Below are 103,488 nucleotides of genomic sequence, written 5' to 3'. Positions count from 1 at the left end.
TGTGCCCATCTTAAAGAGATGTATGTTTCTGTGCTAAATAGTAAGATTCCAGGTTTAATCACGAGTTAAAAATATTGTTTTGTTTTTATTTAAGATAATTTTTCAGACTTTTTAACTTACAACACATTTAAGTTAGCTTGCGTAGCTGCCATTGTATCTATTATTATAGATACCGGGATTCCAAGCTCGGATTCTTTGGGAGTGGAAGGTAACATTAGATCTTCTTGATCGAGAAGGTCTTGCTCTGTGCTCAATGCCTCTGGCGTTTCCGTTGTGATAGTCACTGGTTCTTCAGTTGGTGGATTGGATCCTAATTCCTCAATGTTTTCGGTTGTTGATATTTCCTCTGGTATGAATGTTGTGTCTTCAACTGATTTAGTTGGTTCTGTTGGAAGAGTCGTTGGCTCATTGGAGCTCGATATTGGTTCCGATGTAGTTAACCCAATTGAAGTCTCCTCATCCTGGGATGTACCATTTGTGGTCACCACCTCAGGAACTTCCGTGGTGGGTTTTTCCTCCACTAAAGATTTTTCTGTTGTTTGTACATTATACTTTTCCTCAATCGTAAATGTTTCAATTTTAGTTGTTGTAGTATCAGGTAAGCCAGGCGTCTCTTCAGTAAAGGTGGTAAATGGATTTAGATCATTATTTTCCTCTCTTGTTTTATCGGGGTTGGAATCTTTCAATGTTACGATAAATATTTCCGCATTTGTTTTCATTTCATCTGTTTTAATGGTAGTTGAATCGTTATCTTTTAAATATAATGCAGATATTTTTTCGGTCAGTTCTGGTTTCTTACTTATTGTTGCATTGTTATCATCCTGAAATGTTTGATTTAATACGAAGTCAATTTTATCACTTTTTACATCTTCAATTGTTACGTTTTTCTTTTTTTTCAATGTTGCGATAAATATATCCGCATTTGTTTGAATTTCATCTGTTTCAAGGGTGGTTGAATCTTTATCTTTTAAATTTAATGCAGATATTTTTTCGTTGAGTTCTGGTTCATTGCTTATTGTTGCATTGTTATCATCCAGAAATGTTTGATTTATTACGAAGTTAATTTTATCACTTTTTACAACTTCAATGGTTACGTTTTTCTTCTGCTTCGATCCGACTTGGCTGATATTCAAATTAATGCTGGCATTTGCATTTGTTAAACTGGGTTTCTCGACAAGTTTGGATCCCTTGTTTTTGGTAGCTGATGGCCGACGATTTGAAGTGCTCGAATTAGTTTTATTAGTTGTAGTTGTATTTTTAATTGCCTTTCGCTTAGGAGTTTGTTGGCGAATTACCGCGTTTGTTTTATGATTTTGCGAATTAGTCAATGTTTTTCTGTTCTTATTTGATGTGCTTATCTTGTTGCTCTGAATGATTCTCTTGCGATTGGAAAGTGGGGAAGCAGTTGGTCTCTTGCGATTTAGGTTTTTGTGGTTTTTGGTCAGTTGCGGACTCGCTTTTAGAAGGTTAATTCCATTAGAATTACCCCGCCAAGGCTGCGGTGCCAGAGGTTTATTTGTTTTTAAAACAATCTTTCTGTTATCGGGTTTCGATGGTGTATTTCCATTGCTTCCCTTTGTGGTTTCTTTTTTAGGTGGCTTGTCGTCTGTAATTGCTGGTAAATAAATGATTGTCGGACCTTGCTTATGCCGATGTGATGGAGACTTTCCTGGGGAACCTGGTGGTCCAATGGGTCCCGGAAATCCAGTATAGCCCGGTCTGCCCGTTCTTCCTCGCTCTCCACTTTCTCCACGATCCCCACGGTCGCCTTTTTCACCGGGCGGTCCTTGCTCACCTGGCAAGCCAGGAGTTCCAGGTGGACCAGGTGGGCCGGGAGGCCCTGGGCGGCACTGACAATTCGTCTGAGATCCATAGTAAAAGGAGGAGCCTAACGTTTCGGGACTGTAATAGTACAGGTCATAAACAGGCTTTTTCGCCTTTGGACGGGTCTCAGTTTTAACCGGCTGAACTGAGCTCAACGTCCACGATCCCTCGCAGAAAGTTGAAATGGCTAAAAACACAAAATTTAATAAAAGCTGGAAATTTTTTTAAACTTTGATTTACTCTTGACTAACCTGATAACAGCAGAACCGTCAGCAGCCTCATTTTGAGGCCCAACATTCGTGAATGAACACCTGTCCGACTTAGAAGCCGTCTTATATAGACACCTTCGATGGTCTATAATGGGTTAATTGGAAACACCTGAAATTCAAATCGCAGACAGTTAAATGGTTTTGCATAATATAAGCCGAAGAGTGGTCGAATTTCACTAACATGGGATTCGATGACGTCAATGATCTATTTGTTTTGGCTAAATTGTTAAAAAAATGTATTTTTGTATTACACGAGTCATATAATTGTGACTTAAAGTATTTTTATTTAACTTTAAGTATATGGATATGGTTTTCCAAAGATCCATTAATTCATTGTTCTATTTCTGCAACCATTGTTTTATTTATTTTGGCACAATAAAAAAGAGATACCGCAAAAATGGAACGATCTAACTTATCTTCTTTTATAGATACTAACGATTGTTTTTTTATGGTGATCATACAAATTGATTTTAAGTAGCGAAATTCCGGCTGAGACACACAAAGTTATGAAAGGTAATAAAATAGTGGATCAATAAGATGCAAGGAATCTTTAAACTGTCTTAAATTAAAAACATTTGGAAATTCTTGTTGTTTATGGTCTAACATATTGATTTAAATATTGGGCTAATCTTTTTTCGCCAATTATATTTTATTCTTGTCCGTTGTCCCGGTTTTTTATTATTATGTTACAGCGTGTCAACTGCAAAAACGGGCTATGAGTCATACATTTCAGATCTGCAAAATATCTATGAACTAACCACTTTTTTCTTGTATGGCTGATAAGTTTTAACAATATGCTATTGTATTTTGAAAAATGATATTGTATTGACAAATTCATTCGTTCGTCATTGATTTAATTATTATATTTCTTTGTGATTTCACTTTTCATACCTTTCTTCATTGTTAATTTATTGAAAAACACACAAAGCAAAGCAAATTCCAAGAACAACGGAACTATTTCGCCAGTTTACAAAAAGCTATTTTATTGCTAATTTATTTTAACTTTTCTACCATACGAATTCAAGAAGATTAACTCTCGGTTGCATATTAATTATTATAAATGAGCTAAATCCTTCTAGAACAGTACAAAGTTATTGCTTAGAATAAGGTTGGACAATATATAAAGTATGTATACTGAATTCCCCATTTATTTTATAGTATCAGAAACCCCTTTATCATATGATTAAAACGAAAAACTCTAAAAAAGGTACATCTTCAAAATTTTTTTATTGTCGTGTATCATTGGCTTGTGTATGTATTAATTATACTGTTCATAGGCATAAATGTGAAATGGATTTCTAGGAGTTCCAACGGCCAGGATAATTGGCCTTTTGTTGTTTCGCTCTTCGATCGTGTATCCCTCAAAGGACTGGTTATCCATCACCATGTCCATCTGATCCTCCGTTATAGGTTCTTCCTCTATCAATTCTTCCTCTTCACCTGGCTCGAAATAGTTTTCTGCACCCATAGTTGTATTTTCCTCAATTGGTTCTTCAACTGAATCAGGAGATGTTTCATTCTCCACTGTGTTATCTAAATAGCCTGCATCCTCGGGTTCCGTTTCGGTATCATTTTCCTCATAAGGCTGTTCTTCCTCGCCCTCCATAAAGTCATTGTCATCGACTATGTTCTCAACGATCTCCACATCTTCATCCAGCAGTTCCAGATCATCCCGGGGAACTTGCTCGCCACTGCCTTCTGGCTCAGAGGGTTTTTCTGAACCAGTTCCTGTGTGGTGGTTATTACCTTTGTGTCCACCATTTGCATTAGTTTGATGATGTTGGTTGTGCCCGTCGTCTCCTCCTCCTCCATTATTGTGGGATGGATGATGTTGGCTGTGCCCATCGTTTCCTTCTCCATGATTGTGGGATGGATGATGTTGGCTGTGCCCGTCGTTTCCTCCACCATGATTGTGGGACGGATGATGTTGGCTGTGCCCATCGTTTCCTTCTCCATGATTGTGGGAAGGATGATGTTGGTTATGCCCATCGTTTCCTCCTCCATGATTATGGGAAGGATGATGTTGGCTGTGCCCGTCGTTTCCTTCTCCATGATTGTGGGATGGATGATGTTGGCTGTGCCCATTGTTTCCTCCTCCATGATTGTGGGACGAATGATGTTGGCTGTGCCCGTCGTTTCCTTCTCCTTGATTGTGGGAAGGATGATGTTGGTTATGCCCATCGTTTCCTCCTCCATGATTGTTGGAAGGATGATGTTGGTTATGCCCATCGTTTCCTCCTCCATGATTGTGGGACGGATGATGTTGGCTGTGCCCGTCGTTTCCTCCTCCATTATTGTGGGACGGATGATGTTGGCTGTGCCCGTCGTTTCCTCCTCCTTGATTGTGGGAAGGATGATATTGGCTGTGCCCATCGTTTCCTCCTCCATTATTGTGGGAAGGATGGTGTTGGTTGTTCCCGTTATTGCCTCCTCCTTGATTGTGGGACGGATGGTGTTGGTTGTGCCCACCATTACCTCCTCCTTGATTGTGGGACGGATGATGTTGGCTGTGCCCATCGTTTCCTCCTCCATTATTGTGGGAAGGATGATGTTGGTTGTTCCCGTTATTGCCTCCTCCTTGATTGTGGGACGGATGGTATTGGTTGTGCCCACCATTACCTCCTCCTTGATTGTGGGACGGATGGTGTTGGTTGTGCCCACCATTACCTCCTCCTTGACTGTGGGACGGATGATGATGGTTGTGCCCACCATTACCTCCTCCTTGATTGTTGGACGGATGGTGATGGTAGTGCCCACCATTGCCTCCTCCATTGTTGTGGGACGGATGATGGTTATGATGCCCGTTGTCACCACCGTCGTGTGGATAGTGCGGTGGGTAAGGAGGAGGGTAAGGCGGCGGGTAAGGTGGCGGATAAGGAGCTGGTTGATGGTGGCCACCATGTCCACCGCTGTAGGGAGGATACGGATATTGACCGCCCTTGTTGTGTCCTGGTGGATAGTAGTGATGGTGGTGTCCGCCCTTGTCTCCCTTGTTGCCTCCTTTGTGACCCTTGTCGCCCTTGAGTCCTTTCGATGGCCATGCCACTGGAACTGGCACGGGAATCCAAGAACCTGGACCGGGATAGGGTCCGGGTGGGGGGTAAGGATACGGGAAGGGTGGATACGCTGGCTGAGACGGTGGTGGAGGCGGAGGCGGAGGAGGTGGAGGTGGCTGTGGATACGTATTGCCAGGTGGCCCTGGAAGACCAGGTGATCCCATTCCTGCAAGCGATTCAAGAATTGATTATAAGTAAAAGAAACCTCGAAAATACATTTTGAATAATTATGAGAACGTAATATTTTCTGATATAAAGCAGTAAATATGAACTTGATTGGGCATTTAAAAATTGAATCTTAAATAAAAAACAAAAATTATAGATTTTATACTCCTCTGTTTTCTTGAAAGATAAGGATTTTTTGAAAACTCAGAATTACCTTTAAACTTAGGCTTTGCGCAGTTTTCTAAAAAAAATTACTCATTCGACACCTAAGCCACTTAAAATTCTAAAAATTCGATTTCCCATTCCCAATTTTTACGGAGGATTGTTTGGTTTTCGAATTTAGGATCTTAATAACGTCATTAAAAGTGTGGGCCACCCTGATGTACATAGTATATAGGCACACAAATTATAAAATCATATTTTGATTTTGGTATTTTTAAATCACTTACCCGGTGGGCCTGGAGGTCCGGGTGGTCCCTTGGATCCCTTGTGGTGATGATCATAGCCGCCTTCCTGCGGGGCTGGTATCGGAATGGGAACTATAATTGGAGGCGGCAGGATTGGTGGTGGTGGTGGTGGTCGAGATGGTGGTAGTGGTGGTGGTGGCTGGGAATGGTGATGGTGGTGGTGGTGACCGTGGTCGTGGTCATGGTCGTGGTCATGGTGATCATTTTTCGATTTGTGACCGGGTGGGCCGGGCAGACCAGGTGGTCCAATGGGTCCCGGAAGTCCTGGTGCGCCCGGTAATCCATAATGTCCGCGGTCTCCCTTCTCCCCTCGTTCGCCCTTCGACCCACTGTGTCCCTTGGGACCCGGTTCACCAGGTACTCCAGGCAATCCTGGTGGGCCCGGCGGGCCAGGTGGTCCCGGTGGACAGCTGCAGTGCTGAGGCTGCGGAGGAGGTGGAGGTGGTGGGTAGTAGTGTTGCGCTGGTATTTTGTAGATCACACTTTGTGCTGGCGCCGGTGCTGGAGCTGCTTGGAGAGAGGCTAGCAGTCTGGGGGACTCCGAACCCGAGGTCTTGGCACTGGCTTGGCCAAAAGCCCAGCCTGGAAAGGTGATAGTTTGCATTTTGAAATTCGTTTTAAGTCCATCTGGGGGAAATCCCTTACCTAGCCAGAAAATCACTGCGAACAGTCTCATGGCGAAATGGCATCTGCTGCCTTTCGCCAGCGAATGGATCACTTTTATACCGCATTATGAACTGTTAATCTCGTATGCACACTTTGTTTAAATCACTTTCATTAGTCTAGATTCACCAGAACCGTTATATCATGTCCATTCAGAAATCTGCTCGCCAAATCTCTCGGAAAATATGCAAACCTGGTCGAGATGACGATACCTTCGATGTTCTCTCTTAACTTATGTAAATTTATGCCCATTCAAAAAGAGGACCGCCTCTGAAGTATTAATATGTTAACTCGCATATGAATACCGAAGATGTTTGCAAAAAAGAACATCTTTTTTGTGTCGATTGTTTGGCTTTACGATTCGAATCGACAAAGAGTCAAAGTTGGCAGAAAAATGGCGTTTTGTCTCTTAATTGGCCGTTTCTATCAAGTTGTTCACACCTCGGTCGCGCGCCTACATATGATTAACCCCGATCGAACCGAGTGATCCCAAAGTCAACGAAAGTGTAAAGGTTTTCGGGGTCTGACGATTCTTTATCTGACCATATTGCGTAAGAAGAGGGCGTGACTGGATATTATTCTTGATCTTCGACATTTCCAATGCCTTTGACATGGGTATCAGCTCTGTAGTATCTCTACTTTCCAACCGAATTTCAAGTCAGTCAGATTATTTAATTGGTAAGGGCTTTATTTCTGTACATCAGTTTGGGGAATTATCATACAAGGGGGAGTGGGAATTGCATTTACATTTATGTTACTGATTAAGCTAAAGGTATTTGTATTTAACTAGTTAATAATAGATCGCTAGGGATCACTTCTTTCCGTAATGAGACGGATCTGCCGCGGCATATGGCTTTTGATCAATCCACTTGGTGAGGTCGACTACTGGAATATTCGAGCACGGCATGATGGGATTCCTGTAATTAATAGGTAGTTTAATTAACTTTCAATATTATAAGCCTCTTATTTCTACTTACGAATGGGAAACAGTTCTGAAAGCCTCAGGCTGCATAGATGAAATGTGGTTGCCATTGTCACATAGCAAACGGGCCATACTTGCCTTACGCAGCTCTTCAAGTTGTTCTGTGATGGGATACATGTGGTTATAAGCTTTGAAATTACTTGGAGTAAATATTTGTAATTACCAGGAGTGAATCCAGTGAGCTTGTCTCCGTTTTCGAAGAAGAACCGATCGCCCACTCGCGTTCTGTAGAACTGTTCGGTGAGGATGCAGAGGAAGGTGGGTCCAGCCAAAGCGCCGGCCACATGGGCCTCCAACGAGGCTCCCACAGTCAAATCCACGTCTTCGTGACTCACGTATAGGGACTTTAGATTTTCCAGAATCTGGGGACTGATCAGGTCACCGAATTCCTCCCACGAGTGGGCACGTTTCAGTCCGCAGAACTCCCTCATATCATTGTAGGAGGCCAAACCATGATCGCGATTGCGCTGAATGTCCAGGGATCGCAGATCCGAACCGAAAGGCATGTTTCTTCTGAACAGGAAGTGCTTAATCTGCACAGGAAAATCATGACAGTGTGAAGAGTTGGCTTATATTTATATAGGTGTACCCACCTGTCTGTCAAAGTTGATATCCGTCAGTTCCTCGGGCTGTGTGGCATGTCCTCTGGTCAGCGAGTCAAAGTTGTCTCCCACCTCGATAATGCCGGGGCGGTTGAACCAGTCGCTGAGGGTCAGGGATCCCAAAACTTGTCGCAGCTCGGACAGAAGGCTGTAAAAAGATTTTTAAATTAATACATTTAACAACTTCTTACAATAATATAACATTTTTAATTTAATATAATTTTTGACCAATCAATACATTCGGGATAGTAGATTGGAGTAACCAAATCTAATCAAGTTTCTCGCTACCATAGTTAAAAAAAAACATTTTACTTTCTTTAAGATATTATCAGCGCTATATCTTATTGTATTGTTTTATCTACAAAATATTAAGTGTGTACTTACTCCAAACGACCTTCAATCTGCGAGTGGAAGTATCTGAAAGCGGCCGTGGCATGTTCATTCAGCACCGATGGATCGATGTTATGATCGAAGTCGTTGATATAGTTGCCAGACGGAGCCTTGTAGATAAGTCGGTTCTTAAGCATGTTCTCGCCGCCCAGGAAGATGGGAAGCCATTCGTAGTAGCTGATCTGCTGATACTGGGCAATATTGATCTTGCGAGCCTCCTGGAACAGCGTGCGATCGTCATAGTGCGGATTCAGGGCCGACAAACCATCTGCAATGCGGTTGTGCTCCCGCAGCAGGATCGTCTGCAGAATGGCCAGTCCCGGATTCTGGTTGACCCTCACATCTCCGGATCGGTAGCACACTTCGCTGGCATCCACGGCATCACAATCGCCGGTGACATTCCGGGAAAGTGGCAGCCACTTGGCCCCGTTGCGCTCCTCCACGATCATCCGACCGCCTTGGAACTCACGAATATCGCTGTTTTGCTGAATGGAATTGCCGTAGACCAGTGAGAGATCCAGGTACGAGGTAACCACTGTTATCTGCTCCGCCGGACCGCCGCGGTACTGGCAATTCGAGTCCCGATCCGTTAGGGTGCGCACAAAATTGAGGCACTCGGTGCCCACCTGGGAGTAGGCCGGATCGTGGGGAGGCACAATGATGGCGAAACAGGTCTTGTGGGCGGTGTCCAGGCCAATCAGACGTCCATCGTCGGTGCAGCAACGAGTGGGATGCTTCTCTGTTGGGATTAGAGATTAAAGAACTCTTTCCTTGAAATCAAAATAAATCATATCTTACTCGACTGAGTTCCTCCTGCCTGCATGCTCATATCGTGGGTCATGATCTGACCCCACTGCATGTTATGCAGCGTAAACTCTGGATCGGGCACATCCTGTTCTCCAAAAGCCACCAAGGAAACCAGGCGAGCACTGGGCAGTTCGTCTCCTGTCACCGACCTAGTGGGTGCCGATATACCATCGGCGTATTTGGGTGTCACCAGACGACCATACCTATAAGAAATATTATTATTAAAAAAACAAGCAACTTTTACTTATTTATTAAGATGCTACCTGGAGTTGGCCACTCCCAAGCCAGGACGTTCCAAGTGATTGCAGGAACCGTCCAAAGTGCGGTAAGCAGTCTTCTCGCAAATTGCCGGAGGAGCAGCACATGCCACCTGACCGGCAGTGGGAAAACTGTAGCCATAAGCTGATACCGGAGCACTTGCCGGCGATGAAAATGGATTCAGGGCAGCCGGAGAAGTGGGCAGGCTATTCCTAAAAGATTTTTAAAAGTTTAATAAACAGGAAGGAAAGGGAGCTTCCACAACTTACCCAATCACATATGGAGCTGAGCCTTGAAGGTAACTAAATCCATGATAGTTGTGTTGAAAAGATGGTTGAGGATTGTGGACTATATGATAGCCAGAGGAAACTTTTAGCCCAAGTGCACTTGGGACGAATCCCAAAAGGGCCAAGAGCAAAAGATCTTGTGCCCTAAACATCTACAATTGAAATGGAAAATTATTAAGAAATTAGGTTTCATTTCATAATAGCACTTAAAGCATATATAATAATAGATAAATATTTCGCTTTAAAAGAGGTTATTCTAAAGCAATGAAACTAAAGTTAATTTTTAAGGAGCTAGTGAACTAAGAGGATTGCTTGACATATAGACTATCGATAGAAAATCATTCTGTTAACAACATTCCTTTAGCTCTTGTGGTAAGGAATTTGTTTTTCCTGTTCGAAATAAGACATATTAATCGTGAATATTGTAGTCCAAGGTCTGCGCCATGTACGGCAATCGACAATCTTTCGTTATGGCATCCTGAACTACATGGGAAAAGTGGTTAGCACTCCTACATACATATTTATGTGGTGCTGGTATGGTAACCCACATAAAAACCTAACTTTTTGCAGAGGTACCTGCCGTCGCAAACGGCCAAAAGAGCGTACATTGTATGTATCCCATCGGCTGCAACGTGGAGGCAACACTACCGACTTGGACACGTTGGACACGTTGGACACATTTCATGTTCGCCGGCTGCAGACGGAGACGGCAGGTGAACTACAACTGGAACACTTTGCATTTTTTGCGGCAGCCGATCGATCTGGACTCCGACTCCTTGGGCTCACATATGGTCACAACAGGTTTCATCACCGTTTTGGTGCGCATTCATTATTATTTATTGCGACATTTTAGTACGAACATGTTCATTGCTCAGGTCCGGCTATTTGGGTATTATGTGTACTATATGGTATTGGCCCAAACACCAAAACACCGAATGCCAAACCAAACCCCGAGCTGAAAATCTGAGCACAATAATACTGTTTTAGATTCAAATTCGTGTGCTCAAGGCGCGCAAAAGCGTGAAAAGTCTCATAATTGTTTTATGGCAACGGCATATTTGACCAATTTGCAAGCTACTTATGTAAACAGACCGAATCGACAGTAATGGTTAGCTTTACATAATGAATTTGTCTGCGGCCCCGTTCTGCCGTCTAAGCCAAGCCAAACCGAGTCATTCCCAACCTTTGCCACAAAAGGCCAGCTACAGCTGCAGCATGCAAATCCCCATCCATCGGCAGCCGTGGCAGAAACCACACAAAATAAAACAAAGGCAGCCTCTGTCAATGTTTTAATTGCATGCCGTGCAGAACAATGGCCCAGACAACAATTCCAATTCGTGCCATGAGTCTTACACTTTCCTGGACCCTGGGTCCAAATTGATCGGCCGATTGGAGGTGGCCCTCTCCAGGAAACCCACGCCTACACTCGAATTAAAAGTCGCCCTCGCCTAATTAACAGAGTTATTAGGTTATACATGAAAATTCCTTAATTTTTATGTAAAAAATATGGTGGGAAATTAAATTACAAAGGCAATAACTTCCAGTTTTACTACAAAATAATAAGAAAATGTCTTCCTTAATTAACTATTCCTAAGTAATAACTTCAGTCTAGTTTAGTTCTAACCTATACACCCTACTTGACTTTCCCAACCAGCAGAACCTTTTTCAAATACTACAAAACCTAATAAAAACACTTTCTTATATAATATTGTACTTTCTCAGTTCTAAATATCTACTGCCTACATATTTCTAATGTTTTTCTAAGTGCATCTCTTGGGTTTCTAAATTCGAATGGGGTCAGCGGGTGATTGGAGCCGATGATTGGCTGGATTTTAAAACCACAACGCCAACGTCGCCGCTTGTCAATAGGAAAGAGCACCGTTCGCGAGTCTCAATCTGAATTTAAATTTGAATTGCAGTCTCAGGCGGACACGCCAAGGCAATCCAATCCATATGCCAGTTTAGCACACAAAACAGCAGCCGTTGGTCAGGGCCGTCATCTACATTGTACATAGCTTTTAATCTTAATGAGCCGCAACTAGGCACGAATGACGGGACATAAAATATCTATCGCTAAAATCTGTAACAGAACACAAGAAATGCTCTAAAAGATCTAGGCGATATTGAAATCGTCGTGATTATAATGGACACCGGAATATTACTGACCTGTCAGCGTTCTTTTTAGAACCGCTGCATGATTGTATTCTAATTTACCATGCAGTCCCTTTCTAAAATACTAATGCATGCAAATATTTTTAACGACCACAATGGCTAGACATTCTTAAAGCGAGGACAAGACTTACAGAACATTGACTACCTTATGAAAACCAAGTCGGAATAAGTTAATTATACAATGCCGGATGTTCGACTTAAATTGGCCACAAATGATTTATATATTAAATGTTCCAAAACTCCCATAATAAGAAAAAATCTCATTAATCATTTCTGAAGATCAAGTCTTCAGGAACTAGGAACCTCCAATAAAAATTTTAGTTCTTATCTACCTTTTCTACTTCAATTTTCTTTGATTTCTTAGCCCCAACCGCTCTAAGTAAATACATTCAGTCCCTAAATCCCAAACTTCACAACAATAGAGTTATTACTTACTGGCGTAAATTGTATACCAAAACAGTTGACTAAAAGAACAAGCCAGACTAACCTAATGATCTTTTCGAAGCTTACCATTTACATATTTTAGGCGCAACTGATCTTAAAAACTGGTTAAAACCATAACTAATAAAAAAAATGTTTAACATCAGCAAAACCTGCAAAGTTTGATTTATGATTTTGTATGATTGACTTTCCCTAAATTATGTGCGCATTCCGAAGAATGAGTTATGGGTTTTTCGACCACAATAACAGATCGATAAAAGCGTTACGTCATGTTGGCAGAAAGGGCTCAATTGCTTTCTGGTCATGCCCATAATTTTGTTGCTCTCTTTATCTTTGGATAATTTCATGATTGACATAGACCATACGTAATGAAGTCATGCACTTACATGGTGCAGGTGCACCCAAAAGTGGTCTTCCACCAAAGGCGTGGCAAATTTGGCCAGGACCAGCTACGAAATTGGCCAATGCGAGCAAATTTTTAACGACTTTAACGACTTCTAATTAAAAACGAATTCATATCCCGAGCTATTTTGTGATCATTAAAGTGTAAAATAGTCCATGGGACGTCTAGTGCTGCGGTGATTGATTTATTGGCTGAGTACGGTCGGCTATGTATATTCCATATAAGACCTTCACTATAACCGGGGGACGACAACATCATTGCAATCGGTCTGCCTGAAGGAGGTTTAGGTATAGGAGGTATGAAAAACGCAACGACGTGGAGTGCACACAAATCGAGGACATTCCGATTTGTCCGAACGATATAGTAACAAGCACTAATTGAAATGGCCATTTAAAAGGAAAGTGTCCCAAGCGTCGGGCACCTAAAACTCGAAACTGGGAACCGGGACCCATCAGTAGCTGTCATTCTGCTCTGGTATTTTTCGTTATACGGGTCCCCAAATGTCGAAACTCTCGAGATCCGCGCGTTAATTACAAAGTATGTGTGTGTGTCTATAGCGCCGCTTCAAATCAAAATTTATGCAAGGCAATGGCAGCTTTTTTGTCAAAACGCCGTCAATATGCAATTTCATAGCCAAAAGTCACCGGTGATTTGCGCAACCAGTTAAGTTAGATCACATGATCTCTGGGGATCGAGATAGTGATCGAAATATAATCTCGTGCCCAGGTCCACGCTCTTGGAACTCTTGGAAGCTGGTCACTTGGCCGGCGAATTTTTCTGCCTTCCAAATTTGGCAGCTATTTGGATATTTTCACACTTGCCAAATACAATTTGCAGTCGCCTATAGACGCACTAATTGATTCTTAACTGTCTTGCGCCGAATTCAGTGGACCAGTTATGTTCCAAGTGGTCACTATTTTTGGTTGGCAATTATTTTATATGTTTTGGCTTTGTACGATGCAAATGAAAAATTTTGCATTAAGTGCTTCGCATATTTGTGATTTTAATGTATTTTTACGGCCTCTCATTAACATACTAATTTGAAACTTATTGGGCAACAAATTTTTGGATTTTAGTGGAGGAGAGTGACATTTACTCAAGTATTTAAAACTAGTTTAAATAGAGAACTCATTATTTTACCTCATGTGGGTTTAAAGACTAATGCAGGTATTTTGTTTTTTATTTATTTACAACTGGTTTTTTCAGATGACGTTTATAGTAAATATTTTATTATCTTGTCTACGCTTTCATGTTTGATTTTATTACTTGTCTTATAAGATGTAGTTATTTTTATCAAATTACCCAATTAAAGTGAGTTGGTTTTAAGCTGTTTTGATTGATTTTTGAATGTTTTAAGCGAGCAAAATCAGTAATCCACCACCTTGGACTATCTAGATTTTGTGATAAACCGCCCGTTTGAGCCTATTAAAAATGTCAAGTTTACAGCTTAACAGCTTGCAAAGCATGTATGTTTAATTGAACAAACTTTAGCCAACTTTAAAAGTGTTGAAATTGCTTATAAAGCTTATCGCCCTGTCAAAATAAATTATTTTTCAAGAGATTAATTTATTTATGAATTATTTATCTGAATTACTTTTTGTAAAATGCTAGAGAAAATAGGGATGTGTTTTTGTTTTTGTAAATGTGCGTTTCTTTATAACACATATATATTTGTTTACAGAACATATTTAATTAAATAAATAATAGATAAAAACATTTATCTTTCCACCACTTTAAAAATTGTAACGTTCTAATTTCAAATTGGTATGTTTTAGTATGTAAATGGTATATTTTGGCGCCCTGGTCGCGGTCACACTGCTCAACCACATGTGAGAAAAGCAGCAGAAGCAACAGTTGTTTTTCGACTTTTCGACCGTGATTACGCCTAATTAGCCCAGTTTTAGTGATTTATAATACCTATATTCATCTATACTATATAATCCGAGATGGCCAGCAACTACGAGGGCTACAAGTCGCCTCTGAGCACCCGGTATGCCAGCAAGGAGATGCAGTTCCTCTTCAGCGATCAGAACAAGTTCTCCACCTGGCGCCGGTTGTGGGTGTGGCTGGCGAGGGCGGAGAGCAGGTTAGGACTGGAGATCAGCGACGCCCAGATCGCCGAGATGGAGCTGCAGATCAGCAACATCGATTTCGAGGCAGCAGCAGCCGAGGAGCGACTCACGCGCCACGATGTAATGGCCCACGTCCACGTCTTCGCCAAGCAATGCCCATCTGCTGCTCCAGTGATCCATTTGGGAGCCACCTCGTGCTATGTGGGTGACAACACGGATCTGATTGTACTCCGGGATGCCCTCAAACTGCTCCTGCCGCGAGTGGCCAGCGTGATTGCCCGACTCAGCCAGTTTGCCCAGACATACAAGGACCAGCCCACGCTGGGATTCACCCATCTGCAGCCCGCCCAGTTGACCACAGTGGGCAAGCGGGCCTGCCTGTGGATCCAGGATCTGATCATGGACGAAAGGGCCCTGTCTCGCTGCCTGGAGGATCTGCGCTTCCGGGGAGTCAAGGGAACCACTGGCACCCAGGCCTCGTTCCTGCAGCTCTTCAACGGCGATGGCGAGAAGGTGAAGCAGCTGGATCAGCTGGTCACCGAGCTGGCTGGCTTCAAGAAGGCCTATGCGGTTACCGGACAGACCTACTCCCGGAAGGTGGATGTGGAGGTCGTGGGCGCTCTTGCCAGCCTGGGCACCACCATCCACAAGATGTGCTCCGATCTGCGCATCCTCGCCTCCCGCAAGGAACTGGAGGAGCCCTTTGAGACCACGCAGATTGGCTCGTCGGCCATGCCGTACAAGAGGAATCCCATGCGCTCGGAGCGCTGTTGCGCCCTGGCCCGTCACCTCATCACCTTGTTCAGCAGTGCCGCCAATACCCATGCCACCCAGTGGCTTGAACGCACCCTGGATGACTCGGCCAACAGGCGGCTGACCCTTTCCGAGGCCTTCCTGGCTGCCGATGCCGCCCTGCTCACTCTGCTGAACATCTCGCAGGGATTGGTGGTCTACCCGAAGGTGATTGAGCGGCACATTAGCCAAGAGCTGCCCTTCATGTCCACGGAGAACATTATCATGGCCATGGTAAAGGCGGGCGGAGATCGTCAGGTGTGCCACGAGAAGATTCGCGTGCTGTCCCAGGAGGCTGGTGCCCAGGTTAAGCAGCATGGCAAGGACAACGACCTGGTGGATCGAGTGCGCAAGGACCCGTACTTTTCGCCCATCCTGGAGCAGCTGGACACCATACTGGATGCCAAGACCTTCACTGGCCGGGCCAGCGACCAGGTGGGCGAGTTCGTCAAGGAGGAGGTGGAGCCCGTGCTGGCACGCTACTCGGATGCCTTGAAGAACGTTCAAGACGTCAAGCTCAACATCTAGACTTCCATTATGTTGCCCTGTTTTAATCCCAGAACTTGAATTTGTAAAATACACACTAACATTCACACCTAATCAACTGCGTCAGCCACTAGATGCAGGCAGCATTATCGCAATAGACTCAATGGGTCGATGGCAGTCAAACCCCCGGCGTGATTTGTCTTTCTGTTTTTGTTTTGCCAGCTTATGTACAATTAAAAAAAAATAACCACAAGCCTCGAATCGAACTCGAGTCGACGTTCTTGATCTGAGTAAACATACATACATCTATTTGCCGCCTGTGCCTTTGCCTTTCGCCACTCGGGCTGACATATCACGACTCCAATGCTGGCAGCACAGTAGGTCTTCGGGTCTCATGCCGCTTGCTTTACTTTTAATTATACAACATATAAACATATAACACGGCCCAGTGCTGAGAATTATCATGGGAGCCGCATTTCTTAAACAGTTGCTACTGTCTTTAAGCTGAAAAATATCGTATGCTTATGATCTTGGTTCCATAATTAAGATTTTTTTGAATGAAAATGGAAAATCATGGTACAATAAAAGAATACGAGCCCATAAAAAGTAAATGTACGATGTACGATTGTGGGCTAATCAGCAACGTCTCGCCAGGAGGTCGTCTAACTCTCGCTGTTGCTAAATGGATTATCACATTTAATTGACTGCATTCAGATCAGATCCAATCGCAATGCGGTTATTTACTCAGAAAAAAATGTGAATATATGGATAATTATCGAATTAACTTAATTCAACATTCAATATTTTTGAAGAAAGTTCGACTTTTACCTTTTAAAATATATAATATTTTATAAATTTACCTCTGGATGTAATTGAAAATGGGCATTGTTGAGACTGATTGCTCGCTGTTTATAGGCAGCCATAATAATTTAATGTAAATGTAAAAGTAATTAGTGCACCAAAGATGTATTACAAGATAGCCAGTCGAAATAGGCTTTTTGGTGCTTGTTTATTAGCTGTTAATAGATTTGTTTTTCTGCAGTTGGCAGACATAACATTTTAATCAAGCCGCCGACAACCGGCATCAAGTTTCCTTTTCGGTCTGACTGATGGCTTGGCTATGAAATGATGAGCCGAACGTGAGCCGCTCCGGTGTGAACGATGTGAGACCGCCACTCGACTAATTAGGCTCAGTGTCGCGCCATGTAAAACAAAGAAATACGCCAGAGACAACGCTTTACGATCCGCTACCTGGTTGAATATTGTATATTGTATTGACTTGCTGCAATTAAATCTAATGCAATTACGATGGTCCGGTTAACACGCAAAATACGGCAGTGACAATGCCAACCAGAGCAGAGCAGGGAAAACTCTTGCAATAGCTATAGGAAAAATATGTATCAAAACGGAAGCTACATAGCAAAGACAATTCGTGGGGCACGCGAGATATGTACAATTTCTTCATTACATCGCACTCGAAAATGTGTTACTGCAATGTCGGCTCGTTTTTCTGGAGGTGCTTTCACGCAATCCTTTCAAAGATCGCCGCCCTTAGTTGATTGCATTTTCCCAGCACTATTAATCGTTCGCGACCTTCTCTCCTGGGATTATGATGTCTGTGGAATTACCATGGTCTATGATGGCTATAGCGGAGAGGAAGAAAGGCTTTTCTCGAGTTCCATTAACGAGTCGTGGCAGACGCCCCGTGAATCACCTAACCGACGGTTACGGACCACCTCAAGTGGTAATGGGGGCCAATTATAGACGGACCATGTGGCCGCTGGCTGCCGTTGACCGCTGCAATCTCGTCGGTTTCGGTTTCGGTTGCGAATTCGGGTACGGAGACCTTGACTTTGAAACCGACACCGATACCGAAATCGAAGCAAAGATTATTTGCACAAGTGAAATTGGCAAAACTGGTTGGACCCGAATACACAATTGCTTTCTTCGGCCTGCAATGAGATCGGTTTTGGATTGATTGGATCAATTGGGGTTCGCCGACTGCAGTGAGGACTAAGTCATGGCTATGGTCTCACCTTACCACCCGTTATGCAAAAGAAGTTTAACTATGTAACTATGCGCGTAAAATGGTTTTATTGCTGACTAATAACGATCATGAAAGGAGTGTGTCATTAAATATCGTTCAATAAAAACGGCTGGAATTTGAGTTTGGGCAGGTGTTTTTCTACTAAGGAGGGGTCATAAAATAGGATCAGGAAATGAAAGTAACTTTTATCTATTTGAAAACTTAGTTCTTTACTTTAAAGAAGTCATGTTTATGAGGTAGATTGTTTTTTTTAGATATCCTTCACTTAGACATGTGAAATAAATATATATATTTTAAATAATATACAAGTATCAATATTTCTAAAGGTAGCTACAGGTATGTAACAAGAAATAATAAAATACCGTTTAATACTCTTAAATTGTTATAAATGTAATAATAATCAAAAACAAATTTTAGATTATCCTTTGCTTGAGGTAAAAACCCACATGTTTTGAAAGTCTGTGGTCATCGCCCACATTCCACAAGCTCCTCAGCTAATTAATTAAAATGCGATTGTTTAATTCACCCAGGTAATTGCAGTAATTGCTCGAGCTTTGTGGGGTGCTCTTGTGGTTCTTGGGCGAAAAACCCGCCATATGGGCTGCGCACGTGCCGGTCTGTCTGCCATGAAAGAGTCCAAGCCAAAGCAATTTCAGGCAGCGCCTTCGGATTGATTTGGCAAGCCAACTTGGGCACGAGTTTGGGTGCAACACCCGTAAAAACGCCCACTTCTCTAGGTGACCAGTAGCCATACATATTTCTAGTTATTTTTAGCCATTTAATGCGTACAACTATATCGGGTTTAATTGGCTCTCCACCTGTTAAATTTTTTAGCGTTTACATACTTGTAATCCAGCATTTTGAAAACTAACTCATTTACATTGGAGTTGGCCAAGTTTTTTCATACCAGAGTTTCTTTCTGTGTGGTTTACCTGTTTGCTCACGCAATTCTGGAGCGATTTGATATATGTAACTGGCCTAATTAGCTAATTTGAACACCAGAAGTGATATATGCTTGTCTCCCAATTATGTGCAATTGGAATTGGGTTGCCAGTTCCACAGACTGCAGTTTCTTGTTGTTCAGATGATGTTTAGTAGTTCCCAAAACTAATCTGTGCCATTGTTGGAGTTGTCGTGACTCGGAGCCCAGCTCCCATTATTTCCTATACAATAAATTAATTTTATGTGAGATCGACCGACAAAGACGGATACAACACCTGCCAAGGCGGCTGCACAGATTTACATACCAGCGACCCAATGATCGCAAATGACTTCTGGGTTTTCAGCTAAATGGCAGCTTGGGTAGCATAACCGTTAAGACTTAAGACCACCAGGTGAATGGCAAGTCGTCTAGTGAAATATATGAAAGTATTGAGGCACACGTCACTATTGGCTGCGTTTGCATAACAGGCTTAAGATTCCGATCGGGAGAGAAAGTAAAGCCCACGGAGTACGATAATCGTAATAAGCCATGAACGATCGCAAACCTGATCCAAGTGATCGATTTCAATGTTCTAGAATCTAGATGAATTATCTACCGAAAGCTTAATGGGCAGATCAGAAGATAGGAAAATGAATTGTCTACCTTGTAGAGCATATATCACAGCTGTCAAGAGTCCAAGATTTATATCAATGTACTAAAGCCGAACCAAAAACACCGGACTTAGAATGCAATAAATAGAAATCAATTCGAGGCATTCAAAAGGCCACTGCGGGTGCCGATCAATGTGTTTTTTTTGTTCTTTTTTAGTTTTGGTTTCGGTTTTTGGTCGACTGGAAACCTTTTTCGAAAGACCCACAATGGAAAACTGAAGGTCGTTCGCATTGGATCTCAAAATAATTGTCTTGGCTGTAATTAAAAGATCTGTTACTTTCAACGCAACGCTTGGGTCAGTTGTTAACCGCCAACGGCTTCAAGTGGTTTTTAAAAACAACGTTTGACCGTAATTTTTATTAAAATGTGTAATTTAGAGCAGTCTTGCAAACCGGTATGTGCTTTAAGTACGTGGGGCTATTGAGCCTCATAATTGGCCATTAATTATAAAACTCATTTCGTTTCAAAAACAAAGTTGTTAACAGATAAATGTAATCCCCCAAAAAAAGTTAGAGCAACGCTATATCATTATTTTGGAGACTTTTCCTTAATCAAATATAATGATTTGCAAATTGTTTTTTTTAATTTGCAGATTGCAGATAGATACAGTTAACATTGGATGCAAACTAATAGCTGTTAATTGAAAAAACCTAATTGGTTCAATTTAATAGCAGTCTGAACTACTTTAGCGATTGGTTTGGTCTGAAAGCCCTTAGTTTACTACCACTGATGAAATACGGTTACTAGTTTTTGAATTGCAGATAAAACAAATGAACCTCGATTTTTAGTCATTAAAAGTAATCATTGCCAATCTGACTTAAATAAATCCAATTTGCGTGCGAAACAAGGGTTTGATATTTGGTGCCCCCGTTTTTGACCAAATAAAATAAACGGTGAGCAGATTGCGGTTTTCAATTTTCAGATAAAAATCATTTACATCTTTTCCGAAAATTGTTGTTTAGCGGTCTCTTTTTGCCACAACACAGATATACATATAAGTCATAAAAATTTGTTAAAAAGAAACTATGAAAAAAAGGTTTATTGTGAAAATGAAAGCATGTTAATAAAAGTCTGGAAAATAAACAAAACCACAAAAGAATTTCCTGATTTTAAGTTGGTTATCACATAGATTTCTATTAGAATCATTTCACAATATTTGTTAGTGTTATTTTTGAATATTTCTAGGATTTTTGTTGAATCGTAGCATGTAAACAATTTTTCTAAAAAAAACAATAATGGCTTTTCTTTATGTGTACCAAAAAGGTAACAGAAAAATTTCAATGAAATGCACTTTCAAATTTCCTAACTTTCTTGTTCACATGTTTTTGAAAGATTTGTTTGGTCCAAAAATGACTATGGATGTTCAGTATTATTAATTTGCGTTACCGCACTTTTCCGAGAAACTATACTTACGGTGGCTTCAAGCGAGTATCCTTTCTCCCGTCGATTAATCAACAGTTTGTTTGCGAATACAATGTGGTTCTTTCACTTTTATTTGTAAAGTTTTTGGTGAAGGGGCCGGAGGGGTATTCGTATTCCCTGGCGGTACTTAAACACCGTATTTACAATCCACCAATTTCGAGTGCGCAATCGCGAATTCCACGCTGAGGTGAGCAAATTGCTTTGAATTATGTTGGTTTTCGCGATTACTATTGACGTGAATACAGCAGTTCACCGTTTAATTAGCTTAGCTTTGCACCTGCCCACAAAATAGAGGGCTTAGCGCTAATCCGTTGTCGATTAACTATGGGATATATGCTATGGTTAGGATCGGTTGGTTAACTGTGGCAAGGCGGCCCAAGGCGAACTAACTCTGCTGCCGCTGATTTTGGGCCTTTTATAACGAATGCGCTGCGCCGCGCATGCGCAAACGCTGGCGTTTGGAGCGTTTTGCCTGGGATTGGGAGCCGTATATCCGCGGAGAGTAAGTACCGGTTCGGTTCGTTTCGTTTCGGTTCCACTGTACTTGCATCTGCGAGTGTGTAAATCAAAAACTCTGCCTGCTTTTTACTCTCTGCTCCAATTTAATGGCGCTATTGAAAATGTCGCTGCCTTATGCTTTATGTAATTTATGTTTGTCCAGTTGTTGTTTTTGGCTAGGATACGCATTTCTTGGCTACGTATAATGTGTGCTTAATGTTATTGGTTATTGGTGTTTATCGTTCAGCAGGAGATCAGCTATCAAGCGACCCGCTGACCTTTTTAAGTGCCCGCCTCTGTAATGTGGGGACACACAGCTGTGACCTAGAAAGCTTTTCTTTCGAAAATGTTTCGAAATCGACGGCTTGTGTATGTCACTGGCTCTGCGTGACCGTCGTTATGGCTAATTGTTTTCATTAATTAAACATTGAGGCCGTCCTAGAGCTTAATGTACGAAAATGGGGACAATACTTGGCGTAAAAAGACACCCGACATGTCTTGTGGGAATGCAAAAGTTAAGAAATGCAGCGGTTTCAGTAAGCCGAAACAGAAATAAAGCTAAGTGCTGAGGACCAGCTGAATAATTTTAAAAATCACAAATCTCTATTTTACGACTTAGCCAAAGAGCACCCAACAGAAACGAGCAGAGCATTTAACGTATTTCTGACCCGGAATGCTTGCCCCTGTCTAAATCAATCGTATTACCAAATCGCCAAACAGTTAGTAATTATCTGTCAGCATTAACTAGCCGTCGAATGTGCATTCGACAATGTTGCATGAAAAGAAGTCAAAATGCATTAAAAAACAAGCCTATCATTAGATACATAACATTCGCACACAATTGTATCTGTCAAATGCGTTACGGATCGATTAAAAATCCTATCCGTAACAAAGGTTGACAAAAAATCAAGTATCACTTATAACTTGTTTGGGTTTTTGTTTGTTCGTTGCAATAAATTTGTGTATAATTGATTCGATTTGACCGTCTATTAAACCCAAATAACCCAGTGTACCTGTTTTGTGCGTGGCGCGTAATTGCAAAATTAATTCGTTCTAATTGGCAAAACCGCCGCAGAAAGCGAAACAATTGGACATCGGTTGTAACTGGACAAACTCGTAAAATTAAATTCCGAATCTGTATCAAATAAATGTTGTACTTTTTAATGTTTTACCGATTACACGTGATCGTACATATGTACAACCTTATAGCCAGGCGCACAAGAGACCGGTTGGAGCCTTGAAACATGTGACTTCGCAGATCGAAATTATTGGGTGAACAGGCGCGTGACTTACATTTTCAAATGTTTCCCCCGCAGTATGCCTCCAAAAAAATAAACGCCCTTACCGGTTTTAAACGCCCGCTTCACAGACTTAGGATGCATTTATGATGCAAAATTTATGAAGATTACCACTTATGGTTTGGCAGTATTATAGCATTTAAATTGCATTTGATAGTAAGTAGTTGTCGGTACTTCTTCATATCATTGAAAACCATGTTTATTGAATATCCAATTCAATTCGGATGTTATGCAACTGCAGTGACTGACGTCTGCAGTTCGAAATGGAGTTAGACATAAAAGGTATCTGGGTTAACCAATAAACATAGCAATAAGGCAGTTCAATAACCAGTTTTTATAAGGTTCCTGCTATGATAAACATATTCATGCCTAATTAATCATGTCGGAGCGTTGAATAAGGTAATTGTGCATAATTATAACGCGATTCAAAGCAGGGAAAAGTAATCTTATTGCAATTTCAGGAAGTTCTGATGACAAATCTAAATTTCATAAATATTTGTTTTCCAACTAAGGAATTTTTTTTAATGGGAATGTAAGTCAAAATGAAAATTAAATATCAGAAGCATTGTTTTTTGTCTGGTTTTTTAATGTACGTATGAACACTTTTTAACATAAATGAAGGAATATTACACATAAATAAATTAATGGCAAAACTTAGCGCTTCTGAGGCATTGTTGTGTTTCTCCAGGCTCTAACTATTCAAATCGGGAATCTTAGAAGACCTCGTTAGGATTGCCATTAGACTGATCGGCCTTTTGACGAGCCCGTGCCAATTTGGCAGACAGCTCCGATGATCTAATGGTTTTGTACTGGAATGGGGATTTTAATAGTAAATATCATTCTACTTAATCGAGGGATATATCCAAGGACTCACCTCACAGAAGTTCTTTTGCAGCACGATCTGGGAAATGAGGCGGCGACTCTCCCGCTGGCCAAAGTAGCTTTCGATGGTGTGTGGTGAAAGGGCGAAGATCTCCTCCCCGGAGAGAGTGTGCAGACGCTTGATGATGATGTCCGAGAAGCCTTTGCCCCTCAGCCACTCCTCCACTTCCCGCGGCTTCGAGTTCTGAGTGATGAAGATCTCGGGGGTCTTAAGGATCTCCAGGTCCTTGCGCCTCTCCCGCTGCTGCAACAGAACCCGCAGCTCGTCGTTCACATCATCCTGCATGTAGTAGGCTTGGTCATCGGCCTCGCAATCGTTTCGGGCCCGCATGGCTGGGAGAATGGGTAGGCAGCAAAATGCAACCATTAATGTTTTTAAATAATAGATTTTCTTCTAAAGCCTTTAAGTTAAATATGAAAAACCGTTTTCTCGATCTTCGAAGTAAGCAGAGATCGACTCGTTCTTAATTACCAAAATCAATATAAAGTGTGGGAAAAACAGAATCGATTCCTCCTTACTTTATAGCCGAATTATCTTGAAAAACTCGAGAGAACTTTTTTCTTGATTTCAAGAACGATTATTCTCGAATAAGTGAGAACACTTGATCTTGTGATTCTTCTTTCCCAAAATTTTTTGTGTGTAGTTCTCGGGAACTTCACCCTTGTTTTAGATTTACAAGGGGTGGTATTCGCTATGAGGTGGGTTTTTCCGTAATTAAGGACTAACCTGCTAGGGCTCCTGCCGCCGCCATGTTGCGTTTAAGGGTGCCGCTGGGCGTGGGCGGCTGACTGTCAGTTGGTGGCATCGGGGGTGGAACGGGCACGGCATTGGGCATCGAGTAGGAGCGCGGCAACGGCTTGCCATTGGCCACCGGCTGCTCCACGGGAGCGGTATACATGGCCATGGTGTTGCGGTACAACGGAGGGTTGTTGGCCTCCTCGACACCATTCTCGGTCAAGGCCACGGATGCCAGCGATTCCGTATCCCTTCCATTTACTCCGGGCTCAAAGTTGTACGGCGTGAGCACGGTGTTTGGCACGTAGCCAATGCTTCCATACGAGTTACGAGCCTTCCACCAGTTTCGGGAGTCATCGATAATCTTAGAAAAAGGAGAGAGGTATATCATTTTATAACCCTCGCTATCTCAATTAGTATGCAATTGCTTAATCGATAAGATTGTAGGTATACTAAGTTCTAGTTAAAATAATAACAAAGTTTAAAAGGTGCTGTTATAATAAACACCGTGTTATTGACCTACTATTCGTTAGGAACCTCTACAGCAATTTTTCGGCGATCCTCATATACTACATTTTAACTCATGATTATAACCCGAGTAAGAATTTTCGTTATCTTTATAATCATCCCTTATCTCGCTTTATGAACCCTTTGTTTATTATCTTTGAGTTATCTGCATCAAAAAGCCAAAAATAAAAGTGACGTTTAAATGTTTAGCAGTTCACAAATTTAACACATATATCATTTCTTTCTTTTAAAAACTGGAATATATCTTTAAAATCTCGAATAATGCCATCTACGTCAGCAAATAATTACTAAGTTGAATCAGTCGGACTTATTAATCCAAAAAAATTACTTGCCAATAAGATAAAATCTATTTGAATTACTTTTGGAGTGCCTAAATTGGTTTAATAATATGTTGATGACATGCATTTTGATAAAATGCATTATGAATGCGTTTTAAATTGTTCGTATCTACTTTTTACTCTGATTTTATTTAAGCTATTATATTTAAAATAATACTTTGATTTATAGTTACATACCTCCAAGTACTCCCCCTTGGTGACCTTTAGTTCCTTGTCATTTGTGGCTGACTTGTTGAATGCAACCTCGGCGATCTTGACATTGCGGCTCTCCAGGCGACTCAGCCAGGTGCGATTTCCGAGACCCGGACTCGGGGGCACGGGAACCGGCACCGGCGACGGCGTAGTGGTCTTCTTCAGGGCAGGAGCCAGGTATTGCACCTCCTCATCCACCACCCAATCGGGCGACCAATCGTCGTAGAATATAGGATGATACGAGCTCTTGTGATCCTTGAACTGGTCCTTGGGAACCGTCCAGTTGGGGCCAAGGCTCTGCCACAACTGCTTCTCCTTGGAGTCGAGGGTCCCGTTGAGAAAGGCGATGGTCTCGCGACGCAGGAGGGGATTGACCACAGCCTCTGGCAGACCCGCATCCACATATATATCATTGCAAACGGTGACGATGGTTTGCAGCGATATGAAGACATTGTGCACCGGATCGGTGGATTTGGTGAAGTGGTTCTGCAGCCGCACCGAGTAGATGAGCGCCAGTTTCACCTTGGCCAGGATGTCGTGAAACTCGCTCTCGATCGGTGGTCGCGATCTTAGGACCAAAAGTCCCTCTCCATGAGGATTATGCTGCTCCTTGCGCAACTTTAGCTCGTTGAGGGCCTCGGCGGCATAATGAAGTCGGGCCATGAAACGCTCGATGTCCTCGAAGCAGTGGTTGATCACCTGCACATCCCGCTCGGTCTGCTCCTTATCCTGGGCGTTCTTCTCCGCTGCAATCCCCGCCACTGCCGCAGCTATTCCATACTGATCCTTGGCCTGCTGCGTTTGGGGTCTTTCCGGCTTGGGCAGCAAAATTGGGGTCTTATTACGATCAATCGTTACAGGAGTACCCTTGCTCAGCTGAAAGTAAGAATTGGGTTATAGAGAGTGATAAAAAATTGTCTTATAGACTCACCGTCTTCAGATCCTCTACCAAATGAACTGAACTGACATCGGTCACCTGAAAGATGTGCATCTCGGTGTTTCCCAGCGAGATTCCCGGCACTGAGAAGACCAGAATGTTATTGTACGCCTCCTGGGGATGCTCACTGATGAAGGCTGTGGGCTCGGTGATCAGACTGCCCGGAAAGTTCTCAATCTCCTTCATCTCGCTGTCCAGCATGACCAGCCACTGGCCATTGAAGCTCATGAACATCTTGTGCGGCCAAATGCCTCCAGTTTTGTCCAGTTCGATCAGCAGCTTCATCTTCTCCTTGGGATGCTTGATCTCCGCCTCGGTTTTCAGCTTGAAGGTAGCCAAGTGCTCCAGGGCATACGTGGGTTTGATCTCGTCGTAATGCCCATTGGCCTGTTCCCCGGCAGGGACTCCATTTTCGTAGCCGTTACGTGGCATCCTGAGAAATACGAGAAAGGGAAATCACAATTTATTATTATTTATTATCATTTATCTATCGTTTGTTCCATTTATTGGAGTTTTTCAAGTTCAATGTTCAATGCGTAAGTGGATAGTAAACTGCGCAATTCCACACTCATTTCTCTTTTATTTGTTCTATTTGTTTTGATGATAACGCTATGTAGCAACTAATGCACGAAAGCATTTGTCATTAAGCCCTTTCTTTGTTTACATTTACAAATTGTAGTACACAGAAACATATGGGAAAGGCCCCAATTTTTCAAGGAAGAAATCTATTAGAGCTTATAAACTTTATCTTCAATGATCTTGAAAATATAACAAGCACTAGACCTTTTTTATGAAAGCCCAAGGATAACGATTTTAACTTCTATAACTGTATTAAACCATATTTTCATTTTTCAACTGATTGACACTTTTGGTATTCCAAATGATTGGCAGGTGTGCACAATCTAAACGCCGATCTATGTCTCTCGTTAGCTAGATATTTACCCGTACTTGACCGATATGGGTCGGAAGTATTTCAAGGTCCTATTGCCTGCTTTGACCATTCCGCCGATGTGGAATCAATGCGTTCTGGGAAACTATTGATTCCGAATGGGCAATGGGCCATAGATAGATAGATACCTTTACATGCAGAGACACAAAGCTACATAGAAGAGTACCGTTTTTCACCTGTGTGGTGGCTACCTGCCCGATTAGATAAACACAATTTGCTTTTAGCTTTTTGCCGCTCGCTGGCATTATTTTACTTTTGCAGTTATCACAAAGCCAGGAAATTCTTGGCACATGAAGCAATCATTAATGAATGCTCATTACATAAGGACCCGAATAAAATAGTTAATTGCGTATTTTTAGGCCATGATTTTGGGACAATTGTTTGCAGCCATCGGCTGGCTGGCAATTGTGATTTGAGATTTATTTATTGCTTTCACTGGCATGACATCAGATCCTGAGATACCGATGTCTGTGCCATATCTTTGGTATCTTGATTTACAGGCTTCGATTACCTTTTAACTACCCACTGTGCTCTTTATTTATTTGTTTGCTCTTTTTTCTGTTTTGGCCCGAACTCGCACTCTCGACCCGCTGCGAATCGAATTCCAACTCCAACTAACTGACGTTAGTTGGCCAAGAGGAATCGGCCATATCAGCTGGCTCATTAATTGATTGCCTGGAATTGTTTCAGTGTTTGCGTTATCGCAAAAGCAAAAGTGTGCCTTATCTCTATGGTTTGCCAGTACGATTGTACATCGTATCGTATCATTGGCACTTTTGCTCACTGGAGTAGCCAGGATTTTATTGAGGGGGTGGGTTCTTTAATACTAATTTTGTGAAGCACAGATTTTAATACAATATTTAACATGCGATTTTAACTAAAAGAGGTGGCTTGTCACCCAAGGCCCCCTCCCAGGCTACGCCCCTCTTTTCTTATCTAGCCGCGGAGAAGCAACAGAAGGAGTACCATTCCTTAGAGAGAGTCTTCTGGCGACAAAAAAGCCCCACGATTACATTCGCTTTAAATGGTCAGCGGTTGTCCCTGGGGCCACCAAGAAATATATTATCAAACAACGATATAGAGGTGTGTGTATCTCTTATTTCTGCGAGTTCCCCCGTAACATTTTTGGAATTTTTTGCCGCCCGACAATATAATCCCCATGGACATGCATCGCCTTGATACCTATATTTACTAATTAAATAATCAAGTTAATAAACAACCAAGTGTTATTTGAATAATATTTAAAAATAAATTTCCACATGAATCACCCTTTATATACATATTCGTCTAGATACATTTTATGGAATGTATGGAATGTGACTGCCATAAACTGGTTTTAAATATTTGTTTATCGATTAATGTAAGTAATACTAATGCTTACTTTTATGTGAATAACTCATAATTCTATTTTCCATCCGTTATCAATAGTCTTATGACTAGTTTTTATAAAATTAAAATAATTGATGTGCAGATTTCCAATCCATCAAGAAATAATTGATCTGTTAAAAAATGTTTATCTCATACGGTTATCAGTTATCACTCCAAAAATATATTACCACATGAATCATTCCTTAACTGAACTTTAAAACAATCTTTCCAAAGGCAGTTTTATTCGTTTATTTGCCAATAAGTTTTATTGGTGCTAATTGTGACATTCTTACCTTTTATTGGTGTTGGCGAACTAATTCACGTAATAACAGAAAAAAGCGACCCTCTCTACAGTTTAAAATGGAAATTGTTGAAAATGGCAATACACGTATCGCGTTTGCAGCAACTGTAACAACTTTGATTATAGTAATACTGCGTGACTTTAACGACGGCGCTTCTGAATTGATAGTTATCAAAGGTGCCCACCAGACAATCGATATGAAGCTCCATGTTTATTTAAACAGAACATATTGCTAACAAACAATATATGTAGTAATGCGATTCAAGAGTTTTATGAGGTATTTATTGAGCTTTGACTCGTACACTTTTTTTGGTTCAGGAACTTCATCTAAATTTAGTTGGGAGCATTGTCAACCACTAGACATTTGCACAAGATACCATTTGATTACTGTAAGAGAAGACAGAAAAACAGACATTAAGGTTGTAGATAATTGCTGTTGCCGAGCTTATCATTCGGTTCTCAGTCTAATATCAAATGGGAATCAAATGGTGTACAGACTGTGACTCAACCGGGTGACAGGTGATCTATTATGATTGCATTTCAATACAAACCTGGCCGATGGCAACTGAAAGATATTCTGGGGAACAGCTGAAAGACCGGAGTTCAGGCACAGGAGTTTTGTGCCATTAAAGTGACGATATTCCTCCACCAATTGAGCGTGATTGTGGTCTGGCTTCTGCTCGTGTTGTTTAAGAACGTGTACGAATTGCTCAGCTACAAAAGAAGTACTTGAGTGACGGGTCTTCATATTTTAAGAAAAAACCCACCTATTATGCAGCTGAAGGTGGGGCCAACGGATCCGCGAACTGGCTTCTCCGAAATGCCACCAACAATTAAATCTACATCAGCCCAACTGGAGTAGATGGTTTTCAGCTTTTCCAAAACCTTTTTATAAAAGGTAATTGAGAAAAATAAGATTATAAGAATATTACTAGGTAGTTTGAAAACCTACATCTTTGGGAATGAAATGCTCCAAGTCCTTCCAGCTAGTCACGGGCTTGGATAGGAAACACGATTCCAAGTACCTATGATATGGCAGCAGACCGTGATCTCTGCCCCTCTGGATGTCGGTGGCCAGGATATCAGCATGGGTGGGCTTCGTGCTCTTGTGCCAGACGACCTGCAAGTGTAAATATATTTATCTAGGCCTTTAAGATATAGAATTCAGTTGACTTACCCCACCAGCGTAGGTGGAATCCATATCCATAGTCTGCTGATTGAGTATACTCTCGAGGATGTCGTTTAATTTTGCGGATGTGTACTGCAACTTTGGCTTGTAGATTTCTTCCTTGAGCTCAAATAGGTTTGTGGTCGGGAGCTCCTTGCTCACAAAGACATATTGGATTCTTAAAAAAGAAGTAAGTTATGTATACGAAATATTTGTTTGTCGGTAACGGCCACTTACTTTTCATTTCCCTCCACTACGTTATTCTTGGCCAGATTTTGGAGCTCGTTGGGCAGCATTGAGAAGTAGAATCGAATGGCGGCCACCGCGAATTCATTGGAGACCTCCAAAGCACGCTTATATTGTTTTCTCTTAATCTCGGAGGCCAGACGATCACCGAGCACTGCCGGCAGCCACTCCTCTAAGACAACCTGACGATATATAGCCACATTTATGGCCTTGGCTGCCTGGAAGAGCTTCTCATCGTTCCACCGGCGATTCCTTTGATGCAGTTCGGCAGCCAATTTGTTGTGGTTCCGCATAAAGATCGTGTAGATCAGTATGGAGAAGGGATTGCTGTTTACCCGGGAGTCCCCAGCTGCAAAACAGGTGCCATCACCAATTCTTTCCCTGGCACAGAAGGAAGGTCCTTCCGTATCCGTGGCCATGGGCAGCAGGGCATTATCGTATTCTCCGCGTGGCGTTGTCTTCAAGAGACCTCCCTGGAGGGCCCTCAACTTTTTCTCGGCCGCTAAGGTGAAGCCATAGAGTTGCGATAGATCCAAGGATCCCGTGGCCTGGTTTAGCTACAAAAGAATGTGGAAAGTCAGTTTGCTATTTGTTATTCCTCACTAGTAAATTCTATTCTCACCTGTTCGGCGCCACCGAAATTGCAATCGGCCACGGCCAGAGCACTTCGCACATAATTGAGACAGCTAGGCACGTCGTATTTCCCATCGGGCTGGTACAGAATCGGAGCACAAGCCGGGTGGTGGTGACGCGGCTGAAGGTTGTTTTGGTCACGGCTGCAGCACTCTATCGGAGCTCCACTGCCTGGGAACGCAGAACCATTAATTGAATTTAAACAGAAGCAAAGAACCAATTTATCAAGGAATCTCAAGATCGGCCAACTTTTTTCCAGTATTAAACAAGCGTTTTTAAGCAATACCATAAAAAATATTACATATTAAACAAAATACAAAAGTTAAAATATTATCAAGGATTATTATACATCTAAAAATATGATAAACGGAATTCTTTTGAGTCGGAGTTATAACAACTATTAGAATTCAGTCATTAAATGTCTAAATATTTGTTTTTAAAGTTGGTAACGAATTTGAATCATATTGAATGGATAAGGACTTAACAAACTTACCCATTGATTGGGATACGGGCTTGCTGAGATCGTGCTCCACAAATTGAGCCCACTGTGCCAGGCCTAAATTCAAGTTGTTCTCGACAATTTGTTCTTCAGAAGACTGAGTGTCATCGGCCTCGTAGAGCTTCTTACTAATGTTCCAAGCTGCCGGAACAGCGTCGCGACTACCGGAATTGGGAAACATCTGAAAGTATCAGTTATTATATTAGATCTCTAGTAAACTCTATATATGTACATGCCTCATAAAAGCCGTTCCTGTAGTGGCTGCTCTCAAGTAACCTCCTGAAGGCATTGTGACCCTCTCGGTTTCCCTTGATCAAGTTCTCGCACTCTGTTCGCAAGCTGCTGCCCTCGGGAAGGGGTTTTTGCTCCAGGTAACTGCGACAATCATCACCATCGATTTCATTGGGCAGGCACTCGCTATTGTAAACAAATAAGCTGGACTTCAGGATTTTCAGAGCGATTATGCTGTCCTCTTTTGATGCCAAACTTGGTAATGTGTCCAGGAGTTGAGCGTGTGAAAGGCTTCCGTTTCTAACAGTTATGTCGGAACTCAACAGACTGTCCTCTAGCCTATAAATGGCAAGGGAACCAATTTTTAGAACCATAGTGTAAATAATGCATTAAACTACTTTATATTTAATATGTACATTTACAGTCAGAGTATTGGCACTTCCTTAACTAATCAGCGCAAACATTAAATTTAACTGGTTTTTGAAGTACCGAATAATTATTGGTTTACGAACCGCTTTTGTCTTTTAACTGAGTCGAGAGCCGAATCGACAAACTGCAGCCATTTCGATGCTGGAATCCTGTTTAACTCAGCAACAACATCCCGACTTGCTAAAATATAAAAAATTAAGTATAATAAATAATTAAATTAAAGTAGGAGCAGATGTGTGAGTTCTTTTTCTGGAACATATTTTGTGTTGTCAAGACGATATCTTTCGTGGGAATTTAATTTCTTGGCGTCGTTTTAAACTAATTGGACAATAAATGATAAAAGAAATGATTTACTTGCTCACTGTGGAAAAATCCACAAATTAAGCGCTGTCAACACTTTAATCGAGACAATTTAAGAGTACTATATTACAAAGCTCATAATCAAACAATAAGAGATAACATTTTTGAAAATGCTATTAAACAGCCGATCATTATCGAAAGTGTGCGTCTGGAATATAACTGGTTAAAATATGCTAATTGCTAAAGAATAAATTTTGCACCGTTATTGGGAAATAAACATCAATTTAAAGCCACGCTTATAAAAATCTATTCAGATTCGTTGATTGGCTATTTGTTAGTGATAATAAATGAATATGTGGTTGCATTTACAAGTGTGAACTTTTGGGGTGAGCACTCGGGATTTCCTAAATCTTTATCAACGAACAATATTGCTTTACATATTTTTGAAATGTTTACGACAATAAGTCAACGTAAATCTTGGGAAAAACCAGTGCAGTCATTCATGATGATATAACGCGTGAGCCTCGACCATCGGTCACCTAGCACTCGCAAAAAGAGGGAAAGTACAAATTTACATCAATCTGATAAAACATTACCTAAGTTTATTTATTATTATTTTTAATTATTTTATTATTTTTTTGTATCGATAAAATCATAACTAGGTTTGCTAGTGCGTAATGGCTGTCCTCTGTTTTTGAAAGTCTTCCTGTTTAATCAATAAAATGTAAATATAAGCCATTGACACTTTTATTATAGTAGTTGAGCAAACAGTTTAGCAAGCAGTTTTTCTTCATGTTCAAGCTTTCTTTTTATGTATATACGGTGCTCTCTCAGAAATTAGCATAAGAATGAGATACTTGAAACCGCATGATAAATGATAATGCTGGGGCAAAATTTTCTGAATAGTGTAGGGGGCATTTCGTTATCAGACTTACATTTCGCCTCGCCTATTGTCAATAATGATGCTCCTATTATGAGAGCCAGCAGGCAGATGTACTTGATTACACCCATTGCACTGTTCTTTGTTCTAGAACTCGGTTTTCTCAGCCACCGGTTGTGATTCACAGAGTGCTCGCACGTCAATGGAATTTAAGTCACGTATCAAGCTTGTGATAAGGAAGTGATCCGAACTGCGACTCTATTGGTTCTTTCCGTCCTATTAAACCGTGTCGACGGCTCAGCGATTCGTAGACTACTGAGCTTGGGGGCAAATCTCGGCAAAATCGAGCCGATGAGAATGGGTCGGATCATTATCACGCACAATGGAGCTCATCATCATCATCATCTGGCTGGCAGCTCGCTCTCGCTCGAATAAATGATATTGAGTAAACGTAAACAAAGTTTATTTTTGTTTTGGATTGGTGAATCAAGCCGTTTGTGTGCATCGCTCACAAAGCCGTACAAATACAAGCAAGATATGCAAATGTTGACCGCACCTGAGGATTCATTTGTGCCCACACCTTTATCCACCCACAGAGAAATATAAGTTGCTTAACGTGTAAAGCTTTTATAAGATATATTGATTGGGTACATATATTTGTCGAACAAGAAATTTAAATTCGCCGCCACATTAAAACTTATCGATATACAGTGGTTCCTAAGATCCAGTTGGGAACCAGTTCAAACCTTACTGAAATATTTTTGGTATATTTGAAGAAAATGTAAAATGGTATAAAAATAGTATTTTTCATCAACAAAAATCGAAGAGGAAGATAAGTATCGAGAGTTTGGAAGAAGAAGACTTATTCGACAGAATTTCGCGTCGGTTTTGTTTTTTCCCAAAGTTATTGCAATTTTATCAATAAAAGAGGTCGACTACAGCAGCCATGCCAACTTTAGATGCGGAAGCCAACGAGGAGCAGTTCGGCAACGACCAGCACAAGTCGATGTCGGGCCCCATCGTCGGGATTATCTATCCGCCGCCGGAAGTCAGAAGCATCCTTTGCAAAATTAGAAAAACAAACACGTTTCCTATTTTCCCTTTAAACCCACTAATAAAACATACATTTAGCGTTTTCCACATACTCAGTTTATAAGCTTTAACTATTAGATATCGTTGACAAGACAGCCAGTTTCGTGGCCCGCAATGGACCGGAGTTCGAGGCCCGCATCCGGCAAAATGAGCTGGGCAACCCGAAGTTCAACTTCTTGAATGGCGGGGATCCCTACCACGCCTACTACAGGCACAAGGTCAACGAGTTCCGCGAGGGCAATGGTGAGTGTTGGGCAAAACCCATCAAGTTCTCCTATTTTATGTAATTCCTACCCCCTTAGATGCCGGAATCACTGCCATTGCGGGCATGAAGCAGCTGGCGGTGACCAGTGCCGCCCAACAACGCCAGCAGGAGCTGCTCAAGCAGGTGGTGGAGCAGCAGTTCGTTCCCAAGGACCCGCCGCCAGAGTTCGAGTTTATCGCCGATCCACCCTCTATTTCTGCCCTGGATTTGTAAGTGATCTTTGGCCAGAAAGCTGCGTAGCCCAACTAATCCTTTACTCTTCCATTCAGAGACATTGTGAAGCTCACCGCCCAATTTGTGGCCCGTAATGGTCGGCAGTTTCTGACCAACCTGATGAGCCGGGAGCAGCGCAACTTCCAGTTTGACTTCCTGCGGCCACAGCACTCGCTCTTCCAGTACTTCACCAAGCTCCTGGAGCAGTACACCAAAGTGCTGATACCGCCCAAGGACCTGCTCGGCAAGCTGCGCGCCGAAAGCGCTCCGGGCAGGAGCAGCATGAACCAGGTGCTGGACCACGTGAAGTACCGGGCCAACTGGCAGCGCCACCAGGAGGCACAACGTCGCCGCGAGGAGGAGAAGATCGAAAGAGAGCGCGTGGCCTACGCCCAAATAGACTGGCACGATTTTGTGGTGGTGGAGACGGTTGACTATCAGCCCTTCGAGTCCGGCAACTTCCCGCCGCCCACGAATCCAGATGAGGTGGGGGCCCGAGTGCTCATGGAAGAGCGCCTGATGGACGAGGAGGGCGACACAGAGATGCAGATCGAGTCGGACGATGAGGGTGACACCCAGGTTACCAGCCACCTGGAGAGCGGACTGAAGCTGTCGCAAATGGAGAACCGCGTGGGCATTCAGATGAAGAACGTGTCGTCCTACGGCCAGCCGACGGGCGCCAAGAGGGACAACACTCAGGTGCAAGACATGGACGAGGCCTCCAGCGACGAGGACACTCCGACGACCAAGCTGCAGCCAGCGGTGGCGCCCATGCTACCGCCCACCCACGACAAGGTGGTGGTCAAGAAGTACGATCCCAAGGCGACGCAACCAAAGGCGGCACCCATGCCGACAGACGAGTATCTCATTTCGCCGATCACGGGAGAGAAGATCCCGGCATCCAAGGTCTCGGAGCACATGCGCATTGGTCTTCTGGATCCGCGATGGGTGGAGCAGCGCGACAAGCATACCGTGGAGAAAATCAATCAGGACAACGTCTTTGCCGCGGGCACAGCCATCGAGGCGAGTCTCAAACAGCTGGCCGAGCGCCGTACGGATATCTTCGGTGTGGGCGATGAGGAGACGGTCATTGGTAAGAAGCTGGGCGAGGAGGAGACCAAGAAGGACGACCGCGTCACCTGGGACGGACACACGTCCAGTGTGGAGGCAGCTACGCGAGCAGCCCGCGCGAATATCACGCTGGAGGAACAAATCCATCAGATCCATAAGGTTAAGGGACTGCTGCCAGATGAAGAGAAGGAGAAGATCGGACCCAAGCCCGTGGGCAGCAAGGCCACGCTTTCAGCTCCTCCGCAGCCGTCAACAAAGTCGCAACACAGTCACTCCAGTCAGAGTCAGCACCACCAAGGTGGAGGTGGTCATCACGGACACCACAATATGCACCACCACCATCCGCCGCATCAGCAGGTACCGCCACACCAATCGCACCACCACCATCCGCCGCAGCCGCCACAGCCGGTGATGCAGCTGATGTCACTGCGTCCGCAAATGATGCGTGAGTAATGGATAATATCCAATATGTTCCGACTGCTAATTATTTGTATTTCACAGAACCGCCATTTGGAGCTGGTGGTGGAGGCTACATGAACATGCAGCCAGGTGGAGGGCCGCCGCAAATTGCACCTGCTCCACCTGTTGATATAATGGAGGACGAGCCACCATCCAAAAAGATGCGCAGCGAGGACAACCTTATTCCGGAGGCAGAGTTCATTGCCACTCACAAGGTGGGTTGGATACAAAATATCCAAATATACACAAAATCTAGGAGCAATATAAACCTATTTTGTCTTTTCAGAGCCCTGTAACAATTCAGGTTCTGGTGCCCAATTCAGACAAATCCGAGTGGAAGCTTAATGGCCAAATGATAGCCGTGACCATGGCACTCTCCGAACCGATTACCAATCTTAAGACGAAGCTGCAGGATGAAACTGGCATGCCACCGGCCAAGCAGAAGATATTTTATGAGGTAAACTATAACATTAATTTCAAGAAATATAAATACAATACCGTGAATTCTTCAGGGAATGTTCTTCAAAGACAGCAATACCATGGCCTTTTACAATCTTGTGAACGGAACCACAGTGCATTTACAGGTCAAGGAGCGTGGTGGCCGCAAGAAGTAGGAGGATCGAAGAATAACGCAATACCAGACACAATTAGGAATGCTCCATATGTAGAAATTTATTTGTATATGGTGTTTCGCATAAATTTGTAATAAATTGTCAATCACAGAATTTGTTAATTGCACTTTAGTTCTATAATTTTCAGGTGATGTACAAAAGGGAATTGGGGAATGCGCAGAGTAGAAAACGGAATGTTTAGTTGGGTTTTCGTTGAGTCTATGTATCTGGATTGGCCAGGACGCGAGCCATTTCGCGATATCGGAGGAGCATCGGAGCGTAGATTTGCTCGCTGTCCTTGTGTGGTTCGCAAACGAGGTCCAACTTGTTGCTGGTCAGACTTAGGATGTAATCTCGGTAGCAGAGTGGTTCCTTCTTCTTATCCTGTTCCTGAAGGTACAGAGAATAGGAGGCTCTGTAAGCGGCTCCCATCAGGGCGGCTTCATGTCCTTCGTCCTGCAAGATGATGTCTTATTTGTAAGCCCTTAACCGAGATATAAAATATTGACCAACCTGGACATGGACGGGAGAATTGAACACATCGGCGACAGTCTGCAGTATCGATTTGTTAACGGAGGCGCCTCCTGTGACAAGGATTTGAGTGTCGGGCCCAAAACGGTAGCCATGGTCTTCGGCCACAGCCCGGTGATGCAACATCTGGCCTTCAACTAGGGCACGAATTTCAATTTGAGGCGAGCTGAATCTGTTATAGGAATATTATAATAATTAGGTAAATGGGAACATTCACATCCGTGAAAATTACAGGTAAGGGTAAAAAAAGTCGTTAAAAAAAAACAATTTACAGATGAATGAGTTTTGTTATTATTGTTTTATGACAACTGCCCTATAATTTAAAAAGCTGTTGAGTTATTCACGTTTTTAAGACCTACTTGATAACACCCTTGGCTGCCTCCGGAGTGCTGGGTACAATTTCCTTGTTCCACCGCAGAATTCCCTGCGCCTTGGGAATTATTTCCATGTCTATAAAATGAATAGCCATGTTTCCGAAGTTTCCGCGAGGAGTGGAGTCGAGATACTCGTTAAACTTGTCCCAGTTGCCGCCGGTCATCGACTTGTTGACTCCCTCGCGGACCAAAGACGCGTTTCTAAAGCTAGAGAAGGATTTTGTAATATAACTATTATATGATGTATCGAGAGCTACTTACCATAGCAGGCCCATGAATGCCTCAGTTTCGGTGGGATGACACAACACGTGACCCTCCTCCCAATGCAGTTGCTCCTTCATGCTCATCATCAAGGTGTCGCTGGTGCCCAGGGAAATGGTCAGCCAGTTGCTGCCCACCAGCATCCCGGAGAGAGCAGAACAATTGTCCCCCGTACTGGCGATCACCTTGCAATCGGGCGTAAAACTAAATCGCTTCACAAAGTATTTCGAAACGTTGCCCAAAAGCGTGTGAGGGCTGACGGGAACCCCGAGGCGCTCGTCAAGATCAGGTGCACAGACATTTAGGCATTCCTTGGACCAGTTCCGTTTACGGATGTTCAGCAGATTCATGCCGGAACCATCACTGAAGTCAATCGGAGCAACAGAACCCAGAAAGAGCGATGATATAAAACTGCTGACCAATGAGATTCGCACGGCCTCGTCGTAGGCGTGGCAGCGTTTCTGATATATCTTTCGGATTTGGGGGCCCGTGAAGCGTTCGTAGCACTTGGAGCCGGTGAGCTCTACCATCTTAAGCTTGCCGCCAACGGCCATCTCCATCTCAAGGCACTGTTTCGTGGTGGTGGCGTCCATCCAAATGGGAGTCCGGTTGACCACAAAGGCGGAGTCGTCGATTTGTGCGTGAAGGAACTTGTCGGAGTCGAGATTTTGCAGAGTACTTATTCCGTGCTTGGACCAGTAAAGCGATCCGTGCTGCTGCCCGGAGCCACTTACAGCCGCCACTGTACTAAGATCAGCCTGCTGCATGACCAGTCGGTCCAGAACGATGTCCATGGCCTTCACCCACATCACGGGCTGCACATAGTATCTAAAAGAGAAGGGTAATAATAGAGGTTGGTTGGTACACTTAGGGATGGTTGTGTTAAAGTGATTTATGGATATCTATAAAACTAGTGTAACACCATTTTATCTTTCTTATCTGTAGGTAATATAAAAAATGGCCATATATTGTATACCACAAACACATTGCAGCGAATACGACTTAATATACAAATGGACAAATTTATTTCGAAATCCCGGTATATGTATAAATTATATTATTATTAACTGAATGTGGATTTTAATAATTTTTGTTATGGTCGGAATCCAATCATTTTCGAAACAGGAAACGTTAATTAGTTAAGATTAAAAGAACTTCGAATATATAGATATTGCTCTATCAAAATGGACCTTACTCTGCAGCCAAACTCACTCATTTTTGCTGGGTCCGGCATTGGCTCCTCCCGTGGTCCGGAACTCCGGCAAATCGGTGTCGAATTTCACCTCCGCCTTGGCAACCACCTCCAAACTGGAGCCCAGCAGGACCGCTTTGAGCTGGGTAAATGAAGAAAGAAATGGGGCAGCAATTAGGGAGATATGGAGGCACACCTCGAAAATAACGATCAAACAGAGGGCAACTAGGAGTCACCGCTGGCGTCATTCAGGAATGGCAAATATTATTGCGGCATTATTAAGATAATGGCGGTGGCCAATACACCCGAACATGAATTTTAATAATCAAACCATAATAGTGAAATCGTTTGTGTTGGGGGCCAGATAAGCGAGAGTCGAGCCCCGGGTCGCTGTCACTGATAAGAATAGTTTTTGCTGGGGGGAAAAACAGGTTCCCGAGTTCCGTTTGACCTTTTGTAGTGACACCATTCCCACGTCGTTGGACGAGATGGAGTCAGATTGGAGACGCCTCCGCATCTCAGTGGCAAAGATACTACGTAGGCAGTTCCGGTTCTTACCTTTTGCGTGCTCAGGTCGAAGCCCAGGAAGGTTCGTTTCAGCTGCTTCGGCGGACCCATTTTCAAACTGCTTCCGGTTTTCTAGGTGGTTTTGGATCTAATGCATGCGGCGCTGCCCGGTTCTACGGGCTAAATAGCCAGAATGCCGAGAGGTTTTTGATTTTGTTGACGATGTTTTTGAGTTGTAGTGTGCCTGACACTAGAATAAAAAATACACTATATCAGGTGAGTTTGGCGCGCTTTTCAAATTGATATTTGCCTATGAAGTGTAAAGCGGGATAAAATCTTATTTTTGAAAAACTAACTTTAAGTAATCATTTAATTAAACTGTTTTACCTGTTACATGTTGCTGTCTCATTAGTTTTTATCAGACTGAAAAAATTTTACGAGTAATATCGAAAACAAGCTGAATTGGCAAAAACTGAAACTCTGTTGTTCGGCATAATTAACGGCTCATTATTTAACTTTCTGTTTGGTTATGCATATTAAAGGGGAATCAACGACCATATCTGCTACCAAGTATTATAATAATAATAGTAATTACCTAATTTTCTAATGGAATGGTTTGGCGAAAAAATTAATCTTTTCACAGGTTTGGCGGGAACTGCTCTTGTGCGCATCTCTATTCTTAGCGATAACAACGAATATCGAAAGTCGTGCCATCGCTAAGTGTAAGGGGAAAATAACCAAATTGACATCACTGGCATAGAAGGAAATAACTCGTTATAGATCACAATTGAAAAATTAAGTTAAATTGAGCTGTTACTTGAGTCCGCTTCAGAGAGCATGTCGCTAAACTACGAGGAGATGAGCTGGTCCGGTGAGTTTTCCGCTTTTCCCGGCTGCATGCGGGCCCTGCCCACGTCAGTGGTGGTTCCATGTGTCCGGCTAGAAAAAATTGGGCCATGAATGAAAAGTGCCGGATCATAATGCCTGCGTTCTTACAGATGTTCGGGATCAGTTCAGGAAGTGGCGCGAGGAGACGGGACGCCACAGCGAGGAGGTGGTGCAGCTCTGGGTGGCTGTGCTGGAGGACAAGGTTCACAAGACCGGCAACGAGCGCCACCTCATCCTGGAGCAGGTGATCATCGCGGCCCTGGACACCGCCCGCTTCGATATCGCCACCCAGTGCACCAAGCAGCTGGCTCTTGAGTTCCCGGGCAGCCTGCGAGTGATGAAGTTCAAGGCGATGCGTTTCGAGGCCCTGGAGCAGTACGATGATGCCGACGAGGTCCTGGACGCCATCATACGCAAGGACGAGACCAATGCCGCGGCCAGGAAGCGCAAAATTGCCATCCTTAAGGCCCGCGGACGTCGCTTGGAGGCCATCAAGGAGCTCAACGAATATCTAAAGAAGTACGAACGCTAAACTCTAGGCTAATTGTGAGGGATTACTTGAAGAGCACTGTTTAAAAATGACTCACTCTTTAAAAAGCGACCATCATTCACTACATTTCGTATCTAATACTTATTTTTCTATGCCCAAAGATTTATGTCTGACCAGGAAGCCTGGCACGAGCTGTGCACCATGTATCTGGCTGAAGGAGAGTTCGGCAAGGCTGCTTTCTGCATGGAGGAGGTTCTGCTGCACAATCCCCATAGTCATCTGATACACCAGCGGTTGGCGGAAATACGCTACACAATGGTGAACCATATAACCTGAATGTAGCTCCAAAAAGCCCACTTAACCAAATTCATTTCTTTTAGGGTGGCGCCGAGAATGTGGAAACGGCTCGCACTTACTACTCGCAGGCCCTGAAGCTGAACCCGCATAACTTGCGGGCTCTGTATGGCATTTACTTGTGCTGCAACTACTTGGCCAACTCCCGAGCTGTGAGCTCCAAGCGCAAGGAGCTGCAAAAGCTGGGACAGTGGGCTCTCGAACAAGTGTCGGAGCACACCACCAAACAATCCACAATCAAAAACAACGACAAACTGATTCTGTCACTGGAGGCTGCCTTAGGAAACCTGGAAATCAAATCGAATTGACCACTATAATCACAAATGGATATCGCATATATTTGTGCAATAGATGCCAGAAAGTAATGATTCCAAATATTCTCAGAAATGGTTTTCCAGTTTCTGTTTCTTAAGCGAGTTACATAGATAAACATTTAAATAAGCGGGAGTAAAAAGAATTTTATAGTCAGTGCATCCGAGCGAGTATTTTTGATGTTAAAGTATCGGTGTCGGCTTTTAACTCGGATAGTTTATTGCCCTGAACCAAAAGGTATGCGAAAATAGTCCTGTAATAAATTTAGAAAAATCAATTATCAACATTTAAAGACTTTCCTTTTGAAGCTCTATACTTATAAATGCAATGCACCCTATCGCTTTTGTTTTTCTTATTTTCTCTTGGCTGACCTTAATTTCGAAAACAAAAGCTCTTATGCCCACGAACTTACGTCTTTAATAATTAATCGAACATTGTACGACATTCATAATGCTGTTAAAAATTTATTCTGAAGATAAGGACTGTTATATACGTACTGCTTACTTGACTATTCATAGAGTCCATTGACTTGTATTATTGTAAAAATTGCTTTAATGTACTAGATTAATTCTCACTAGGCTCGAGCGTGTCCATCGCCATACAATGGCATACTTATATACGTATTATCATATGCATATTTACTTGCATCGCACTGTAGGTGCAATCGACGACTGCAGGGCATCCGAGGGCAGCGCTGATAATTCAGCGGACGGTTAAAAATAGTCCAACAATGGGACAGAATGCAATCAGTGGAGTGCCCCTCCCTCCATTGGCAGAGCAATTCAATTTGTCGAGGAGCCATTGCCGTAGGTTCGTCCACTGTGCGATTTCCTTGAATGTTTTGGCCGGAAGAAGTCCTTGAAAGTGAGTGCAGGTGCGGGCAGTGGCTTCTCCGAGTTGCTGGTGGAATCTTGACCGTGTCCTTGCGAAGAGGAGAGTGCCGTATGACCTCCACTCCCGCTGCTAACCGGCAGACCATCCAGATATTTCAGCTGCGGGAGCACCTGCAGTATATAATCACGCGGTCCTTGGCCCCCGAAAACGGTGCGTATGCCAGGATTCCCCATGCAAGAGAGCTGATCTAGAGCAGGACACTGCCGTTCGATGCGGTGTATCCAGTCGGTGATGTTTGCTATATCGCAATTGTTAATCCTGCAAAACAAAAAGGTATTAGTACTTAGAAAACCTTCTACAGAATCCCTCCAAATCACCACAAGATCCTCAAGCTCGGTAAATAGGGAAAAGTATTTATGTCCAGGTTCACATTGCGGTCCAGAATCAAGGTGTCCAGGTCCTCGAAAAAGGAGAGAAATCTTAGATTTCGGAAATCATTGTGACTCAAATCAAGGAACTTTGTCTGTGCAGCGAATTTGTCTGCCAGTCGTCGAGGAATTGTCTTCAGGTTCTCATAGGCCAGCGATATGCGACCATTCTCCAGAATGCTTTCCGTGAAGGAAACGTCTTCGCTTGGACAACTACTTATGGAAATGTTCCCACTGAAGGAATACGGATTTGGCGTTATCATTTTTCCCTCGTTGGATTCGGTCAGGAAGACGTCGTTATATTCGTAGTTTAAGCTCTCTACCGACTGGATGTTGGCACAGGTCCTGAGCACCTCCGTCAGGCACGGATTCAGCGGACTGGAATTGGGATATTAACACTATTATCTGGAATTTTGGGTGCCCAACGACTCTTACCTGTCCTCGGAGTTGGAGCGTTCAGAGGTCGAAGTTCCAGACATAACTGCGCGTAATCCTCATAACTAGTAAGTAATCCTCGTCTCAGAGTATTCCAATTGGGATTGGGAGACCGTCAGAATATATTTATTTTGGTCCAAAGTCAGCGGCAGACTGAGGAAAAATTACAATGATTCTCGCTTCGCGAAGATTATCTGAGTCTTTCGCTCCCCAAGCAAACACGTACCGAATATGTGTGTGTATTGAAACAATTGTCATCTCGGTGGTCACAATTACCCAGAGCACTCAAAATACACTCGAAATAAATTTTTGTTTTGACTTTTTTTTTTTTAATTTACAATATGATATCTTTATCGTTATAAGCAATAGTATGGTAAAAACATTCTGAAACCGTAGAATTAATTTCCTATATTTTTATAATTATTATTTTTTTGTTATATCGTTAGAAACATTCTAAAACCATTAAATTAATTTGCCATATTTTAATATTTAATATTTTTTTTGGTTATATAATTAGAAACAATTATTGAATCTGAATAAATTTTTTTTTATTTCAATATTTCCTATTTTTATTTCAGTGTAGAATTACTCGCTCAGATTAGCAAGTGTAAATGGACATACATACGAACATGGGTCGAAAACACCAACAAAACAAAGTATGAGGAACAGAACTCTATTGTTTTCTCTTTGTTGATGCTGATACTCTGCCGTGGAATTATCTATGGACAGGGTATGTCAGTTCTTGGTAATGATTAGTATGCTATTTAGATATTTGTTTATCAAGCGTCTTGTTGAACTTGAAGTACTTTTAGTAAGGGGGCTTATCTTAACCTTCTACGTGTATTTTTATCAAAGTCGGAAACTGTGAAATGCATTCTATTAGAGTACGTGGTTAAAACAATTGGTCTTAATTATGAAGATGGGAACTGGTTATCAAAACGCACTTTTACAAGTAGTCATAGCAAAATCAAAAATTGTTTTATTTATTATAAACATGTTTATGCATTTAAAATAGCTTATTTATAAGGGTGTAAAAAGCGTAAACAAACTGTGTAAATATTGTTTACGCAATAAACTGATTTTTGTACTTTTGTTTATATGTGCCAGAAGCGTTGACCGATTGTCAAGTCGATTTCAGGCGGAAACATAAAGAAAACGTGAAAATATGTTGCTATGTGACATTAATCTAGCTTAACAGCACGGCACCAGTTGCATTTATTTTTACATTGCTTACAGGGAGTCCTACGATTTTGTTCTGTGTTGTGATTGTTCTGTTTATTTGCTATAAATAAAATAGTTCTTGTTAACTAAAGCAAATTAGTAGAATAAAAAAAACTTAAAAACTGTTTTTAAATATTTTTTTGCAGATAACTATCATAAATATACTGAATAACAATCAAAGGCAAGTATCTGATTAGATTCAGTTTTTATACTTTTAAACCTTTAAGGAAATTTAAATATTTTCAATTTAAAAAATCACAGAATAATAACTTTTTAAAAATTAAAATAAATAAAAATAAATGGATGTTCAAATTTTAATTATAATCTTAACTAACTATTTGGACTTTAGAAGCTCCACTGTGGCTACACCTTAAATAGTGATCGTAACATTCCAATCTGACGTCTTTGGCTTTTTCTCTAAGTTTTAATTCGAATCGCACACTCATTCATTAAGTTAATTTACTCATAGGCACTCGTAAGAGACTCGAACAAGTGGCCAAAGCAAGGCACTACTATGCCATATGCCATACCACTAGACGATATGATATAGTGGAATGAGCGCGATGAAATACGGAGGGGCGAGCCCCCGGCGGACTTTCGCTCTCAGCGCTACTGAAACAGTCGGCCCCCTCGCGTACCGCTCGTAAAGCTGCCTGGTACTCTGGTACTGGGTTCCGCTGGGGCTGGAACGGAGCATGGTGAGCAATTGGTCGGCAGTCAGCTCCACGCTCTAGACCCCAATAGTTCGGCGCGGCCTACACGCGGCAAAAGCTCAGCAAGATCGATTCGAATCGAATTGAATCGACTTTTCGAGAGTGTGTGCGAGTGTTTTTGCGGCGGTGCACAGCTGTTGACTAATTCTCAATCGGCGCTTGGCCTCGAGTTGCAAATCGAGTCACTTCAAATCGCAGCGGTAATAACAAAAACACGACTGGGTTTACATAAAAATGCAATTGAACATGCGAGCATAACAAAAACTGAGTTTGTTATTGATTACTCGGGTTGCCAGTGGCACCACCACCACCTCCCAAACAACCATAAAATCGATTCTGATACAGGGAAAAAACTTGTCACCAGATTGTGATAATAAAAGCTGAAAATTCCCTGTTTAATATGACAGAAAACAACCTAATTTGTAATATGTGGGTCACATACGAAATTATTCACCAATTCAAAAGCGCTTTACCTTAAAATGGTGTAACTTAAAACCTGGATTAGTATCAATGACACATCAAAATTAACAATATTTCATTTGATATTTTTATTTGATTGTCAATTCAAAATGTTTAAAGTTTCCCATATTAGTCAATTTTATTTTAATAGATGGTGAATATATTTTAAAAGGGAATATAGGTCTTCAACCCTTTTTTTTAATCACTAAAAATGAATATATTTAAATATTTTTTCTCGGTCCGAGAATCCCCACATATTTTATTGATTAACTGACAACATAGTCGTACGATGTAGATCTGTATGTACAAACACACTTCAATATCAATTCACCGAAAGAGGTCTTTCGCTCTTATCGCAGGCGCGTGTTTACCTCCAGTGAATTTAAATGCCGATTTGTGTCGGATTGCGACTCGCAATTGTGGAAACTAACTATTTCCCCTGTCTTAGCGGCTTTACTGTGGGACAGTGGAGCGTGGCTTGCGCAACCGTGCATGTGGATGTGCATAATAATGGCATTGGTCAAATCAGGTTTTGGCTTCAAAAGCTCAAAATGCCAAGAGTGTTGCCGTGACACTCTTCTATTTGGTGTTGTATTTAGCAAGGGCCCACTGTGGCCGGACGGACTCAAGTGGAAATGGGCATCTGCGAAACGAGTGAGTTCATTGATTAAAAGTGCTCAGCTGACGTTGCCGTTTCTTTGTGAATCTTATCAGAGCAGCAACAAAAATAGGAAAAACCAATTAAAAACACCAATACATCTGATCGCATGGGGCTTTATGTCATGCAAAAGCGATCGAACCCGGGGTCGTTCGTGTGTAAGCGGTGTATTATTGCAGATACTTGCGTAGTAGTCACAAAGAATCGCATTGTATAAGACCAAAGTCCATTAAAAAAGCCCTGTCTCTGACTCGCAAATCGCCATAGACCGATCACTCGTGCGGGCAATCGCCAAAGTTTATTATCCGGTGGCGAAATGGGCTAAATTCGTACCGATCGGGCTAGAAACCAAACCAGTATAGTGTTTTGAAAGTGATTAGGTAAATATTAGTGCTCTCCAACGTAAGCAAATACCTGGATCAAGGGTCTAACTTAACTGTCACCATGTGTGTTGAAGATCGAATGTTTTAAGAACATTAAATAGATCGTGTGGAACCAGGAGAATCGTTTTGTAAGCTGTCGTAATGCCGGATTTCAAGGGCAGTCTACAATGCGTGAATGCTAATTTGGCATTGCGACCTTTCTCGATGTCAGTTCGGAATACCGAGCACCAAGTAAAATATGCAAAAACCGCATTCAAAAACGTAGGCAGCATGTGTTCAGATTCTTGTATACCCCTTAACAACAGGGCGTATTGATTCATTTTACTTTTTCAGAAACACAATCAAGAACCCATATTATTATTTATCCAATTTTGATTTATTATACTATTCCAAGTGAAAGAGCAGTCTAAAAATAATTGTTAAGTACCGGGTATCCGAAAAGACAATACGAAAATTTCAATTTGTTTGTTGCTTCTTTCTTTTGGTTTACTTTTATTTTTCGCCCCGCTTTGCGTCATGCACATGAGGGAGTTTTTTCACAATCGCATCTGCTTTTATCCCAAATAGACTTCCTACAAATTTGGGTATTAGCCAAATCGGCAGAGCCTAAAGATAAGGATAGTGGTAAATTAAATTAAAGTCCGTCACTTATCGTCTTGTTTTTCTACATTGGAGACTATAGCTTGGATATCAGCATGAGCAAGGTTACCTCTTCATTTAAAATATAGTCACGGTTCAAGGCTTTACGTAATTGTAATGGCCTGGGCCTACTTTGATAAAAAATATTAAAATACCATAAATGCTTGATAAACAACACACAGAAAATAGAAACCAATGAATTGCTTCGCACTTTTGTTCAAAAATAACCAATGACTCAATAAATTCTGAAAATTAGATAAGCAACTCTTTCGTAATTTCCTGGTCAGCCGCTCGTTTAGTGCTTATCAAAATTGCAATATTTACAATTATTGATTACTCAAACACCCCGTGTGATAAACTTTTCGCCACCAGTACAAAGTGCCGAACGTGATTGATTTTTAACTTCTGCCCTCGTGTGTGGCACCACTTATTCTCATGACAAAAAAAGACAGTTAAATAAAATCAATGCCGGCGACGTGTAAACAGAGGAAAAGTAAAAAGTCAGGTGGCGTCTTCCCACCTGCCTACACATTTTTTAGGGTCTAAGTCTTAACCGACTGGCATTTCAGCCGACTAAAGTCTATGCGAACACACGCCGGGTTAATGGAATATCACACAGAAAGTACTCGTCATGTGGGAAAATATAGCTTCACCACGGGCTGCGTCCAATTAATTCACTGGCGACATTTGAGCGATGGAAGGACAGGGTCATACACTTAACCGACGTGTTCCATTTTAATTTCGCGAATGTCGGGAAGTGTGAGTGCTAATTGATCGTGTGCCTGGAATGCTAATTAGTTGGTTGTACTTCACCTAGAACGTGTGATTACTTATGGGTATCAGAACGTTTCTCGAAATACAATAACAAACACTTAATTTAATCGGTGTCTACATACGCAGTGCTTTTCAATTAATTTATTCAATGATATTTTTTGTTCAATTTCAGGGTTTCGAGTTGAACTTACTCCCAAAAAGGCAGAATGACTGGATCAGGTAAATATTTAAATCGAAGCAATTAACTTGACATCAAAAAGAGGATATTATACTTTGTAGACAGATCACATGCATGTGGAATAAATAATTTTAAAAATAGCTGTTTTACAACTTTCATTTGAATTGTCACGATTCGTTTGACGCAATGTCAGGAATTACATTTTAAAGCATACTTATGGGGCACTAATAATTTTTGAGTAATGTAGAATCGTTGTGTATAATAAGCTTGGTCGATTAACCGTCTGTAGCAATAAACCATACAAAATATAAAAGTTTTCAAGAACATTTGGTCATATAATTTAATGGTCAAGATAGTTTGTTGGCTTACTAAATGGTATTTCAGCTAATTTCAAATTTTGTTATAATCTTACTAATCTTTTCTTTCTTGCACTCTTTCAATCTTTTTTTATTATACTTGCCTATGAAAGAATAAAATTAAATTTACGAAAAATTATAAAAGAATTTGAAATTACAAAATATTTTAAAATGAAACCCTTTTTTATGTTTTGACCTTCTAGTCCACGATCCGAAATGGAGCCTGGAGCGCCGTGAGTCCTCCGGCCATTTGGTGTGGCGCAAGGATTCTCCGGAGTCGAAAGTTCGGTTTCGCTTCGACGTCGAGGTCCTGGAGTTCGAGAAGCATCCCCACGAGGAGCTCGAGGACAAGGAGGAACACTTCTCCATCACAAGTCTCTCGGCGACGGTGGCCATGTGTGCCACCTGTGTGGCCGTGGTTGCCGCCTCCGTGTTCCTGCCCTGGTATTTAATGGAGAAAGTGGGATCGCTCTGAAGAAACGAGGCCCAAAAGCACGGACTTCTTGTATATAGGTACCTTGAAGGTATTAAGTAGACTCTTGTACATAAACAAGCGTAGATTTATCTATTTGTTAATAGTACGTACACTGTAAATAGACTCTAAACGCAGACTATGCGGTTTTTATAAAGTTAGAGTTTGAAAAACTCTTTGTGCAATAAGAGTGACTGCTAATGCCAAACTATGGAATGTGGATTGTATTTTAGAACGTGTAAATTCTCTTAAGCTTAGTCATATGAAATATCACAAAGATAGATAATGGAATAAACGAAATTACTTGCCCTTTAAAGTGTTATCTTTTGTTAATGAAAAAAAAGGATCGCATCTGTAATATATGTAGAGCAATAAACGATTACAAGATCACGAGAATTTTGAACAGAAGCCGGTATAATAAATGTTTATCACGCATAATGCGTTGGCCACTTCTTTTGGAGATACTACTTGGAATTGAAGCAACCAATTAGACCGTCGGATTCACATAATAAATTTTCCTAACCCCTGGCTGTGGACCAATTTAAGGTAACAATCATCCCCCGCAGATGTTGCATCCCCTAACCAGCATCCCTTGGCCAGGATTTTCCATTGAGGGTTGATTGCGTAATTCACATTTCGGTGCCTTGATTAAAATTCTTCCCTCTTTATGGCCATGCTAAAAGCGCACGAACATCCTATAAAATTTAATGCAATCAAATCATTGGGTAACGTTGGCGAAAAATGGCCGAATAGAATGTTAGAAAGCAAATTTAACGACCAACCCCTGTAAACACACAAGCTATGTTGAAAAACTAATTGGAGATAATTTAAAGGGAGAAAATTAAAGTTTTTATACTAAATTTCTTTTACCAAATAAGAAAGGTTTATAATTTTCTTTGTTTTAAAATAGTGTTGCAGTTCAAGCTTCGTAGGTAATATATACGATCATAATACGACAGTAGATTTACAATAACTAGTCTATTTTTTAAAGAGCTGATAGCAATGATGTCTCATGAGAGCAATATTGTTCTACAATTATCTCATTAAGAAGCTACTACACTTGGCTAGCAAAATATGCCTAGAGATAACAGATAAGAACTCCGTCAGCTTTGTTATTACAGATTTATTTTCAATTAAGTTTTTCAGAACGGCAGCTCGACTTCAAGAACTCTCCAGCTAGTAAGTGGCTAACTGCATTAATGGAATCCACTCATCCGAGTGAACACTTTGCCTACGTCAGAGTCGAATTTGATATCCGTAATCTCTGGAGTAGTGCATGGGGTGAAGTTGGATCGTGATAGGTACTTAAGGGGAATACGAGAGGGGAGCTCAACGGGGGTACGGAGCGATAAGAGCCAGCGCCGTGATAAGATTCTTATAAATGTGGCGATCTTTTATTTGAACCGCTGCTGATACTCGCTCCGTGGTCTTGTTGTGTTTTTGGATTTTGTTTTCGTTTTTTACTTGCCGTATTTCTTTATTTCTATACGATCGTGCTGCTCCCTATAAACCCGGTGCAGTGAGTCAGTTTGTTGTTTGCCTCAGTCGTGAGCGGACGGTCCGTGGAGATCGGAGATCGGCCAGATACAAATACATAAGGCAAATACAGACCGAGAACGGAATCGATCGATTGGCGATCTCGTTTGAATTCGAAACGCGGGCGAATCTAGTCTGATCGGAGATCCCCAACCGAACTGACGTTGTGCCTCCGCCAAATATACCATATATGATATAAAGTAGTAGTCTAGTTGGTATCCAACACTTGCACTTGATGATTAGAGCCGGTCTCCGGGGTGCATAGAACTTAAGAAGTCGGAACAAAGCACGACAAAGCCGAGCATACTTTATAACCTGTTTCGGATACGTCTAAATGTAAGTCCCCGAAGGTCGTTCGCTCTTTTTGAATAATTTCTGGCACTGACAACGCTTGTTTGTTTTTATTCGAACTGTTGGCTTTACGTTTTGTTTTCTTTTTTATCTGCTCTCAGTGCCTTCAAAATGTCCAAAATGCCAGAGACTACGTTTGCCGACCTGAGTTTGGCTGATAAGGTAAATATAACAATGGGAATAATATCATAGTGATTATTTATTAGCCACTTAAAGCCAGTAGGTGGGTTGGCCAGATTCACACAACCCGTTTCTATCGCTGAACTTGGCGATTAATATAAAAACAGCACGTGACACCTCGGCAAACAAACAACAAAGCCCCCAAAGACGCTCTCTGAACAATAAATTAAGGCGATACATTCACCTCGAAGCTTTTAATACCCTTTGTGAAAGTGATCGTATGACAAATCCAGTAGAACACCTTTAATTGAGGAACTGTAATGGGGGTCAAGCAAATGCAATTATCCCAAATTTAATGTGTAAACTGGGTAAAATCCAATATATACAAAACACCACATGGCCCCAATAAATCTTACATATATTAGCCCTGCAGACTTTGCAACTTCTAATCAAAAGATTGATCTGCTGGCTCGTTAAGATCGTAGAAAAATATTATGTTCTAGATACAAGTTCATGTTTATTCCATATGGCCAGTGAAAGGTAAACAACAATAGACACAATGGACAAGGTATACAGTCGTAGATTTTATTAATTCGACTGTTTACATACACTCCGGGAAGCAACCGATGGCAGTCCGGATTCGGAATCTACATATATTCGCGATTTCATACTTCTCTGAATCAATTGGCGCGACGAATTATCGCCGGTATGCTAAACGAAGCCAATTAGTGACCAGCCTCGAATGTATTCCCTTCGGCTTTTCTTTGCACTCAAATCTAGATTTGGCTGGAAACTGCGCAGAAATGAGATTCTCATCAGAAATTGATCAATCCATTGATACTATACATATGTGCCATTTTGGAAGCCTTGTAGTCCATGGCAATTTGTTAATTGGAAAGTGCAATAAATTCATGAGCTTGTGAATCGGTGCCATCACCTTTGATTATACGTGGTATCTAGTTAGTCAAGGAAGCTTAATAAAATTGATTAGCTGTATTTTGTATTTAGAAATCATGATAGAATATGCAGGAGTGTAAATTAATCTAAACTTTTCATACATTGCTAAATGCTGTAACAAATTCTATTTATAGAAATTGCTTATTATTTACCTTGCTTATTATTTTGACATTAGTTATCTCCAAACTAAGTGATCTCTTAAGATGTTTACTTGGCAGCTGTTATCGTAAGTCCTACAAACAGAGTTAGGCTAACATAGTTTACTTTTCTTTTTGGTTTCATTAAATTAATAAGATCTTACATATATTTTAATAGACGGCAGTGAAGAAGTCCAGTATAGAAGCTCGACGGTTTTCTGATGTCTCCACCTGTTCATTCAGCTCCAGTAAGTACAAAACTTTGAATGACAAAAAAATGTTATGTTATATAAATTATGATAACCAAGTAAAAATAATCTTACTTTATTTATAATTTGTTCTTATGCAATGTAAAGATTATCCAAGATTTTTTGGCCTTTTACATTATTGGAAAAAAACAGTTCTTTATATATTTTCATGATAATATAAAATATTCAGGACATTAATTAATTTGATTAATCTCCCTGACAGCCTGTTTCACTGGAAGTTCCGACGAGGATGAGATCTCTCCGAAGGACAACCAGCAGCGCAACTCCGCCGGCGGGACCGACTTTTGCGTGAAGAGCATTTCGAAGAGCGCCTTTGGAAGGCGGGAGATAGAGATTGCGGAGTCGGAGATGCCGGGCATCATGACGCTGCGGAAGAGGGCCAAGGACGAGAAGCCCCTGAAGGGAGCCCACATTGTGGGATGCACCCATGTCAATGCGCAGTCGGCGGTACTGATCGAAACTCTGGTCCAACTGGGTGCCTCCGTTCGCTGGGCAGCCTGCAATATATACTCCACCCAAAACGCCGTTTCTGCTGCACTGGCAGAGGCGGGAATCCCAATCTTCGCCTGGCGCGGGGAGACGGAGGAGGAATTCTGGTGGTGTTTGGACAAGGCCATCTACTCTGAAGGCTGGCAGCCCAACTTGATATTGGACGACGGCGGGGATGCCACCCACCTGATGCTGAAGAAGTACCCGGAGTACTTCAAGGCCATTCGGGGCATTGTGGAGGAGAGCGTGACCGGGGTTCATCGGTTGTACATGCTCTCCAAGGGGGGAAAACTCACCGTTCCGGCCATCAACGTTAATGATTCAGTAACCAAGAACAAGTTTGATACTTTCTACACGTGTCGTGACTCCATCCTCGACAGGTGAGTTCGAAACATTAAAATATACAATATGATATGATACAGATATAATAATATTCTTCCTATATAATCTCCTGCCAGTCTGAAGCGCACCACGGACATTATGTTTGGTGGAAAGCAGGTTGTGATCTGTGGCTATGGGGATGTGGGCAAAGGTTGTGCCCAGTCCCTGAAAGGTCAAGGCTGCATAGTCTATATTACGGAGGTGGATCCCATATGCGCTCTTCAAGCTGCCATGGATGGATTCCGGGTGGTGCGGCTCAACGAAGTCATAAGGAACGTGGATGTGGTGGTCACTGCAACGGGTAACAAAAATGTTATCACCCGGGATCACATGAACCGCATGAAGAATGGCTGTATCCTCTGCAACATGGGACACTCGTGCTCCGAAATTGATGTGGTGCGTATTCAGGGATTATGTGAGTATCCCAGAGATTGTTTAATATTTTTATTTTCATTTTAGAATGGCTTGCATACCCCGGAGCTCACCTGGGAGCGAGTGCGTTCGCAAGTTGACCACATCCGTTGGCCCGATGGCAGGATGATCATTCTGCTGGCCGAGGGAAGACTAGTGAATCTCTCCTGCTCCACAATTTCTTCGTTTGTGGTATCCGTGGCGTCCTCCACGCAGGCCCTGGCTCTCATAGAACTTTTCTCAGCGCCAGGAAGATACAAATCGGATGTCTATTTGCTGCCAAAGAAAATGGGTAGGTAGTCTGTTTATCCAGTATATAAATTGAAATTAATTTAATCTGTAATTTCAGATGAATACGTGGCTAGTTTGCATCTGGCCACCTTCGATGCCCATTTAACGGAGCTCACGGACGAGCAGGCAAAATTCATGGGCTTAAACAAAGCCGGGCCTTTCAAAGCAAATTACTACAGGTTGGTTATTTTTCATCTCCCTAAACGCATCTTCTTAATAAACAATTTTTATTTCATTCACAGATATTAATCAGTATTTAATGTTTAATCATGTTATTCTCGTTGTGAAATTTTGATATTATTAAGAAAATAAATATGAATATACACAAATTTTAAAATAAGGGTTTTGCGAAAACAATGGGTCTTAGTTTCAGGGGTTGGTTTAACAGGGGTTTAAGGGGTGTGAGCAGTTAAAAACGCTTATAGACACAAGCTGGATGCTACAAATATAGGTGGCGTTTCACTCTTAATATTAGTACAAAAAACGGCCGCTGTTCAATTCGTGAACTCGTTCTGAAAGCCACTGGAAAGACGAAAAATTCGAGCACGAAAATAAGTAAAATATTTAAATGTACATTATTAGAGAATTCAGCCACAAATTCATGGAGGTATTCCACTTAATAATCGCGGACCAGTTACCAAAGTTATAGAAGTGTAGTTTTGGGTTCCCATTCTGAAAGCCAGTGGATTTTAGAAAAAACCGAACATGAAAATGAGTTAAAAATGTGTCCCTCGTAAAATAGAAATAATTAAATGTTGATTATTAGAAAATTCAAACACAAATTCATACAGGTATCCCACTTGATAATCGCGATCCAATTACCATAGTTATGAAATTTAGAAGTGTAGTTTTTGGTTCCAAATCTGAAAGCCCTTTGAAATACAGAAAAATCGAACATGAAAATGGGCTAAAAATTTGACCCTCATATGTAAGACATATTTAAATGTAGATTATTAAAGAATTCAACCACAAATTCATAGAGGTATCCCACTTGATAATCGCGATTCAATTACCAAAGTTATAATATTTAGAAGTGCAGTTTTTTGTTCCAAATCTGAAAGCCCTTGGAAATACAGAAAATCGAACATGAAAATGGGTTAAAAATTTGACCGTCATACATAAGATATATTTAAATGTAGATTATTATAGAATTCAACCACAAAATCATAGAGGTATCCCACTTAACATTCGCGATTCAATTACCAAACTTTAAAAATTTAGAAGGTCAGTTTTTGGTTCCAAATCTGAAAGCCCTTGAAAATACAGAAAAATCGAACATGAAAATGGGTTAAAAATTTGACCCTCTTAAAATATGAATATATTAATGTAGATTATTAGAGAATTCAACCACAAATTCATAGAGGTATCCCACTTGATAGTCGCGATCCAATTACCATAGTTATGAAATTTAGAAGTGCAGTTTTTGGTTCCAAATCTAAAAGCCCTTGAAAATACACACAAATCGAACATGAAAATGGGTTAAAAATGTGACCATCGTAAAATAGAAATATTTAAATGTAGATTATTAGAGAACTCAACCACAAATTCATAGAGGTATCCCACTTGATAATCGCGACCCAATTACTAAAGTTATGAAACTAAGAAGTGCAGGTTTTGGTTCCAAATCTAAAGGCCCTTGAAAATACAGAAAAATCGAACATGAAAATGGGTTAAAAATGTGGCCATCGTAAAAAAGAAATATTTAGATGTAGATTATTAGAGAATTCAACCACAAAATCATTGAGGTATCCCACTTGATAATCGCGATTCAAAAGCCCTTGAAAATACAGAATAATCAAACATGAAAATGGGTTAAAAATGTGACTATCGTAAAATATAAATATTTAAATGTAGATTTTTAGAGAATTCAACCACAAATTCATAGAGGTATCCCACTTGATAATCGCGATTCAATTACCAAAGTTATGAAATTTAGAAGTGTAGTTTTTGGTTCCAAATCTAACAGCCCTTGAAAATACAGAAAAATCGAACATGAAAATGGGTTAAAAATGTGACCATCGTAAAATAGAAATATTTAAATGTAGATTATTAGAGAACTCAACCACATATTCATAGAGGTATCCCACTTGATAATCGCGACCCAATTACTAAAGTTATGAAATTAAGAAGTGCAGTTTTTGGTTCCAAATCTGAAAGCCCTTGAAAATACAGAAAAATCGAACATGAAAATGGGTTAAAAATTTGACCCTCATACATAAGATATATTTAAATGTAAATTATTAGAGAATTCAACCACAAAATCGTAGAGGTATCCCACTTAATAATCGCGATTCAATTACCAAAGTTAAAAAATTTAGAAGGTCAGTTTTTGGTTCCAAATCTGAAAGCCCTTGAAAATACAGAAAAATCGAACATGAAAATGGGTTAAAAATGTGACTATCGTAAAATAGAAATATTTAAATGTAGATTATTAGAGAATTCAACCACAAATTCAAAGAGGTATCCCACTTGATAATCCAATTACCAAAGTTATGAAATTAAGAAGTGCAGTTTTTGGATCCAAATCTGAAAGCCCTTGAAAATACAGAAAAATCGAACATGAAAATGGGCTAAAAATGTGACCATCGTAAGATAGAAATATTTAAATGTAGATTACTAGAGAATTCAACCACAAATTCATAGAGGTATCCCACTTGATAATATCGATCCAATTACCAAAGTTATGAAATTTAAAAGTGCAGTTCTTGGTTCCAAATCTGAAAGCCCTTGAAAATACAGAAAAAATGAACATAAAAATGGGCTAAAAATTTGATTTAGAAATATTTAAATGTAGATTAATATAGAACTCAACCACAAATTCAAAGAGGTATCCCACTTGCTAGTCGCGATCCAATTACCAAAGTTATGGAATTTAGAAAGCCAGTGGATTTTAGGAAAAATCTTACATGAAAATGTACTAAAAATGTGACCCTCGTCTAATAGAAACATTTGCATGTAGATGATTACAGAATTAATCCACAAATTCTTAGAGATTTACAAAGTTATGGAATTTTGAAGTACAGTTTATGGTTCCCATTCTGAAAGCCACTGGAAAGTCGGAAAAATCTTACATAAAAATGGGTTAAAAAGTTGACCCTCGTATAAAAAATATTAAAATGTAGATTATTCGAGAATTCAACTTCAAAATCATAGAGGTATCGTACTCTACGAGTGAAAACAAACTACTTTCGGTTTTAAGTTTCAAAAAAATAACAACTCTCAAAATTATGGATTTTGTCGATCTGTCTAGATTATCATATCATTTCATATAATCTTTACTAAATTCTCAGTAGCTATATTTGAAAATGTCATAATTTTATAAAAAAAAATCTCAGGGTTTTTTATTTGGATATATCCCACCATATATTTAGTTAATTATCAGTGGCGATGGGTTCCCTGATAAAGGAACATATAAGCCAAATAAGAGCCATGCTGTCCGAATTGAAGGATCACAATGAGACGCAATTAAGTGAAGAAACTGGCCACGGGAGCGGCAATGGAGTTATTGTGATAAGGAGCTGTTTGGGGAAGATAATTCTGTTGACGAGGTCCATGCGGGAAAGATTTGTGGAAAGTGATGAGTTTTGCGAGCAGGATAAGGCCGCGAATTCCGTAATCTTGGCACAATGTGAGTTCTTTCGAGAAATGACATTATTCTCTATGCATATATATTCCCAGGTAATCGAAACATAAAGCGACTTTCATCGATCCTGCCCCTGTTTCAGACTGAGGGAAGACTTAATAAGGCGAATCAGTCCGTCTTTCAGCTACATCTTAATAGTGTCCTCTTTGAGCTCGAAACTATTATCAGGGAATCCCCAAGAAAGTCTTTTCCATCACATGATCTGTATAAGGATGCAGTCCATATAAGCACTGTAAATGAGTGTCCCCTAAATGAGTGCCTCACGGATGAGTTGAATGAATTGCGTCGGAAGCTGTTACGTGCAGAGAAAAGGCGGGAGCTGGAAATAATAGGTCACAGGTTGATGATATCGAAAGAGCGGACTTTGGTTCTTCAGGCACGTAATGATCAGCTGGTCGCCGAAAGGAAGCTCGTCAAGGAGCAGGATCGCGTCAAGACACTTGAGGAAAGTCTATCGCAATCTGAGATGAAGTTAAGGATCCTAACCGAACAGAATGAAAAACTCAAGGAAATGCAAAAGGAACTTTCCAAAAGTCAATCTACAGAAGGAAGTCTGCGGATGTGGAATGTCCAAGTTGACAAAAGGAAATGTAAAATTTCCAGTCGAGGGAGAAAACCCATTGTGAACTCATTAAAGCTAAGCCTTTCGCAGCAGAAAACTCTTAAAAACTTAAAGCACCGCCTTAGTCAGGAAAAAGTAACTTTGGTGGAAGCCAAGTCTTCAATATCCGTGATCAAGAAGGACATAGATGACCTTCGCTTTGGGAAAGGTAAGCTGAGAAGTGGGTTAAAAAAAGACAGCAATTCGGAAGTTAATCAAATGCGGCGGTTACGAAAAAAAAAGAAACGTACCCTTAAAGTCATTAAGAAGTCCCTTAGAATCTTATCTCATTACAACCGCCTTAAATTCCCGGATTGCAGCTTTAAGTGGAGCCTGCTTATGAACTCCGTTTATAAGAACCTATTTATGGTTCGAGAGATGTGGAAGCGGACCTGTCTGAACGATCCGCCAACCAAGGTACTAAAACCCAGTACAAGCTGTTTTAAAAGTTCGACTCGTCGTTTGTCAAAGACTTCTGTGAAGATACCGCAGATATCCCAGGCTGTGTGGGACAAGATATACAAACCCCGTCCTCTGTTGACACCTACTATCTCTGATATATGTTTGATCCGGGTTTTGTCTAGGGATCAGGTTAAATCTGTGGCTAATGGATATTCCGCAGTCGGTCTAGGAATAGTCGGATCCACAGCTTCCACTTCCAGTGGAGTACCAAAGTACCTGGGGAAAACCTTTGGCGATCGACGACTTAGTCTGCTCCGCTGGTGCCAACTGAAAGTCAAACCCTACGGTCTTCCCATGTACGAGTTTAGTGATTCCTGGACAAGTGGTCGAGCTCTGTGCGCCATTATTCACTCCTATCACCCTGATAAGATTGAAAGCACATATCTGCTCAGGAAGCAACCCAAGGAGACCTTGACATACGGCGTGAATGTTGCCCAATCCCTAGGTGTTTCTAACTCCATCGATTTAGTTGGGGAGTGCCAGCAAAAGCATCCTAACTTCGCGAAGATTGTCGATTTTGTGGAGGAGCTGCAAGACTGCCTGGATCCAGAGATCTGAGACAATAACTGGCATTTTTAAAAACAAGTTTTGTACAATATATTTCTATAAAGTGTAATAAATTAAATGATTTTTGGAAGATTAAGAAAAAGATGGTTGATACGTGTCTTTCAAAGGACATTGTCAACATTAGTATTTCTTCCGACCAATAAAAATTAATAACTTTTTTGATAAATTGAAAACATGTTTCAATTCAATTTACTTAATAAATTCCATTCCATTCAATGTTTAAATCTAAGTGGTACTCTGAAAGACAAGTTTAAGATTACCATCTAACCACCTACCTACCTTTACCATCTTAAAACCGTGGATGTTGCTTGAAATTGGTTGAATTTTGATATCTATCTTTTATAAACCGATTTATTCGAGTTACTAATATGGAAACTATCTTATTATTCTAAGCTAGTTGAAATATTTTCTTTGTGGGCCTGTAAAATCCAACTTTTTTATTCACACATTAAAAATATACAATCTGCATGCGGTGTTATGGGTCCTTTTGGTCGTGTACAAAGGAGTTGGGCCAGTAGGTCATAATGCCGTAGATAATCTTCTGGCTGGCCCGCGGTCCGACCAAAGGATTCAGCTGCATCAGGAAGGTGACCAGCCAGGCCAAGTAGCAGCAGACGGCGGTGAGGATCACACAGCACCGGATGATACCGCGCTCCTCGTATCTGTAGGACACCACGAATCCAATGATGGCGACCAGCAGCCAGAAGATGGTGAGCAACGAGAATGTCACATACTTATCCATTTCCGGAGAGTTTGCCTTGCCAGCTGGCCGAATGTTAAGTTCTGACAAGTTTCCACCCCGTGTCCTGGATCTCGGAGCTTGGCCAGTTCCAATTTGGGTGCCTGCACTCATAAACTTTTATGGCTGCGTACATTTCGATATTTTATGGCAAACGACGGAGGCTGCAGGCGCAGTGGAGCGCGAAGGTTGTAAACGGAAAACTGTATACATTTTCCCGAGTGCCGGAGCGGTCCATAAAACTGCTGCACGCATCCTGACTAAGCGCAAAATCCGTTTTACGAGGACTGCCAGCTCTCCAGCTCTCCAGCTCCCCAGCCATCCTGCCATCCTGCCCCGGATCATCCCCTCGAGGTCCTGATGATGCCATAAGTGCCCAGGCGCGTCTCATAAAATGGCGGCTGTGCAATGGCATTGCAGTGTGCGCGGTGGTGGTGTAATCGAGTTTTCCCAAAGTAGCAATAAATGTTAATGGCGACATCGAATTTTCCATTTTCTTGCGATAAGTATCAAGACGTCCGGTGCCAAGGCAGCGGTTATTTCGCGGCAATGGCCATCTTTAATTCCGTTTTGATGCCGGGGGGAATCAGCCTCATAGAGAGTTCAAAACAGTAGCTCGAACCTGGAGAGACAACTTCGCACATCGACCTCAGATGGATACTGAAAACTACCAAGATGTTTTAGCCCGAATGTGGCCGTGTTTTCGTTGCCAGATCGGTTGGGTATCGTAAATCTCCGGGTAGAGGTCTCTCGGGTCTCTGGAATCGCAAGCAAATGCAAATCGGGCCAAATGTGTGATTTCCCCTTTAACACGGTCGGCACTTAAGAAGAAACGAAACCGAGTTGAGACCGAACATGAAACCAAAACTATCCAAGCAGCCAAATTCTGGGGCACCACGTTATCGGTTCCGGTGCGGGTTTGTCTTGTCACTTCTTTGACAAACCGTCAAAATATTTGACCCAAAGTCGCCTAGCAAGGAGTGTGGGTGCTAAAGAAGTGCGTGACTGATTTGCCTAGGTCGCTGTTAGGCCAAATCTCCAGTTAGATTCTATTGCTGTTCTACAAACTCTACAATAAGACAATCATTTAATCAGTTAGACGTAACATAGAAAAACATTTTTTTAAAGGGTACAAAGGCATCATAATTTTATTTAACATTTTAAAAATGTAAGATATAAGAAGGATGTTCCATTAAAGAGTGATTTTAAATAAAGTTAGATACTTTTGAAAAATTTTTCAAAAATGTAAGATATAAGAGGAAAGTTATATTAAAAAGTGATTATATTGAAATGATCTACATAAATCCTTATATTATAACGAAGAACGGAATTGGTTTTTAAAAGATTGTCAGATCTTTAACTGTCTGAGTAAGGTAAACGGTAAGCTGATGGTTTTAAAAAAACAACAGATGGGTTTTTAACAATGGAATTTCAATGCACTGTGCTAAAATAATTTATTTACATGGGAATTTTAAAGGATTAAAAAATGTAAAACTAATTCGAAGTACTAGGTTTGAAAAAATGTAACGCAAAATTGTAACATGTGCTCATTTAGAAACTTAAAAGCTACAATATATTATAATATTATTTAAAGGCAAACTGAGAGGTATTACCACAATTATGAGATTTTAGATCACCATTCCCTTCGTTCGCAAAGTACCTCACATGGATGTGTTGAGGGAGGGAACCCAAACAATTTGGATTAGTCGTACGACTCTAGCACGCGTTGTTTGTGCAGTCACTTAGCGGTTTGTCTTGGCACCGGTTAAGGAAGTGTCCGCAGTCCGCGAAACACAAAGCTTGCAACACATTTCGCAGGCAAACACCTGGTTCTGTGGACCGTGTCGATGGCGCTGTGTCCGGTACCCCTTAACCATTCTACACCTCCTCCCCACCCCTGCTCAACACCTGAAGAAAGATCTGTTGGGGACACAAACTGTGTGAGTTCTGGTCTCTTACCTTTGTGGGCTTTCCTATTAGCACACAACCATGTCCAGTTAGATCGCCCACAAGGCTACACAATCCGGTCATTTGGTGGACAGTAGTAAGGTTTTATTACGGAACTTACTTTCCATTTTCGGTTTACAAGCAACTACACATTTTCATAAACATTCTTGCAACTCATTATACGCTTGCTAAGGATATTATCACTTTGGAGCAGTTTCCGAACCCACTATATAAAGTGTATATGTTCTTGGTCCAATCTTTATTGATAAGCGTTTATTTTATATAAGCAAAAATATAGCATATTAATGTTTTGATGGAAATAAATAAAATAAGATGACAAATTTATGGAGAAATTTAAAACAAAACCATTTTTAAAAATACTGAAATATTAAAAAAACAAATTCGTTCACTTGTTTTATCATTACAAGAAAGTGAATTGATAGCAACTCAAATAAAGTCAGTTGGTTTAACTAAGTCCAAGGTTAAAGACTTTTTTAATTATTCCATTGTGGATTAAGGACTTTCGATTTCATTGAGGGTCAAACTTAATTCGGCAGGTCGTCTTTTTATCTGGACAGCTTTTGTGAATTAATGTCCCCTATATTCTGTCCCTAAGTGCTGGAAAAGTAAATATATAAGCACATGCGACATGTGGGCGTCCACCCTGAAAAGTTGAGCTTCATAAAACGGAGTCTGCGCACTATAAAATGCATCCGTCGATGTCGATGGTGATTGATTTTCGACGTGGCACGAAGTGTATCCGTATCTGTATCTATAGGCAAGTGACTGGTACTGTTTCGCTTTGCAGGGCGCAGTGCGCAGATACAGATACAGATATAAATACGAGTGCGGATATTTGAGGCGGGGGCGTCAACGGTCGGTGGTTGATTCCTGTCGCCGGCGAATTTATGTATCTGGAACGGAACGGAGCTGCAACCCCAATAAGACCAAGAACCGAAATCGAAGAATATCGAGGCATATTGTGGTGGGGTGTGCGTGTGCCTTTGAGGGTGCGGGTGCGGTTCGAAAAAGATATATGCCCGTCATATATCTAGGCAGTTCCCCACGCCACCTTATTTATTTGTTTATCTACTATTTATGATCCCAAGAGCCGAAGTCTAAGTTTTTCTTGGACCCCGTCCTGCGTTCGTCACGCTCGCTGTTGTTGTTCTTGCCGATTTTCCTATGGCTATGGGTATAGGTATAGGTATCGCCCATAGCCTTATTGGCATCGCTCTGGGTGACTCTTGGCGTCGGCGTCGTATATCCGAGTGTATCTGAGTCTGACGGCGAGTGTGAGTGTGAGTGGGCCATGCGATTGCGATTCCTGGAAACTAACAGCGATTCACAGACAGCGGAGAACTCGCACACCATTCAGTTCACTCGATGACGCTCCGCACCTCGGACTCCAAAACCAAAGACAAAAACTGGCTCTAACACTCGGCCACCGCCGGCGCGCCGTTTCTCGAAAGTGTTAAAATAATAAACCAACAACAACCATAACAACGAGCATTTACAACGACAACGGGAACTATAACCCTGTAATCGACAGACTATTGGGCCACAAAACAAAGATTTAATGTGCAATTTTCATAAACATTCCGCGCCAGACCCATTGACTGTGTGCTTTAAATTATAGCCATCATCAAATCGGAGACACATTAGGCAGCCCAGTGGCAAATATCTCGCCATTACCAATTATTGCACCTAATCGTCAATTTTAATATTAATCGAGTTCGTGAATTACCATTGCAATCGGAGCCGACGGCAAGTGACTTTTTCAAAGATCGTATTAAGCGATTCTAACAAATGATTATATACTAAAGAAAGGGCGAGGCGTTCTGGGTAAGTATTTCGTTTTCCTTGTGAATACGGCAGCAAAAAGTAAATATTAAACCTCGGCAGATATACCCATTAAACTTACAATTTCAACATGTTTCTATAACCCGAAAATCCGAAAGTACACGTTGTAATAATAAATTTAGAAAGATATTGAAGATGTGCCAAACTAGAGCTTAACTTTACAAAATACTTTTGTCCAGCCAGATTTTAAATCCTTATAAGTGATATGGATTTGGATATACGTAACCAAGTTGCTTGGATATAGGTTTCAAATATATTTCGGAATATTCTTCGGTATATTTAGATAGACATCCTTTAATTTAATTGCATTGAGTCTACTCAAAACGGACCATTAATTAAAGATTTTTGTGAAAGGCTTTTATTTGCTTCAATAGTTTAATAAATTTCTATTGAACATGCATCCTTCCGTTCGGACGTTCGGGGACGATCCCCTTCCATATTTTGGTAGGAAAAGTCTAAAACCATTGCCTTTAAATAAATGATATTTTTTAAATCGATGGTAATGCTTAAATGGTAAGGCTTAAAATGAAAATGATCGAATTGATATTAGGCCTTAGAATACAATATTCCTTATTATTCAATATTTTTGTTTACAAAACTTAGCAATATTATTTTTGTAACATGAAATCAATAACAACAAGTTTATAGGGGACTCGAAAAACTTTTTCAACAAAATAAAATGTAAATGTTGCTGAATCCGTTTCAACAGTTAGCTGTCCACATATCGTCCTTAAATAAGAGCACATTTTACTTAAAGTCTCATAAAAAACTTTAGCGATTTTGTGACACCGACGGATTTTTGGTTCAAACCAACCGTCATCAAAACCTCCAAAATTTCTGTGACGCTTCAGAGCTTTTAAAAACTACTTTAAACGCTAAAAATATATATTAAGAACATACAATATAATTCATAAAAAAATTATATTTTCTCCCATATTTTTTTTTAAATCTTGGAATTGGTTGTCTTACATTGCAATCAAGTTAAATGTTGAATTTTTTTGAATGTAATTGGCATTTAAGGAAAGAAAAGAACATCGTTCTGCGTGCCTTCCCATACATCTCAAGGCAGTAAATGCTCCATAAAGAACGACAATGTTATCATAGCCGTGCTTTATGTTCTTTTTAATTTGACTGCACTATTTGGCAGAGCGTGATACTATTTGCAGTAATCCTTCTGCAACAGTTCGTTGAGGGAGCGGAGTAGGGATGAAACAGATTTCCGGTGGCCATTCGCCGTTGACGGCATCTGCGAAGTTCCCACGGCTTGTCAGGGACCTTCGCTCTGCAAGATCACGTACGGCCATAAAAGCCCAGGCACACATTGAGGGAAATGGAATGGCGGCACTTAAGAACCGCCGCCGCTTAATCCAATTCCGCAAAATGGAGCCACGCACTCCACCCCCACTTTCCACCCCTCGGCATTGTGTTCTTTATCTATCCATCAACCATTGCCAGCGATTCCACCACCTTATCGCTATAAGTGTCTTTCTGTGTGCGTATCTGTGTCTCTAATGGCCGCACACATTGTTGCAGCTCATGCGGATACAGATACGTTTTTATATCGTTTCGCTGCCACAGTGGGCGGGGCTTGCCGAGGAAACAATGGCGTGCAGATACAATGGCGCTGCCAGATCTGTGCGAATTTGACCTGATGACACTTATTTTATCAAGGGAAAAAGTATTTTTATTTACCCCCCTCTTTAACAAAACTACGTTTAATATCTTTAAATCTTTAAAAAACAATTTTTTTTCTGTATTTATTGACTAATCCAAAACATTCTCTGAAAAAAGATAATTTTGTAATTTGCCATATTTTGTTTTCAAAATGACTAACTTTCTTAATTTAAAATATATTTACAAATCGCTTAGGACTACGTTGTTATAATTGAGTATATGCACGCTGTATCATTTGCTAATGTAATAAAATCAATTTAAGAGTTAGAGAAAAACAAAATAAGTTTTTTTATTCTTTTTTGCACATTTTTAAGATAATCTTAATCGGATTAACTTTGTTTACTATATGATATTGATAATATTTTTTTTACAAACATTTATTGTTACCGAATACTTGTCGGGCGCGCAAATTCAAATAATAGTAGCCGAAACGAAATGCCGTTAGTCAACACTGAAATAATAATGAACACATAAATAAATGCTGCATACTTTTCGGAGGATTTAAAAGCTCAGGCAACAAGATGTGTTCTACAAAAAAGCTTTTAGTGAAGTCGCAAACCAATTGTTAAGGGAAGACAAAAGTTCACCTCGAGGTGAGCAAGGATTTGATTTCCTCTACAAGCGCCACCTAGCGTATAAGACTCAGCCAAAATTGTATAAGACTGCTTAAATTCAGTATAAAAGGGGCGGAGCCTAAATCCATGATGGCCGCCGAGTTGAAGCCATGCACATATACACATAAACGTAATCTACCCAATTTTGAGATAATGGATTTTTACTTAACGTTGATAACTACCTATTTTCGAAATCCCAATGAAAGTTACTTCACTTTTTTCATATACAGATCTATTGCTATAGAGGTTAATCGATTTTATAACAATAACAAAGTAATACTTTAGGAAAAAATAAAATAAAGTTAATGAAAAAAATTGTAATGTTGCCGTTAGAAAATGTGGTTAATAGTATTTAGTTTTAGTATTGACTTTTTAATATTGCTACAAGCTAAGAACCTTACTTAATTCTTTTTAATGGTAGAATTTTAGACGTTGGTAATCCGTTTCGTTCAAACGGACTTTAAATAAAATCAATGTTAAAAAACACAAAAACTTTCTTAAAATTAATTTTTTTTTAAAGTTAGTTTAGGATTTGTTTTATTGTTTACGGGTATATTTACTAATTAAGGCAGTAGATATAATAATTGCTTAAAGATTGAATTGAAAATCTATAAACGTATAACCATTTTGTAAATGTATTTTATTTTTTTTAATTTAACAATTGAGCACAGTCGGAGTTCATCAAACTTATTCAAACCAAAATTTGACAAAAAAAAGTTAGAGTTTCCAAAGCTTATACATAGATATGGTTCCACCTATAAGGACTTCGAGCTAGAAAAGTTTGAGTTATGAAAGCTCAGCTTAAAAAATCTGCACCTCAAATAAACTCTTTAGAGTAAAAAAGTTCTAAAATCTATCTAGCATAAATGAAGCGGAAAAAATAATTTTTGAAATGTTCTTATAAACTCTCAAATGTTCCTTTTACATCTGTACCCCTTTATTTCCATACGAAACTCGGCAAATCTTTACGATCTAGCATTACCATTAACATTACACGACGACCTTGGCCCAAATGAGGCCTCGTCGATCGAGCGTAACATTGCGCAATGAAAGGATGTGCGGCGATGTCCTTGAAGCAAATGCACTGCCATTACGATCCGGTTTCTAATGCCATTTGGAGGCTATGAAAAGAGTTGAGTCTTTTGTCAAAGGTACTGAGCAGTGTGGTGGTCTCAAGGTCGAAAGTCTTGCGTGGGTGCGGTTCGGTTTCACCGGGCCAGGATGCAAATCAGTGCGGCTTGCGAGCCCAGCGGTGTGCAACATGTGTTTCCCGTCGGTCGCAGATCGGTTTCGAGTAGATTCCAAATCCTTTGGATCTCCGCAGGATGGCAATCGAAAAACGCTTTCCACAATTGCCGGCGGACCTACACGTGCGGCAGTAACGGTTTGTGCTCCATCGCCCGCGAAATCTAAGCGTCCTCGTAAATCCAAATCGTCGGACTCGGATCCCCGGCTACGTGAACTCGTAAAAGCCAGCTCCAAAGTGACCCTCTCCCCAAGACAATACATACAGTATATCCCAGGGCTTCTTACAATGTGGACAGCAGCTCCTTTTGTCTGCAAATGCCAAAGAAATGAGTAGAAATAAACGCAAATGCCAGAAAGAAGCAAATTTATTGCCAGCAGCGGACTTTGCGAAAATGTCAATTTCGTTTTTATAGCATCAAATGTTTGGGAAGCTTATACGAATGTCTGTCACAAAGTGGATTCCCCTTTTTGGGGGTAGATTATTCGCTTAGATACTTTGTTTGGCATGGCCAAAGAGTTTGGATAGTGATTTTGTTTTTGGGGAATTGCTTATACCGTTTTCATTGTCGCTCCAATCTCTTTCAAACACTTTCCTAGAAATGTAAGTGCTGCAGACCTTGCGGCCAAGCCCATTAAAAGCCACAGTTCGTCTTTGTTGCACTCCCCGCGGCTACACATTTAAAGTGTATCTTTTAATGGCGGATCAATGAGATTTATATAATGAGTCCCGCTTTGTACGCAGCTTTGGGCGGACTCCATAAAAGGCCGCGCTTAATGCGACTCCGCCATTTTACTTCATCTCCGCACCGAAATCCACATTCACAGTCACAGCCAAAACGAAACGAAACGGACCGAAATGAAAGGCACAGAAATGAAAAGAAATCTGATATCATTCGGCGTCCGTAAAGAAAATAAAGAGGGAACCCTCGTCTTTTTATGGCCAAGGGGTCGTTGAGATTGTGAGGCAGAATTTACCATTTTGGATGCAGTGTTTTCTGTGTGTGTCCCTCGGCAATCCAATCAATCCGATCCCATACCCAATCGCATACCCAATACCATTTCCAATCCCATCTCCGTTGCAGGCCAGACCCAAAACGAGAGGTTGGGCCTTTGTGGCCGTACTTTTTAACAAGTTTTATGGGATGTCATGTGTCAAATGGAAATGAGAATTTATGTGTTTGTAATTGAAGGCGAGGCGCGGGCAGTCGCAGCAATCTTCCATCCCATCCCATCCCGTCAGCCAGAGTCCACGGTCTTCCAATTCCAATCCCTTTGCCTGATCTCCCTGAAGCAACCGCCTGATCCACCATTTTGCCAGACCCCAAACCTCGAAACACGATTCCTCGGCGAACGTCATGCTGGTGCAGTTGTTGGGTCTCCTCCTCGCATTTACATAAATTATAGCCCCTTTGTTCGGACGAGAGTATCTTTACTTATCATCAGCAGCAGCGGACCCATCCGGACCCATCACATCTGAGAGTAGTTGCAGGATGAGGATGAGAATGAGGCATCCGGAGCCTGTTTCATCATTATCGCAGCAGGTCACATCTGTAGGATATGGCTATCTATAATAGAAAAGCAGAGGGTATCGATTGCAGCCCACTTTTACACTTCGTTACTTTCAATCAGTTGGAAACTAAATTTCAAAGTGTCTTTTAGTACCATCTATATTTTTGATAGCTTTTAAAATATAATGGAAATTTGGGTCTGCTTTCGCAATTTAATAGTAACTAGTCATTGAAGATGAAAAAAAAAAAAAAATAAAACTGTTAGTAGCCAACTTAAAAAGGTTAATAACTTTTTTTTAGTTCATAAAACTAATAACACATTATCTTTTAGATAGTATTAAATTTGAAACGATCAAAACATTACCTTTACAAATGTATATAAATATATATGTCTGTGTATTAATTTGTATCGTTTCCCAATAAGTATGATAAACATACAAATAAATCTGAGTACGGACTGCCCATTAAATAATGTAATCGTTCCTGCAAATGCTTTTTAAAATAATGACAAATTACACCTATTAATCGTCATTCTAAAAAGCTTGTTAGGAATACGAGTGTGCGCCGGATTGTGTATCTACTGGGTCATAACAAATGATAAATCAGAATACTACTCCCTTTCCCAACCCACAAACACTAGGGTCTGCCATAAAATGACCAAAAAAGTGTATGAACGTGCTTTATGGCCTAACAGTTCATGATAATAAATGTATGTGAATAGTCATTTGTTTATTTGCATAATGAGCTCGCTTCACTTACTCTATTGTTCCCCCCTTGCCTTTTTTTGTTATGTAAATTGAAGTTGTTTGCAATGCCGACGGCTCACGCAATTCGGATTCCCACAAGACGTTGCATTGATTCGAGAACTCGATGTCGTTTTTATGAAATCAGCCATCAAATTAAGTTTATGTCTCAATTAGTTTGGATCGCCGATAATATTTCGTTTCGCGAATGGGCCACAACAGTTTGGTTACAATCAAAGCGGACTCCATAAAAGTACCAGCCCTAAGACCTACAGCCGTTTTAACTACTGCAGTGAGTAAGTAGCGAAGGCTCGGCATTGGTAGACAGAGCTCAATTGGCAGGGAATTCCTAGTGGCTGTCCGATTGTAAAAAACGGTTATAGCCAATTAAACAAAATACTAAAACTTAGCACAGGGCTTCCAGAACGGCCGGCAGTGTCGAATAGTGTTTGTTGCTGGTGCATCTTCGATCGACTGCCACGGGGCGTATGAGTGATTTCGCGATGGGCTGGCAGGGATAAAAAGGACATCCGTTTCAACCCCTTGCTTTCTCCGCTTCTACTTCCACTTCCGCTTGATTAACCGTGTCATTTTCCAAACGTCTTTGTTGCCTCTTCCGCCATCGAAATCGCCATCGCATTTTTAACGCTGATGAGCCGATGAAGTTGTGCATCTCTTTTATGGCCAAGGCAAAAAACGATGACGACGGAAATTACATTTTTCGGCAAACATTAAAATGGCTCCCGGGCAGCTGATGTCAAATGCATTGCTTGGGCTTTAGAACTCGTCTTTGATACACTGTCAAGCCCACAAGTCGCGCCGAGATGGAGAAGAGCAAATTATAATAAAACCATATGGATTTAATGGCGCGCTTAAAAAAATCAAAAATGTAATTTGCATAACAAATTTAATGGTTTGAAGCTGGGCGGAAAAGCAGATTGAGTCGAAGTGTGGAGTGAAATAAAAAGTGTCTCAAATTATGTGGATGATAAAGAAATGTCAACTAATTTTTAAATTATAGAATCAAATAATATCGATAATATGGAAACCAGAGCATAATATTTATAAATAATCATTACATTTTTATTTCGAAATTTTGAATACAATTTTTTGTACGAAGATAAAAGGCATTGCCAAGGCATTATCAGTTTCAAGATTTTTAATTTTAAATGTACAACGCACGCTGACACCACGCTGACTAAAACCCAACGCAAAAAAGTGCGATTTTATAAAATGTTGTCAAGGAGCGTGCTCCAGATGACCCCGTTCAGCCGTATCTTTCCCGGAATTTTAATTTTCAATGCCAGCGAGCTTGGGATTTTACCAATTTCGGTTGCTATACGCTTCAACTGAAGCATTTACTCTGGCCACGAGTGTGGGACTTTGCCGCTCAGAAATTCAACTTTTCATTAGTTAAATTGGAAATTAGTTGGCAGGCGGAGACCAAGCCCAGCTCAAGGATCCCATGTGTGAGTCCGCCCTCGGAATTAAATGCGACTGGCAGGCGAGGAGAATGAGGGCCAAGCCCTGTGGCCGGCAACTGCGGCGGCCATAAATTGCGCCTGTCACTGTCTTAATGTCCCAAAACTCCGCAATCAGCAGCGCCCAATGTCTGGAGTCCTGAGCCCTAAGCCCCGAGCCCCGAGCAAAGACCACTGGTCGCACCCATTCCCTGGTCCTTCTGGGTGTCCTGCGGCCGGCAGCGAAACTTAAGGAAAAACAACGATAATTTATAAGTCGTAAATGTTCGCCCGCCTCCCTGGAAATGCGAAAATGCCGAAATGGTGCACAATTTCCTAAATGTATTGCCCAGTCCGATTAGCAGCCGTCTTTTGTCAGCGAGAACACGACACAGTAGCCAGAGAACAGGCCTGCCAACCCCATAACCCAGAACCCAGGACCCAGAATTCAGAACCCTGAACCACCATTAAAACCCAGACAAAGCCAAACCATCGGAAAATGTCCGTTCAAGATGGCCGACAGCCTTTGGGGGAGTTTTCTTTGCCCAGCCAGAAAAGAAAACAAATTATTGGCAAGGACGAAGTGGAAGTGCCATTTCGGCAAATTGCTAAATATTTTCAAGCTCACTGAATCGAATCGTAAATTATTGGCTCATAATTTGGATTCCCTCTAAACCCAAAAGAATAGTGGAAATTGTTTTCAAACTCAAGTCTGGCTACTCGGAAATTTATGAAAGACACGTGCATTTATTTCTTATTAAGGTTGGCTTATGTCGCCAAACACAATTCTTTATAACGTTTGCTTATCAATCAAAAATTGTATTTGTCCTCATTCCGAATTCTTTGAAATAATAAAAATAGGTGGCATCCTGATTTGATTACTTTTCGGTTGAATTTGAATAAAAAGAGATTGTTGTGACCCCCATAGTACTTGTCCCCATTTCGTCTAAAAAAACCTGGAAAGATTAATACATTGACCTATTCGTCTGATGGAATGTGTGCATCCTGTTTTCGAAGCTTTAAGTTTATTTGGTCATTTCAAATCATAAGTCAAAAAAGTTCATAAATATTGTGATTTACGCGATATTTTCGATTAAGGAAACCCCTCACATCCTGAGATTAGTTGAGATTTTCTTTAACGGTCGTCGTGGCTTAATTTAGCTTTGGTTTCGGCTAACGCTCCTGAGGCTCTGGGTTTTAGTGCCTAGAAAGGTGTTCGGTTTTATCGATTGGATGTGTATGTCAGGTGTGGTATCCTCTTCGGGCTGTCTTCTCCGCTTTTCCACCATTTCCATTCCCCATGGAAAGCAGCCACGTCCACCGAATTCGAATTTTCAATTTTCTACGCCTATGGCGAGGGGGAAAACCAAGAGGGGTCCTGGGAGTCAGGAGGAAGTCACGAGAGCGAAAGAAAGAGAGAGCAAGGCAACCGAAAACCCAGAGATTTCCACTCGCAGAGCGGCGCAAAGTGGTGATTTCGTATTCGCCTCACTCTCGCACACTGGCCCAATCACACACACCAGCACAGCGCGCACACACACAGCAGCAGTGCAGAGTATCTGTGTGTATACCTCTTTAAGGCTGTTGTTCTGGTTTTGGCGCTTGGCGTTTTTTACGGTGCGCCGCCCGAGTATTTACCACTTTACAATGGCGTTTTAGTACCGCGAGTCGTCATTGTCGTCGTCATCATCGCCGCATAAAGTCGAAATTAAAACCGCGGAGTGTCAGCCATAAAGCACTAGCACCACCGACTTAATCCCAGCCCTGATTCGGGTTAATCTGGCTCAATCGCCGCTCAACCATTGCCCACTATTAATACCATTCGCGATCGAGAATCAAATCAGTGTCGAAATTACAGAACCAAACTGGATTTATGCGGTGAACAAATTCGGATGTTCCATACATTAAACGAGTGATGTGAAAAAGTCGTACTTGAAACTGATAAATCTCGAAAGTGCAAAACATGAAGAAACTCCGCTGGCAACTCATGGAAAATCGTTATTCTAATGAGTAAAAAGCTGAAGTGATAAACAAGGAGATTCAAAACTATTTTTGAACAGTTTAAACTGAGTTAAACGACCGCGGAACATAGGTATTGTTGACTTAAATATTGAATACCAATATATTTACTATTTAATTTAATGCATCTTATAAGAACCCCCAGTTCTCTGTTTAAAAAAAAAGAATTTTGTTTTATAATTTTTTGCAAGTTATCCTGAAAATCCATCTATTCATTCATCCGGAATTGGTTGTTGTGTTATTAAATAAAGAAACATCTCTTGATTCAAATCTATTTAGATAGTATAGACCATACTTTATTAAGTATTAAATTCCATATAAATTGGATTGAATTTAATAAAATTCTGGGTAGGGTACTCCACATAAATATGATATGATATTGTGACGGTAACAAAAATAGTTCTTAAATAGCTAACTTTAAAACTGTCTTTGATTTCAATTTAAAATATTTCCTGAGTTTATCACTCCACATAAATGTGGAACATATATATATTATTATTATAACAGTTTGATATGTTGACGGTTACAAAAACAGTTCTTAAATAGCTAACTTTAAAACTGCCTTTGTCTTTCAATTTAAAATATTGCCATAATTTGGATGGCTTACCCTTATTTGATAGACGCTATCCGGAAAAAAAGTTAACTTTAAATCCAATTTAAATATTTGACATTTCCTTAGAAGTTTGTTTAACTTGGAATACAATCTAGTAGTAACACTTCCAGTAATTTGCCACATCATTACCCAATTTGGGCCTGAATTGTTAGTTTCAAATGACTCTCCGTTGGCTGAACGTTCCGCTCGGCGGCGCAGAGATGATAGCCATAATAATATTATCTTGATTGCCCTGACATTTAATCGATTCGACGACCACATGCCACTGGGCCAGAATCTAATTAGGCGGACCAAAGCGTTTAGCTAATTGCAGTTGGGCCAATTGGCCGTGCTCCCGCTCATTTACGACTATCTCAATAAAAATAATGCATAATAATGGCAATAAAACAATAAAGTTATGGAACGCTCCGCATTCAGATAGATAGAGGGAGATAGCCGCCGGTCGAGTGGGCAAAATGAGCACATACGATGGCCATAAATATTTACAGCCAAGCAAACACTTGCTCAAATTAAGTACTCGTTAAATTGGAATTGGATGGCGGACCTCCGACCAACGACGAGTGACCAGCAAATTGATAAAAAGATAAATTGAATCATAAAGATGGTCGCTTCCCCAGCAGCGATCCACATTTCGCTGCCCGATTTCGGGGCATTTGGAGTTTTTTAATTGTCATGAAATGTAATTCTAAAAGATTCCCAGTTGCGTCTCCTTTTAACGGGGGATGGGTGTTTCTAATCCCAAACTTTGTTTGCCCAGTCAGATGGGGCGGGAGTGGGAATCCGGGTGGTTTTTACTGCTCGGCAACATGAGCCACAGCCGCAATGCGCAGATCCCGTAGCTAAAACCGTCATCCATTACACACAGAAACTATATTACAGAAAATGCAGTTAATTGTTTTATTCTTATTATATTTATTTGTGTTTAAAAATTAATTAAAGAATATCTAGAACCTTATAATAGTTTACATTTTTGTTCAGTTATTCAATAAATTCAATAACGAATGTTAAACATTTGTAAAGAATATAGAATCAGACATTTGTCATACAAAAAGAGCTAATTAAATATTTTTTTTACTACGATCTATTAAAGTGGTTTTCTGAAAACGCTTTGATATTGATTTGAAGAATTGTGTTTCATTATAATTATTTTCAAAATATAACAAGAAACTGTACCCCAAAAGGATTTTTTCTGTGTGCAGGACTCTATGGACGGGCAGATGCCGAGCGAGGCCCCTTTTGTATGATTAACTTTCGGATTTTGTAAAATATAATGGGTCTCTGCTGTGGCTCTGTTTTTGGGGGTTGGGCTGCCTTGGAAATGGCGCTGCACACCCCCAACTTTTTGGGGGTGGCAAACGAATTAAGCTCGTAAAAGCCCACACAAGCGGAATGGGTTCGGTGTATTTGGGCTTCGCTTGGGGATTTTGCGTATTTTTTTGGGGGTGATGCTTCTGCTTTGGGTTCGGGTTTGGCTTCTGCTTCCGCTTCAGTGGCTCGTAAACCGGGGAGGAGGAAAAGCCATTAAAATCGCAACCCTCGAGCCCTGGAAGGGAATCTGCATTAGCATTCTACCGAAATAAAGTTGCCTCCGGGTCCCAAAAGTTACACCATCTTGTAATATGTGCGGGGATCTAATGTAGTACACACACGTGTTTGTGTTGACAAAAATACACACAATATCCGTCCTAAGCTGAGGAACGGTTGGGGATTGTGTTTGCATTCCTAGTGGGCCTGAGTGACATGTTTTTCTCATTAAGATAAATCAAGCAGAAGTGAAGGAAATGTAAAAATACATCTGAATCATACCAAGGAAATCGCGCGTAAAGATTTATATTCTCTAGTTAAACAATCGTTATAACAAACATTAGCGGATATTATAAAAAGTATATTGAGACTCATTACTTTTTAGGGGAGCATACAATTTTTCTTTTATTTTCATAAGAAAAATGCTTAGGCAGCTAGGCAGAATAATTTTTAAAGAATATAAGAAACTAGAACTGATGGTCAATAAGCATAGTTTAAAAAAAGTGCCATGAAAGCTTTTAGCGATATTTTCTGAACCTGGCACAAACAACACCTTAAATGACTTCCTTTTCTTAAAGTCAAAATTAATACCCCCTAGCATAATGCTCGATGGCAAATGTCTTTTGCAATAGAAAGAGATTCCCAAGAATCTTAAGTCAGAAACCGTAATTCCAGAGAGCATCTCAAAGGCTTTCGGACGAGACAATGCCATAGGATATATCCAGGGCATTTAACGCGCTGAAAGACTTTGCTGATTAGAAATTCTTGTAGTTTTTCCCATTCTTCTTTTGTCCGTCGAATGGAAATGGAAATGGGAATGGAAGATGGACAAAGGAGAGGAGACAAAGCGAGAGAGCAATAAAATGGCTGCGAACGAGAATGAGAATGAGAATGAGAATGGAAGGCAGAGGAAAAGGCAGAGCGGACGAGGGGTGGTTTTATTTCATTTTAGAGATACACAACAGCAAAAAAGATACACATGGCAGGCGCACCAGCAGATACAGATACAAATACGGATACAGACACATGTTGGGATACACAGATACACACGGGGCAGCGGTGTGCGTGTGTGCGACAGAGATGGCTGGTGGGCATGCGCACGGGTGCGAGTGAGATGACCGAAAGAGGCGGGGAGGGGGGATTGGAGGTCCAACGGAAAACACATTTTCCAGCCTCGTCGACTTTTTACATCGCATTTTATGGCATTTGGTCGTAAACTTCTTGTTAGTGTAGAGCGGATCGCAGCGCGCGGAGCAATCGAAACAGCGCCACGAAAACAACAAATCAATAGGCGAACAGCCAAGTTATTAAGCTCCCCTCGCAATTACCAATCAAGGCCCCCTTTCTTAAAGTGCCATTTAACCGTCCAAAGGTGCGCGAGTGAAAATGAAGCTGCAATTTCGAGATACAAAACTCAGCAAACCGCCGGCGCTTTCCATTCCGCTAAACTGACCACAAGCCACGAAGGTACATATAAATCTGTCAGATAAACTCACGTAAGTGCCCAGAACTCAAGTCCTTCACAAAACAAATCGCCAGACGTCGTGAGAGGTGTGTCCAATTCGAGTAACTATTGCAACTGCTGCAAGGCCACCCAGAAAAAGGTGTCAAATCCTCAAGGCTGTTCACGACAGTCATTTAAAATAGGTGCCACTCTGTAATTGCCTTGGCCATTCGTGTGTGAAATACTAACTGGTACTCTAAAAAGCAAGTTCATACGATTTTAAATAATGTTTAAAGGTTATAAGCGGGCACAGAATGATTATAGTTAGCTACTTTATATTTTGGTTAATTTTTCTTATTGACTAGCCTATAAAAGGTATTCTTGTTGGATGATTTTGGATATTTTAGCAGAATTCGAAAAAATAACCTTCGAAAAATTAAGAATAAAATGAAATATAGTATAAAAAATCATTAAAATAATTAACAATTAGATAATGCATATCATAAATAATGTTTTCTGCTCCACAGATTATTTTTTCTGTATTGAAAATGCAAGAAAAATGTTATTAAGCTGCAGTTTTCGTTTGTATTGTATTGTAGATGTGACTTTGCAAAACATGAACTTAAGAAAACTATTATTTAGCCCCGAAACTAGAATGCTTACGTGTTAATAAACACATTATTGAGGAAATATAAAAGCAGCCTTGCTAGACGGAGATGTTTATTTCTACAATATATTTCAATAAAACCGAAACTCAAAGAAATAGCTCCAATCATTCGTTCTAATCATAAATCACGACCCGAATTCATGGTGTACAAGACCTTCTTTAACTGATAATAAATACATAAAACCAATTTCAATGAATTTGGTAACCTTCACCATATTTATGAACTTGTCTAGCAACAGTTTTGAAATACATTCAATTAAGTTTTCAAATGAAGCGTGTGATTGCGTCAATCTTTTTATGGCAGGGGCACTTAACCCATTGAAGGAACTTCCATAGAATTTCTCATTCGGCGAAGGCCTAAAAATATAATCCAGAAATAGCACCCACACATCGCTGCCGTGCACACTTCATTACCGATCAGGTGTTAAGTGAATTCCAAACCGCCAAGACCAGGACTCCTGCCTTTCTGCCGTTTGGCCGTTTGGCCGTTTTATGGAGGAATCTCCTCAATTGAGCGCCATCGTTGATGGCGCACTTAATAGCACAACCGCTCAATGAATGCCGCTCTGTTTGTGTGGATTTATGGGAGGTACTAAAGTCATTAGCGCCAGTCACAGTCGTCGGCCATCAGCCATCAAACGGCCATCGAAGTTGCGTGCGGTTTTGGCATTTTACCTCTCACCTTTTGTGGGAACGTAATTGCGGTCATAATTTCATAAATATCCCTTAATCGCGGCAGAGGTGGCTTGGCATTTACGGTTCGGCTAGCTGGCTGCCCATAAAATGCCGAGTTGATTAAAACGCAGTGAAAAACTGGGTTTAAAATTTGGGTCCTGCCCCCGACATGCGTACTATAAAATAGTATACAACTCGCTAAGCGGCGCGTCGGCCATAACGACCAATCTCTCACGCGAGCGGCGGCGGCCATAATGGTCCGCCCTGAGCCGCCACCTTTTACCTTCGGGGGTGGGTGTACCGCTCAGCCATTGGGCTGGGCCCAGAAACAGAGAGAAAGAGAGAGAAATAGGGGAAAATGAAGGGGGACAGGGAGAGAAGTATCTGAGCTGCGTCGATATTTGTGTGTATATGCACTGAAAAAAGGTGGTCTAGTATAAGATAATCTTTTTGAAAAGGTAATGAACAGTTTTCACAACTGAAATCAGTTAAAATAAATATATTCAAATATTTGTCTTAATTTTTTTTTTAATTTAGGAACATAATTCCAAAGTTGATTAATTAAACTACGCTTTATTTGGTATATAAAATTGTAAATGACAGCTGACTACAGCATATAAAATTAAACCAATTTCCAAACCATCCATTATCACTTGCATTAGACTTTTAAAAATGTGTCCCTACACAACGCTGCGTATACGTAATGTTATCTCACTGATAATACAATAAATCAAAATATCCTCAGAACTAAACTTCTTTAAAATTGTTTTTTCTGTTAAAAAAGTTGTTCAGATATCCTTCGTTTATGATCTTAGTTTTATTATTTTCCTACGCATTTGTGTCCAAAAATTGCAATATCGAAACAGTAAAATTGTTCAAAGTGTACCTCAACTGGTTTTAGTAGCCACGTCTGCTCTCGGAGCGTGCGTATAAGACGCGTTTTCTTATAAACCGGTCTTACTCTCTTTTCGAAAATGTTTGTTGGGTTGAAAAGTCAGTTAATAAGTAGGTAGTTCGGCACTTCCCCGCCAGGGGTGCTGTGCGTGCTAGGGTTCGTGAACTGGGAGCTGTCCTTGTAGTGCGCCGAATCGGCAACAGAGACCGCTATATTTCATAAAAAAACCTTATATCCATGGATGAGGAAAAAGTCATGGCGCCTTGATTCAAAAATGTTGCATTTGTTTTGCTTTATAAAAGTGACAGAACAGAGAAGGACAAGAACATTTTAAAAAGATCCACGGAAAATATTCCTTGAAGTTTACCATATAAAAAACCAGGACAATTCATAAATTGTTTAAAGCGCTTTTGTTTAATTTATTTGTTCTATTTTCCACATTCTCTTTGGTTGCTGTTTGATTTGTGTTTGCTTACAAAGAGTTCATATTGATAACTTACAACTTAATGAGCTAACATAGAATGGCTTTAAATTAGAGTTAAATAGATTAAGAATAAACGGAGCTTGCGGGTCCAATCGGCGATCGCGGGAAGGGGAATGTACGAGTAGAAAATGTAGCTGCAAAGTGTATATAAGGTTCAAAACCTCCAAGTTTTGAATGAAATTTTTTTAATCTGATCTATGAAAGCGGAAACAACATTAAGTTGTTTCTATGCGTTTCATCATTTCAAATTCGAGTTCAAAAGATCAACCGACAAATAAGCTATCAGTGTCACATTATTTCATATATTTATATTGAAGTTCAGCGACTAAATAAATGGGACAGCCAATTACAGGTCTAAAGATTTCGAATAAATCAAGATTAAGACTATGCTTTTAAGCGTGGCATCATTCACAATCCGAACCCAAAAAACCCAAGATAATCCAGTGACAAATGGAACAGGAAATAATAAATATAAATTGGTTCACCTTTGGTAGGCATCATAAATATTTTAGAAAGTGATACTAAGTCTGGCGCGAGTGGTCTGATAGGAAATTCCAAGTTCCACGTAAGATGCTCTTCAAAATTCTTCTTGAGATCCTATATTAGTATATGGAGTAAAATGGAAGAGACAGATGGAAGGCAGATATGTGGAAGTCGGGGAAAATGACTGGCGGGGGTGGAGTCGTCCTCGCTTGACGACAACAACCGTCCCATCCCATCCCCCGACTTGCCAGTTGTCGGGTTTTATCTTTGGACAATTTCGAGAGCAATTGTTCAACGAGTTGCCTCGTTGGTCCCCGCGGGACGTGTTGTCCCATTGAAATGCCTTTGATATTGTGTTTCTGTGGAGGAAGGAAGCAGGAGTCACCCAAGCATGTAGCTTCAAGACTGAGACTGGGAATGGGAATGGAAATGGGGATGGGAACGAGCATGAAAAGGGAAACTGCCAGTGCACGTACAGATGAAATTCGTCTTCCAAGAAGTTCTGGGGCAAAGAAACGTAGCCACGTAGAGCAACTCAGGCCTCCGATCGCGAATATTTCCATATCCATTCGCATTTCCATTTGCCGCCAACAGAATTCCCAGGGAAAACGCGGCCGGCACAAGTTTCTCGATTCCATGGAAGTGACAGAATCGCCAGCATTTGCTCCACATTTGTCTGAATGAATGCGACTTCCGCCGGGAGCAAAACAGGCCCCATATGGTATTGGTATAGCCGACGACCCTGAGCAGCTCTTACATATATTTATTATCGACACTTATATGTGCTCTCCCGTTACTGTCCCAAATTAAATTGGCATTTCTTCTCTGCCAGATGGGTTCTGAAAATGCTTAGAAATGCGCACATATGAATATTTATGGAGCCGTGCATGTGGCACACACCTTTGTCGAAGTTTGTCGCCAGCTATTAGAATACCTAAAATATAATTTTACTATAGAGAGCATTTTGTTAGAGGTAACATTTATTTTATATTTGAATTGTGTTCATAGACACTTGAAAAATTAACGACAATTCGCACTGCCACATTTAAAGTTCACCATTTTATTTAATTGCATCGTCAAATTCATGGCTCTAATTTAGACTCATTAAATTTATTTAAAATCGCCACGTTAGAAGTAGCTATTCATTTTATTAGTCGTATTAATTGCAATTAACTAAAGTATATGACCAATGATGATGGATTATAGCAATTTTTATTTTATTAACAGATCAGGTGGTGATTTACTTAATCCTTACTTGAACACTTAAAAATATTTATTGATGTAGTAAAAATGTTTTATAAGTCTTTTATAAATGCCTTAAAATGTACATATATTTATATTTTCTATTTTATATTTTTATGATTTTTTGACTTATACCGTGCGTAATTTGGTTTCATGCGCAAAATGTATCTGGACAGGAAACTTTTACCCATTATCTGTCGACTGGGTACATATGTACATCCATATATCCTCGTAGAACCCCAACTGAAACCCCAAGGAAGGCTGCTCCACGTGCACGACGGGATTAGTTAGGAGCCAATTTATTTTATGTCCCCGGCACAAACATAATCATGTCTAATTTTGTTTACTTTCAAAAATGTGCGTGCGTGAGTCTTTCCATGTCACTCAGATACAGATACATACAAACATCTACATCCATGGCAGAGTTTTCGGGGGGCTGTTTTCAGAGTTTGAGTTTTGGGTCCAGGGAAAACGAACGGGGACTTTCCCGGGCCAGGGTTTCCTGCATCGACAATGTTCATTAACTAAATTTAGAGTGCGGCGGCTGGGGAAATTACACATTTACGCGGAGGAAAAGTTACGCAATCGAACGTGGGGAGCGAACTGAAATCAGGATGGTGGGTGGTGCGGGAGTTTTTGGGCCATTTCGCACTTGAATCCCATTTCGAGGCACCCCACCCACACTTCCCTTTCCGGCAGGACGAAAACCCTTGGCGAATGGGGTGTGTCCGTGTGGTCGGGAGATGCGTGAGGCTTGTTTTAAAATTGCGTGTTTTCTGTTTGGAATCGGAATTGAAATCGTTCGGGTTGCTTGATGGGTGGGTGGGTTTGCGTGCCAAAGTGATTACGCAAAAGGAACGGGCCCAAAAGGGTTCCGAAATTGTATTTCATTCTGGGGAAATCGCAACTGGAATGCGAATAATTTGAAACAAAAGTTGTCAGGGCAGTCACAAAATGGCGGCAATTAAAATGTTTAATGAAATTTGGCCAAAGCGCCGTTTTGCAGCAAGGAATTTCCCAAAGACGCAGGCCTTTCAGATATTTTAATTATCTCGGCGTTTGTTTAATGGCCTCTCTAACCCCCGACAGATGTTTGAGGAGGGGGGAAATAAAGGGTGATTCGGAAAAGCGGTGGCAAGAGCCATCTCATCCATATGCATGTTGGCCAAAAGCAGCTGGAATATGCGGTTTTCAACTCAAGCCATCGTCATTGCAGTCGGAGTCGGAGTCGTGAAATCGGATTGCGTGTAGCCCATAAATCTGTGATTTTAATGCGCGTTATTAAATTGCAAACAGCCGCAGTCGCATTCGAATTCGAAGTCAGAATCTTAAACTCAGAGTCACTCGGCAGTGGCGGGCCAATAAAATGCAATTAATATGTTCCGCCAACCTGCAACAAAGTTCAGCTCTTGAAGCTTGCACAAAATGCTCCACGAGGATGAGGATGGGGATACGGATATTGGATGGGGAACTGCAATCCACCGATCGTGTCATCTTCGACTCCATTTTGCGCGCATTTCGATTAAGTCTGTGCCGGGAATTTGCATTGTAAATTAAGCCTCGGATCCAGTGATGTTATGGCCGATATGGGCCACTCCCCCAGATGCCGAGGGGTTTGGAAATGGGGAACTGAGGAACCTCCGACCGGGTTCGTTATCGGCCGGCGCAAACAAGTCACGTCGCCTAATTTATGCGACGGCAACAGCGACGGCCAAAGCTAAAATATTCGAAAAACGTGTCTTTCGATTTTTAATGGCCGCGCATAAATTTCAACATTAAGACTCGTAATAACTTCATTACACGAACTATAATTCTGTTTCTTTTTTTTGGTCTTTGTTCAGTTTTCGCTTGCCGACGGCACTCAAAATGTCAAGTTTTACTTTGCCGTTGGCTGGAAACAATATTGAAATCAAGGCTCATCTGCATTTCGCATATATTTTTTAGTCACTCATGTGAAAGGAAATGTCAATTTCAAGTCAAGCCACCTACGCAAATGATGTGTGAGCTATATACTTTAATGGAATTAACGAAAGAAGCCTGGGAAGAATTAAAAAGACATTTTTTAAGAAACCTTTGTTTAGATAAAAGATAAAAATACACAACATTTTTTGTGTCTCTTATGTGCCTGGGAAGAACTGAAAAGACATTTTTTAAATACGCATTGTACAGCTAAAAGATGAAGTTTGTTCAAAACATTTTGAATGTCTCATAAATTGAAGTCAAGAGATTAAAACCAAAATGTATTCTTATAAAACTCACAAAACCTAGAAATCTTTTTAAACTACAATCGTCAAAAAAAAATGTAAATGCAATATTAACTGGTGAAACTATTATATATGTTGTGAAAAATAAAACTGTTCTTTAATTTGTGCTTAAAGTAAAAATAACAACCCGCATTAAAACTATATAAGGGTATCCCTACGATATTAAAAAAGTTTCATTATTTATTAATATTGTTAATGGTTTTGTAAATATTAATAATTGTAAATCAAGTGTTAGCTAACAGTTGCAAGTAAATGGAATATTATTTAAAATATGTGCACTAGAGGGAACCTAAGATTAGGTTTTCTTTTAGCTAATTTATAACCAATCGATCACTATTGAAATAACATTTGGCATTCCAGTTTTAACCGTTTGATAAATGTTTATGCAATGACTCTGCGGAAAGAAATAAAAGTAGTACACTAATATTATTAAAATTCGTCTAATGAGTTTTTAAAATGCACCTGAAGCTGGGTTAGTTTACGATCATGAATAAGAAATATGCACGGGGCATACCTATATAAAATATGTATTTATGCATTCGTGCACGCAGCTGACACGTGAGCTCGGTGCGGGACTTATCCGTAATCCCCATTGCTCCACAGAACCCCCGCCAGCAAATCCTGGGTCCCGAAGCCCAAAAACTTTGTGCTGGCTGCCACAAATCTCATTTCGTATGCCAGTCCGCCATCGTTTTTTCAGCCGCGCCAAGGGAAGGTAGAAGGGGGTAGCTGGGTAGCACTACAACAACAATGCGGAGGTGTTGATAGAATAACGCAGGGCGTGAATTTTTAGTCGAAATATTACATATAACGCAGACACGTACGGAGCCCCGGGGTTATACATATTTAAGCCCCATAAAGGAGCGCGAAGGAGTGAAGGCGAGTGGAATGCCGCTGGCAATCAGTGGAGAAACTGCGATCCGGCGACCGGGATAAATGCACATATTAAATTTGAAACGTATTTGGAATTTTTGATGAGTCCCGAAATGAGGTTGGTGGTGGGTTTTGGGTCTTGGATTCGGGATTACGGATTCGGGATGGCGGCATATGGTCCAGATGGCGGGAAGGGGCAGCAGGGGTTAAAAGCCACTTTCGATGCGCCATAGTTGTTGCCATTTTACTCTCGGTTTGTCGCTGCCATTTCCGCTGCCGTTGCACATGGAGCGTACGTTGAACCGGCCAAGCCAAGTGTATCCGAGAGATACAGATACCAGATATTCTCCCCTTTTTAGCCCCCCTCCCCCCTCTCGTTTGCCCGGTTCGTTGCGGTGGCTCAAGATTGAGGATGGGGTCCCAGTTCCAGTCCCAGTTTCAGCCAGTCTCTCCATTTCTCCATCTTTCAATCTTTCCATTTACCCATCCGCTGTATCTGTATCTCAGGCAATGCGAAAGGGAATGGGAATGGCCATCGTGTGGGCACTCAACCCACTTGACGGCGCGACTGGAACTCATCTCGAATGCGCGCCTCTTATCCGATCCATTATTTCGATGGATTTATAGGCATGAAGGTTGGGCAGCCACTCGGAGTACCCCGACCACAGCCCCAATCCTATGCCATACCCATCTTGACCAGTGTTTTCGTTGAATTTTTTATGCCTCTTTGCCGGTCCTCGAATATTGGATCTCCACGTCGTCCGTTGTTGTCGAGGTGGTTTTATATTTCGTTATCTTTTCTTTAAACTTTTTCATGCCCTCGGTTAGATGGCATTTGAAGTTTTTGTAGTTATTAGTTGGCATTCCGTTTTGCTGAGCTCACCCAAATCAAAAGTGCTGAAAGTTTTTTTTGGGAAGATATATCGGTATTAAATCAAGATTATTATGTTCAAATCGATAATAGTATTTGCAAAATGGAAAAAACTGTACAGATTTTAAAAAGTATTCATTATTGAAAACATTTATTATTTAAAATGCCAAATTTCACATTGGCCAGAAAATAAAATATTATATTTTATTATTGACCATTGTTATAAAAAAAAAATATGATATGAAAAGATGCCAAATAATTAGTATTAATTGCTGATTTTTAAAGCAGTAGTATTGTTCGTTTTCTTACAGTACTTTAACCCTTAGGAACAGTCACCCTCTTAGAGGCAAGACTTCCATTGGTGCAGTGTAATTTACAACTGAAACTGACTCCGGAGGAAGGAATACAGCGGTGGGGGAATATTTTAGAAAGTTACATAAGCAAACAATCCTTTTGTGTACAATATCTCTGGATCCGTTCCTATCTCGCCAGTCAGTCACCCTCAATGTGTTGCTCTAATTTCATTGTTCACGGTCTCCTTGCCTTTGTTTGAGTTTTGAATATGCCGATGGATGGAACGTTTTTGGGATGGAAAACGGACTTAGGGCGAAAAGGGTTCTTTGGTTCGTCCAACCGTCGCCACCATAAATCAGTTGGGCATCGACTTCGACATCAACATCGACAACGGAGGGCAATATGCGTAAATGCAATAAAATCATAAAACGAATTGTGTAGAGGGGAAACTGGGATGCTAAACGGAAAATTTGAATCTCAGCTCGCGGCGAGGCGGGTCGAGAGTTGTACCGTTTTTGGGCCGACGCACGGACGGCTTTCTTTTTATGACCCGGGCGCGTTAACTGGACGCAAATAGAGCTCGACGGGGAGCTAAAATCGTGGGAGGGGAAGGAGGCGGGGGCGGGGTCGGGTCTTCGGGCTTGACATTTCTGTTGTATAAATATACAAATACATATTTTGATTTGGTGCGCGTGCAGAGGCCATGCCTATGCCCTAATTTCGGCTAGAGATACTTTTGCCTTTGAGATACTCTAGCATCCATTAGATACAGATACAGTCCGCAGGGTGGCCGTTCTACATTTTCTTGGCCCTTTTTTTCGGACACCGACTCTGCAGATCCATAAAAGGCCTTTACATTTGGTCCCCGCCTCGTTGGACCTGCATCCGCCAGATGCAAGATGCATATATGCAAATGAAGCGCCCATGAATCCATGTCCACCAGTTCGGAGGCATATGCAAATGCGACTGGTTATGCTCGACCATAGACGATAGACCATAGACCATAGACCAAAGACCTTATAGACCATGGGACGACCCGCGGCGCATTCCGAAGTGCCCTATAAAAGTGTCACTTTTTATTTGGCCCCAGTCGGTCGCCTGATTAGTCAGCGTCCCAAACAAATGGCCATTGGGCTTTCCTTTGCATCTCCTTGGCTTTTCAGTATAATTGTAGAGTTTTTCCTGCCTTTTTCTTCTTTTTCTGCTGTTCAGAAGCCACTCGGGAGGTGAACAAACTGCCGGCAGGCAAATAAACACGAATCGCTTTGGCTTTGGCCAAAACGCCAGAGACATTAAATCCGTTCATTTGCATTCAGCCACCCGGTCCTGTTTATTTGGCCAGAAATGTTTCCATAAACAATGTCCGATTTTATTTACAAGAGCTGGACAAAGAAACGCGTTTGTTTACCGGGTCTATGGCTGCAATGAAAATGCAATATTCCTTTGCAGTCAATAATTGGTTGTGCCCGGAGAAACGTGAATGCTGTTTATTGATTGTTTGTGGACTTTTCAGCTTTTTGGCACATTTCAGGGAGAGCAAATAGGACTGAAGCGTTTTTTAAAACCTATATTTAATGTTTTATCGACTACATAAATAATAAACAAGTGTATTTATGAGAGAAATTAAATTCTTTGAGTGAAAAAAGTTTATTTGTTGGCATGGTATTTGGCTACAAAATGTTTAACAATTAATTTTTTTTATTTATATACATGTTTTTTAAAATAGAATGTCCTACTTAAATTAAAAGAACTATTGAAAAATAGTATTTCTTAGTACTTAAAAAATAATATAATTTGGTTGACATGTTATAAGTCAGTTGCCATAGTTTTAAAATAGTTGTGTAACCCAAAATCACCAACTGATTGGCCCATTAAGCTGTTTTTATCCCGAGCAACAATCTGACATGATTTGACTGCATTCTGGAGTGGTGAAAGGGGGAACATTTGTAGCTAGAAATGTGCAGCTCCCCCGAAAACCTCCGTATCCCTCGAATCCCCCGATTCGCCGTGCAAAAGGGCGATCGGCGTTTTGGGCAGCCAGCCACGTGCAATAAATCCAGAGACCATAATCAGGATTTATGGGGCTCGCTGTTGTTGTTGTTGCTGTTGTTGTCGGCGGTGCTTCAAACATTTTTATGATGTCTCTGCAGTATTTATGAGCGACTGGGCGAGCGGCGGAGGTGGAGCGGACTCTGGAGCGTAGCAGCCACTGATATTACGCGGCGGGCATAAAATCCGAATAATTTGCAACAGGTGATAATTGTTTTACAATATGTTCGTGCATGCGAGAGGCGGGGGAGCGCGTAGAACAAGTGTATTTATGGGCTCGGGCATAAAAAGAACCTTGTTAGCACCTCCCGATTGCGGAATAGGCCTATAGGCCCTCTATATAGAGTCGAGTCCCCCCGCACACATACATATCCCGCCGAATTTATTCATTTCGAATTGCTTATTAAATAAACTTTTGCGGCTCTCGTGCAGATTGATTGATTGACGGCCCGCCCGTACTGATTGATGATTGCCATGAGAAATGAGAAATGGCAAAAGCCAAAAGCCGCCGCCGCCGTGTGCAATTAAAAAACTTTTATGATTTGTTGTGATTTTTGTAATTGGCATTTTTACGAGGGCTACCTGACGATGCGGAATCGTAATCGGAATTGGAATCGGAATCGCTCATTTCTATGCAGTATTCAGTGCGGCTTTTATGGTTTTGCAATTAATTTGGCATTGTTAATAGTTTTGTCTGGTGGTAGTGCCCGAATGGCTGGCAAAGGTGTCATAACTCAAGTAATAAACGCCTCGCAGTTTAGCCGGCTTTGTCACACTGGCTCCGGGCATAAAGAGCCACAAAAGATACTATACCTTATGGCGTATGCATATACCATATACCATCCCGAACCGGGGACTCGAGTCTTCGGCGACTGGCCCATAACTCACTCGCCCAAACCAAAACCAAAACACATGAATGGCCCTCGGAATCGTAAAAGCGAGGAAAGCCTGTTGTGCTTAGTGTGTGTGTGTGTGGGGAAAGAGTTTTACAATCGTTTAAAAACTCGTCAAAAAATTAGACCTTAAAATATTGTATTTGCATGGGTTTTTTACGAGCCAACAAAATATTTTTATATTAGCAATAATTTCACTAGGCGTGGGGCCCCGATTTGATTGTGCATTCGGGCATTGTTTGGTATTTAGCTTTTGCTTTGACATTTCGCCGCTGATTCATCGGTGGCAATTAAAAAGCGTTTATTTTTTAATTGCCATTTGCTTGCTTTTATCCATTTCGCACAGTGCATGTGCTGCACTATCTCCCTCCCGCTCTCGCAAAAGTGGGATGTTCTCTTCTGCGGCGCCATGCGGCCGCCATTGCTCTTGCCTCTCGCTCTCGCACGGCGATCGCCGAGTCGCCACCTCGCTCGCACCCGTTTTGGCCAGTATGGCCGGCCGAGGTGAGTTTCGGTGTGGTGACTTCGCCGGTCACTCATGGCGGCTGCTGCGACGTCGACGGCGGCAGCGCTGCTCGGCCCTGCGTTTCCTTGCCTTTGTTTTCCATGCAGCTGCTGCACTTTTCCGGTCCAAAAACATTTTTGGGGTTAACTTTCTTAGCCAAATTGAATTTTTAAGGTAGAGACACTACGCACTGTACAGATAATTATCCCAAGAGATTTTGAACACCTTATTCACATAAAAATATTTGTTTTTTTTGTCAAAAACATATATTCTGATTATAATTTTATGTATTTCTTCATTTAAAAATGGAAAACGTTAAAAAGTTTATAGATTTCTATAAAGATAAATTAATAAAGGAAACTAAATGTCTTGTTCCATACGATTTTGTATTTATTTAGTTAAATGGAAATAAATATCAACATAAAGATCGATATAAGAAAAATGTTATTACTTTATATCCTGGCCTTTTTATTATTCTTCTGTGTACCACATTTTAAATAGGATTTAATGTACGGTGTTTTTGAAACAGTACTAATTTTAAGGATTTAATCACTTACTCTTAAAAACTAGTTCGTTTTATAAGGACTTTTAAAGTGGGATCTAAAAGTACACACAGAAAATTCTGACGTTCTCATCTGAGTTGAAAACGTTCTCAAGAATAGAACGACATTTTTGAAGTTGAAAATGTTTTTATTTTGGTCGAATCAAGTTGAATTGGCGTATTTGTGTACATTGTATATCTCAATAAAGTATTATGTATACTTATCAAGAAGTTGTTAAATAAACTCAATGTAAGTTCGCTTCTCACCATTTCGTTCTTATATTGAAAGCATTGATACAAAAATGTACTAACACGGTTTTTAAGAACGAATGTTCTTAATTCAAGAACAATGTACTTGATGCAATGTAAACAATTTAACGTCAGTTTCTTTCACTTCAAAAATTATAACTATGATCTATATACGAATTCTGCTTTAACTTTGATAAATTCACAGCAAAACTCTTCTTAACCCGTCGGAAAAAGTCGGCATAATCACAATACTTAACACGCACTCGGCTGGATATGATTGCCAATAATTGAAATCGCTCCCCTCTAGGCATTCCAATCGACTTATTCCCCGGAGAGTCCAAAACTCAGCGGTGCAATTAACCTTTAGAAGCTCCGAACTTGAGTCGATCGCCGTGTGAGTCACACTGTTTGATGCACTTTTAATAGTCCCGCGCTTTGTAACTAAATGCACAATCCTAGGCGTCTTAACCGCTTCACAATTAATTTTATTGGCACTTAAGATTAAAAGGAAGCGGCGCAGCGGGCGAGCGTAATTAAAATAATAATATGAATAATAAAAGAAATTGCTCGCCAGTAGTCGGGCATCAGAGCAGAAACGCTTGCCAAAAGGTGTATTTCGGCTCCAATATGAACCCACTTAACCTTAGCTCAACCTTTGGCCCAGCACTCACGCACGCTCACAACCGCACACGAGTGTGTTTGGGGCCCGTGAAAATGTTGCCAAAAAGTAAAAACTGAATTTCCAACTAGTTTTCCCTCTGGCCTTTTCTCTGCGGCACATTTCCCCCGGCCACAAATCTCGCGCAGCTTTCAAAATGTCAGCCCATCGACGGTGGTGCGGTGTGTTTTTTGGTGTCGAGGTCGGCTGGCTGCACTTAGAAAAATGTTACGAAAATGTTTTCCTAATAAATGGTTATAAATTAGCATCTAGTATAATACCATTTAAATTTACAATATGGATATTTCTAAAACCTTGATTAAATAAAAAGTTATAATGTATAACTTAACAAAATAAAATATGGTTTACTTATGTAAATCTAAGATTTTCTCGCTGTTATTCTATTCGGCACCTTACTTATTACTTGGGTTGTAGCTATGATGTTTTTCTTTGTTTTCTGTGTGATGACGTGGAAGCCAGAATCTCCGACGCACCACTTCAGCAACCGCTCTGCAAACCATTCCGCGCACCACCACTCCGCAAAAAGTTAATGGACCGTGCATGTTTTTCCCTCAGCCGTGGCGCTTAACATTATTTATGATGGATGAAAAACGGCTATTTCTACTGCTCCTCTCAACTCGGTTCGCTTTCAACTTCCTTTCGACATTGCTGCCATTGGTTGTTGGATGTTGTTTCAGTTGCATATTCCGCATAGTTTCCCAGTTTTCCCTCTCTTCGCGGTGGATGGGTAATCATTTGAACACTTTGCCCAGCGGAGATTGAGCCATCAAGAGTATTTTCCCAATTGATATTTGTTTTTGGGCACTTATATGATGTTGTATAGTTGTGCCATGACTTTTGGCTAATCTAGGGTCTTACGAGTAGATTTGCACTGGGGTGGTTAAGTCAGATAATGAAACATGTTCAATAAATAGGGAAAATGGGTTTGTTAAATGAGATATGTATTATTTATCTAAGAAAGCTTGTTGATTGTACACTTTCAAAGTCAGAACGAAAACTCTACCCTGAAATTTCAATTTTGATTTTATAAAACTAAATGCATCAGCCCATTTTTCCTTACCTCTAAAATTCGGTGAAAAAGAACTAAGGATATAAAATTGTTTGATTGAAATTCCTTTTAAATCATCTTATGTATATAGTGTACAGTGTTTCCCTTAAATAAAATCGATTTTCCCCACTCCGAAGTGGGTGAAGATTCTATCCTGTCTATAACCACAAATCCAAATACCTTTTTTCAGTCGAACTCGAAGTCAGATGACTCGGGGGCTCAGTAACTAGATTACCTTCTCCCCCTTCTCAATCAGACTCGTTTTCCCCCTCGGAGTGTGACCAGCCTAATTAAACCAGTACAGAAAGTGGCCGAAAGCGAGTTGAAGGGGGCCAGGGGTCATCATCGTTAGCAACTGTTGGCCAGCTCGTTTTTTTTCCTTTAATAAAAATAATTACTCGCATTTTTTGTCTTCTTTTTTTGCTGCTGCTTTGTTTTCTGGCTCAGAGCCGCAATTTTGAAGCGTTTTATGGCCGAGTTTTTGTTTCGTGTGTGCGACCGCCATTTTTTGAGGCGAACGCTTTCCAGATTGCAATCTAAATGGTGTTTTTTCTTTATTTTTTCCCCTGCTTGCCTTAATAATTTTTTCTTCGTTTTGTTTTGCGGCTTGGGCAGCGGCAGCGGCAGCTTTCAATTTATGAAACACGCTTATTACTTCTCCTCAAAAAAAAAAGCCAAGAGCCGCCGCTCGTTACGCGCTCCTCTCGTTTGTTTGCGCCAGGGCCAAAAGCAGGTAATATGGCAATCAGCCGCCAAGGCCGTCGATCGGGGGGCGGGAATGGGGGATCGGGGGGAGGCGGTCCAGTGATCAGTGTCCGTATTTCTGTTCACGGCCAGCAGATACGGCAGATAGAGATACAGATACATCTGTGTATCTGCCCCTGGCTCAGCCTCTGCTACTTGCCAGTTGGCTGGCCAATTACACACAACACTCTTGGCCAAGTCGCTTCTACAATTTTGTTTGCTTTCAGGCTGCCTTCGACCCCCTTTTTGGCCCCCCTTTGGCCAGAGTTAATTGCACAGGTTGCTACTACTGCCGCTGCGGCTGACGGGTATTTTTTTAAATTGTATTTTCCAGGTTTTTAATTAAAGCTCAACTTGATTTTCAGTTAAGTTGCAATTTCAAAGCTGCTTTTTGTTTTCGCACTTGACGCGAAACAGGTTTGCATTTGATTGGCAGGCCAAGAGCCGGCCAAACGGGTTTTGGGAGCACGAATCAGGATGCCGAAGACGTTTTTACGATACCCATACCCATGGCCCCAGCAAATTACAGTCACCGAGCGCGGTTCGCTGGTAGTTGACTTTCTTCAGCTAGTACCACCGTACTAACTAGCCTTCGGATTAAGTTGATGCAGACAGCTTCCCATCGCCAGCACTTCCCCACATTTGGCAGGCACATCTATTTGCCATTCAAACGAGCCTCGGGTTTCATGAATCGGCCAGAACGCTGACCATTAATGCCCGGCCCCTATGCAAATGAGTTTTTGGCCAGCTGAATGGGCCATCAAGCAACCGCGTAGTGTTCTGGTAGCCTCCTCCCGCTCGATTCACTGAGAAAAATGTACGGACCACTTCTGCCTTCTGTTCGGTATCTTTGAGATAAGGAAATTATATAGACTTAAGGATTAATAAGAACAGGTTAGCCCGCGCCCATCGTCATGTTTTTTTTAAAGCCATAACTTTCCTTAATAAGGAATGATTTCAAGTTATTTAAATTTTTTTGTTTGAAAAACGTGAGTTAATCAGGAATTTTAAAAGTATTTTAAAACAAATAAGATACTCCAAAAACAACTGAAAAGTAGACTTTAAAATGGTTTCTGGTAACAATGACAAATCAAAGCCAATCAAGTCTTATAATATATATTTATTCCATAAGGAAAATAGTATTCTTAGCGTCGGGTTTTAGGTGCAATGCTTTTATCTTTAAATCCGCATTTTAGAATCCCTCATTGATATGACTTTCCCTTACAACACCAGAATTAGATTGCTCACATACATAGATCGTGCAATAAGAAATACTGTTCATAACATGATATGCCCTTTGTTTTGATATGTATCTTTGGCTGTTACTGGATGTTATTGCAAGCTAATGTTCATGACAAGAAGATATAAGAACAGAAAACAGATATCGTGTGATTTATTTCCGTGTGGCCTTTCCTTGCGACTTTTCACGCAACGCTTGCCGCCGCTTTGGCAGCCAACCGCAAAGTCCGCCGAGATGAGATGAGCAAAGTTTGCCTTCGTGCGGCCTTAATGGGCACTGCACGAATACTTGGCCCCATATAGTATACGCTATAAGCCATAAGCGGTACGGAATGGTGTGTACAAACATTCGAGGGTTTGTCATACGAGTGCGAGTGTCTCTCGCAAGTATAAGTGCCTTTTGAAATGGCCGCAGTCGTAGTCACACGGATGCACACAGGCGCAGGCCGAATGTTATAATTAAAATTAAGGGAAGCAACGCGAATGTAAAAAGGCAAACAGAAAACAGAAAAAATATACTTCTTGAACTTTGGCGGTGCGATCGTTGAGTTCCCCCTCGGTGGAGAAAAAAAAAAACAAAAAACAAAAAAAAAAAGAAACCCTCACTCGGATCACATTTGAATGTTCACTTGTTCGCGTCTTTGTGTCTCTTTCTGTCTGCCAGTGGGGCCATAAAACCCAAAATAATACTATGTAAAAAAAAATGTTTTGTGTGAAACAGCCCGCACATCCCCCCTTGTGACCGCCCCGCCGCCCATGGTTGGCGCTCGTGTTCGGCGGTCTGGAGATCGGAACTGGGAGATCGGCTCTCTTCGCGTTCGCATTCGCGTCTGTGGGGCTTTGTCTAAACAACAAAATATTGAATTTAATTTTTTAGTGTTAGTTGCTCTCTAACAATTTCGGAGTCGTTATCGCATGCGCATGTCGCGTTCGCGCCTTCGTCGAATAATTTTCAGTTTTTCTGCCCGTCCTCCGCCTGGGATAATCATCGTATCATAGTCGTAACTCCTGCTCCCGATCCGATCCAGTTTATAATCCCGAACACCCATCCCGAATCGATGGGGCGAGTGCGCGAGTGACTGTGTGTGCGTGCGGGTCATTCAAGAATAATGCCGTTCAATTTAACATATTGACCAGTGGCCGTTAATGATGGAATCTTAAGTTCTTACATGTTGAAAAGTTCATTATTTTGTCAGTCCAGGCACACACAAAAATATTTATAACTGCATCGAAAATTTATTTCGGGCCGATATTTAATGACGGTCATTCAACGGATTTTATGAGTTCGACGATTTCATTTCAATAATTATTACGCACGACAATCCACAAATTTTTAAGTGATTGGTTGAAATATTCTTCTTGTCTTATCATATGCACATTTTGAAGAAACGTTCGAGCCGGTGAGTTCTGCATCTCAATTTCAAAGAGTGATGGCTGACATAATCGTTATTTTCAAATTTATTATATAATAAAGTATTTTGACGACGTTGCGCAATAGAATTTCACTATATTAGGCACGGTAATTTGAAGAGGAAAACGGCACAGCTAATAACTTAATCACCAGTAATTATTTTTGCGATTTTCAGAGGATAATTGGTTTAAATAAAACTATAATTAAATATATCACAGGTTTTGCTTTAAAACCGTTTAGTTTTAAATTAAATTAGAATTTATTAGTTTTAGCCAAGTTTAGAATATTTTTATAAGTATCGACGAATAAGATTTTAAATACCTAATGCGCCGACCCTTGTATATTTTACATAAGATACTTATACTACTTACTCAACTATTTTTTATAATATTTCTCGTAAAATTAAATTTCTTATAAATTTAAAAAAAATTGAATCGTAAAATATCATATGATTTTTAGTAATGTTAAGGTATCCCATTATTTAATAAATTAATTATTCTTTCTTTTTCAGTTTTGACTCTCCTAAAGAACTACCCAAAATAACTGTATCAATAAAAAGCTGGTAAGTGGAAATTGAATAAAGTAAAATATCCCCATAATTAAGGGCCCGAATCGAAGTCATGCAAAAGCCCGATTCCCGGGTCCAGCCGAATTACCTTTTTGATTTTTATGGCCGGGACAATTCGATTGCGCCCAGCGTCGGGGGAGCATTATTGTAACATAAAGTGGTCTGCCCCTTGCCCCGCCCCTGGCCCCCTCAGCCCTCAGCCCCCTGCCACCCACCAACCCACCGCCCCTGACCGCCCAATTCTCATTCGCGACAAGCGCAGGGCGTTAAAGTGTCCAGGCTGGCGAGGCGGGCGGTATTAAAAATGGCAATAAATAAAGTAAAGTACGGCGAGTACATGATTTCCCTGTTAAGATCCCACACAGGACCCTGGTGCGCTGTGGGCGTGGCCGAGGGCGGTGGGCGGTTTTCAGGACACTGTCCGAGCGGGCCAATTGTGGTAAATCGGAAGTTAAAGACGGCAATAAAACGTCGCAATAAAAATCTATGAATGACACATTAAATCAATTGCCAAAAATCACAAAAGCGTGGAAAAAGTCGCTTATGAGTGGATTTGACCACTTGGGTGTCGCTGTCGGTGGCGGCCATTTGGGCAAAATGAATTCATTTGAAAGTTTAAGTGAATTTATTTTATGACCGTGAGAAATCGAACAAGTGGGCTAATTATCAGGCGGTAGACTTACCTTCTTTTTCGGTGGCATCTGAAGAGGCTGCCGGTCCAGACTGACGCCATTTGGAGAGTCAGGTGCATACTCGATTAAGCAATGCATTTCAATGTCCTGACATTTACAACTCTATTCCCATTGTTTGGCAGACTTTCCCAACGCAAAACCCGATCCCGAAAAGCCATCGTATGTGGCTTATCCAAAAGAAAAAAGAACAATTTTTAACGACTTTCGCCAGAACAAAGGGGAAATCGTGCACGACAACATGAAAATAGCAGCCAAGTTCCACTTATGAAGTAATAAAACGAGAACGGAGGGAAAACACGCTGCCAGGGTTTATCGGTGGCAGAAATCGGACTGGAACTCGGACGCCTGCCCATATAGAGCCGCCATATTAACGATCGGTGGATCGGGATGCGGAGACCTGAAGGACGGACAGCCGGACAGGAGGTCGCCCAGGTGAGCAGGTGGGCAGGTGAGCGGTCCGCCTGCTTTCCCCGGTTTGCAGCTCTTCGTTTTCTAAAGTGTAAAGGCCGCCGGTGGCCATTTTCGATGACTTCATTCGGCAGCCTCAATTGCCGGCGTTTCACCTTTCTCCCCTGCCTTCTGGGCACAACATGTGCATCCAGCAGATACAAATACTCGGGTACTTGGATACATTCAGATATCCAGATACCCGTACTGTACACTGCCAGTGCCTGTATAAAACCCATAAAATATGTGCACGTCAACGCGCTTCGTGCTGTCTTTTGTGCAGCCATTATTAAATTTCTGATTGTGGCTTTCTACTCGCATGTCTTTTCCTCCTCTCATTGTGTGTCTGGTGGGTAGGGGAGAGGGGAAAGGGGAAGGGGACGGGCGGATCGGCCGACCAGCGGACGGATGGACGATTGGACTGGCGGACGGGCGGACCAACGGACCGGTTCAACTTGTTATCTCGTCTTTTCCCCTCTGTTGGCTAATCGAGCTGCGCTCTGATGGGGAATGTGGTATTTTCTCCCTTGAGCGGACAGTGGATGAGATCTGGAAAAAGTACGCTTATAAGGGGGAATACAATGGGATTAAAATATTATTAAATTCTAAAAAGGTATTCAGGTATCAGGTATTTTTTGTCTAAACATAATTGTTCACTCGTCGTTTTTTGTTCTCATATCTAATTTTCCAAACATGTTGGGCTCAAATCCTGTTAAAGAAAAAAACAGCGCTTAAATTTAATCCAAGCCGTTTGCATAAAATTAATAAAAGCTAAATAGGATTAATGCATTTCTTCAGATATTTTTGGAAGGTTCTTGAAAAATCAAAGTATTTTAGGAGACTGAAGAAATGTTTTCAAAAATTTACAGAACTTTATTAGAAGATCATATTATTTTTATACTTGTGCGGCCCACAGTACATCATTTATCCACTTCTTCCGCGGGCACCCAAATGAAAATTAGCTAGAGGTCCTCAACATATTAGTCAGCAGGAATTCCACGGAAACGAGGGAAAGAGAGATATTATTCGGCAGAGGCGGACATTTTAACATTTTCAGGCTTATCACGTAGTCTTGGAATGGTTTCTGGAGATCTTTAGGGGTACTGGCAACCTGCAGCTGGGCAGAGACAATAATAAAATGTTAAATTTATAATTCAATTAATAACGTCTGCATGGCAGAGCGCATCTGAAAGAATAAAACTCATGGCAGTTGTCATTTGGTGTGCTGGAATGGAATGCTTTAATGGGTGTTCATGAGGCCCTCGATATCTGGGTTTTCCACTCGCCAGGACTGTTTGCTCGTGGTGTATCTGGAGGATACAAAATCTATATGTACGAGGAGCACAAAAGCGATGGCACAAAGTAAATTGAGAACTCATTGAGTGCAGGCAACGACCCAAGAGGGATCGATATTCCAGCCCAGCCACCCACAGCCATCATCCTTCGTCCTTGTTTTCATGGGTGTGTTGGTTTCTTGGTGTTCAGTTTAGCAAGCGACAACGTCAGCAAAAGTGTTTTCAAACTCGGCTACCCTTGGTCCTTGGGGGTGGTTCGTGTTTTTCCGAGCCGCCCTCAAGCGTTGGCGCCCGCTTTTCCACCCCCTCCCCCAGGTTTTCCATCTCACTCGCTCCTTTTCCTCTCTCTCTCTTTCGGCCTGTTTCCCTTTATCCTTGAATGCTTTTGACTTTGCTTATCGCGACCGCCTGTCGTTTTTGTGGGGGTTGTTTGGGCCAAAAACCCTGGCAGCCAGCGGAAGTGGGTGGCTGTGTGGGCGATGGGCGGTGGGCGGTGGGCGGTGGAGGCCGTTGATGTAGCGAAACTGAAATTAACCTTTAGGGAGCCGGAGACGCGCACGCTATTTGAATAAATATTTTGCTGACTTTGGCTGCCAGGCATGTCAAAAAAAGGGGCGGAAGGGGTGTTTTTCTGGCTATATATGTATGTATCTCCTTGTGCTGCTTAGCTATGTAACTATTCTATGTGGAAATTATGCTTATGTAAATGAGGATGTTGCCTTTAAAAGGAAAACGAGGGATAAGTGAAGGATGGGCGAAAGAAAATTCCAAACAAGAAATAGAAACACAATGTAGAAAAGTTTTCATCCCCCGCTGAGAATTTTCTTAGAGCAAGAGTGAGCTGGAAAAACCAAATTGATGATTTCACTTATTTCTCTTTTTCTTTTTGTTTGGTTTGGCAAGACTGGGTTTTATGTCTTGGCTTTGGGATAAGCTAAAGTAAGGCTGCGATTCAATTTCGTTAACTTAAAAGTAGAAAAACCTCTCGCTACGATTTGCATATATGCAATAATGCGCGGCACAAATCTCTGGGCGATTTCGGTTCGGGAGATTTCTCGTTCTGTGACAATTAATTCGCCATAAAATCCCCGGCTCTTTTATCACACTCCCAGATGGCAGGGTACAAATATGTGGGGATGTGCTGAGACGCCATCAAATAGCCTAACGACATCATAACTCGTGTCTCGTCGTGTTTGCTGGAATTTTAACTGGTGGCCAATTTAATGCCCATAAACATGGTATTAACACCTTATTGGAGTGGAGCGGGGCAATTAACACTTTGGCCCACTGGCCATAAAGCCGTTCAAACAAGAGGTGCGACTGCCCGATTGACCAACTGCAACGCCATCAATGGGTTAAGGATCAATTGCGATTTTTGGGAAAGTTTTTGAAAATGCTAAGTGGAAAAAGCGTGAGAGCCTTGGCGCAATAAGTGCCATTAAAACAGAATAGATATCCCTCGCATGTGGTTCAAGTTCAAAAGAGCTGGTTTATGGCCCTCGATTTTGGCCACTGAGTGGAATTTGAATCGAACGGAAGCGACTGCAAATGTGTCTATTTTTATGGCCGCCCCTGTAGCCCCGCAGCCCTTTGTAATTAAATTTATGAGTTTGCCCGAAGGTCGCCGCCGCCTGTCAACGCAGGAGATTCGTCTGTCGGAGAAGGTGAAAGTAATGCCCGAATTTAAGGAGCTGTGGCCCCGTTTATAGGGCTTGAAAAAACTGAAAAACTGAATCCAATGCCGAACAAGTGAGCAGACAGAAGTCAAACGCCTGACACGGGCCTTCAACTTTCCGTCGACTTAATTCCGAACATAAAACCACTACGAGCCACTTGCATTCTCCACTCATGGATCCACCGCTGACTACCCATAAAGTGGCCAAAAGTGTTGTTTTAATTTTAGGGGTGTTTACTTTTATTTTTATTGCAATATATAATGCAATCTACATACAATTTCACTTGCCAAAGAGTTGCGGCCCGTATATGTCTGTCGTAAAACGCTTTGCTGGCAATAAAAGGCAGTTAACTAGTTAGATTTAATGTACTAAAATATGGCTCAAGTACAGACACGGCACTTTCTCAGGTGCTTAAACTTATATGAATGCCAGATACGATAAACGGCCATTTAGGGGTATCACGGCTAATTGTGGCTTCCACATTTTGGCATTTAACTGGGGGGGTCTCTCAATTAGTGCTCCTTTAATTGATCCCTCAATGTGAAGGCTGGCACCTTTTGACCCTTTTAAAAAGGGCTGAAAGGGTGGTCAAGATGGTCGACCTTTAGTCCCCGAAAAAGATTTTCTTGAGAATAATTAAGCAGCTTTTAGCCAGAAAGTCGAATCAGACTACACAAATTTTAGTGTGTAATCTCAGAGGCTATTCCTATAGCACTTAGTCCGATGACATATTTATGGCACATCTAAGATGTTCTACAAACAGTTGGGCATAAAATGCTACAATGTGCCAGCACCGTCAATTGCTTGTGTGCCAGACAAAGAGCAACGACATTTTGTGTACATAATTAAACAAAGCAATTCCCGATCATAAATTGCAGCCACAATGGATGAGTCCCAAAAGGATGTTGCCAAAAATTTAAAAAAAATGGAAACGCTGGGTAAACAATTTTTGAAAACGGGGCAAGGGGCGGTGGCCATGTTGGGAATGGGAAGGAGAACGAGAACACATGCAGCCGACATATATCTTAGGGATTCAGATACAGATTCCGAAAAAGATACAGCTACAGATACATGGCTGCCTCTGACATCTTTCCACAAAATGTCTCGCTTGGAAGCTGTCAGCACGATATTTCATTTTTCTGCCCCTCCATCCGCTCTTTGTTCTAATTATGGATGGGATGGGATGAGTTCGCTGTGTGTATCTTGTATCTTGTATCTCTTGTATTTCTCGCTCGGATGATTCTGTCTGTCGGCGGTTCGGTTGCCCAATTTCTGGCTGGCTCTTCTTCTGCTTTTTTCGTAAGAAAAAGAATCCCCCAGAACACGTTTCCACGATCAAACGCAAACAGGAATGAGAAAAACTTGTTTGGAAAAGTCACAAATGCCGCCAAGTCACCTCATCCAATCCAAGCTTAGTTTTTCAGTTTACTCAGAATCGGAATCGGGCCGCGTATATCTCTGATTCGTCTCCGGCTTACTGGGAATACGGTGCGGGTCCAGAAAAAAAAGGGTTCCGAGAATAGAGAGATTCCAGGCCATTAAAGGTGCCGAGCGAACTGGCCGAGTCGTATCATAATTAGCTGGGAGAAAGATCATTAACGATCGCGGTGCGGGACCCCTGTGTCTAATTGGATAACATGAATTTAATTTTATATCATTTAATTCGGACGCAGCATCTCCGGCCGGAGAAGAACCCAAGAACCCAGTGAGCAAACAGCCCAAATTTTTATGGCGACTGGCCAATGAACTTACCTCTCACCATATTTTCTCGTTTCTTTCTTCGGACATATTGCATGTGAATTTGTCCAACGACGATTATATATATTTTGTGGTAGGTTTATTGTTGTCCGAACTCGAATTTAAATTTTAACCAAACTCTGGGACCGGGCACACACATAATGAAGCCATAAGCCGCCATTTCGGCCATAAACCCATTTGAATATTAATTTTGTTAATTAACTTATTCAAATTTGGGAATCGTTAAAAATGGAAGAAATTCTTTTTATGGCTATAGCTCTATTTCTTCTAAAAAAAAAAGAACGAGGAGAGAGGCAAAGCGAATGAAAGGCTTTATTGTTGGTGACAAAAATACAAATTATTCACGATAATTACGACACCCACTGAATGGATCTTCCCACGGTTATAGAAGTTGAGAATCGGGCTATCGTCATTGCGCTTTTTTTATATTTTCATTATAGTCTTGAAAATAACTAGACTTAATTTTTGACCGTCTTGATCAGCGGCAATATTGTTCTATTAAGAAATGTATATTTCTGAGACTTTTAATCATTCTGAAAGAAATTACCCACCGCTAAAAATATCAATTTCTAATGCACTTAGAAATATTTGTGGCTTAGAAGCCATACAATAGAGAACACCTTAAAATGTCAACTATAAAATGTTAATTTTAAAGAATTATCAAAATAGTCTTATACAGTTATTAACATAACATTTTTATCAACTGCATATTGATTTTATTCAAATTTATATAAATGTTGAGTGATTTAAATGATTTTAGATGACTAATCTTAGCACCGATCATCACAATTGCTGCTGTGTTTAAAGTAAATGTATAAAAACTATAAACTCTGTGCCGAACAAATCGTTTGCGTTTCCCATTTAACCTTATCCACGTCCAGAAGGAACTGCAGTCAAATGATTTTACGAGAGAGCTGAGTGCGATCAAAGCGAAAGCGAAACTCTTGAGGGACACATGGGCCAGTTCCTCCGTAGTTCCTCCTCGGTTCCTCCAGAATGGTGTGGAGTGTGGAGTGCAGTTGGGCATGAAAGTACAGACAGTCGAAGGGCAGGAGTTGACTTTGACCCTGACACCGCCTTTGGGAGATCCGCGTGTGTATCTGTGAGTGTTGCACAATGCAAATGCGAAACGAGAAACAAATTTTACGACGTGTTTGACGGCTGTCTGTCGCTGCTGTCTGCGCGTCTCCTTGTCTTACTGACTCCGAATCCGAATCCGACTTTGACCCATTCCCTTTCCCTTTTTTTGGCCTGGCCCGGCGCTCACTTCCGCACTGACTTGAGGGCCTGTCCCTGCGGGAAATCGCGGCATCCTTCATCCTGCATCCTGTTGCCGCCGCCCTCGCCCCTGGTTGGCTGCCAGTTGAGTCGGCATCATTACCTGCGCGGTGTCAAATGCAAACAAGACGTTTGCGCCGGCCATAAAGACGGCTTCCTTAGGCTTTTGTTTTTTTCCTTCTTAAAGGTCGGGGAAAATGGCCAGCTATGATGAGTGGCGCCTCATTGAAACAGAGTTTATTGATGGACCTTGTAGTGGTTTACTTACTACGACT

At 41.2% G+C, this 103,488-nt stretch overlaps 14 protein-coding genes across 17 annotated transcripts; 6 read left to right on the top strand and 8 right to left on the bottom strand.

Moving 5' to 3' along the window:
- Positions 1-1,522: 1,522 nt before the first annotated feature.
- LOC119552041 (cuticle collagen 3A3) lies at positions 1,523-2,106 on the bottom strand. The gene is given in 3 exon segments (XM_037861786.1): positions 1,523-1,570; positions 1,572-2,011; positions 2,076-2,106. Coding segments are annotated over 3 exon segments (519 nt in total).
- A 1,245-nt stretch (positions 2,107-3,351) lies between these two features.
- Positions 3,352-6,457, bottom strand: LOC119551992. Its single transcript, XM_037861716.1, has 5 exons — positions 6,427-6,457; positions 5,764-6,363; positions 4,809-5,315; positions 3,840-4,771; positions 3,352-3,807 (listed from the first exon to the last, which is right to left on the bottom strand). Exons 1-5 carry the CDS (start codon positions 6,455-6,457, stop codon positions 3,352-3,354), a joined length of 2,526 nt encoding a protein of 841 aa, XP_037717644.1.
- Positions 6,458-7,125: 668 nt separating this feature from the next.
- LOC119553556 (peroxidase) lies at positions 7,126-21,571 on the bottom strand. Its single transcript, XM_037864001.1, has 9 exons — positions 21,191-21,571; positions 9,753-9,922; positions 9,489-9,695; positions 9,217-9,428; positions 8,413-9,157; positions 8,020-8,176; positions 7,590-7,959; positions 7,422-7,527; positions 7,126-7,361 (listed from the first exon to the last, which is right to left on the bottom strand). Exons 2-9 carry the CDS (start codon positions 9,920-9,922, stop codon positions 7,256-7,258), a joined length of 2,073 nt encoding a protein of 690 aa, XP_037719929.1. The 5' UTR covers positions 21,191-21,571; the 3' UTR covers positions 7,126-7,255.
- On the top strand, positions 14,624-16,445 carry LOC119553563 (adenylosuccinate lyase). The gene has a single exon (XM_037864012.1). The coding sequence runs from the start codon at positions 14,733-14,735 to the stop codon at positions 16,176-16,178; it is 1,446 nt and encodes a 481-aa protein (XP_037719940.1). The 5' UTR covers positions 14,624-14,732; the 3' UTR covers positions 16,179-16,445.
- Positions 21,572-23,563: 1,992 nt separating the features above from the next.
- LOC119554084 (epidermal growth factor receptor kinase substrate 8) lies at positions 23,564-28,166 on the bottom strand. Of its 2 annotated transcripts, none has more exons than XM_037864841.1 (6): positions 28,069-28,166; positions 26,603-27,041; positions 25,657-26,547; positions 24,605-24,977; positions 23,870-24,210; positions 23,564-23,804 (listed from the first exon to the last, which is right to left on the bottom strand). In XM_037864841.1, exons 2-6 carry the CDS (start codon positions 27,038-27,040, stop codon positions 23,709-23,711), a joined length of 2,139 nt encoding a protein of 712 aa, XP_037720769.1. In that variant the 5' UTR covers position 27,041; positions 28,069-28,166; the 3' UTR covers positions 23,564-23,708. The 2 variants fall into 2 exon arrangements, with proteins under 2 accessions (XP_037720769.1, XP_037720759.1); XM_037864831.1 differs by lacking the exon at positions 28,069-28,166 and adding an exon at positions 27,551-27,649.
- Positions 28,167-29,481: 1,315 nt separating this feature from the next.
- On the bottom strand, positions 29,482-33,918 carry LOC119563152 (peroxidase). The gene is made up of 11 exons (XM_037876411.1): positions 33,668-33,918; positions 32,516-32,612; positions 32,009-32,342; positions 31,767-31,953; positions 31,263-31,444; positions 30,632-31,197; positions 30,404-30,572; positions 30,179-30,346; positions 29,994-30,111; positions 29,778-29,940; positions 29,482-29,613 (listed from the first exon to the last, which is right to left on the bottom strand). The coding sequence occupies exons 1-11, from the start codon at positions 33,741-33,743 to the stop codon at positions 29,583-29,585; spliced, it is 2,091 nt and encodes a 696-aa protein (XP_037732339.1). The 5' UTR covers positions 33,744-33,918; the 3' UTR covers positions 29,482-29,582.
- A 541-nt stretch (positions 33,919-34,459) lies between these two features.
- On the top strand, positions 34,460-37,445 carry LOC119545842 (splicing factor 3A subunit 1). The gene is made up of 7 exons (XM_037851807.1): positions 34,460-34,667; positions 34,783-34,947; positions 35,007-35,178; positions 35,239-36,698; positions 36,755-36,927; positions 36,999-37,169; positions 37,225-37,445. Exons 1-7 carry the CDS (start codon positions 34,559-34,561, stop codon positions 37,324-37,326), a joined length of 2,352 nt encoding a protein of 783 aa, XP_037707735.1. The 5' UTR covers positions 34,460-34,558; the 3' UTR covers positions 37,327-37,445.
- LOC119545843 (xylulose kinase) lies at positions 37,442-40,299 on the bottom strand. The gene is made up of 6 exons (XM_037851808.1): positions 40,240-40,299; positions 39,702-39,823; positions 38,490-39,317; positions 38,214-38,435; positions 37,837-38,026; positions 37,442-37,779 (listed from the first exon to the last, which is right to left on the bottom strand). The coding sequence occupies exons 1-6, from the start codon at positions 40,297-40,299 to the stop codon at positions 37,543-37,545; spliced, it is 1,659 nt and encodes a 552-aa protein (XP_037707736.1). The 3' UTR covers positions 37,442-37,542.
- A 601-nt stretch (positions 40,300-40,900) lies between these two features.
- On the top strand, positions 40,901-42,518 carry LOC119545844 (ER membrane protein complex subunit 2-like). Its single transcript, XM_037851810.1, has 4 exons — positions 40,901-41,059; positions 41,187-41,595; positions 41,728-41,884; positions 41,947-42,518. The coding sequence occupies exons 1-4, from the start codon at positions 41,026-41,028 to the stop codon at positions 42,226-42,228; spliced, it is 882 nt and encodes a 293-aa protein (XP_037707738.1). The 5' UTR covers positions 40,901-41,025; the 3' UTR covers positions 42,229-42,518.
- A 165-nt stretch (positions 42,519-42,683) lies between these two features.
- On the bottom strand, positions 42,684-44,299 carry LOC119545845. 2 transcript variants are annotated; one of them, XM_037851812.1, is made up of 4 exons: positions 44,156-44,299; positions 43,930-44,082; positions 43,444-43,872; positions 42,684-43,384 (listed from the first exon to the last, which is right to left on the bottom strand). In XM_037851812.1, the coding sequence occupies exons 2-4, from the start codon at positions 43,971-43,973 to the stop codon at positions 43,015-43,017; spliced, it is 843 nt and encodes a 280-aa protein (XP_037707740.1). In that variant the 5' UTR covers positions 43,974-44,082; positions 44,156-44,299; the 3' UTR covers positions 42,684-43,014. The 2 variants fall into 2 exon arrangements, with proteins under 2 accessions (XP_037707740.1, XP_037707739.1); XM_037851811.1 differs by lacking the exon at positions 44,156-44,299 and having other exon boundaries at positions 43,930-44,123.
- Positions 44,300-45,864: 1,565 nt separating this feature from the next.
- Positions 45,865-50,098, top strand: LOC119545846. 2 transcript variants are annotated; one of them, XM_037851813.1, is made up of 3 exons: positions 45,865-46,063; positions 48,949-48,995; positions 49,514-50,098. In XM_037851813.1, exons 2-3 carry the CDS (start codon positions 48,983-48,985, stop codon positions 49,783-49,785), a joined length of 285 nt encoding a protein of 94 aa, XP_037707741.1. In that variant the 5' UTR covers positions 45,865-46,063; positions 48,949-48,982; the 3' UTR covers positions 49,786-50,098. The 2 variants fall into 2 exon arrangements, with proteins under 2 accessions (XP_037707741.1, XP_037707742.1); XM_037851814.1 differs by lacking the exon at positions 45,865-46,063 and adding an exon at positions 47,342-47,360.
- A 1,224-nt stretch (positions 50,099-51,322) lies between these two features.
- LOC119563384 (adenosylhomocysteinase-like 2) lies at positions 51,323-55,061 on the top strand. Its single transcript, XM_037876736.1, has 8 exons — positions 51,323-51,654; positions 51,771-51,831; positions 53,062-53,131; positions 53,355-54,021; positions 54,100-54,418; positions 54,482-54,725; positions 54,783-54,903; positions 54,967-55,061. Exons 2-8 carry the CDS (start codon positions 51,781-51,783, stop codon positions 54,971-54,973), a joined length of 1,479 nt encoding a protein of 492 aa, XP_037732664.1. The 5' UTR covers positions 51,323-51,654; positions 51,771-51,780; the 3' UTR covers positions 54,974-55,061.
- A 2,920-nt stretch (positions 55,062-57,981) lies between these two features.
- LOC119557335 (cytospin-A) lies at positions 57,982-60,073 on the top strand. The gene is made up of 2 exons (XM_037870068.1): positions 57,982-58,352; positions 58,403-60,073. The coding sequence occupies exons 1-2, from the start codon at positions 58,112-58,114 to the stop codon at positions 59,986-59,988; spliced, it is 1,827 nt and encodes a 608-aa protein (XP_037725996.1). The 5' UTR covers positions 57,982-58,111; the 3' UTR covers positions 59,989-60,073.
- Positions 60,074-60,417: 344 nt separating this feature from the next.
- On the bottom strand, positions 60,418-60,789 carry LOC119563114 (V-type proton ATPase subunit e 2). Its single transcript, XM_037876357.1, has one exon. It carries the CDS (start codon positions 60,737-60,739, stop codon positions 60,473-60,475), a length of 267 nt encoding a protein of 88 aa, XP_037732285.1. The 5' UTR covers positions 60,740-60,789; the 3' UTR covers positions 60,418-60,472.
- Between the last annotated feature and the right edge of the window lie 42,699 nt (positions 60,790-103,488).

Source organism: Drosophila subpulchrella, chromosome 3R (genome assembly GCF_014743375.2).
Source record: "Drosophila subpulchrella strain 33 F10 #4 breed RU33 chromosome 3R, RU_Dsub_v1.1 Primary Assembly, whole genome shotgun sequence".
Lineage (NCBI taxonomy): Eukaryota > Metazoa > Arthropoda > Insecta > Diptera > Drosophilidae > Drosophila > Drosophila subpulchrella.
The sequence above is the reverse complement of the archived record's forward strand: the minus strand, read 5'-3'. Positions and strand labels throughout refer to the sequence as shown.

Coding starts and splice junctions, on each gene's coding strand:
- LOC119551992 (XM_037861716.1), bottom strand. CDS start 6,457: ATGAGACTGTTCGCAGTGATTTTCTGGCTAG. Junction 6,364..6,426: donor CGCAGTGATTTTCTGGCTAG/GTAAGGGATTTC, acceptor TCACCTTTCCAG/GCTGGGCTTTTGGCCAAGCC. Junction 3,808..3,839: donor TGCAAATGGTGGACACAAAG/GTAATAACCACC, acceptor ACTGGTTCAGAA/AAACCCTCTGAGCCAGAAGG.
- LOC119553556 (XM_037864001.1), bottom strand. CDS start 9,922: ATGTTTAGGGCACAAGATCTTTTGCTCTTGGCCCTTTTGGGATTCGTC. Junction 7,528..7,589: donor GCTCACTGGATTCACTCCTG/GTAATTACAAAT, acceptor ATCCCATCACAG/AACAACTTGAAGAGCTGCGT. Junction 7,362..7,421: donor TTCAGAACTGTTTCCCATTC/GTAAGTAGAAAT, acceptor TATTAATTACAG/GAATCCCATCATGCCGTGCT.
- LOC119553563 (XM_037864012.1), top strand. CDS start 14,733: ATGGCCAGCAACTACGAGGGCTACAAGTCGCCTCTGAGCACCCGGTAT.
- LOC119554084 (XM_037864831.1), bottom strand. CDS start 27,609: ATGGTCAAAGCAGGCAATAGGACCTTGAAATACTTCCGACCCATATCG. Junction 26,548..26,602: donor TGGTAGAGGATCTGAAGACG/GTGAGTCTATAA, acceptor TCTTACTTTCAG/CTGAGCAAGGGTACTCCTGT. Junction 24,978..25,656: donor CCAAGGGGGAGTACTTGGAG/GTATGTAACTAT, acceptor CCTTTTTCTAAG/ATTATCGATGACTCCCGAAA.
- LOC119563152 (XM_037876411.1), bottom strand. CDS start 33,743: ATGGGTGTAATCAAGTACATCTGCCTGCTGGCTCTCATAATAGGAGCA. Junction 32,343..32,515: donor TCAGTTAAAAGACAAAAGCG/GTTCGTAAACCA, acceptor TGCCATTTATAG/GCTAGAGGACAGTCTGTTGA. Junction 30,347..30,403: donor ATTCCACCTACGCTGGTGGG/GTAAGTCAACTG, acceptor TTACACTTGCAG/GTCGTCTGGCACAAGAGCAC.
- LOC119545842 (XM_037851807.1), top strand. CDS start 34,559: ATGCCAACTTTAGATGCGGAAGCCAACGAGGAGCAGTTCGGCAACGAC. Junction 35,179..35,238: donor TCTATTTCTGCCCTGGATTT/GTAAGTGATCTT, acceptor TCTTCCATTCAG/AGACATTGTGAAGCTCACCG. Junction 37,170..37,224: donor AGCAGAAGATATTTTATGAG/GTAAACTATAAC, acceptor TGAATTCTTCAG/GGAATGTTCTTCAAAGACAG.
- LOC119545843 (XM_037851808.1), bottom strand. CDS start 40,299: ATGGGTCCGCCGAAGCAGCTGAAACGAACCTTCCTGGGCTTCGACCTG. Junction 38,027..38,213: donor GCAGCCAAGGGTGTTATCAA/GTAGGTCTTAAA, acceptor TTCCTATAACAG/ATTCAGCTCGCCTCAAATTG. Junction 37,780..37,836: donor ATTCTCCCGTCCATGTCCAG/GTTGGTCAATAT, acceptor ATCATCTTGCAG/GACGAAGGACATGAAGCCGC.
- LOC119545844 (XM_037851810.1), top strand. CDS start 41,026: ATGTCGCTAAACTACGAGGAGATGAGCTGGTCCG. Junction 41,596..41,727: donor CTCAACGAATATCTAAAGAA/GTACGAACGCTA, acceptor CTATGCCCAAAG/ATTTATGTCTGACCAGGAAG. Junction 41,885..41,946: donor CGGAAATACGCTACACAATG/GTGAACCATATA, acceptor CATTTCTTTTAG/GGTGGCGCCGAGAATGTGGA.
- LOC119545845 (XM_037851812.1), bottom strand. CDS start 43,973: ATGTCTGGAACTTCGACCTCTGAACGCTCCAACTCCGAGGACAG. Junction 43,873..43,929: donor CGCTCCAACTCCGAGGACAG/GTAAGAGTCGTT, acceptor TCCCAATTCCAG/TCCGCTGAATCCGTGCCTGA. Junction 43,385..43,443: donor CCGAGCTTGAGGATCTTGTG/GTGATTTGGAGG, acceptor TTTGTTTTGCAG/GATTAACAATTGCGATATAG.
- LOC119563384 (XM_037876736.1), top strand. CDS start 51,781: ATGTCCAAAATGCCAGAGACTACGTTTGCCGACCTGAGTTTGGCTGAT. Junction 53,132..53,354: donor CACCTGTTCATTCAGCTCCA/GTAAGTACAAAA, acceptor TCTCCCTGACAG/CCTGTTTCACTGGAAGTTCC. Junction 54,419..54,481: donor CGTGCTCCGAAATTGATGTG/GTGCGTATTCAG, acceptor TTTTCATTTTAG/AATGGCTTGCATACCCCGGA.
- LOC119557335 (XM_037870068.1), top strand. CDS start 58,112: ATGGGTTCCCTGATAAAGGAACATATAAGCCAAATAAGAGCCATGCTG. Junction 58,353..58,402: donor TTCCGTAATCTTGGCACAAT/GTGAGTTCTTTC, acceptor ATATATTCCCAG/GTAATCGAAACATAAAGCGA.
- LOC119563114 (XM_037876357.1), bottom strand. CDS start 60,739: ATGGATAAGTATGTGACATTCTCGTTGCTCACCATCTTCTGGCTGCTG.